This window comes from Myodes glareolus, chromosome 26, assembly GCF_982192425.1.
Source record: "Myodes glareolus chromosome 26, mMyoGla1.1, whole genome shotgun sequence".
Taxonomy (NCBI): domain Eukaryota; kingdom Metazoa; phylum Chordata; class Mammalia; order Rodentia; family Cricetidae; genus Myodes; species Myodes glareolus.
The window spans coordinates 41,469,051-41,613,229 of NC_142051.1; the positions used below are offsets into that span (position 1 = coordinate 41,469,051).

The following is a 144,179-nucleotide window of genomic DNA, read 5'->3' on the forward strand; positions in this document are numbered from 1 at the left end:
AATTTGAAATTAAGCCATTGCTTCTAAGCCCTGTGCTTCTGTTTCCTCATGTGTAGTACATGCGTATCACCATGGAGATGTGCTAGGTCAATACAGGTGAGACACTTAGCAGAGTAGCCTGCTGTGCTGGGGGATGTTCCATGGTCAAATTTTTTAATCTTCCGACCAATTCATAAAACAATAAGGTTGCACACGCCGACGGAACACCATGTGGTGTTGTTGTGTCTGTATTCACTGTGTGATGTTCAAATCAGGTGGAAAATGTCTCCTTCAACAATCACATCGTAGGGAAAGCACTTAAATTCTTTCTTTTGTACCATGATTAAATGTTTTGAGAAGTCCCGCGTAAGCTTGCTTAAACCACAACTTCCAACCTCACCTGACTTTACAATTGTCTTTTTCCTGTGTGTAGTTCTTCAGACTACTCCAGAGTCGATACTTTGGGAAACAGATTGTGTCTGAAAGCCAGGAACTCAAGAAGCAAACGGGTTGGATCCTCTGAGGTTCTTTCCTACGCGAGGGTTTGCTGCCCCCAGCTGGACAGAAAACAGAGCGGTGCTCACAGGTGAGTGAGGACGTGAAACAAACTAACCATTGATGTCTGTGGTTATGCTGTGTTTTTAAGCAATTCCCAAAGCGTCCTTTAACAAAATATCAGGTATAAAAGTGCACACTGCAGGCAGAGGGTTCATCCAGAGATCAGGCCCTATATCAGTCTCCCAAAAACACTATCCTTCATATCTGTGCTTCCTGCATTGAAGTGTGCATACTGGAGATATACAGAATAAATGGCTGGCTAGTGGTTTCTTGACAAAGAGGGACAGAAAGTACTGGAAGCTCAAGAAACTGCTCTGGATTCATGTGACCCTCCAGGAACTCTGACCTTTCCTCTGGGCGGGGCCAGCACTTAGTGAGGGAGGACGTCAGACAGTCTTCTGAGACCTCCCACTTCCGCTCCTGAGTCCCACCTTCCACTCACACTGTCCTTACTTCCTTTTGTTCTCTACATCTTGTATATTTTTTTTTATCTGACTGCCAAATATGAACTCGCTTGTCAGGACAGTTGGGAATACACACACACTAACACCAGAACAAACAGACTTGAGAACCAACGTGGGCATAGAGGGCTGAGCGACAGCAGTGGGTGTTTGCCTTAAGCGTTGCCAGTCAGACAATGGAGGACCCTGCAGGAGGACCAAGGGGAGAGTGATGGGGTCTGTGTTCTGCCAACTCTTTCCCTGCTGGGTCCTGTGTTACTCTTCTGCTTCCTCTCACGGGTCTCTCACCACAAGTGTGGGACCTGGTGCTGCTTCTCCTTTTTGGGTTTCCTTGGAGCACACCTGTTCCTGGTATCTGGTCTCCTCCATTTACCCTATTCAAGCGAAGGTCCTGGTTCCTGCTGAATCCTGATAGATATCAGAGATGCATTTCAGGATCCATTGATTAAATTCTTGACCTCTATGAGCTACGGTTTCCCAAGCCGAAAGGATAAGTCACACTCTATAGGGAAATAACAAGGTTTAAATAAATGAATATAAAGATGGGCGCATTAAAAAGCTCTCAATAGAACTAGACAAGTATTTCATCATTTTATCTCTGCAAAGAGATATTTAAAGCACATATCAAATGTGACTAATTAAATACTTTTCTTTTGTAAGAATTCTCACACAGTATTTTTTAAAATTAGGACAAATTCCATTGTGAGTAAGCAAGGTCACTGGAGCCAGGAAAACATGGTATCAGAATGGCTTTGATGCCCTGTCCTGGGTTAAGTAGGTAGCAGATTCTCTGGTTACAGATTGTTTCATGTGAGCATCTTCTAGACAGTCTGAGAGCCCCTCTTCCATCCAAGAATGGCCCACTGGTAAGCATGAGAGCCAAGCCTCAGGCAGGTACCAAAGGCAGGTAGGTGTCAGTCTAATGGAGTTCTCCTGTGAAGAAAGGCAGGTGTCAGCCCTGTGGAGTTCTCTTGTGAAGCAAAGGCAAGTAGCAGCCTCATGGGATTCTCTTGTGGAGAAAGTAAATCTTCTAATGAAAACTCTGGATCCAAGGCCACAGTGTAAGGGGTCTACATACTCCCTGTAACCTATCCAGTCCCCCAGTGCCTGCCATTACCCTCCACATGCTAGCTCACACTACGTCACACTAGAAAGCATAGGCTTACAGAGCAGGCTTCACGCTCTGGAATAAACTCCAAAGACAGAAGCTCCTACACTGGACCCCTAGACAGTTATCAAGTGGACCACCCGAGGAAAGCGGCTAACCCTCTCCAGGTTAAAGAGTTGTAGTAAATTAGTAGACTGCTTCGTGATTCTGTGGATGTATCTGAGGACTGAGAGAAGATGTGTCTATCAAACTTGCTTGGCACTTTCAAACGATGGCGTCTACTGGTGGCAGAAATAGTAGAGCTCCTTGGTAAGAGTCCCTGCGTGTCTTGCGGCATGATCAGAGTGTCCCTGTCTGTCGTATGGAGTGATCAGAGAGCATCTCCCTTATCTACAGATGTTTAATGAGAAGGAACCAAAGATCCAGCCACCTCGGCAGCATCCTCTGCCCTCTGCTATGTCAGAGACTCCTAAAGTCTGTTGAGGAGGATGGAAGGACCCATGTGTTGTGTCCCCGTGGCTACAGTCTGGACACACGATGATCGTGAAGGGTCGCTCTCTGATGCTCACCGCACTGAGACCTTCATAAGCGTTTCCTAGCCTAGTGCTCAAAACGATCAGGGTTCTTACAGTCTCTGGCATCGTCTCCAGTCTCCGCATGCTGACACCAGGACTTGGGACTACTGAGTGACCTGCCTGAAGCCACGTCATCCATAAGTAGACTCAAAGAGTCATTGGAGACAGGATGATCTCAGAGCTCCATGCTTGACACCTCTGTCACATTACCTCAAAATGCGGTAAAGGACGGTGGAAAAAGGAGCCGCAGGCTCTGGGGGCCAAGGCAATCTGTGGGTGGAACTGATTAGTCAGCAAGGCAACTGGTCCGATGGCTTCAGGCTTGTGGCATACGTTAAAGATGGAGGGGTGTCTTATGGACCAAAGGGTCTCGACTCTAACATCCTATGATTATAGCTGCTTTCCAAAAACGAAAAAAAGAAAGGAAAAACCCTATGCCTGGACATCACTGAAAGAAATTCTGGATTAATTGCTCTGGGTGGAGTCTTGGCATTGAGTTTTAAAGTTCCCATGCAACTCTAATGTGCAGTCAGTGGCGAACCAGCGGTATGGCCTCTCCTTGCCCTTGAAGGTGCCTCTTAGTCACATGGTTTCTTGGAATCCTTTAAGGACTGGGTTTGTTTATCTTGGCATTTGGCTTGCAACTAATTAGATGATCCTCACAGGCCAGGCAATAACACATTGTGTAAATTCTGAGTTGGGACACCACTTTGCATAGAAACATGAGACTTCTCGATGAGAATATTTTTCTCTCTTTCTGACCGTAGTCAAGTTTCCTTTGGAAAAAGGCAGCATCCAAATATCTTTTTTTTTTCTGCTAATTATATACCAAAAAAAATTGTCTTGAAACATTGCGAGGCAGCCAACACCATTCAGTAAATTACACCATGTAACTGGCTCGGGCCTCATTAAGCTCGCCCCCCCCCCCCCGCCTTGGCCTTATCGAGGGAACAGCCACTTCCCCCTGCAAACCCTCGTGGGAGCAGATTTCTTCAGTTTTCTCTGAAAGGTCAGGGTACCCGCCTTTCCCTGAATCCCTCGTCAAGCAGTGATGGCTCAGCCGCTTGTTATCTTCTTGCGTTGTTCCCAAGGGGGTTTGTACTTACAAATTAAAGATGTCTGCAGTTTCTGATAGTTTATATTTGGAAAGGAAACAAAATAACTTTATCTTGAACAATTGCACTCCCAGTGACTCCTGCTGGCCCTTCCACAGAGCCTTCCCCTTCTGCCTACCAAGTCATGAGTTTATGTACGAACCCTCTTCCTTCTCTGCACACAGCACATGCTCAGCACCCATTGGTGTTAAGGTCCCTCTGTTCCTACACTAACATCCCTTTACTTCTCCAAATGCACTTTCATCGTCCTCTATGCCAACCCATTCTGGGTGCCTGTTCTGGGGAACAGCCTTGTATTAATGGGTCCCTCGCACCGTGGCTTTTAGAGGGATGTAGACATTCATTCTTCCGGTTTCCTCCTCGAGTAGTAGTGTGTGTCAGGCTCATGGACTCCCCTGTAAATGGACAAAGATACTCAACAGCAATGCTCTCTATCCCAATCTTCGGACCTATATCCTAATATCAGCTTCCCATTCTTCGAGCTCACAGAAGCACACACTGTAGGTTGTTGGCGGGCCCTAGGTTCCATATCACCTCTTGGTGACTTCCTCGATCTATCGCTACTACTCACAGACATTTTATTAAATTCTCCCAATTTTTACTATTTTCAGCATATCATCTGCTTCCTGTCGAGATTCTAACTAAGATATTGTGTGACTTAGGTGTCAGTTGGGGGTGCATGGTGACGGGCCCAACCTAGTCTCAGTACCAGTTACTAGTTATCAGGTCAGACACCATTGCTCATGCAATCAACATGTGGCACTCATTAAGAAATAGTTTGATAATGGTGTGAGCCCCTGATTGCTGTCGGCCAGTCAGCTGGGAAGGCAAGGCAAGTGCTTGGCCTCGATGTGTGCCATCGGTGATCTTGTAAACAAGAGACATTGTTAGCACAAAGGAACACGCTGTTGAGGTAACACTCAGAGTGGTGACGTTGGACCATGCCTACCAGGGCTATGAGCTCACTTGTATAGAAATAAGGCATTTCCTTAAGGGTTAAGCCATTTCCTGCTTTAGCTTTATTTGTTTGTGTGTTTGAGTGTCTAGGCTCCCGAGAGAAGAAGGGCTTCTCTGGTTTTAGTAGTATCTCCCTATGCACAGGGCAAGCGCTGTAGTTTAAAGCACTTCCCAGACATGGTCTCATTGGTTTTCTTAGTGATCCCATTAATGATTAGAGTCGTAGTAAAGTCAAACTCATTAATGACCATGCCAGGCTCTCCCTAGAAGTGCTAGCTTTATTCATCATCACCAAGAAGTCCCTCCCAGGGACTGTGATATTCTGAGGGCATGGGGACAGGAAGGCACACTCCAGCTCCTCAATTCCCATCTCAGAATGGAGCGGAAGGCCTGTGAGGCCCCAAAGGTAAACAAAATGTCATATGTCTCAGAAAGCGGAAACTCAGTAGATTTTCCAAGATCCTTCCTCGGGGTTTATAGTAACCAGTAAGCAGCTGCCAGGAGTGGGGTGGGGGACTCTGACCAGTGGAGCCACAAAGAGCTTTCATGGGTTGGCCCAACTGCCTGCAAATTTTGCAGACGGTTCTGGGGTTGTAGCTTTCATGGGTTGTTTGTTAGCTTTCATTAGGTTTGTTGGGGTGGGATTTTTGGTGATGCCGCTGCTGTTCTGAGTCATCTCTGCTCCTATAAATGAGCCCTCAGCCTCACCATACTCCTGTTAGTAACCCCAATAAAAACTCATTGATTCACCAGGCTAGCCTTGATGTGATCCTGGATCGTTTAGGGGGTTCCCTTTCTGGCACGAATAGACGTGTATGTGCTACACCTCCCTGGGGAAAGCTTCCCGTCTACGTGCCCTTTCCAAAGTTACAATAGATCGTCAGTTGTTTAATAATGCAATTTTGCCATGAGAATCATGATTCTTTTCAATTATCTACCTTTGCTTCATGTGTCAGAGTGTTTTCCTGCATGTGTCACACATGCATGTGGTGCCTGTGGAGGCCAGAAGAGGACATCAGATTCCCGGGAACTGGAGTGACAGGAGGTTGTAGACTAGCACCTGGGTTCCGGGAGCCACACCTGGGTCCTCTGAAAGAGCAGCAAGTGCTTTTAATAGCAGCGTCATCACACCATCATAAGAATGACTTGATAGGGGAAAATTTAGCGGTAATGTACAAGGAAGCTCATAAGGCAACCCGGCTTTGCTTGCATTACAATTTCTGAACCGTTCCCGCAGCCCACTTTGAATAGTTCCTCCAAGCTACGGGCTTTAAGGAAAGTTCCAAAATGTCCTATAGCGAATTCGACCGTGTCTCCTGGCAGCCCTGGAACCGGCGCGGCGCGTTATGGCGCTCCTTCTCTCCTACACACTCGTTGACTAAGACACATCGCTGAGAACATTGCAACAGAAGCCATGCGTCCTTCACTGCGTCCATCTGCTTCTCCTCAGGGTTTTACCAGGTTAAACCGTTTTTCCTTCAAAAAACTGCACAGTAAGACCCAGCTTCCTTCCTGAGGTGAGCAGGTTCCTGGTGATAGCCTTGCCTATAGAACAGGATGGCCTCCTAGTTCAGGCAGGTGTTGGTGTTACTTCTGGTCTTCTGCCCATGGCAATGCATAGTATTTACACAGACCTACAGCCTTTGGGTTTTTCTAACAAGCTCTCTCCTTTGCCCCTCATGGCTGCAGTAAGAACCCTTGGAACCAGCAATTTTAAGGAATGTTTGCTTGTTAAATCACATCGTATACAACGTCTTCTCACATTCTGGATACTTAAAGTACTTTGGATGCACTGTCTGATTTAATTCCTACCAAAACACATAAGGTATGTATGTCTATATGTAGCATTGACTACATCCATGCATGTATGTCTATATGTATCATTGGCTACATACCGTGCAGTGAAGTAGCCAGGATGTGAACCTAGGCTTTCTCCAGACTGCCTAGGCTAGTAGGTGGAATGATTTTTCCTGGGTACAAATGAGCAGGGAGCTCAGTCTACAACTGTCTATGCATGTAAGGGTATAGTGTAGTACGTGGACTGGCCTGAATCCATGTTCATATGCCACATACTCTTAGACAAGATAAGGCTCTGCCCGTCAAAATCCTACATGACTGTTGCCTTGGCAGTGTTTATTTTGGGCACGGATGAGCAGTTGCTCTGCTGAACTGCTGGAGAGGATAAATGATCATCTGTAGGAAGGAATGATGGTCAAGAACGGGGCTTACCGAGGGATAATGGGCGGTATTGATGTTGTACTTGGCTAACAGCTAGGAGTTGCAGTCCTGTGCTTTCTTTAGAAACCAAGGAACTATACGAAAGAGATATGAATAAATGGAGAAAGAAAAAGGAAACGTGAAAGCTAATAATTTCCTCAGATAACAGCTCATGGGTATGAATCTTGAAAGAAAACCATTCTGGAGCTTGCATGAGCAATATGTGACATCACCATCATGGCGGCCACCACCAATGTCATCCTTGCTGCCATTGTGTCTGCACTGCCTCTGTCCTGGTGTTAAGCAGAGAATTGTACTGAAATAATTTTTTGATTACACTGAGCCATCCCTCCAGCCGCCTTTTTACTTCAATACTCTTTGTCATATATAAAATATTGAAATAAAGAAAATCATCAGCCAAAATTCAAATTAACTTCAATTACATCACCTTTTTCTCCTCTTTAAAATAGTAGCCTTTGTCCATCCTCTATTGCTTGGTACCACAACCACCAAAAACTGGGTTCAAACACTCAAACACACACACACACACACACACACACACACACACACACACACACACATGCTGTGGCACAATGGTCTTGTACCCTGTAAAGAGTTGTTACTTGTATTTTAATAAAATGCTGATTGGCCAGTAGCCAGGCAGGAAGTATAGGCTGGGTAACCAGAACAGGAGAATTCTGGGAAGAGGAAAGTCTCGGTCTGCAGTTATCACCCAGATGCAGAGGAAGCAAGATGAGAATGCCGCACTGAGAAAGGTACCAAGCCACATGGTTAACACAGACAAGAATTATGGGGTAATTTAAGATGTAAGAAACAGTTAATAAGAAGCCTGAGCTAACAGGCCAACCAGGTTATGATTAATGTAGACCTCTGTGAGTTTCTTTGAGATGGAATGGCAGTGGGACCAGGTGAAACAGTTACCTCTGTCAACACACATACACAAAATGGAGAAGATTGCTATTATCAGGCAAACACATATCAGATGGCAAGAGCAGAACACCAAGAGACAGAGTCAAACTAGTTTTTATACTAAGACCTCTCCAAGAAACCCATTTAACACATTAATGACACATATGATTAATCCAAAAGCCCTAGTCACTTCTTCTCTTACTATGTGTTTTCATCTCTTAATATCTCATAATCTCATAATTGGAATTAATTTCAACATGAATTTTGAAAGAGACCAAAGATAGTAGGCAGAAACACAGCCTGCTATGACACAGAGAGGAACAAGAGATGAGTGACCAGCCACCTGGCAGGATGCCCCACTCTCGAGGCCCTCCATACTGTGACAAAATCCTGGGCCTCTCCCTTACCTGCGTTAGCTTTTCAAGCCAGCCAGCAGGAGAGTTTCCTGCAGGTAGGCTGCTCTATTACTCTCATCCCAACCATCAGACCCTGTAAGCTACAAGTCCCACCCCACTGCTCAAACCCTCCTATCCCCCTGAAACCTCAGTGGAACTCTGAAGCACAGCCTGCTATTACATAGAGAGGACTAAGGGGTGAGTGACCTGCCACCCAGTGGGACACCCCACTCTCTAGACATCCCATACTGGAACAAAATCCTGGGCCCCTCCCCCACTTGCCTTGGCTACTATAGCCAGCCAGCAGGTAAGTTTCCTACAGGTAGGCAGCTCCAAAACCCCTGAGACTGAAACACAGACAGTGACAGTACAGAGCAGACCAAGAACAGTTCCCAAGACACAGACACCCACTGTGAGGATTGGACCAAGTTGCACACAAAGACACTGATGGCATCAACTGAAAGTAAGAGATGGGCAGGAGCCAATGCAAAAATTTGTCAAACAGCCTGAGAAGTAACATGACAACACCATAACCCGGTGGTCATGCAACAGGAAAACTCAATCATCCTACCCAGCAGAATCAGAAAAGAATGATTTTAAATATAACTTTATGAATATGATGGAGACCTTTAAAGAGGAAATGAAAAACTCCCTTAAAGAAAAGACAAAAAAATGGAAGAAATTAATGAATCTCTCAAAGAAACCCAAGAAAAAAACAATCAAGCAGGTGAAGCAAACAGTTCAAAACTTGAAATCTGAAATAAAGGCAATAAGAAAAACCACAAACCAAGGGAATTCTGGATATGGAAAATCTGGGTAAATAAATGAGAACTATAGAGGCAAACATAATAAATAGAATACAAGAGATAGAAGAGAGAATTTCAGGGGTTGAAGATACAATAGAGAAAATAGATTCATTGGTCAAAGAAAACATTAGATCTAACAAATTCGTAATACAAAACATCCAGGATATCTGGGACACCATGAAAAGACCAAACCTAAGAATAATAGGGATAGAAGAAGGAGAAAAATCTCCAGATCAAAGGCATAAAAAATATAGTCAACAAAATCATAGAAGAAAACTTTCTCAACCCAAAGAAGGCTATCCCTATGAAGGTACAAGAAGCTTACAGAACACCAAATAGACTGGATGAAAAAGAAATTCCCATCACCATGTATAATCAAAATGCAAAACATACAGAATAAAGAAAGAATATTAAGACCTGCAAAGGAAAAAATTCAAGTGACATGTAAAGGTAGACCTATCAGAATTACACCTGACTTCTCAATGGAAACCATGAAGGCCAGAAGGTCCTGGGCAGATGTGCTACAGACACTAAGAAACCGTGGATGCAAGCCCAGACTACTATACCCAGCAAAGCTTTCATTCACCATCATTGAAGAAAACAAGATATTCCATGACAAAACCAGATTTAAACAATACCTATCCACAAATCTAAAAACACCAATGATAGCTTATGCTGGAGTGGATGTGGAAAAAGGGGAACACTCCTCCATTGCTGGTGGGAATTCAAACTTGTACAACCACTTTTGAAAACAGTATGGTGGTTTCTTGGAAAATTGAGAATCAACCTACCTCAGGACCTAGCAATACCACTCTTGGGCATATACCCAAAAGATGCTCAATCATACTACAGGGACATTTGTTCAACTATGTTCATAGCAGCATTATTTGTAATAGCCAGAACCTAGAAACAACCTACATGCCCCTCAACTGAAGAAAGGATAAAGAAAATGTGGCACATCTACACATTAGAGTACTACTAAGCAGGAAAGAACAATGACATCTTGAAATCTGCATGCAAATGGATGCAACTAGAAAAAAAACATCCTGAGGTAACCCAGACCCAGAAAAATGAAGATGGTATGTACTCACTCATAAGTGGATACTAGCTTTAAAGCAAAGAATATTGAACCTATAGTTCATGATACTAGAGAAGCTAAGTAATAAGGTGAATCTTAAGAAAAAAATTACAAAGATCCACCTGGAAAGGGGAAATAGACAAGATTGTCTGACAAAATTGGGAGCATGGGGGTGGGGGAAAATAGAGAGGGCAGAAGGGGAAGATGGGAGGAGAATGGGAGGGGAGAAGAGAACTTGAGGAAACAGGGTAGTCAAGAAGGAGGAAGGGCAGAGATGAGAGCAAGGAAAGAGATATTTTGGCTGAGGGAGCCATTATGGAGCTAGCAAGAAACTTAGCACTAGAGAACATCCCAGGAATCCACAAGGATGACCCCAGATAAGACCCTAGTCAATAGAGGAGAGGGTGCCTGAACTGGTCTTTCCCTATAGTCAGAGTGATGAATATCTTAAATATCAACATAGAGCATCCAACAGCTGATAGAAACAGAGACAGAGACCTGCATGGAAGCACTGGGCTGAGCTCCCAAAGTCCAGTTGAAGAATGGAGGGAATGAGAATATGAGCAAAGAGGTCGAGACCATGATGGGTATACCCACTGAAACAGTTTACCTGAGCTAATTGGGAGCTCACCAACTCCAGCTGGGTAGGGAGGAAATAGCATAGGACCAAACTATTCCCTCTGAATGTGGCTGACAGTTGGATGGCTGGGGCAGAGTGTGGGGCTATTGGCAGTGGCACTAGGATTTACCCCTACTGCTTCTACTGGCTTTTTTGGAACTTATTCTCTTTGGACAGATGCCTTGCTCAGCCTAGGTATGGTAGGGATGCCCTTGGACCTTCCCCTAAGCAATGTACCTCTGAGGTATGGATGGGGGGCAGGGTGAGGGGAAAGGTGAAGGAAATGGGAGGAGGGGAGTAAGTGGGAACTGGGATTGTTTTCTTTTAAAAATAATAAAAAAAATAAAAGTAAATTTAAAAAGACAGTATAAGGCAAAGAAAAAAGTATCCTCCAGGTTGGTTCCCAGTCACAGCGACCACAGTCGGCATTCTTGATCACCAGGCTTTATGTCTTCTGGGAGCTATGCATATAAGCTATTGCATTTTTAAAAACCTAAAATGTGGTCTTTTCTTCATTTTACAATATGTAGTAAGCTTCCTAAGTCAGATTTTATAGGTGCGACAATATGTCTAAACAACCTCTTCATGGTGTGTGCTTGGCTTGTTTCCAGATACTTCCAGAATACAATACAGAAGCTTCATTTTGTAGTGGGTGGCAGATGCAGAGACCCATAACCAGTCAAGGTGCTGAGTATGAGTCAACATGGGAGCTCAGCAGTGGATGGCTCTCCTAGCTCAACCTCCCCCTAGCCGAAGCTTAGGGAATATAGCAGGAGAGGGTGGAGAAAGAATTTAAGAGCCAGAGAATGGGGCACTGTCTACTTTCCTTCTGTGTCTGAGATAAGACATTCTGACCCAAAGCAGCCTGGACAGGGCAGAGTTAATCCCAACTTGCACTTCTAGGAAATTCATCATTGAGAGTAGGTGGTGTAGGTAGGAACTCACCGCAGAGCCAGTAGGGTAACGCTGCTCTCTAGCTTACTTGGCTAGCCTTCTTATACAACCCAGGTTCAACCCTCCTCTGCCAATTAGCAATTAACACAATGTCCCACAAGCAGGTTCACAGGCCAATCTGATGGAGGCTTGCTCTTCCCAGTTGATGCTAGGCTGTGTCAAGTTGTCAAAAACTACTAAATAGGATAGGAGGAAAGCTGTGAAATGCCGTGTGAACATGGCGTGGCCGCTGCACACAGCAACTCATGGCAGCCACGGTTACCAGAACAAGACCCTAGCAAGGTCAAGTCAATCCAAACTGCAGCACAGATGAGGACAGAGCCCTCGAGGCATCAGCCCTAGTGGATGATTTATGGATAGTTGATGGCTGCTCAGGGAGGAATAGTCACTTTTCCTCGGAGATGTGGCTGCTGGTAGGTTGTCCATGCCCCAGTAGATGGCTCCATACCCATGCACATATGGGTAGTGCTAATTGGAGTCGGGATATTTTAGCAACAATAAAAAAGAGGACTTGAGTTAGAAGTTGACAGGGTTTAGGGCACTAGAAGGGGTTGGAGGAAGGCAGTGACTGTGACCAAAACACATTGTATAAATACGTGAGATTTTCAAAGAAAAGAAAGGGAATAGAAGACTATGACGAAATTCCAGTGACTGCTGAAGTGTGGGTATTAAGAAGATCAACATCAAATTACAGGCCCTCTTCTACACAGAGGTGGGTGAATAAAGACAGGATGGGAAATAAGAGGGAAAAGAAGAGGGGCTCTGTCAATTCTAATGAGCTCAGCTCCATCCTTCGCCAGTTTGATTGATCTAATCAGTGAGTGTCAGGTTCAGTGAGAGACCCTGTCTCCAAAAATGGGGTGGCGAGCCATTAAGAAAGCATGAAGGAAGACCTCTTGCCTTGTATGTATGTATTACATACACATGCATACAAAAGCAGGGACACAAACATAAAACACTCTGTCTGTCTGTCTATCTATCATCTATCTATCTATCTATCTATCTATCTATCTATCTATCTATCTATCTATCTATCTATCTATCTTTGTCTCTATATCTCAGTTGAGTGGAGAACTCTGATGCATCTCTCTACCATCTTTTCCTTTCTTGGAAATGAACAAGACCACAAAGGAAGCGGGCCTCGCCTCTTTTTCCCAAGTCATCCCACCACCCCATCACCCACCCACCCCCCAAAGAAAAAGCGATGACTTGGGATTTAATGTCTCTAGTGCTGTAGCTGCTTTCGCTGTTGGATGTCCTAGTCGATTGTCACTTGTCCTATGAGGATATGGAAACTGAGCTCCAGACAACTGCAAACGTTGTCCTTTTTGAGCTCTTCAACTTTGGACCATCGCGGGCCTCCTAGCTCAAGGCTGGACTGGAGTAACGCAGAAAACACCTGGTCAGGTGGGTTGGAAGTTCTGTAGCTAGGGAGAGACAGATCCATCACCGTGATGTTTATTCTAGGGATTAGAACCCGAGACTGATTCATAGTACAAGGTCCCGGGAGTGGAAGCTGTCCGTGGTGCTGGCCAGCATTGCCCAGTGGGTGTTTAAGGCCCTGGTCAGCCTCACCTTCTGCAACCTCTGGATGGAATCTGTACCTGCAGCACTTGGTCCTTTGCATACTGTGTAATCAGATTCTTTTCTTGCCTTTCAGTTGAGCTCTTTATGTATTTTGGCTATAATATATACATACATATACACACAGACACACACGCAGACATATGTATGTTTTAAAAATATTTTTATTCCACAGGTTGCCTTGCCACTCTGTTGATTGTATTGTTACATTTTTAATTGCTTTTCATATAAGATATGAACTAAAAGCCCAACTGTATTCATTTGTATATCCATATTTAGCTTCTCCACGACTAGTTTTAAAAGTTTGTCTTTCCCTACCTTGGAATATCTGTGGCACATTTGTCAAGAATCAACTGATCATAAATGTAGCTTAATTGCTGGGATCTCTATTCTGTTCCATTTGTCTAGATGTCTTTTTCACATGGTAGTATCATGGTGCTTTGATTATAGGACATTATGAGATCAGGTAGTGTAATGCCTCAAGCTTTATTCTTTTTCCTCAAGGTTTCCTTAGCTAATAATGGGCTTTGAGGAGTCTGGGTGTGTTGTAGGATTTATTTTTCTAATTCTGCTAAAAGATCAGCGGGGTTTGACAAGAATTTCATTACATCTGCTAATCACTTATGATTAGATGAGCATTTCAAATTAATTTTTTGCTGATTTCCTGCAATGTGCGGTAATGACGTTCACCCCCACTCTCCTCTCCGTGACTTCTTCCTGATCTAGCTCCGACCCCTCCCCTACCCCTCCAAACTTCAAGTTCTCTCTATTCTTTTCAGTACCCCCACCAAGTCCATCTGTGCTACCCATATAGTTTGGCAGTGGAGGAGGAAAACACAACCTTAGATGGACTTTTGAACAATATTAGTTCTTACAATCCCTGCACGTAGAACATCTCTATATCAATGCTTGCTTTCTTCCATTTCTCTCATCCTGGGTTGCAAGATAGAGAAATGTCTTGCTGTGCAAAAACATGAGGACTTTAGTTCTGATCCCCATCAGTCAAGCGAAAGGTCAGGAGCAACTGCACCCACTTGTAATCCTAGCACAGAAGAGTGGAGACCATAGGCTCACGGGCTACTTGGCTAGCCATTATACACCAACACTGGGCTTGAGGTTCAATGAGAGACTCTGCCTCAAAGAATAAGGTAGAGAATATTAGAGGGAGATCTGATTTCTGACCTTCAGATGAATAGCCACAGGCACACACATCTGCACATGTATATACTGCACACATGTAAACACACACATGCATGCATACATGACACATGCACACAGACCCCAATAAAGTAAATAAATAAGTGAATGTGAAAGAAAGGATAACCTGGGGGTGCTCCTGAGCATCTTGCCCAGTGCTTCTAAATGGGAAGAGATAGGAGAGAGCTCCAGGTTAATGCTGATGCTACAGCTGGTCTGAGACATACTTTTGAAGAAACACCACAAAAATTCCCTAAGACATAACTGCTTCAAAAATCAATTGTGCACTGTGTAAGAACTTTAAATCACACCTTAAAAGACAAAGACAGCCCCCACTGTATCTCATTTGTTACATGTATTCATGAAAAATTCATAATCAATAAAAACCAAAGTCTGTTGATGCCCCACAACTGACTTCAATTATCATAAAGATATATGCAGCTAACTGGGTCCCTGAGCCTCGAATTTGTGTCACAAGATTTTCCAGCTAATGGATTTCCAAGGCAGCGAGAAAAACATTTAATTCAAAAAACATTCGAAACTTTAAAATTTCGTAAAATTGGCATTTTTCTCCAGCGTAAATAAAAGTCTCACTTTTCTAGTGGATTTACTATTTTAAAAATGTATCCAGCTATTTTTCCCATGTTTGTTCTATTATCTTCAGTGAATATCTGCTGGATCACAAGTGCCTTCAAAATATTTCTCAAGAGTACTTGAAAAGTAACATGAAAATGATGTCAGAAGCTGTGTGATGGGTATTGGGATCGGGTGGGCAGGTCTGTAGTCTGCAGCATACTATACATAAATAAAGCACACATAATGTTTTATATAATGATTTAAAGCTTTATTGCTTATAACTATCTTAAGGGTCTCAAATCAGAGGAGATTTACACTGGCAGAATAATGAAGCTGTTCTCAGAGTCGTAGTGAATGAACATAGACGCTAAGCTTCATAGATTGAGATTTGTACTGAACCAAATTATTCATCCCTGAGGACAGTCTTATATTTTACACTTAGTCATATATATACACATGTGTGTGGTGTGTGTGTGTGTGTGTGTGTGTGTGTGTGTGTGTGTGTGTGTTCCATTAGGGCTTACCTGGGAGATAAAAACAAACAGATAAAGCCTGAATGATAAGGGTAACAAATTTTGATTAATATTGAAAGTAGGTGAGAAATTACATTTTAAACTAAATCAAAGGTATAAGATGTCTAAATCATAAAGATGACTCTGAAAGATTGACCCCTGGTAGGTTTTAATATACTTTCATTTAAGAGAAGTTAGATTTATTTGGTGATGCCCACTATGTAAGAAGTAATAAAAGCCAACATTTCAAATCAAGGTTTTTCTTGTCAGATGGAAAGAAGCAGTCATTATATTTCTATCAACAGATTTTTGGTTGATCTCCCAAGTTCTACTCATGACGTCATTTCCTGTTCATGGCTTTATTTTCTGCAGGGCACCGCAGAGGATTCCAACCTCACCTGCGAAGAAGAATGGCATATAAGTGAGTCACTCGTCAATAGATGCAGAGCCCAGTAGGGTCCTACAAGAAGAGATGTCTGTGCAACACATAGGAGGTGAACTGGCTTTGGACACTTCACACAGGCCTGGGCAAAAGTCAGGGGCATGTGCAGGAACCAGAAGCTGATCTATGTTGCTAGAGGGTGATTTCAGGGGCCACAGTGAACCAGGTATGAACAAGGAAACCCAGCAATGCTACTACAGTAACTGTTATAATATCCACCACCAAGGAAGAGCAGAAGGCCAACAACAGTAGAGCTAAGGAATGGGCGGCCAAGGAAGCAGACAGAACTTAGCTCTCAGTTGAGATTCCTGGCTGGGCTATAACCACTGACATTGAGAAGAAAATCAGCAGAGGGGCAAATAATGAGAGAGAACCTGGGAGTGACGGGCTGCATGTGAGAAAATGGGGAAGTGGTGAGAGATGGGATTGGATGCCGGGAGGTCAAAGGCAAAGAGACAGGTTAGGCAGTTTACAGAGCTCTTCCCCTCCAGCGAGCCAATGGCATATATGGTGACGTTTCTTTTGTTCCTATAAGAAAGGTCAGAAGAAATGGCCTCTGTCCTAGGAAAGAAGGAGCCAAGAGGCTGTGAGGTACTTACTATTGATGGAATCAGCCAAAATCTTCAACTGCTGAGTGTTGTCCAGGACCTCAACCCTTTGAGTGTAGGGGTCATAGCGAACCGAGAAGGGCCGGGGGATGGTGGCAGCAAAGGCCCTGAAACCAAAATCAAGGGCCTAAGTGAAGGGTACCATTTCGAGAGAGGTTCTGCTGAAGGGGCTCCGAGTGGCTTTACTTTGCTGTAGGCTCTGGAACTCCCTAGATCAGCAGCTCAGACGCTGGGGCAGAGATGTGAAATACAACTGAGTGGGGCCAGCTGGAGAAACCTTTGATTGTTTGTATGTGTAAAAGAGCAAAAGGCAATGGCTTATTCAATAAGATAATTGAGAAAATAAAACCAAGCTACAGAGCACTATTTTAAAAATATATCAAAGGTCCTTGACAATCACTGCGAAAAGATACACAGCTCTCATCAATTGACTAGGCATTATAGTCAATTTACATGGATTAGGTGTCTGATATGAACTTAAGACTATATTAAATTTGAAGTGTTCTAAACCCCTTAATAATATCACTAAGTAACCCTTTACCAAAGCCCTGAGAATTAAGTACTGTGGTTACCCCTAGTTTACAAACACAGAGACTGGGCCTTGGTAAACTGAGGACGTGGGCCATCAATGTCAGTTGCAGTGCTGTGAAGGAACCCAGGCAGCCTGATTCTGATCCGGGTGCTTTCCTGTCTTCCCTATGCATGACTCCCAAATCTGTAGGAATCCCCCAGGGGTGGCCTTTCTGAGGGACATCAATCAATATAACTAACAAGATGCTGCAAAGACACCTTGGATATTATGTCTAGGTTAGCCTATGATGAAAGTGAAAGCTACTGTATTGAAAACGGCAGTTATCAGGACAGGAAGTCAGTTGCCCCAGGTTTGGCAAGAGCAGCATCCCAAGTCCCCAAGCCATGCTGTCTGGCTTCCTTTCTTGTCAGTTACAGCCCTTGTGATCGTGAACAATAGGCTTTCCTCATTCTTCTCTAAGATCAGGGTAGTTACAGTCCCCAGCTCAGAGGGGCATGACACATGCTGTCACATGACTTGTGAGTTCACAAAGTCTGCTTCCACCTGCCCTCTCTGAAAGCAACTTTAGCTTAGTGGGAGCCTTGTGTCATGAGAGGCACATCTCTGATTATGGCTGGCCCATGTCTCTTGTCTCTTTCCTGATCTTTTTTTTTTTTTTTTGGTTTTTCAAGACAGGGTTTCTCTGTAGTTTTGAAGCCTGTCCTGGAACTAGCTTATATAGACCAGGCTGGCCTCGAACTCACGGAGATTCACCTGCCTCTGCCTCCCGAGTGCTGGGATTAAAGGCGTGAGCCACCACAGCCTGGCTTTCCCTGATCTTCTTACAGAGCACCCCCTTTGACCTTGGAGAATGTTCACACCCACCTCACTGAATAGACCTCAGTTGAAACAGGCAGTCTCGGGCCTTTTTCCTGCAATCTCACCTCACTTTCTCCTTGGCATCATTGAAACTCTCTGCCACGTAGTACAAGGGCTGGAACTCTGTGACGCTGTACTCCTGCGAGGCCGTCTTCTCCAGGTCCAGAGGCAGCAGCTTCGGCTTCTCTGAGAGACAGTACTGCGGGGACCCAGAGAGGGGTGCTCAACTCATCCAGGGCCTGTGCTCTCATCCACCTACAAAGTTCCTCTCATCCCACTGTTTCCCTAGCCCGATGCAAATCCGGTAAACTGAGCTATCTTCATGTACTAGATCAGCTCTCCTTAGCTCACCTAAAACCTACAGTTAGCTAGAAAGAAGCAACTCACTGCAAACACTTTATAGTAAGGAATCCAATAGACATTGGGAGCGCCGACCATATTTTGGGGGGATATGTTTGCATATTTACAAAGTTGCATGTCTAGGTCAGCTTGGGCTCAGGAGGCCTCTCCTTCACAGAGCCCTGTAGACTTGTACTTGGATTTCTACCTCTGACACACAGGTCTGGCCAAATCATAGCTGCTAAGGCATCGACTGCCTGAGAAAGCACAGCTCTAGTCACATCCAATCACACTTCAGCAAAGCCACGAGGATGAGGATGCTCCTCCGTGTCCCTGCTTCTAAGCACCCATGCTTGGTTTCCATTAAACTCATACTTGTAATTCGCCAAAGGATGACAGGAGCCCAGCGCCGTATGCCTTTATGGAATCTCCCTCCTTGCAGAGCCCAAACTCCACGGTAAACCAGTAAATCTGGAACAGAAAGCAAGCAAAAAATGCTTATCAGGGATGAGCAAGGCACCGGGTACCCAAAGTACCAGGACATATCCGGTAGGTAGGAGCATGCAGAGACACAGTCTCTGAATCAGTGGGACACAGCATCACGTCTGTGTCTCATGTCTTCCTCTCTTGTCACCTGTTGAATCAGGGGTGGATAAACCATGACGTGATAAGACATGTTAGAATGTGCTAGATGTCCCCAACAAGTCCTTCTCTGTGTGGCGGGAACTTTTCCATGCCTTCTACTTTTCTGCCTGTGGCACACACTGGAACGAGAGATTCCTAAGATAGTCTTCCATCGCGAGGGTTCACCTGGTAATTTTACCAAGGAAGAGGAGCGAATGGTTAAGGGGTTGGATAGTGAGAGAGACCATGAGGTGCACACTCCATCTGTGATGCAAAAACATGGAGTACTACTGAAATCAACCACTATGTTTGTCTTCCCAAACAATCACACCCTCTTCTTCCAGCACCTCCCAGTCCAACGTGTCTTTGATATTTGGCCGAGGTAAGAGTCTTAGAGTTCTGGCACCAAGAGAAGACCAGGGCTCAGTGAGATGCTGGACATGATCACCATCTTGGAGAATCAGGTATAGGCTAACAGTTAAGTTTCCTGTTAGACAACAGAAAATTGAGCCCAAAAAGACCATCAAAGGCCAGTCAATATGACTTCATCATACACAGCAAGCCTTCAGCCTAGAAAGTTACGGCCACATGCTTACAGTGATACACAAAATCAAAGGTATAGAAAAGACACAGGTCTGTTCCTAGTTCAGTGTATCAATACAGTGGGGGACATAATGAGGTACTCTGGATTCTAAGACTTTACTTCCTATAAATAATAAATTCTATCTACTTTTTCTAAAATCCCTTAGAAAGCAGCTTCTCCAAGATACCTAAAATGTAAAAAGTCAGGTTCACACAAATTTAACTCTTCAGACCCACATGAAATACTTTTGAAAATGAGCAATAAACTTTTATGCCCATTTTTAGAGCTAAAGAAACAAAAGCCACTTGTCTTGAAACTCAGAGCAGATAGATGGTTAGTGGCCAAAACCTAGAAGTTTCTAGTCTCTCTTAAGGTGGGACTATAGAAACCTCTAACCAGACACATCTCAATACTAGTCTTGCATTCATTATAGTTTTTAACTTAACATAAAGTTTTGTTTTTCAATCTTCCAGGCCGGGCATATGCTAAGAACTGTGGTTCTATACCTGGAGGGGGATATATTGAAACTGGAAAATGGAAGACAGGAAATTGCTAGCAGTGCAGACCTGGTGATTCCACAGCACATGTGTGTGCATGGTTCCTGATTCTATTGTGAGAGCAAAATGTTTGGCAAGAATGTGAAGCCGAGCCCCATTTTCACCCTCTGTCTGAGGAAGACCCTAAAGACCTTCTAGTGTGGGAATAGAGAGGTAAATATTCAATGAACAGAACTAAGCGATAAATCCAGCCAGTTCTTGACACACTATGGGCCAAAAGATTTCCAGGACCATTAATACAGCTGGTTGGTGTTTCCAAGGAGACCCTATTAACAAGTATGTGGGAATATCTATAAGCAAGCTCACTTAAAAATTCAGCCCCTTAAAGAAAAATCAAACTGTGACATCTCATTCATGTGTCTGTAATCTGACACATTCTTACCATGATTTCAAATGCCCTAGCTGCCAAGAAGAGAAGAAATCTTCAGTGATCTGAAGGCCCCAGCCTGAAGCATTCCCATAACCCCTCCAAGGACAAGGAAGACTTACTGTGGCCAGTTTCTCGACGTAGTCATCTGGCGCACCCAGAGAAGCAAGCCCGATTTCCTGGGTAGAGAGAAAGAGTGTCACTGGTACAGCCCATATTAAGACTTGACCCTCAAGGCCAACCTGGCACCCAATCATGGGCAGGCAATGCCTGACTAAGCGCCATCTGAAGGGTTCAGATTGACCCTGCATATTATTTTTAGACGTCCACCCTGACTGGACCACATAGCATGAAGGTACAGACCTCAGGAGCAGAGATGCCCACAAGGAAGCTACAAAGAGCAAGTGAGGAATGAGAGTGGCGATCACCTTAACCCCCCAGAGGTGTTTTTGGTTTGAGCAAGTCAAAGAACAGAGTTGCTATGGGTTCATCCAAGGAAACCTATGGGTGCAGATGCTTTGAAGAAGACTCAAAGTTCACCTTTGGACAAAAGTATAAAGATGTCTAATCTAATCAATGTCAAATGGAGCAGAGATGCTGAGTTGATGGTCCATATGTAAGCCTGAATTTGGCCTTGACGTCTAAGCCGAGGACATTAATGTCCATTATTTTACTAGAGATAGTATTCACAGCCACAGGATTGGTTAAACTCACCAAAGGAATGGGTGTGGGCAGGGAGGAGGATGAAGGATTTTTGTCTATATCAATGCAGCCTCTCTGGAACCCACCCGGAGGCTGACCTACACTGTCCCCACAAAAAGTGCTGTCTGACTTAGGATAAACTGGATGGCTCCTGAGTTTGATTCTCAGCAAACACATGGTGGCTCACAACCATCTGTAATGAGATCTGGTGCCCTCTAGAGGAAGAGACCTAGTCAGTCGTCCTCATCAATTTAGACCATGAAACCCAATATGGACAAGTTCAACAGAACCGCCATATATGAGCTGCCCGTGCATGCTGCAGCATTGCCAGGGCATAAATTTCATTTTTTATTCATTCAAGTTCAGATCACCCCTAGCCTGGCTCTACTGCCTCATTTCTCCTCTGTCTCTACTCTATTCCTAGGTAGGCCGAGTGTAACAGAATCCATTGATAAATCGAGATTGTATCCCTGCCCTTTTCTCTTGACATCATTTTAAAAGTTAGGGTCTCATGTATCCCAGGCTAGCCACAAGCTGACTGTATAGGCAAGGGTAGACTTGGATTTCTGATCTTCCTTCTTCCAAATGCTCAACTTAGAGGTGTGTGCTATGACACCTGATATCTTGTCATCATTCTTCGTAAGCCAAGAGCTTGGCTTATGTAGGGACCCTAATATCCTCTGCACTCCATTGTCACCCCCATACTGCTCGACGGTGGTAAGAAACCGTTGCCTTTAAATCAAAACAAAATGTTCTCACAGAACAACTCTCTGCCTTGGGACCTTCCACATCAAAGTTGAGAGCATCAACCAGATGATCCAACAGTGTCTGTTGACGTCAACTGTCCGCTCCTCTCCAGGGCTGCCCAAAATGCAAATGATTTAAGGGAGGTTGCCATCTGCTCTACAGCTAGACAGACTATCTCTGGGGTCAAGAATTTAAGCTTCCTATTCTCCAAGGAGAAAGCTTCTAATTCTCCTGTCATAGTAACCAGTCCCTTTTAGAACTGCCTTGAGCAATCAGCACCATCTTGGCAGCCGTAACTACACTATTGGCAATAACACTTCCATAGTCAAAGTTCAGCCAGACACTCCCACTTCTGAGGTCCAATGGTTTCCGGGCTCCATAACTCTCCAGACCTCACGTGGAAGCAGCAAGTGTTTTCGTTTGGAGAGCCTATGCCTTCTGACTAGTGGAGGAATCAGCTGAACCTTTTTATTGGGTTTGTTTCAAATATCAAGTGGCAGCTTCGTTAGTCAAGTGTAAACACTTGCTGCAGCTAATGCGAAGTGCTTGAGGATTCGCACCCAACGCCATTACTCTCCAACTCCTACTTGAAGCATCATCCACTCATTAGTCATCCTTTGATTTATCATTCTTTCCTAGTGAGGATGAAGACTAATAAAGGGGGTATTTTACTGACTCAAATTCGCGGAAACTGAGGCACAGGCTGGCTTCTCAACTTTCCCTAGTTCACACAGCTCCGGTTCACCAAAGCCCTGGGCTGAGCCTATAAGCACCTTGGAGCCATCTTCCAATCTTCCGTAATCCCAGCTACTCAACTGGGTTTTAAAATAATTTTCTAGCTTTTTAAAATTATTTGGATGCCTGTGTGTCTCTGTGGGGTGTATTCATGTGAATGCAGATGCCTGCAGAGACCACGGTCATCATATCTCTTGGAGCTAGAGTTAGGGGTGGCTATTGGTTGCCTGATGTGAGTGCTTGGACGAAAACTATGATCCTTTGCAAGAGAAATATGCTCTCTTAACTGCTACGCCATCTCCCTAGATGTACCTACACACACATACATACATACACACATACGCATACACACACAATCGTGAGATTTCCTCCCCCCCCCAGTGATGAGAGAGAAATAGAATTTTTTTAAATCATCAGAAAATAATTTTGAGCTTTCCCATTACTCTAAAAGATTGCTAAAAGATGAATCAAAGTCATGGTACCATTTTGACAGTGGCAATGGGTCATTTGGATTTTTTTTTAAATCTTTCCTTCTTTCTTTCTCTAGCCAGTTATACATAAGATCATTGACACTGGATTCTTGGCCAACGTTATGAAGCATACACACAGATGACTGCCTGACAAGATGGAAAGGGCCAAAGTCTCAGTGCGGAGGGAAAGTAGGAGGCAAATGTGGAAGCAGCTGAGGTGACGTCTGCATAGAGATCAGAGATTCTTTCATCTGGGAGGAGATTCTAATGGACACCTGATCATTGAGATTAGTCAGCTGGGCACAAGCATGTCAGAGGATGATCAATCACCAGTCCCAGGCCGCAATTCTGGGAATGAGTGTTCAGCTGGTCCACAGAACCACACACCCTTCTCAGTCTCCGGTAGGTTCGTGGAATGATACCTTGCTTCCACTCTCATGGAGCATGTGACAGCCCCTTTGTCAGGCAGGGATTGAGTCATTCCCGCAAATCAGTCCCGAGCCTAGAACCATGTCTTTTTTCCTTACCTGTGAGAACTGGGCAAAGCTGCGATCTGAAAACAAGGGCACGTGTCCCAACAGCTCATGGCAGATGTCACTAAAACAGAAAACACAGCATTCGGTGGAGGGACAGGTGAAACCAAGTTAGACTCAGGGATCTTATACGGAGAACGGACAGGAAGAAACAGCTCGCTGAGACGTGGGACTTTACTCTCAAGACTAAGCCCTGTGCCGAGCAAAGGATCCCTTGAAATAAGGCGTGAAAGAAAAGAAAGAAAGGGGAAGAAAAGAAAGAGAAGCCAGAGCTATTAGGAGTCCCAGGAGACAGAAAGCCAGCATCCCCATGGGTCTCTTCACAGATACCTGTGTAAGGAGTGAGAAGCAGTTCAGAGTCCTCCCATCCCATGTCTCCTTGCCACTCACCTACCTGGAGAGGGATAATGTGCCCAGCTTGTCCAGTAAGAACTTTTTTTTTTTAACAAAGGACTTGTTCTTTTCTTGGCCAAGAGTAGGTCAATAGTCAAAAAGAAAGGTTACATTTATCTAAAATGGTAACAGGTTGACAGCTAGAAGCCCTTTCTAATTGGCAGCCATTAACGTCATGAGGAGGGAAACAATTTGGGGGCGTCATACTGATCTCTTTGGATAAACTTCTCTGTGACTAATGAGGTGGCTAGAAGCCCAAGCAGAGAGCACAGTGGCCACCCATTCTCTCCTTCTGGCCAAGACATAATCCAAGCAAGGGAATGGAATCATCTAAATGCGTATTTCGGAGATGCTGAGATCACTCGGCTACTCTCGCTCCTGTCCCATTTGGAACTTCCTTCAGCGGTCTGACTTAGAGGCTTGATGGGACCTCTTTTCCTGCTACCCAGGGAAATCCTAATCCTTGGTTCACAGAATGTCTGGATCTATGAGTCCAAATTTCATCTATCTGGACCGAGAAAAAAATCTCAGGGTATGAATTTCTCTTAGAACTATGATCAAACAAAGCAAGCAACGAACCATGCAGACCAGCCTGCAGCGAACCTATTTAGCATTCTTAGCAGGTAGGACTGGTACCCACTGTGATTGGCAGTGGTAGTGGGAGAATGATACTCACGGTTCTGGTGTGTACATGGGCTTAGATCCGTGCCTGATGTACTGTGTGCAGTGGAAGACTCGGAAGGCCAGGCCACCCAAGAAATCTCGAGAAGACAGTAAGCCAGCAACAGGTCGAAGACGGAAACCAGTACAAGCTGGAAAGCAGAAGATAACCTAAACCTCAATGCCTGTGGTGAAGCCGGAAAGGCTACGTAACCCCCAGCAGAGAAGCAATGCCCCAGGATGTGGACTTTCAACCAAGGAGACTTGGCTTCCGGTCTCTGCCCCCTTGGCTGTATTGAGTCAAGTAAACTCACATTGCTGAGATTCAGTTTTCTCACCTGCAAAATGTAGGCGAGTCCTACTGAGGGGTATACTGAGCATCGAAGCAGTAACAACTACAAATTACTTAGCAGAGCCTAGTCCCTTACAAACATTTAGCAAATTTCTCCTTGGTTACTGCTCATCAGGATCAAATACTTTTTCACTACAAAAAAATCAACATTAGGAGTAAGATCAACATTAGGAGTAGAGCGTGCAATGAGACTTCCAGAATCTCTTCCAGAACCGTATCACACACAGGCCATCCTGGGAGGAGCAATGTCCTGTCTGACTGGGAAAAGCTAAGAGAAATCTACTGCATTCAATTTAACTCTCTGTCTCTGTCTCTGTCTCTGTCCCTGTCTTTCTGTCTCTCTGTCTCTTTGTCTCTCTGTCTTTCTGCTCTCTCTCTCTCTCTTTTCCTCTCTCTCTCTCTCTCCCCCCCCCCCCGTCTGTAAAGCAGTGCATATGGGTTATTATGCACTTAGCTCTACAACATAAGGGGCACTGAGAACTGGTAGATGTTTCCCTAATCAAGAGCTAAAGTATTGGGAAGTTTTTGAGTACCCATCAACACCCCATCCTCTAAATAACTCTTCTCTAAAGCTCCCAACTGCTAACCGTCTTCTCCTTCCTACACCTGTTCCTTTCTACCCTGGGAGCAGAAGATGGCACTACTGTGACCATAACTAACACTACATGCCAGGCACGAGCTACCCCTTGAAAGAACTGCGAGGAAGACACTTTATCACCCCTACTTTAAAGATGGGGAAGTTGAGGCCTGGGTTAAAGCTTTCAGTGCAGAGCTACAGGTCCTGGGGCTTCAAAGCCTCTTTCTTGACTGCAATTGTATAACCTGGCAGTGGTTAGCATTGATCATTCTTACCACGGGCTCAGCATCCAGCAGTAAACTGGAGACCATCTTTAGGACCGGCTCTCTCTCCCTTCACCCTACACTTTCAGGCTGATAATCACTCTGGTTCCAACTCTTGCTCCTTGCTTTATCCTAGATGTGGGGAGAGATCTCGAAGATGGCCCCATCTGTCCTAGTTCTAAGCTCCCTCCCTGCCATATACTTTTTTTTTTGATGATTCCCTATCTCTCCGAGGTTCTGATGCAGAAAATAATTATTCCTTTCTATATGACTGTGGCCCATCCCCCCACTCCTCCTTCTACCTCACATACATAGGTGTTCAATTGGAACTAGTCGACTGTTGGGGCTTTACTGAATGAGCATCCTATTGTTAGAAGGAAAGCCTGTCTCCCTTTGGGAAGGCTCTGCAGGGGCTCATCCCTCAGACAACACACTGCCGAGCAATCTCAGGTCACCATTAACCCTCAGATTCACCGAACAGTGACTGTGAACCCAGCATCACGTCACGTGCCTTCACACGCAACATCTCATTCCATTCTCGTGATTTCTCTGTGACGGTGTCTGTTTGGCAGGTGAACCACGTGAAGGCAGATTTACACAATCAGAAAAGGTCAAAGGCAGGATCCATCCCAGATGGATCAGCGTGAGGGACTCTCGACACTGGGTCACAAAAAAAAGCATACTTTCTCCTTGACTTGGCATGACAACCATTTCCTAATAGTGGGCACTCCAGGGAAACACTGCCTGGGCACCTCAGTTTTGGGTCTGAGAGAAAATCCTTACAGAGACAGCTATATGGCAAAAATCCACTCCTGACATTTTTGCTTGGGTGAAAGAAGATCGATAATGAGACGGAAGGCAGGAGACGATGCAGCTGGCTTTTCCTTGGGAGACTCAGCCTGCACGCTACCTCACCACTGCTCCCAACAGCCTTCGCTTCCTCCCTGCCTCCCCCTCTCCCAGACACTGCCTGCAGGACTTGACCCTGCTGTGGACTTACACTGCAGAAACTGGGAAACATCTTCCAGCTGGGGAATGTTGTCTTCACGGAAGCCGCAGTACTTTTCCAGAAGTGGGAAGATGTGGTTGTGTTCGTAGCAGGCGTGCGTTTTATACAAGGACTTCAGGGTCCTGAACACTGTCCCCCAGGTCTTCTTCTCTTCCTCTGTGTACTCCACCCGAGGGATGGGCTGCCCACTAGAATACAAGCAGGGAACAGGTGCCTTCAGAGGGGAAGGGCCAGGGCGCACAGGCACAATGTAGTAAGGTCTGAAGAGAGAGTCGGGCTTCACAGCTTGTGAGGCGCCGCCACCGACCGGCATGGACTTCAAGCATTGTTTGAAAGAGAAAAATTTCCTAGGAACCACTGTCATGTTGTTCCCCGCAGGAAACCATGGTTTGGTTGAGGAATTGCTATCACTCTGGGAAATCATTTGGCCTTTCTGCTTTCTCGCGGTCTGTTTGTTCAAGGTAGAAATTTGCTTTCGGGGACTAGACAGGGAACACACAGGTGTAAAGCAGTAAGTACGGAGTGATACGCAGACAGAAAGCTGACACCTACACAGCACATCCTTTTTCTAAACAGAGGCCCCCACGCTCAGCAAAAGCACCCCCATGTCTTGTACTAGATCAGCTAAAGCAATCAGCTCCGGCTAACCAGGATTTACTAGCTAGGGTGCGTGTTTGAAACTTGTCCGGGCAGGTTGCATTGGCTAAGCTTGATGTTTCTGTTCCTGGGAAGTTAGAACTAGAGGAGCAGAAGGAGGGAGAACATGAACAAGAAAGGCAGGACTGTGAGGAGTGCGTTCACCCACTGATACAAGGGGACTGATCTAATGAGAGTTCACCAAGGCCAGTTGGACTGGGACTGAATGAGCACGTGATCCAACCAGATTCTCTGAATGTGGCCTGATTCTCTGAATGTGGCTGGCACGGGGTCTTTCTGAAAAGCTATTGACAATGACACTGGGACTTGTTTCCTCTGCATATACTGGATTTTTGGGATCCAGTCTGTTTGGATGCTCACCTTCCTGGACCTGGAGGGAGGGGGGAGAAACTTGAACTTCCCACAGGGCAAGAAACCCTGACTGCTCTTAGGGATGGAGAGGGAGGAGGAGAGGGAGTGGGGGAATTGGGAGGGTATTGGGAGGAGGGGCAGAAATGGAAACTTTTATAAATTAATAAACTTTTATACATAAAAAAAATGTAAGCTAAGGTCCCACCGCGTATATATCTATAGATCTTAAGATGTGTGTCTGTGTGGGACGTTGTGCGTCGTAAGCTCACAGATTTGTCAGTTAACCAAGTTCTAGACCGAAGGTAAGAAATTTATAAATATTGAGATGGAGGAACAAAGAAGCATGTTAAGGTATTAGATACGCTTCTATGTGCCACGTGTGTCAAAGCACAGCCATGAGACCCGGTCCCACTGTCCTGATACACTGGAGCCCGGAAAGTCAAGGACAGATGGATCTTAATAGCACCCCCCACCCAGGTGACTGACACGAGCTGCAATTGAAGAGTCATTAGTTTGGCAGCTTCTGAGCTGTGTGCTGAAAACAACAAAAGCCAAACAAAGCCCGGGCCTCCCAGACCAGGGCTTATTCCCTGGGCTGCAGCCCTGCTCCCCTTCCCAGGGACATAGAGTCTGGGACACAGTGGGGCTGTTTACCTTGGAACTGCAGATCTGGTTTCAAGCTACGTTCCTCCTGCACTTTCAAAACTGTGGCTCATCCAAGGACCTTAGAGCAAAGACTGTTATTGTTCTATGGAAAGGTGGGCTGGGATTGGGGAGGAAAGACAGATTGTTGATTGAGAAAAAAAAAAGGGAAAAAAATAATTCAAGTTCAGAGAATCTGATTGGTCGACAGGGACCACCAAAGTGACAGATGAGCCTTTGTCTGAGACTACACCATAATCCGGGGTTACGTGGTGATGGAAGAAAACCAGGAAGGCTTTGTAAATAGAAACTGAGCAAAACTGGGCCCTGCCATTGTCTGGATATGTGACCTCAGGCAAGTTGGAAAATGGCTGTGAGCATTAGTCCTGTGTTTGACATGTGTTTTTTAGTGTGGACAAGATTATATTATGTTATGCATAAAGTAACACACACACGCACACATACACATTCCTAATATTGGAACTGGCAATAACCATTGATCTTTAACATAAACAGTTCTCATTTCAAAGAAAGGCATTGTTGGGGCCAGCAGGTAGCTCTGTAGGCAAGGGCACTTGCTGCCCAGCCCAGAACCCACACAGAGAGCTGATTCACACAAGTTATCGTTGGCTTCTACACATGAGTCATGGCAGGTAAACACACACACACACACACACACACACACACACACACACACACAACAAGATAATAAACAAATAAAATACAACAGTAAAAACAAAAATAAGACAGGCAACTTTCTGGAACAAACTTCAGAGGTGGTGGCATTTTGAACACGCCGCCGCCCACTTTCTCTCCCAGTGACCCCGCCCTTCCTGTGCTGCCTCTTTCAGCCTGTGCCATCTGAGGAAGAGGACACTCAGCACTCAGTGCCACCTTTACAGTCGGGAGTGGGGTCAGGGTCGTCCAATCATAGTCTCTCTATCCTGACCACCGTGATCGGCCGACACACGGGTCCGCGTCTAGTCACGAATGATAAGACCCAATCACAGAACTTTGACTGACTTTGTGGGAAAGAGCGAGGGCTTCTAACTGAGCTGGGGCATCACACAGACCCCGTCTCTGAAAAGCTGAGGCCAAGCCTGAAACGAGAACAGTACTAAGGGCGTGGGCCGGAAAGGTGGAAAGGGATCCCGGGTCCTGAACCTGCTTAGGCCCAGGGTTACTAGACACTGTGGAAACAGTGAGATTAATTCTGGGGACAGATAAAGTTAAAGCCTGCCTTTGTCACCTCCTAGTTATTTGATTTCTTTCAGCCTCTATTTCCTCATCTGAAAAAAAAATGAGGATTTATTATAATACTGTTTATGTGGGGGGTATGAAATTTAGCAAAACCCCAAATACTCAGCAAAGAGATGATAAATCTTTGACTGTGAAGAACAGTTCTTGCCTATGCTGACTTAGTGGGACAAAGGTGAGGACAGAGAAAGGTCACCATGTTCCCTAATTTCTGCTAAACAGAAACAGGTCCAGATGGACTTTAATTGAGTAAGGCTACATAGCCCTGGATTCTTCCCTCCCAGAGTCATTCGGAGAAAGGGATGCTCTGGATGTCTCTCTCCATCCACAAGTAGATTTGCTTTCACCCCACAAGGCCCCAGCACTTCCTTCTGTTGCTGATGTCCTAGTACCTTAGTCTCTGGGACAGCCCTGAAGCTTCTTTTTAAGCATGTCTTTTCTTTTTCCCTTACCTCGGAAACTGCTGTCCTCAAAACACAAGTTTCCCAAGTCACAATTGACATAGTTCCTGGGGACTCACAACAGCAATGTCATTATGTTCCCAAACACACATTTGATATGGCCATTTTCTTTTGGCTAAAATGAAAGAATTCTGAGCAGGAAGGAAAATCCCATCTGACAGTTGCCCTACAAAACTGTAAGCAAGATCAGTAGAACGCAGGAGTGTAGCTGGTGCAAAGGCTCCTGGGATCGTCATTTCTCTGGAATGGCCAGCTGTTTTCCTCCTGGCCTAATGTGGAGACCACAGGCTGCCCCAATCAGGAAGGAAGCCTCTCCAGTCCTTCCAGGCAACGAACGCTGCACTAGCAAACTTGGGAGAGAGCTGGGCTACAGCAGTGGTACTTCTGTTGGATCTAGAGGCAATTTTTTAAAACACTATTACAAGAGAGCTTACACACACACATATGCACATATACAAACACATACATGTACATACACATACACACACACACACACACACAGCAGGGTGTTAGGGCTGATTGTTGCCAATCTAGAGCAAGAGCTAAGGGTACGCTCTCCTCTCGGTTGTCCAACAGGGAGACTTACTGGCGGTAGTTGTAGGCAATGTCAGCAAACTGCTTTCGTCTTTCCCGGTACACAGGATCTTTGAAGCCCTAGGAGAGAGAAGAGACGTGATGACTCAGGTCTGCAGAGGGAGAGGCCTGGCACTGTTGTGGAATTGTCCTTTTGTACACTGTGAAGATGTGTGACTCTCGGTGGTTTAATGAAGAGTCAATGGCCAATGGCTAGGCAGGAAGAGTTTGGGCAAGACTTGTGGTTGAGGGAGAGCCCTGGGATGATGAAGGGTGGGGTCACCAGGATTCGGAGAGAGGCAAGATGAGCTTGACATGCTGAAAAATGGTACCACTACATGGTAGAACATAGGTAAGAAATACGGGTTAAGTTGTAAGAGCTAGTTAGTAATAAGTCTAAGCTATCAACTGAGAATTTATAATTAATAATAAGTCTCCATATCCTTTCATGTGGTCCCGACACATGGTCCTGAAGCCAGTGGTCCCAACAAAAAATTCTACCCACATGACACCTAGCAACAATCTGCGTGGAAGCCTTTAAGCTATGATGGTACATACTCTTCTCCTCAATGATGTTCTAACACAGTCTCGGTTAAATACAGAGAGGGTTTTTCCATGTTTGTGACAGATGCACACTTAGCCACACCTTCAATGCAGTGAAATCGTCGCCAGCCTGACATTTCAATATCTACAGATAGACTCTGTTCTTAAAGAAATGTCATCTGCACCATTCCCAGTTTCTAATCCAACTGGATCACCCCAAGTTAGATGTCTGTGTTGAAGGCATAAAATATTCACTCAGTTTCTGAGTGGTGTGTGTTTAGTAATGCTTCCTCATGTGCATACATCTCTGTGTGTGTGTCTGTGTGTGTGTGTGTGTGTGTGCGAGAGAGAGAGAGAGAGAGAGAGAGAGAGAGAGAGAGAGAGAGAGAGAGAACATTGGACGGGGGTGGGAGCATCTTGAAACCAAAGGTCAACCTTGAGTGTCCGTCTTCACGAAACCTCCACCTAGTGTTATGAGATAGGCGCGTGACACCATGCCCAGTTCTTTACATGGATGCTGGGGCCTGAACTTGGGTCATCATACCTGTACATCTGTTCTTTTCTAACTGAGCTACCTCCACAGTTTCTTTTAAAAAAATACTAGTCACTATGAAAATGAATACAGAGGCTCCTCCACATTTCCTGGTGAACAAATGGGTATGCCCTTACTGCTAGGTCAATGTAATGTTTTGCATTTTATTTTCTTGAAATAAAAATATTTCCAGATAGCCCAAACTGGCCTCAACTCTCCTGCCTCAGCCTCCCAAGAACTAGGATTACAAGCCTGTGCCACCACGCCCTGCTGGCAATTGTTGAAAATGGCATTTCCCAGGTGTCTACAGCTGTGGCAGCTTTGGTATAACGCCAGGCCGATCAGTATGTGTACTCTTCCAGAATCAAGGAGAGACTAGGGAAAGTGGATACATAATGGCAAAGTCAGGCTTTGGATTACCCAGCCCTTTGCTCTTCTTAGGACACATCAGTAACTGCGAACTTTCCTGACCTGGCAGGTGCTCCACTGACTGAGCGAGCCACCCCACACAGGAGGATGATAATCACTCAACTTCTTAGAGGCTGACTGGCAGGCACGTCTTCCCAGGGTGCCAAGCAGCACACTTCCAAGTGAGAAGAGGGGGGTCGAGTGTGTCTCTGAGTGTTTAGGGTGGAGTGGGGCACATCAGGAGCTGGAAGTGTCCCAGCGGATGAGGAGGGTACTTTACAGAAAAGTTCACTGTGGTCTGAAATCTGGTGAGACAAGACACTGGTCCACTGCCATGGGGCTCGTCTTTGTTCCCTGCAGACGTTTCCCAACAGGCTCTTCCAGAAACCACTTTAATTCGCTGTTATTTGTCTCCAAACGATGGGCTGAATGGCTTGAAAACGAAGGCTTGGATCACAGGCAGGGTTTAAAGAAGCTTTTGAAGAAGGTCGATGGCCCCTGCTTTCCAAATGCTGTCCATTTTCTTTGTTTGACTGGTTTATTGGATATATATATATATATGTGTGTGTGTGTGTGTGTGTGTGTGTGGATATATATATATATATATACATATATATATATATATATGGATATATATCAGTGTCAACCAGCAGTTTAAAAACAAGTTTGGAAAATTTATATAAATTAATTTTACCTGAGAACATGGAGCACAGGAGCATTACTGAAGGAATTACTGACATCGAAAGAAGAAACAGCAGAGGGAGGGATGGGGAGGGGAGAAAGGGAGGGAGGAAAAGACTGGAGAAAACACGGGGATGGGAGATTTCTCGCTTGTTTACCAGGATGGATTCCGAGAAATAAGAAAATCCCAAATGCACCACACTGGTAAACTAAAATTACCACACCCAAATCCCAATTAAAGAAACTATGACCTGGTTAAAGATTCTATGACAGGGCTGTTACAAAGCACAAGCTGTTGTTTTCCCCTGAAACACTGACTAGATTGAAATCATTCATTAGAAATAGGGGGGCTGGAGAGATGGCTCAGCATCTTAACTCAGTTAAGAGCTGATGGAGGAGGGTCATCTGTCTATTTGTTACTTTCATTGGTTAATAAAGAAACGACCTTGGCCTGATAGGTCAGAACATAGGTAGGCAGCGTAGACAGAACAGAATGCTGGGAAGAAGGGAAGTGAGGCAGACGCCATAGCTCTCCTCTCCAAGATGGATGCAGGTTAGAATCTTCCCAGTAAGCCACCACCTCATGGTGCTACACAGATTACTAAATATGGGTTAAAGCAAGAAGTGAGAATTAGCCAATAAGAGGCTGAAACTAATGGGCCAGGCAGTGTTTAAATGAATATAGTTTTCATGTAATTATTTTGGGTAAAGCTAGCCAGGTGGGAGGCAGGAAGTGGCTCGCCCTTCCTTCTACAAAGAGCTCTTGTGCTTTTCCAGAGGTCTCAGGTTTGGTTTCCAGCACCCACCTAAGGAGGCTCCACGTCCTCCTGTAAATCCAACTCTGGGGGATACCACTCCCTCTGCTGGGCTCCATGGTCATGCACACCCATGTGCCATATCACTCACACACACACACACACACACACACACACACCTATGCATAAATAGAAATAAAATAAATCATAAAAATCAAACAAATTAAGGAACTTGGGAACTTTGGTTTGTTTGCTGTTGGTTTCTGAGACAGGGTCTTACTCTGTAGCTCAGGATGGCTTCTCTAGTCATCCTGCCCCCAGATACTGTGCACTGGGATTATATGTGTATACCATGACACCAGGCTTTAGGAACCTAAGATCTTGCAATTAACATAAGGTTCATTTATACTGAGGAAATATGAGTGCCCTGCGTATTCTAAGAAGAAAACTTGGTCCTTTGGTTTAATACCCAAGCATCATCAGCTTGCCATTGGAGGACCATCTCTACTAGACTAAACAATAAACACTTCCTTATTCATATCTTCATATCTGAGGGCAAAGTAGCAACTCAAATTTGACAGCTGTCATATGGACTAGCTAGTCTTAACAGAGAATAGTCTGTGTTTCTCTCTAGCCTTTCAAAGTAGTGAAAGATGTTCACACCAGCAGGCACTCTGAAGAATGTCTGGTTCTGTTTTGCTATCAGAACGGTAGAAAGTGAAGCCCTATCAAGCCATTTGCTGAAAGGTACTGAAGTGTAAAGAAATAAATAAATAAAAATAAACACAGCATTTTCATTAAGGTTTTCCAAGCCTAACCATGCTGGCAAGTTGAGATTTGGGATCGGAAGCAGAAAAGCGGGGGCGGGGGCCTTGAGGACACTGGGGACACGAGAGAAGACCCATTTAGTGAAAGGGTTTCTGATTCACACCACTCAGGAGAGGGACCCACATCCAGTTCTCACCCCCACTCAACACTCAACTATAGTTCGTCATTACTATGCCTTGTCTGAGTGCTTTGTGGATTTTCCACCTGTGGAAACAAAAGCTCAATGCAAAATTATACATCTAGTAGACGGTGCCTTTGTGGAGGGGAATCTAGTAGATGGTCCCTATGTGGAGGGGAATCTAGGAGACGGTCCCTATGTGGAGGGGAATCTAGGAGACGGTCCCTATGTGGAGGGGAATCTAGGAGACGGTCCCTATGTGGAGGGGAATCTAGGAGACGGTCCCTATGTGGAGGGGAATCTAGGAGACGGTCCCTATGTGGAGGGGAATCTAGGAGACGGTCCCTATGTGGAGGGGAATCTAGGAGACGGTCCCTATGTGGAGGGGAATACATAAGCAAATGGATGGGAGGAGCCCACCAACCTCAAACAAATGCTCCTTGCGGGCGGTGGGGATAGTGTGGGCCAACGATGCTATGGACGTTTTTGAAGCTTTCTGTTGTAAGTGTGCTTTTTTTTTTGTAATTGGAAGGAAGCAAACTAATAGCCTAACTCCATTTCAAATCGCTCAAGAGTACTGGAAGGAGATGCAACACATGAACAGACATGTAGCGTGTCACAGAGAGCTGTCACTTGGCTCTCCACTAATGAACTGCAAAAGAGTTCTCCATCCTCCCTTCTCCTCACATTTCCTACCGACTAATTATTGTCTGCTCGAGCAAACAAACAAACAAAAGCATGTAAGCCAATCACCTTTGGGTGGTTTGCAAGACCTTTGCCAGTCTGGTTGAGCTTCCTGAGGACTATGGCATTTCGGAAAGGCTGGCCATGACCCTCCTCTCCAGAGACATTGCCTACTATGGGGACATTGCCTACTATGCTCACTTCCAGTCCCACGTCTCTAAAATATTTAGTGTCAACCTGCAAGGAGCTCCCAACAATCAGATCTCAGGGACTTTGGCTCAATAGGTTTCTCTGGTTAGGTCTGTGACCTTGAAGCCCACCCTTCCAGGGACCTGGCTTTCCATCTTTTGGGGGTGCTGGGTGACCAACCACACAGCCCCCACATCCATCCCCTTGAAATGCATTCTGAGTTGAGCTGTAACTGGGGGTGATCGATCACCTGTCTCGATGTATACTAATGGCAGCAATTTCACTATCTCCGCGTGAGATTTATCTACAATCATCCTGTCTCAATTAAGCTAATAGCAGTGGTTGAGGCTGCCCTGCGTGTAACCACTTATGTTTTGACAGGAAGACAGATTGTCAGTGAGGAAGCCGTGAAAGGAAGGGGGTCCGAAGAAGGAGAGAGAAGTCTATACGTAAGAGATTATGCCCCCCCCCAGAGCCTGTCTCCAATCCCTCTTCTCACTCTCAGAGACTTCATTACTTAGTGGCATTTATGCCAGGCCTTCTGAGGAGTCTTCTAGCCTGGCATAGCTAGTTCACCCTCTCGTCATGTCATAGCTGGGGTTAAATCTCTCAAGTGCCATCTTAAGGACAGCAAGGAGACCATGGGTTTTAAACCGCACTGCTGCATTCACTGGGAGCACGGCCTCAGGCCGGTCAGTTAGCCCTTGAAGCTTTAGTCTCCTCCTGAGGACAATGAGATTGCTAATCACACCTGCTTCACAGAGTCACGTGGATACAGCGGGGTCACCTAAGCAGAACACGGTGTGAAAATGTGAGCACAGAACAGGCACCCCAAGAACGGCCAATCTGTGTAAAAAAGCCAGAAGCGTGAAAGCTGGGAGGTCTGGCTCGGACATAGGACGCTGGGTCCCTTCATGTACCCTCTGGCCTTTCAAAGGCACCCACAGGGCCAGCCAGATGGTTCCGCAGCATAAGGTACTCGCGCTCTTCAAGCCTGACGAACTGAGTTTTGTACCCGAAGCCCACATGGTGGCTGGAGAAAACAGATGCCCTTAAGTTGTATTCTGGCCTCTACAGGGGTGCAAGGGCACACATGCACCCATAGAGATACATTACACATGCACACACATTCCACACTTCTCCCTAATAATTATATAGTTTTTTGAGATAGGGTCTCTCAGCATAGCCCTGGCTGTCCTAGAACTCACTTTGTAGGCCACGTTGATCTCTAATTCACTTACATCTGCTTGCTTTACCTCCCAAGTGCTGGGATTAAAGACGTGAGCCACCAAAGCCCCCCCCCCTTATATAAATCAATATTTAAAATAAAAGGTAGCCGGTATTGAAAGTTTTGTAAAAGAAAAAGGGGGGGACCCACTTGAGTTCTATTGGTGGGAACATAAAACATTACAGAAAATGGTATGAGGCCCCTTGAAACGTGAAAAGGAGAACCTTCACAGTCTTCAGTAAACTCACATGCACACAGCCCTCCCGGTCACAACAGACTGCAAGGCTGTGGCCTGCAGAAGAGACAAGAGAATGGCTTTCAGGAGCGAGCAAGAGGTTGAAGAGCAGCCTGGAAAGGCCAGCAGAGGTTTGCCAGTGAGAGCACACAGCGGCAATGCTCGGAGGAGGAGCAGCTCAGGTGAAGGGCACAGCATGGTCTGCCTGGGAAGCGGAAGTCAGACACTTCTGCTGGGGTTCTGCCCACAGCATTTATAGTTGCTCTCTCGGATCTCCCTGGTATCACACAGGGAAATCGGCGCCCTTCCTCTTCTCTGTAATTAGAGGAGCGGGTGGGCACCCACGCATCTCCAGTATTACTTCAACAGGGCTCACAGACACAACTTCCCGAGTGTCTGCACCTGGCATTGAGAACCCAACCCTCCAGGGTGGCACTAAAATTAACCCCATGCCAAGAATCTAGCATTGTGCACAGATCATGATCAAGAAAGGTTAGCTAGTAATGCCAGCAGCTTGACAAATACCTGTGGAAAGGAAGAAGAGAGAGAGACAGAGACAGAGAGACAGAAGAGAGATAGAGACAGAGAGAGGGAAAGAGAGGGAGAGAGAGAGAGAGAGAGAGAGAGAGAGAGAGAGAGAGAGAGAGAGAAGCAATAAGATAAGAGGGACAGAGACAGAGAGAGATAGAGACACACACACATTCAGAGAGAGAGAGAGAGAGAAAGAGAAAGAGAGAGAGGAGCAATATGGTAAGAAGTAAGAGGGACAGAGACAGAGACAGAGATAGACACAGAGAGAGAGAGAGAGAGAGAGAGAGAGACAGAAAGACAGAGAGATAGACACACACAGAGAGAGGGGGGAGAGAGAGAAACAATAAGGTAAGAGGTAAGAGGGACAGAGAGACCAGCCGTCCTATTCCACTTCCTCATTTAGCTGAAGCTGAAGGCAGAGTGCCTTTGCCCTGGATTTCTAGAACCATTTTTCCTTTCCCTCGTTTCCACAAAGTGACTGTTTGGGAGACTCCAAAGTACTACTAGGTCAAACACAGATGATCCTGCCAAGGGCAGGGGGTCAGGGGAGGAAAGGATCATGCTGACTGCGAGGAACAGAGCAGAACAGAGGGTCCTTGAAGAACAACCCCTTCACTGCTAGGCTGGTGTCTGCTTGCAGTTCACACCTTGAGGCCAGGCCCAGGGAGGCTGGCAGCTGCAGGGAGACACCCGTGGGTTTGCTCTATGCTTGGCCCTTGTTCCCAGCATCTGATGAAAGACAGAAGGAACAGAGAGAGCCTGGCGCCTCCTCTACAGGGGGACGGTGTACCTGATAAGTTCTGTTTTGGTGATAAAATTCTTGACAAGGAGAGGCTGAGAAGCCAAAGCTGTGGCCCGGGTTAGCAAAGAGAAGTGAATTCCAGGGAGTTTTAAGGCCGGCTTTGGCTTCCGAGGGGACATGAGACTAAAGGGAAGGACATGTCCCTCTCTCTGTGGACTGGCCTCTCCCACCCACCCAAATGATTAGGATAGAGGCCAATGGGAGGAACAGAGGGTCAAGGCTGGACGATGGGGCTTGGGGAGGGAAGAAAAGTTCTGATGTGTGCGTCCTGCAGGTTGAGTGAGCCTGGACTTGCTTTCCTCCGGGGAAGAAATCTCTCAAGATGTTTTTGCATGCAGGGCCCACAGTTGAGAGGCCCAGGCAGAGGCTCATTAGAGGGAACATCAGAGCGTTGCCTGTGTGGCCTTTGCCACCTCTAGTCTCTGTGAAATGGATTGTATCATCTGCAGGAAGACAACAGAGAACCTGTCCCTCCCCACCTCTAGTCTCTGTGAAATGGATTGTATCATCTGCAGGAAGACAACAGAGAACCTGTCCCTCCCCACCTCTAGTCTCTGTGAAATGGATTGTATCATCTACAGGAAGACAACAGAGAACCTGTCCCTCCCCACCTCTAGTCTCTGTGAAATGGATTGTATCATCTACAGGAAGACAACAGAGAACCTGTCCCTCCCCACCTCTAGTCTCTGTGAAATGGATTGTATCATCTACAGGAAGACAACAGAGAACCTGTCCCTCCAGAGTTGGCATTTTCGCTTTGTTTTCGGTTTGGTTTAATTTCATTTGGTTTGATCTAGTTTTGGTCTGGCCTAGTGTAGTTTGGCTTTAGAGACAGAGTCTCACTGCCCAGCCCAGGCTGTCTTAGAGTTCACAAACCTCCTGCCTGAGGTTCACAAGGGCTTCACCACCACGTCTGTGGAACACAATATTAAGGCTTCAGTTGGATGCCTAGATACATCTTCTGCCCTCAACTCAGGATAATTTATTCTAACGTCACAACTAAGATTCAAGAGAGCCGTTAGAAGTCCATTTGGAGATGTCAGGCAGAAATCTTCTTCACTTGAGTGTAACGATGAAGGTCAGCTTGCGGTCGGCACTGCCTGCGGAGTGACAGGCCGACACATACATGTACACTCGTGTGGCTGAGCGTGTGTGGGACCTCTCCCAGATACGAACATTATTTTAGGAAAGTGTGAAAATAATATTTTCTTCTGCTTCAAAGGTAGAGGGTAGGATGAATTCACCTTGTTTCTATTTATAAAATGCTCTCTTGCTCCCTCTCTCATGTGCTACTCTCTCTCTCTCTTTCTCTCTCTCTCTCTCGTTGAAGGATGGTATAAAGAGAAAACTGATGACTGAAGTTGCTGGCATATTCACTGTCTTTCTCATGCCAATCAAGTCAGCTCACAAGGTTTACTACTTGGTTTGGAGCATGCACCTGAGCCAACTGCTTGTGTTTTGAAAGGCTGGCCTATGGCTCCCCATTTGTTGGCATGCAGGAGATTGAGTTTCTTGTTGCCAGCCAAGCCTGTGTCCTCAACTCCCCTGAGCACTGGGACAAGGGTCCAAGGAGCCCAGGCTCCATTAATAGACAAAGCATATTTGAGAAGCAACCTGACATCTCTGGGTCAGTCTGGGAGACGGAAGCCTTAGCCCGCTTATAGGAAACCTGCCTCTGGGGAGAGAGAGCCTCCTATCGACTGTTAGACCCCACAAGGCTATGAGGAGAGTCTGGACGAACACAGACATGCCCCAGCACCAGCCATGCTAAAACCTAGTTGACATAAACTGCTTCCTGGTTAAAAAAGGCCAGAAAGTCCACTGCCTGACAGAGCCAGGAGAACATAAGGTCATAATGGCGCATTGCCCACACAAGGAAGCTGTCAGATCACCCCTGTCCACTCCCAAGGACCACTGACCCCAGAGAAGAAGAAGGAATGAGAAGATTCCCCCAACACACACGCACGCACACACACACTTTGATCCTCTTTGTGTGTGTTTGATGGTTTCTCTAGTGAGAACCCATTTAAAACCTGTCCTCTGCCTACAATATGCATGGCTCAGTGAAATTCACTGCTCTGGTAGATCCGACCACCCCTGCCTCAGCTCGCTCTCCCACTGTTGTCCCTGAGGTGCCACCCACCCATCTCCATTCCTGAAGACCCCCCTCGTCAGCCCCTCTTCCCTCATCTAACTAGAGCCTCTGCTTGGCTCTCTGAAGGGCCAGCATCACCTCTGTCACTGTCTCCTCACTAGGCTTGATTTAAACGCCCATAAAGTAAGCAAAGGCAGAATTAGCTATACACACAGCTGTATAGGAACGGCCTTTCCTGGTCACTGGTTCACACCCATTCCACAGTAGTAACAGTAGTAACCATAGTAATGGCGATAGTGCAATCTCAGGGTCTCCTCAATCTTCACTTTCCCTGCCCTGGCATAGGGAGGAACTCACATTGCTCCAAGCTGGAGATGGGGGAGGAAGGGAAAGGAAGAGGGGTTAGAGGGAAGGTGGGAAGGTGGGAAGACTCTTATCCAGGGCCCGGGGCTCACCGGGTGGTCTGCATCCAGTTCCGCTCCATAGCTGAGAATCTGATTGGCGAATCTGTCCAGCTCTTGAATGGTCCTTGGAAACCAGGGCACTGCAACAGAGCAAGGGCAGAATCCTGAGTGTAAATTGTGGGACGTGTGGCTAACGGCCTCCCCACTCCCCCAATTAGTCACATGGATGGTGACGGCAAATGGGGTTCTGCATAACTCCTAATCTGTTCAAGCTATAGGTTTAAGCTGGGTAGTGGTGGTGGCACACCTTTAATCCCCAACCTCAGGAGGCAGATACAGGAGGATCGCTAAGAGTTCAAGGCCAGCCTGGCCTACATTGAGAGTTCCAGGTCAGTCAAAGCTACATATAGAGACCCTGTCTCAAATAAATAATAAAATAAAAATTTAAAAATAATAAGTTCTATTTTCCAGCAAAACTGATGTTGAAACACGTCCTCAAGAGACCGCCAGACTAAACCCAGCCCAGGCTGGTTTGAGACCAGGAATGAGGTGGTCTTAGCCCAATCCCCTATTGAAGCCTGAAGCCCACTAAAGGACCCAGGAGAGCGTCAAGCCCTCTGGAATGTTCGACCCTTGCACTCTGACTGAAGCCCACAGCCCGCTCTCAGTCTCATGCCTGAAGGTCTTCCTGAATTGTCTCATATGCCTCCTCACCCATCACTTAGAGCAGTGGTCACTAAGGAGTGCCTCTAGCAGCAAAAGATTATGTGTAGCCCCCAAATATAAATAGGACAAAAGTTAAAGAAAGAAAGATGAGCCCTTAGACCCCAACTTCCCACCCTGTGACACCCTCCCGAGTGTCTTAGGCAACCCTACGACACCTTTTGATCTCAGAGTCAGCTACAGCCCTGTGGAAGCCACAGCCAGGTAGCTTACAGTTTAGTTTGGAACAGCATCCTGAGGGAAGACACGATCCCCTGAGTTTTGTGTTGGCAATGATGATGCCCTTCCTAGGTGGAGGAGAACTGGAAGGGAAGGGGGAGGATCTAGTCACATAGAGGGCTTTAATGGTAGTGACCACTGTTCACGGTCTCTGCTCTGACCTAGTTTCTTGTCTCGAAGTCTTCCTCAAATAAGACAAATATTACAGTCTCTCTGATACAGATGGAAAGCCAAGCAGTTTTAAAGTCTGAAAATCAAAATCACTGGTTTAAGATTACGCAGGGACTAAGACAGCGTCTGATTGATGAGAGCAGACAGACACGGCAGCGTCCATGCAGCAAGCCAAGGCAGTGGCTGTTACCCCCGAAGGAGGCTGAAGGGCCCAATGTTGGAGCAAGCAGCCCCGGGCTGGTTTCGGATGATTAGGGTCTCTGTGCTCAGTCCCTTCTCTGTGAAAACGGAAACTATAACAATAGAAAGGACAGCGGATGTTTCCTGAAGACGGGCACTGGGGTGAGCATTTGGGGTGGAGTGGGTCCTTTAATCGGAAGATTCCTTGAGGAAGGAATGAAGGAAGCAATACTGCCCAGGAAACTCAAGTGGGATGAGAAAGAACACTCCTGCCATCTAGTGGTCAATATCAGGAAGTGCTCTATGACGATCTAAGCAAGAACCTAAACAAGAATCAGCGAGGACTTCTCCCAAACTAGGAGACAAGGACTTAAACCAACTCATAAAATGTGCTCATAAAATGAAGTCAGAGCCTGTTTTCTGAGGATCCAAGCTGTGGAGCTCTCCACAACCCACGTCAACAATGCAGACCAGCCCGAGGTGCGGTCTAAATACTCCATCCGGTGAGCTCTTTGGTATCTGTCTAACCAAGGCACCGAGGTGCTCAAAGGATGCTTTTGAAGAGCAGCTGAGCAGGTTTTTAAGTGTTTCCAGCCTTGGCTGGGGGACTTATCCCAAAATCATCCCTTGGTTTCTGGCTAGTATCTGGGATAACACAATATGACCCATTTTAGAGTTCCATGGGTTCAGATTTAACGCAGACAAAATACAGACACATGTGCACAGACACACAGACACGTGCATGCATGCACACATGTGCACATGAACAAAGCACATGCACACATATAAACATGCACACACTGCCAGCGAATGACGGAGTCAGGATTCACACCCAGCTGCCTCCCGTGCTTGTTCCTGGATCTTGACCTCAGCCCATCTGTACTGCAAGGGACAGTCACATGACCAGCTGATTGAGAGCACTGGCTTTTTAGTTTCTCACACTGGGGTTTCCGTGGCTTCAAAGCACAGGCCCCTTGACCACATCTCCCTTTGGGTGGTGACGACAGAAGCTGTCTTAAGTTTACGTCCTGATACCACTTACATGACAGGTACCATCCTCCTCCACACCTTACCTGCCTCCTCCCATCCTCACCATGGCACCAGGCAGTTGGTCACATTCTTTCCCTATGTTACAGATGGCAGCGCCAAAGAGCAGGGAGAAAGGTCTAGAAAGACAACTCCTCATGCCAGGCTGCTGAGACTCTGGAGCCTCTATTCAGCAACACGTTCTCCTTGCCCACCGTACGTAGAGGACGAGGTCCTTGTGCCCACTCAGGCTTCCACTGGCAAAAGCAGGAATGTGAAGCACACAGGCTTGTCTCTTCGATGAAAGGGAGATATATACCTCTCTCCCACCCTGCAGGCTAGGAGTGGATGCTATTAATAGCCTGGTGGCCTGTGCTGTCTGTAGGGCTAAGCCACGCCCAAATCTCCCAGACTATTATGTTTAACCCAGATCCTTCCCCTCCTAGACCAAAAACTTGAGCGTTTTTTTTTCCCCTCAGTCAATAGACGCCATCCCTCGGAAAGATACAAGGACTTCATAGCTTAGTGACCTCTAGGACATCTGTATAGCCGAGAGCACACCTGATCCTCCCCTGGGCTCTTAAGCGGCCTTAAGCTGTATCGCACACATGAGATTGACAGAATTGTTACCGGAAACCTTTGTCCAGAATTGGACTGCACCTAAACACCTACCAACTAAGCTGACCGGTACCAGGCTCTGGAGGTGAGAGCCCACACCAGCTAACTTTGCCTCGCTCAGATCGTTTCTCTGCTGGCTGGAGCATTTACAGGGACCCCCCCACAGACGAGAGAACTGTTTTTCAGCCCTGTCCCCAGTGTTTTCCCGGCATAATATGGCATTGGTGTCTGTTTCCTGGTCGGCTTCAGCAGTGCCGAGGAAAGATCAGGTCTCCGGTGAAACCTAGCCTGTTTCTGAATGGCCCCAGCCTGGGCAATGAGACATGTCCCTCCCCGCTGCGTGGAGCACCATTAACAGCCCCATCTCCTCGGTTTCTCAGCCACTGTTTGTTATTGCTCATTCATCTCTTGCTTCACAGGTCAGGCAAGATTGGTGTCGGCAGAAACACTCGTCCAGTTTCTTGCTTGCCCTGCCTTCCAGCCCAAGGACACTCAGATTCTCCAACATCCTAGCATGCATTGAGCACCTGCTGCATTCCAGGTCCTGGGCAGGAGAGGTGACGGCACTGATGGCCACCCTGGGGTGCTTACACTCCGCAGGGGCAGCACAAAAGAAGCAATAAAAAAAGCTATAAATCTAGATCAGTGCCAGGAGCTCCTGAGGAGGAAAGTGGAGCCGGAAGGTGGAAGCCATGGGTGTGCTATTTCATTCCTTTTAAACGCTCTCCAGCTTTGCTGAGTGATGATTAACAAAACATGTGCATGTTTGTACTTAGCAATAATGATTTGATACACATATGCGATGGGAAATGGGTGCCACAGCCAAGTTAATGAACTCACCCATTGCTTCATAGAGTTTCCACTGTGTGTATGTGTGCATATGTGTATATATATATATATATGTGTGTGTGTGTATGTGTGTGTATGTGTGTGTGTGTATGTGTGTATGTGTTGAAGACACAAGATGTCTCTCATCAATTTCAAGTATACACTGTGTATTATTATTATTATTATTATTATTCCATTGCATGTTAGAGCTCCAGAGTTGATTTATCTTACAACTGAAACTCTGCACCATTTGATCAACATCTCCCTACTCCTATCCCTACCCCACCCCTACCCCTGCCCCAGCACCAGGCAAGCCCCATTCTCTGCCTCTGTGAATCTGACTTTTCAGGTTCCCTGAATGGGTAAGGTCTTGCAGCATTTATTTTCCTTCAGTGAGCTTATTTTCCTTAGCAAAAGGCCCCTCATTCATACTGCAGCAAATAGAAAGTTTACCTATGCTGACTGAATATATATATATATATATATATATATATATATATATATATATATATAGACTGAATACACATATATAGCCTACATTTTCTATATCTGCTCACATATCGACAAACATTTCATTCTTGGCTGTAGTTAATCGTGCCACCATGAACAAGGAAGTGCTGATGTGTGTTTCTGGATACTGATTTCATATTCTTGGAATGTATACCCAAAGGTCCCATAGGTGGTATATCTGGGTCTATCTATGTTGGTTCTATTCTGATATGACGAGCAACTACAGACTGAGTTTCATAAGACAGAACCAACTTCCTGTCCACTCAGCAGTGCAGGCGGATTCTCTCTGTCCTGAGCCCTCGCCACACTGGTTATCTCTTATCCGTTGTTACTCACAGGATGCTATTTAAATGACATCTAGTCCTCCAGTCCCTGGAAAGTCCAGCAACTCAATCCTAGCCTGCCAGAGCTCCGTGGGATCTGGGACAGCTAGCGTCTGTTCCTGCTTCCCTAGTGTCCCATCTTCGCAGGACAGTGAGTCTAGAAAGGGTCAGACTGCCTGGGTTTGAGTCCTGTCTCTGCCCTTACTGTCTAAGAGCCCAGCAAAGTAACTAACCCTCTTGGGCCTCTGTGTCCCTTCCATAAAATGATAAAGCAAGAAAGCTGCAGAGAACCCCTTCGTAAGAACAATAAGAGCTTAAATGGGTTGATACGGACGCCCCTGTGAGAAGTTATGCACACAGTGAACAGTGTTATTATTCAGTTGGAAACACACACACAGACTTTGTCACATATCGCTTACCAAATACATTCTGAGAAAAGCACAGTTTCGCCCTGTGTGATCCAGAGAGTATTCAGGCCAGCTCAGGTGTCTATGATTTTACTAAGTGCTATCATCGTATGGGACTCACTATCTGGGGTCCCCTGTAGGGGTCCACTGTAAAATCATTATATGGGGCCTGACTGTATACAGTCTCTCTCTCTCTCTCTCTCTCTCTCTCTCACACACACACACACACACACACAGAGAGAGAGAGAGAGAGAGAGAGAGAGAGAGAGAGAGAGAGAGAAGAGGGAGAGGGAGGGAGGGAGGGAGGGAGGGAGGGAAGAAGGGAGGGAGAGAGGAAGGGAGAAGGTGAGGGAGAGAAGGCAAGAGAGAGAGAGATGGAGACAGAGAGAGAGAGAGAGAGAGAGGAGAGAGAGAGAGAGAGAGAGAGAGAGAGAGAGAGAGAGAGAGAGGCTAATTATGTTGTTTTCCTCATCACACAAAGGGCAGAGTGAAATTTCCAGAAAAACTAGTAAGCACGCCACTTCCTTTGTTATATAACTATACACGCACCTGTAGTTTTGTCTTCCGGACCCACGAAACAGACTCAAATAATCTCCCTTTGCCGTTAAACAGACTGGACTCAGCCGACATGACACATCTTAGCCCTAGGCTCCACACACAGAGGGTCCCTCCGTGTTTACTATGACGGCAGATGTCACCACTCCGGCAGTAATGGAAGAAAGGGGGTGGGGGACACCAGACGTTAGGGTGAAGAGCTGCGTCTCCATCCAGCTCCAGGGATAAAATCCTTCCTAACACCCGGGCCTCGGTTTCCCCCTATAAGCTATGCAGGATGTGTTTACTTTTTGCTCCGGTCCTTAGTGACTCTTGTGCTCTGAGATGCGTGGAATAATGTGAGAGACTGGCCAGCGGACGCATGGAAAGATTCCTGCACCACAGTCAGCAAGGCAGCTATGTTCATCTCCTGGGAGTAAGGTCGCTACAGTCTCCATAGCTTTTCTCCTCCACCACAGACGCTGGCCTCAAAACTAGGCACGCCTGCTATTTCCCAACTCACCACTAGAGGGCAGCAAAGCCAGCCAGACCTAGCTCTGAGGAATTTTTCTCTAAAACCAAACTAGTTGGGCACACACACGTGGCTTGGCTCAGACCTCTTAGCAGAAAAGACTTAAGTTAACTAATTAGCTAATTAATCATAAATAAATAAGAGAACTCGAAACCATTACAAGTATTCTAAGAACTAAAGAGCACACAGCCTGGTAAGCTCCAGCCTTTTGAGTTCAGCGCCTGGTCTTGAGACTGCAGGATTATAATAAGGTCATGATAGCCACCCAAAGGCAGGAGCCTCTGGTGACTTTTGAGCCCCATCACCATACAGAAATGGCTGGAACACAAATTCCGGCCAGAAAAATGGAAAAGCTTAGGAACTCCTGACACAGGTTTGGGTGAGAAGATTTCTCTCCTAGGTCCCAACTTTTGGACTTGAAGCAAACTGCCTAATCTCTCAGCGGTTCCTCAGTCTCTCATTTGCAAAAGGGCCATTAAAAACCATACGTCCCTCAGAGAGTCAGTGAGGATCAGGTGGCTCCAGGTCAAAGCCCCTCCCCAGGAAATGGGCTGACCAGGGTTCAAACTCCCCGGACCCAAGCAAAGCCAGTCTAGCACGCATGTGTGATCCCAGTGCCCTATAGTGAAATGGGAGGTGAAGACAGGTGGATCACCATGAGCTCACAGGCCGGCTAGTCTGGTGTACACAGAGGTGAAACAGAGACTGTCCCAAAGTAGAAGGAGGGAACCAATACCAGAGGTCACCTCTGATCTCCACACTCAGTGTGGCATTTGCACACACTGTATGAGCCCGCATGCACACCTACAGACAGAGCTTAAAAATGCCAAGCCATGTAGAAGCCCGTAAAGAAAGCTAACAAAAGCATTCAACACACATGCGGGATTTTAAACTATTGGGTAGTATTATTCTCAGGATTATGGGAAAGCCAGCGGGTAAAATGTGACAGGCTTGGGACGCACTGTTGGCAGCTGCCTGCCCTACCTGGACTCAAACCCCCACCTCCTCCGAGGCATCACTTTTAAGGCCACTGGCTGCAGCCTGTGTCCTGTGGGATAGAAAGACCCAGGTCAATGAAGAGTTCACAGGCTGTCGCCTTGGAACGAGGCCTGAGTCTTGAGACAAGACACTTAAGGGAGACAGGTTCTGGGTACAGGAGGCAGGAGTATTAAGGCACATGTCTTCCTTTCTCTTCAGAGCATGCGGGACGTGCAGTCTGGGGACTCACACAAAGGCAGGGAGCCTAGAGAGGAATGCCTGCCCCCCTCAGCTTCAAACACATCTGTCCTGACACGAAGCACAGAAGGTTGAGCATCCAGGCCTGCCTGGCAGCTGGAAGGTCACTCTGGGCCCAAGTGTATATCTTCCTGAGCACAAATCATGTGCGTCTGAGCGAGTTACTCTCTCTCCCAGGAATCTGGGGAGCCAGCAGCTGTATCTTCTTCATCTGTAAAATGTATGAGACAACTAATCCTGCCACCTGTCACCTTCTCTGGCATGGGAAGTAACGAACCTGTCGCAGGTAGGGCTGTGTCAACGGTCATTGCTCATTGCGCTTGGATCGCCTAACAAAGCCTGGAGGTGCCTGTCTGGCTAAGTAAATATTGTCACTCAGGCTCCTGGGGGCAGAGCCTAAATCCACTTTTGTGCCCCCGGCCCCACAGGCCTGACCAATCTGTCAACAGTTCTAGTTACCTTTGTTCTTTGGGTGAGCAAAAGTAGGACCCCACAGGGCCTTGAAGAAGTCCTTCCTGTCTTCCATCCCAGCCTTCCGGGATGGCCATGGTAACACATAACGCCTACCTTCTCCTCCACACACTTTCTCCTCTTCTGAAGAAAGTTGCAGCCCCCCCCACGGCCTTCCCCCACACACATAGGGGTCTCAGTCACAATGCTGGGAATAGGCACTGACCCCGGTGACCCAGGCCTTCATTTTGAAAAGTTAAATCAGATTAGCTCATTAATGACCTTGCCAAATACCCCAGTGGTGGGTCAGCCTCTGCAAGCCCCTCCACAGGCTCTGGGCTTGGGGTTAATGAATTACTGAGCCGGCTGGCGTAACAGAGGCTCTCTGTGAAGCCACTGGCACCCAGGAGGGGTGCAGATCATTAATAAATATTGATTTGGCTCCAAAGGAAGCAGCCTGCTGGAGAGCAGACCCTGGACACCCACGTTGTGGTCCCATTAAGTCAGGGTCAACTGTTGTGCCCAGACGCCAAGGGACCACTGGCTCCAGAGTACTCCCAAAGGAAAGGGCACACAGGCGAGAGCCTACTTCCTGCCTGGTGGGTCAGTGCAAGCCCATTAAACCCACAGTAGTCCGAGGCAGACAGATCACAATCTCGTTCTCATGCTGCGTCAGACATTCACCAGCCCCAGGGCTGAGGGGACAAGGCACCCAGGATTGTGGCCAGCCTGTCTCAGTAAGAGCAATAAATCCTCCAGTTCAGAGACCCGAGACAGAACGGTGTTTCCACCCCCACTCCAGGCTCCCCTGCGCCTCCTCTGAGGCTCGGCTTCCGGATTTGTAAAGGAGGCAGCCACTGTAAGAGTTCCAGGAGCAAAGGAAGAGAACATGGCGGCCAGGTCTTGCAGGCAAAGTCCTGCAGGGTCTTATTCTGCTTGAAGGCACATCTGCGTTCATTAGGGGAAGAAAAACCCTGAGGAAGGTCTTGGCAAGGATGAAGGAGTCCAAGTCTGGCCAATGGGAAAAGATGACCCCCTTTGCATCCTGGGCAGAGCAGTATCAGTCAAGATGGAATGGGCAAAAAGCATCTGGCCTGGCCTCTGCTTGCTAATTAAGAGCAACTTCATATAATCAGATAAATAAGTGAGTGAAGAACAGACATTTCAATGAAACGTTGAAATTATGAGTAAACAGCATCATCTATAAGACTCTTTACTCCAGCCGTACCCTAAACGGGAGCTACCCTCACACTGACCCTCCCAAGGGGCCACGTGTCTCTTTTTTTAAGAGATTAGTTTTCTTTTTAACTGGGGGAGGCATGTGCATGAGAGCCCTGGAGCTAGAGGAGGCCAGAGGCATTGGATCCCCTTTAAAATGGAGTTAGTCACCCTACCTGGGTGCTGGGCACCCAACTCCTATCCTCAGGAAGAGCAATCGATGTTTTAAACTATAAGCCATCTCTGCAGTTCCAAAAACGCCACGTGTCTCTTAAGGGTAAACAGCGGCAGGTTGCCCACTGTTTCTCCCAGACACCCAATTCTACCTTCCTAAAGCTCACAGAGGTGTGAGATCAGGTGACCTGTCACTCACAAATTGAGTTCTGGTCCACCTGCTGATATTAAGTCACACATAATACATGTAAAGCCTTCTCTGATCCCAGGTCTTGCCTGGTTCCACTTTCGAAGGCTGAGTTCAGTGTACCCAAAACGATACTCCTTAGGAATTCCATCATTGCCATACAACATGGCAGACAGCAATGACACCGCACCAGGTCGGGTACCATGTCTGTTGGTCCTCCTGCTGCTAACTCTGAAGAGCGTTGATGGAGGGAAGTCAGAGGGTGAATGAGAATGAGAAAGAAAGGAGTGGGAAAGGGTAAGTCAAGCTCGAGAAGGGACAGTGATCAAAGGAAGGGCATCACCATAGGTGGGGTTTGCAGGGGATGAAAAGAAGAGCATCACCATAGGTGGGGTTTGCAACGAAAGGGTCACGTGATGTATACATGCTAGGCAAGAAGAGAAAAGGGTGTCCAATGAAGCAAAAATCTCAAAAGTGATGGAAATACCCCCCAAAGACATCATTTGGATAATGAGCATTGTCAATATTGGTAGGAAAGGAAGGAGGAAAATGTGGGAAAGAGCGAGGGAATCAGAATGGAAAGAGAAAGGAAAGGAGAATGAAAGGGAAGGAGGAACGCTGGCTTCCTGGCTCTCTTGCCCCTGCTCTTCCCAACAAACCACAGCCGTGTGGTTCTGTCAGCCACAGGAAGGCTTGGAAATGGGAACCTGCTTGCAGGACCCTCGCAAAATCCCACACATAAAGTTGTTCTCTTGACTAATGGGTAAAGTCAACCACAATGTGGTTCCCTCTGCATTACTACCCTGGTCAGGGTCGGCTTCCATACACTGGTGTAACGAATGACCTGATATTGGTTGGGGTGATGGATTACAGAGGGTATCTCCCTATTGAGACCCAAACATGCCAGAGACCAAGAGCCTATTCATCTCAGGCAAGTTCAACTCAGACCTTCAGATGCCTCAAGATATCTCACATAACTTTCATTATATTTCCCAGATGAAGAAGAGGCTAGGGGGATTGCGCCCTGGAAGGCGAGGTAACAAACGACCGTGTAGAAAGCAGAGAACCAAATATCAGCTCTTGACTTTAAACGTATCGCTCTTTCCGGGTCACTATGAGGGTCCCTTGACGCACTGTGAATGACATTTAGTTACGATTGCATCTTCTTATTCCCTCCTGCAACTTAAGGGCCATGCATGGCACGTGGAGGAAGGGTGGTGTCCATCCGGTCCTTCTAATGTTGATAATCATCTGTCTAAATCAAGCATCATGTGGTCGTGCCCCATAGCCAGCAAAGGTTGGGAATGTGGGGACCTGAGAAACCCTAAGAATTGTGTGTCTCCTGTTAAGAGATTCAGGTATAAGTTCACTGACCACATTAGCCCTGCGTGTCGACACCTCTTCTAAAATTGTATCATGTGACCCACACAGTCACATTAACACTGAACATCTTTACTTTTCAAATGAGACATGGGAGCCTTCAAGACAAGCTGGCCCAACAGCTACAGACAAGGGATCAAACAGGAAGAGGAAGGACACAAAACCATTCTCCTCCCAGCTTTTCCCTCTCTTGTCTTCTAATACTGAAATCATGAATAGTGTTCTCTGGCTACTCCAGCTATTTCAAAGACTAAATGAGACAAATAAAATACGCAAGAATTTTAAGAGCTGGATTTAGGATACAAATGGGGAACTCTTCTTAATTGATAATGCTATGGTCTTCCTTAGCTTAAACTCTGTGGTCTGACCAGCAAGCTCAGCCTCACCGGGTCATTTGTTCAGATTTTTCTTTGCCAGTGAATTATTGACAGAATTGGGGGAACAAGCAGTGTATTAATAGCATTAAGCTATTCTGCATAGAGTCCCCACATTTCTCCTCTCCTCCTGAATGAGCTTATCCTCCCAAAAGGGGCCAGTTTGTCTCAACAGGATAGTCTGAAGAAACAGAAGATGTCTCCCTGACTTCTAGGACAGACAGCAACATCAGTACATCCAGTGAGCATTTAAATGAAGACAGAATAGTGACGGAACGGTGTATTCCCCCAGTCCGAAGAGTTGATCCCCTGCAGATGGAAGAGTCTGAGCACAGAGCTATGATTGTGAAAACCATACCCAGGACAAAGGAAAAGACGAGGAAGGAAATTTCCAATTGAAAGGGAACAAGACGAGAATCGGAATGGAATAGATAGACAGAGAAAGGGACAGAAGAAGCAGAGATGCAGGTGGTGAGACTAAAGAACTTCCAACCATCTGGACCGCCCGGCCTTAAGCAGCTTTCTCCAAAAGAGTCTTATCACTTTGGGAACCACTATTCCTTTGAACACTCTTCTTCCCTTACAAACAAGTAGGCGTGCACACATGTGCACCATTTGCCAGGTCCTGGGAGGGGAAGGTCAGAGCCTTTTAAGGGATCCTCTCACTGACCACAGAAAACCGAAATGAACCTAAAACATCTGTCTTACTCAGCATTGCACTTTAGAGCAGCAATACTGAAGAAGAAAAGAGAAATCTACAGGGGACTGGGCTATGTGGGAAAAACTTATGTAATAATGATTCTATCACTAATCTTAGCTCTAGGCTAGGCAGATAAATAAGAGATAGTGCGTGGTAGAGAGATGACAGACAGACGAGAGAGAGAGATAAACATAAGCACACAGATGGGAAAACAGGTGAATGAATAGAAGATAGATAGATAGATAGATAGATAGATAGATAGATAGATAGATACATACATACATACATACATACATACATATATACATAGATGCATGGATAGATATCAGCCAGTCTTTCTGTTTTGCACAGAATATAATAGAAAGTTGTTGTAATGGAAATCTGAGTTCGCTGCCTCAACACAATATCCTGTTAAACAACCCCAAGTTGGAGAAAGTCTTTTAAGAAACATGTACAAAGGGGCAAGTCTCTCAAAGGGCAATGCTCTAACTTCTGGCTACCTAAGACACTGTGTCCACGTCTGTCTGCTTCCCCTGGCTGCAATCCGTCTCCATGTAGGCATTTTCTACCCCCTCACTAAATGCAATGTCAGGCAGAACACTCAAAGGAAAAGGGAAACGGATTAGTAGGTGGATCGATGGCCGATATTAATGCTCTTTCAAGTTGAGTTGAAGAAGGATTTGAGGCCATCAGGAGAGACGGCAGCAGGCAAATAGACTAAGCATTCAAAAGACTCTCTGGATTAAAATCCTATTAAGCCCCCATCAGCTTCTCCAGGAGGCATTTGAGGAGGTTGGGGGTTTCTTTAACCTGTCACCATAATTAACCTTCCCTCAAGCTGTTTTGGGTGGGGAACGTTAGCAATTAAGAAACTGAGAAACTTTCATTCTCTGTCACCCACGCTGCTGTCTGAATGGTTTAGCGACTAGAGGGGAAAGTGGTTTAGCTTAATTGCTTTGAGGGGTTCAGGTCCCTCACTTGAACCTGCTGTCAGCCTTGCCCCTGAGATCTGAGCCCCTCATTAAAAAGGGCATTTTGTCTGGAGAAAGAATCAAAGGTCCGGATCTACTCCTACGCTTCCTTTCTCTCATCTTTCCCCCGAGACACTGATAGGAGAGAACAGCTATGCAGAGCAATGTCCTCTCAAAAGCCAGCTTCCGAGCTCAGACTCCTCCCTACAAATCTGCCCCTGGAGCCCTGACAGCCAGTCTCTCCCTGCTGGGGGCGCCCCCACATCTGCCATGCATCTCCAGCAGCTGCTGAATCACAGGTGGAAATGGCTCTTCGGAGAAGTAAAGGTCACACGACACATTTCAAACAGCGAGTACGGGCTGTTTCTTCTTTGCTCCGGTAAGATGGCCACCCCCCATCTCCGCCACACACAAACACCCACACACACTTCAAACACCAGCACCCTGCCATCCTGAGCAACGAGGTGAGCAGCCTCCTGAGGAATTAATTTTGTGCTCCCTTTAGTGTCTAAGGCTCAGCAGCAGTTGCTGGATATGCCTCTGGAGGAAAACATTAACTTTTCTACTTCTTCACTGGTGGATCCCGAGAGTCACGTAATAAAGGCATCTGTCTCCTTACACTCACAGCCCCTCTTCTATGTCCACCTGGGTCTCTTGTCCCCTCAGCCAGACTGAGCTACTCAGGAACAAGCAGTTGACTTATTTTTCTCCAGCACCTACCGCAGTGTCCGACATAGATTAGCTGGTCATTAATAGTCTCTTGCCAAAGACCACGCAGAATTTGCTCTCTGCCTTAAGGCAAGTCACGGCCTCTATTTTTGCGATACAAAGCTTAGGAGTCTTCAGGGGCACATGACCTCTGAGATCAGATTCCAGCTCTTGGAATCTATGAGGAGAGGATTTGTACAAGCTGGATTGCTGCGGCTCCTGTGGCTGTTCCACTTTTTTATAGCAGTGGTAACAATGGCAAGAGTATAGGGCATTTATGAATCCCCTAAACAACCTCTGCCTGGTGATATAATTTCATTAGCCCCATCATGTCGGGGATTCTTAGTTCTTCCATTGGCTGCAGCTGGAGGCTGTCAGCATTCGTAATTTGCTCAAAGTCACACCAAGTGCGCTATGTCTTGGTCCAAGAGGCTGGGCTCTTAACTGTCTCTCTCTATCCCTTCCAAGAAGCTCCTTTCGGAGCTTCCAGCTCAGGCTGCGGCCTTCCAGCTGGCCCACATACATCTTCCTAGTTCTCCAAGTGGCGCCTGCCTGCCTGCCTGCCTGCCTGTCAATTTCTTTGATTTCCGACTCCAGAGTCCAGCTGCCTCAGCCTCCACCTGCTCCAACCAGAGGCAGAGCTTGCCCCAGAACCCAGCAGGCCCTTTGTCCTGAGGGCCTGAAGTTCCTGTTGGGAGCAGGTGGTCTGAAAAACTGGAGAGGACAGCCGTCAGCATGGGAGGCAAAAGAAAGGAGGTGAAGACATCTAACGAGGAAGTATTACAAGGGCCCCTCCCAAGACCTGAGTCCATCTGACCACTCTGGGCAAGGGCAAGTCACGAGATGGGGTGTCCTGTCAGAGTTTTACCTATGAGAGGAGAGCGTGGGGAAGACACCTTTGGTAGAGCTTTCAGGAGCTGAAAACCTGATCCAGGGTTGGCATGCTGTAAAAATTTGGAGGAAGCTCTTTGGTTGGGGCAGATGATTGTAGCCCAGGAATTTTAAAAAAAATACATAAGAGGTTGCATGCAGAATGCACTGGATTTGATCCCTGGTTCTGTATAAGCTGGATATGGTGGGACACACCTGTAATCTAAGCACTTGTCAAGTAGAAGCTGGAGGGTCAGAAGTTCAAGAGCAAGCTCACTTAGTGGGTTTGGAACCACTCTGGGCTACACGGTATCTTGTCTTTCAACATAGTCAATGAGAACAAGAAACAGCTACACTGAAGAAGGGGAAACGAGCTAAGAATTGTGTCGATGCTATGTGAGGCTTTGGTCTAGTTCCTGGGCTTACTTCCTCTCCCTTATATGCACCTTTACGTTGTCATCGGTGCTATTTTATGAAAACAGTGCTGTGTTGTTGAGGTCCCAGGAGTCTTCAGACTCTCACCCGTGTTCTTCTCTTTGTCTCGGGACAGCTCGTGGACAGTGGCGCCGATGTCCTGCCGCAGGCTCTTGATGATGCTGCCCAGAGCAGGCACGCTGCGTTTATCCAGGTATGTGAAGAACTCGTATTCATCTTTGTGTACACGGGAGGGTCGGGATTCGATGTGGGTCAGGTTGATGTCATTCTCCTGCAGAGACAAAGACTGGTGGGAGGGCTGGTCTTCGTTACCGCTACAGGCCAAGGCACAGAGCCAGAGATTAACAAAACAGCAAACCAGAGTTGAAGAGCAGGGTTGTTTGTTTTGCTTTGTTTTGTTTTGTTTTGTTTTGTTTTTAATCATGAGTATAAGGAAGCCCTTATAGTTCTGGAAGCTTTCAACCTTCTGCAAAGCCAAGCACCAACTGGCAAGAGGTAGGAATGGTAGGTAAGTCACACACCTCCGAACTAAACTACACGGGGACCTAATAAGAGTCTTGAGTTGTCTACAAAGGATTTGGGTTGGGATCCAAGGTCTAAGATAGTAGCAGTAGTGATGTTTACATGGGAAAACTTCCTTTTTGCCCAATGAAATTCCACAGAATCTCGATAGATAATATTGACCCAACATTGTTTTGCTTGAATATGGTCCCCAGGACTCAGGCACCATGTCTGTAAACTCTAAATTATAGCAGGTATAAAATGCTAGGCAACTGACTTTCATGCTTCTGCATCCCTCAGTGGCCCCATCTACACCCGGGTGGTTTAGTGACCCCTGTTCCATGAGTTCTTTGGGGTCTTTGACAAGTGCACACACCCATGCACTCTGATGGGTGCAACCCAATGCTCAGACCTACTATTAATATCATCATATGTTCATCTAAGTCATCTGGTAATTATGTATAGATATATCATTTATATTACACATGAAAGTACACTTAATGTTTTTGTTATATGTACATATATAACCTATATAAATATATATGTAACACTCATGAGGTGCTAATCACTCTTTAGATGAACCAAACAGACCTCAATGCTTTTCTTTTTAGATCTTAAATTCAAGTGGAGGGGATTAAAAACAACAGCTGTAAAAGACAACTAACCTATGTGTTCTTTTATAATGATAGGGGATAAAATATGTAAGGCAGAGCAGATGAACCAGAGCTGTCCTCTGGCTAGGGTTAGAGTACATCATAGTATTTAAGAGGATCTGTACATGAGGCCTTCTTAAGAAAACAAATCAGATGCACATCCTAAAGGAGTTGATAGATATGAAGACCTCATGGCGGTGGGGGTGAGGGGCGGTGATTGGCCTAGAAGAAGTGAAAAAATGAGTCTAATAAGTCTGAATAACTACAAAGAGAAAGACAGCTATGCAAATTTATCTTAAAGAATGTATCTTTGATTCTGAAAGGGATGGGGGCCTTCATGAGGCTTTGAGCATTACCTTAGCATGATCTCATTATCTTAGCATGTTCAACCTGACATCCATCTTGAGACTGAACCTCACAGACCCGACAGAACCACCAAGTCCTGCTAAGAAGTCGCTGGTGGCATCCCAGTGAGATGTGATGGTGACCGCAGCCATGGTGAGCGTGAAGGGGATAGGAGGAGTCACAGGCTGTGCCACTCGTGAAATGTCCTCGACAACCAAAATTATAAGAACCATGAGGGGAGTTTGTGGATAGAAAAATGGAAGAAGAATCATCACTAGATCCCATTCCGTCCTCAGATTTGCTAGTGTGACTGAATGAGAATTCAGAATTTCTAAGAAAGAACACACACACACACACACACACACACACACACACACACATATACACACATACTCCTTCCCCAGAGTTTTCCCTTTGAATAAAATACTATGGCATAGCTAGAAAGATGAACTAGATACTTCTTATTTGACATTAGCTACCGATACCATATCTATCTGCCCCCATCACACCATGTCTTAAACATTTACTTATTTATGTCATGTGTGTGTGTGTGTGTGTGTGTGTGTGAGCACACTTGAGTACAGTTGCCATATAATGTGTATGAGGTGAGAGGCCAACGTGCAAGAGCCGGCGTTCTCCTTCTTTACTGTGGATCCCAGGGATAAAGCAAGTCGTCAGGATGTCTGCAAACACCTTTGCCCTCTGATCCATTCGCCAGCAACCATCCTCTACTTTCTCGGCACTTACTGGCGTCCAATATCTGGATGTGCCTTTATTTCTGCAGCGAGGGTCCTAGTGATGGGTAGTGAGTTTCCTTGTGTTCTGCCACTAAAAACAATGGCTGGCAACATCTACGTGGTATTCCTGATTGCCTATCTGGCCTCCCAGCATAAATGGCTTGCGGACTCATTAATGAACCAGAAAGTATTCACCCTCTGAAGCTTCTGTATGTGTCTCTCCAAAGGGCTATCCTTGTCTGTTCTAGCTTGCCATGAGAGAACCTCTGTTCTTCACCAGTACCAGCTACCGGGATTCTCAATGTTTGTTACCTGATATGTAAAAATAACATAATTTATTATTCAACTTTTTACTCAATTGCTGATAAATACAACTGAACACTTTTCCCTATGGTTATTGGCTATTTATTTTTCATGCTTTTGTGATGCATGATATTTTCTACAATAAAGCTACTTTTCCTGATCAGTAATATTTCTTTATAGATTGGTAACAATTCTGTTGTGTACTGCTTTTTTAAATAATATTATCCCCGTCTATTTTGAAATATCTTCACATGAACAAATTTTTTTTTTTAAATAGTCTCAAAGAATGAAGGAAAGCATCGAGTGAGAACAATCTGGGAAGCTTTAGGGAATTTTCCTTGCAGTACATTCTCAGATAAAGACTTGTCCCTTGCTGCTGCCGCAGTATCAGCTATCCCTTCCTCTGTGTGCTGAAAGAGCTCCACGTCCCCTGAGCTTCTCTGGTTTCTTCTGACATCTTAAGGGTCAGGTGAAGGGTCACCAGAACATGACAAGTCACAAGGCCAGCTGTGTCACGGACCCAGATTCATTCTCTGCAACCATACTGATTTCAAACCGGCAGAGCTCAAAAGTCTCACTCACCTCTGAGCAGTCTCTTTTGGAGAAGTGAAAAGTGTCTTGGTTATGGGTCTATTTCTAATAGTGACAAGTCACGGCTTCTTGCCAAATCTGGGTACTTTAAAATTGGTTCAGAAGCAGAAATTGACTAAAAGGCGAATGTTGCACTTCATGGAATCTGATAAAACAAACACACTGAGCTTCCAACATAAAGGGATCAGCTCGAGATCATTATCCATTTCTCCGGCAGAGAAGCTCGCCTGGCAGATCAAAACACCCGCTTCCACATTCACAGAAGGAGCTGTGACCTTGCTTGATAAAAGCCATGAAACCACGAAAGCAAGGACTATTTACTACAGCTTCACCTCAGCTTCAGTGGTTTTAGATGGTGACAGTTTCGTTCGCATGGTTCTCAATACACTGTGGTGGTTTGAAGAATAACCCCAGGGGCTCCTATATCTGAATATTTAGTCACCAAGGAATGAAACTGTTGGAAAGAATTAGAATTAGAGGGTGTGGGCTTATTAGACCTTGTTGGAGTACGTGTGAAACAGAATGAGGAGTCAGACACGGGTTCTCTTTCTGCTGGTTCTTCCCTATGACCCCTGAGGACCCGGGCTTCTCTATGACCCCCGATGCCCCAGGATGTTACCACAGGTCAGAACTTTACAGAGAATGCCTATTATTCAGGTAATCCCCATGAGTGTCCCAAAGTAGGAGAGAGAACCCCTACAGGAGAGAGGGAGGGCCAGAGAGACAGCAGAAATTCTGAAGCTTCCCCCCACAACAGAGGTCATTTTTCTAAACAAAGCCAAAAGCAGTGTCATGTTTCTTGGCTTGGGAAGAAAGAGAATGTGTAAGTCCTCCCTACTGTTTACTTCTGTTGTAATTTAAGAGGCAACCAAAGTCTGTGTTGCATAGAGAAAGTGGGGAGGGCCTGGGAGGAGCTAAAGGAGGGAAAACATAATCAAAATATAAAGCATGAATTGTTTTTAATAAATAATGGCAAGAAAGTCTTCTTACGTGGCCAAAACAGAGAAAAGAATACAGTAAAGCCAAGAACCAAAATGAGCAGTTTGATTTGTCTAACAATTTGAGAAGGTGCACAGATAGAAGGCAGATAGGAGCATGCACGGGGTGAAGGTATGGTAGAAAGCAAACCACTCCCAGCAGGGACTGACCATCAGCTCACAGGCCACCCTTGAAAGTAGCCACTTTCTCCAAGAATCTCCTTGTTCTCCGGAAGTCGTGGCACACTAGAAAGGCAGAGGCAGGAGGATCTCTCCGAGTTTGAGGCCATCCTTGTCTAATAATGAGTTCCAAGACAGCTAATGCTGTATAGTGAGACACCATCTCAATAAAGAAGCAAGAGGAAGAGGAGGGGGAGGAGGAGTGGGGAAGAGGGAGCAGAAGAAAAAGAGGAGGAAAGGGCAAGGAAGAAGGAAGGAAGAGGAAGAGTGAGCAGAAGAAAAGGATGAGGGGGAAGAGGAAGGGGACTCAGGAAAGGAGGAGGGGAGGGGAAGAGGGAGCAGAAGAAGAAGAGGAGGAAGAGGAGAAGATAGAGGAGGGGAGAAGGGGGAGGAGGGGAAGGAGAAGGCAATAGTAGCATCTTGCTTTGGGAATAACCACAGAACAATTTAGATACCATGACTTCATTTGTTTTATGATACTGAAAATCTAACTTGGAGGAAAAATTCACTAAGTCTTTCACTAAAATTTGTAAGCTAACTAAACACCATCAGCAGGGGAATGATGACATGGACTGCAGGACCAAAGGAAATCCTATAAAGCAAGCAGTGACAGCTTTCAGAATGCAAAAGATTCACAATAATTCCATTGCAGACGCCTGGTAACAAAATATCCACAACAATTCCATTGTAGCTGCCTGGTAACAAAATATCCACAACAATTCCATTGTAGCTGCCTGGTAACAAAATATCCACAACAATTCCATTGTAGCTGCCTGGTAACAAAATATCCACAACAATTCCATTGTATCTGCCTGGTAACAAAATATCCACAACAATTCCATTGTAGCTGCCTGGTAACAAAATATCCACAACAATTCCATTGTATCTGCCTAGTAACAAAATATCCACAACAATTCCATTGTATCTGCCTGGTAACAAAATATCCACAACAATTCCATTGTAGCTGCCTGGTAACAAAATATCCACAACAATTCCATTGTATCTGCCTGGTAACAAAATATCCACAACAATTCCATTGTAACTGCCTGGTAACAAAATATCCACAACAATTCCATTGTAGCTGCCTGGTAACAAAATATCCACAACAATTCCATTGTATCTGCCTAGTAACAAAATATCCACAACAATTCCATTGTAGCTGCCTAGTAACAAAATATCCACAACAATTCCATTGTATCTGCCTGGTAACAAAATATCCACAACAATTCCATTGTAACTGCCTGGTAACAAAATATCCACAACAATTTCATTGTAGCTGCCTGGTAACAAAGTATCCACAACAATTCCACTGTAGCCTCCTGGTAACAAAATATCCACAACAATTCCATTGTATCTGCCTGGTAACAAAATATCCATAACAATTACATTGTAGCTGCCTGGTAACAAGTATTCATAAGTTCCACAGCCCCACAGCTTGGCTACCTGGCTCACTTCAGGGTCTCCATCATCTATACAGGACTTAACAACAGGATCTGCTCCAAAGATAGTAACTGGTTCATAAAGCGAGTGGGCATGAGGTTGCCAAACAATGGATGCATGGGAGGAGTGCATCTCTGGCTAGGGGTGGGGCAAAGGAAATGCACGTGACAAATATAGACCGTTTCCTTTCGATTGCTTCTAAAAGATCAATCGTATCCATGAAGGTGGAGTTTAAATTCAGAACCAGTAGCAGTTGTACCTGTCCAGGTGTGAGTAGCTTCCAAAGCTGAAACTGTTCTACTTCCGCTGGTTAAACGGTCAGAACGTCTGAGATGACCTTATATCTCAAAGCTTTGCCGATCTGTTTCTTTGTCTACAATCTTCCCTGGGAAGTCATGGGCACATGAAGAAAAAGTTCTTTTGCAGCTTCCCCCAAGGAGACCGCTTCTGACTGTATGATTCACCCCTAAACGTCTTGTAAAAGAGGCTGTTTTCCTAAGAAACATGATACGTGGGCTGGTATGGGGCTAAAATGAGAGCGTTACGGAAAATGTTAAAATAAATGCATAAGAAATTGAGACAAAACAATCTACTGAGGACAGCAGGTGTCTGTAGGTCAAAGGGAGATTTGAGCATGTTTCTAATGGTTTGAGCACAAATTCGCAGACATCTACTTAATTTCTAGCCATCACTCCACCAACATATGCAAACACAGTAATCTATGTCTCTTTAAATACATGTTCTGTTGAGAGGCATTCTGATGTAGCAACCAGCTGAAATCTATAAGGCCAGTGACGGCCAAAGTGGCTCCTTAATGGGGTGGTGACTATGAGCTAACTGCTGTGGAATGAGGAACTTGAATGGAAAGTACGAGACCCTGACTAGTCAAGAGGAGTCTATACACACCCTACAGACCTTTCTTTCTCTAAGGAGCGAGCGTGCTTTCATGTTTCTGACTAGGAGTTGAGCTAAGAAAACTTCCAGATGGTGTCAGGCCAGAGGACCATGGTCCAGGCTCATTTTACTGTAACTCCCAGTATTACTCTGAGTATTTAGTAAGAGCCAACTAAGTATCCCATTGTGCATCAGCTACACTACAGGGTGTTGAGGGATGGAGCTGCTCATCAAGCCTGGAGTCCTTGTCGGGCTATTTAATCAGAAAGCCGTAGGAGATGCGTGATTATCCCTTTATGAAATGCTTTTCCCTCTCCGGTCAAGATTGAGAACATGGACTTTTACACTGTTTCCATTAAGGAAGATAACTGTATCTACAGCGCAACTTTTTCTCTGATGTTGTCCTTTGGGGGGGGTTATTTTTGCTGATGTAATACTTGAAACTAAAGCCTCCCAGTGCCCTCCATATTAGAGAAGCCACCTGTAAACGATTTGAAATACACTCCCTGTATTTCTATCATTGACACCTTGTCTCTGGCGCTAAGAAGATTTCTAGGCGTCTCCTTCCACGGACAGCCTCAGATAGGTGAATAGGTGAACATTCCCATCCCAAGCCTTCTCTCTTCCCGCCAAATAAACCTCATTCTTGTCCTAGTTTTCCGATAACCAAGAACTTAGAACCCTTTAGGCTCCGTGACTCCAATGATACAGTGCACAGAAATGATCACAACAAACGTTTACTGAGTTCTTTATCTACGTTAGTTACTCTTCTAATTAGTTTTCACAGAATAATGGGTTTGATTTTTGTGGGAACCCTATAATAGGTTTGTTATTACAATCACCTTGAAACCGAGCAAATGAAGCCAAGAGGTTAAACCAGCTTGCTTACAGCCGTCTCTCTTTCAGGCAGAGAAGCTGGGTTTTGGTTCTAAACAGGAAACTCTTAACTTTAATCCGGTTCTGTTCCACAGTACCACACATTCAGATTGCTGTTTGGCAGTTTCTCCAAATTGAAACCTTCCATAGAGGAGAAAGGAGGAGGCTCCTGAGTCTGGGAAAGGGAAAACTCAGAAGGTTCTCTTAGGAGCGCCTCCGGCTTATGGCACCTGTCAACAGCTGCCCTGGGAGGAGCTCTGAACAGCTGAGCTGCGACAAAAGTAGGTGTCCCAGACCTGTGAACTGTCTTGCAAGTTGCAAAGAGAGCTCTGGGGTTGCAGCTCGCGGGCTTGGCCACCCATATGGGGTTGCATGAGAGGACTCTGGTGAAGCAACTGCTTTTTTTTTTTTGAGCACCTGCTCAAGTGTTTTGCATAACACTTTGCCACTTTGCCCAGACTCTGTATAGTGGCCCCGTTAAAAATTCATTGGTCCACAAACTTAGACTTTGTTGCAGCCATGACTTTGGTCTGTTGTAGAGCAAGTAGAGGCATGCTGTGTATGTATGCTGCATCTCCCCAGGAGAAGGCTTGCACCCAATCATTCAAGGTGAAAACCTAAGACAGCATAAGTTTAATAAAATACTAAAAGCTAGAAGATACTATGAGTTCCCTAAAGAAGGTGCCAAGGTCAAATGTGTTTAGGAAATACAAAGTGTGACAATGGTCTTCCCCCTGCAGGCTGACCAGTCCTTAACGTGCCTGTGTGCCCTGTGGCTCTCCAAATCCCAGGTCTAAGACGAACTGCCGGAGTTCTTTTCTAACAATATAGAATTTGCTAGAACATTTTTGAAAGAAAATATTGCCTTAAAGTACTTCAGTTTCTTCCATTTGCTTTGTCATTTGCCGCTTTTGATTTCACCTTTTATGTCCAGAACCTTTGTCAGAACACAAAGGTGTAATAACAGACATGCAAAAGCACCCTCCCCTTCGTCTGCCAAGCTCATTTTGTTTGTCAGAAGTGTGGTGTCACAGAGAGACCGTGAACATGGAAGCCTGAGACCCGGGGTTCAAGCTCACCTCCACTCCCCCTCCCTGTGTGATCGCCTTGCAGAGCCTTGTTTCCTCATCCACATAGTAAAGGGATGGCTTCCAGCCCTGAGTGGAGAACCTGTGTGGCTGGCTTCTGTGTGGGGTGGCATGGGAACAAGAATTTGTTTTCTCCCTTCACTCACGACTTCGAGTGACTATCATTTGACTGTGAACTTTACCGAAGTGTTAATACGGCTTTAAAAGGTGGACTGGTATGGAGAGTTTCTACGGCAACTGTCGAAGGTGCTGGGAGGAGAGAAATCAATGCACACTGACAGCAACCTCCAACCAACCAACCAACCAGCACACCCAGCTCTGTGTCCTCCTCAGCAGGATGGGTAAAATAAGGCCCTTGAGGAATTGAGAGTTGGGTAATGCATGAATCCAGTCAGACTACACACACACACACACACACACACACACACACACACACACACACACACGGGGTGCTCTCCAACCAGCTCAGCTAATTTATTACTTGTGGTTTGTTTATTAGACTGTAAACAGCCTCTTCATTTATTATTATTTAATCCATTAATGCTGACTTGGTCCCAAGGGGCAACTGTTCAAGAAAAACATGTGACTCCCTAGTAGGTTCCCCAATAGGCTAGTACAAAGGCTAAGCAGGTACACTGGAACATTCTGCAGAAACCTCCTTTTAGAAAGCAGTTTGTCCCTGAGACAGCGTTCTGTTCTCTCCACTCCTTCTGCTTGCTCTTGGGCATTCATCTCCCCTCAACTACCACCACCACTTTAGGAAGTCGGGCTTTCTGTTTTAAATACACTTCAGTTTCTAGAGTAATTCTAGATGTCCAGCATGGATTCACAGGATGAAGGTGGCACAGTCTTGGAGCTCTTGCTTGGCAAGCGCAGCATTCTGGATTTCATACCTAGCACTAGAATATTGTTACTGAGATTTCATGAATTTTTATCTAGGGTCATGTGGTCATGATGACGGCTGATCTTCATTGTCAGGTTGATTGATCTGTAACCACCTGGAAGGTTAACATCTGGATGTGTTTGCGAAGGTATGTCAGCAAATCATAGGTTCTGCAGGAGACCCTACCACTATTCAGCTAAATTGACATAATAGTAAACCTACACTCAATGACTTATCATTATTATATCCACAGTGATGGCATCTCTGAACTCTCATCAGAGAAGTTTCTGTTTTTAGTAGGTGGGGATTAACAGAGACCCCCCAGCTGGTCAAGGTACAAGAGAATAAGAGACTAGAATTCTCATCCCTAAATGAGGCATCTGTATTAACCCCTTCTCCTTCTTCCAAGGCTCTGGAATCACTGCAGAAGGAGTGGGAAGATTGCCAGAGCCGAAGACAATGGATGACTAAAGTAGAGGAAGTTCTCCAGGCAGGCCAATGTGGCTAAAGCCAGACAAAATCAAAGCATAGAAAGGGGAGGTCGACCAGAAGTCTCAGCCTTAGCTCAGGAGCTATTGGCACATAATTGCTGGGGAAGAGGGAGAGTCTTTTTTTTTTAAGGGTGTGGACCTGGCAGGTCAACAAAGTTGGGTAGCAAGGGTAGGAAAAGGGAAAAGGTCTGGGAGAAATTGGAAGAAGGGTAAATATGATTGAAATATTTTACACCAAATTCTCAAAGAACTAATGGAAAAGAAATTTCAAAAAATGTCTTTTTTTAAAAAAAAATACCAAGACCAATCATTATGCCATTGCCCAAGACACACAGGAATGAAGGACTTACCTCAAACAAATGCAGGACCTTGGCTAGGGCCCCAACTTCTTCTTTGAGTGAGAACAGCAGAGACACAGCCCCATTTTGGTTGGAGTTGTCTTCAATATAACTGGTCTCCTGCAGAATTAGATCACCTGGTTAAAACATTTTCCACAGCTTAGTAATTATTCCCTCAAAACCTCCTAAGAAGAGGCCAGCATAAACTTCTTCTCCTCCTCCTTAAGCTTCGGAACAAAATGAACTACATGTATTCTACACAGCAGGCAGTGAGGTCCGAAAGAAATAAGTTGAGAACAACGAAATAATGAACGTCACTCCTGGGCTGACTTTAGAAGCTCGAAGCTCAAACTGCTCATCGAGGCCCCTAGTCACTGGCAAAAATCAATATATTTTAAAGATCACCCACCTAGTACCAAATCATATCCCACATCTTGGAGAGATAGAAATCTGAATTAAGGTAAACACACCCATTCTTTCAGTATCAAAGTTCTGACTAGCAGGCATATAGGCAAGAAGCCAGAAGATTCTGGGAGGAAGAATCAAGTGCTGCCAAAAATTTTAAAAATCACCTTAAGAAAACACTGGGAAACACAAGGTGAAAAGACATTAAAAATGGACATTCATAGGCTGCGGGTCCGAAGGCTGAGTGTTATTCTCTCTCATCCATTCATCACCAGAACTGTTTGAAGCAGATCACGTTACCTCATTACCTCGCCTATAAAATAACAGTAAGAACAAGCTCTGGCCACATACTATCCAAATGCTGAAAAAAGAAGACGTAAGTTTAAAGAGAATATTGGCTTTGTATGGATGAAATGATAAAACTATTATCATCAGTCGATGGGTACCTTCAGTGAGGGAACAAAAGAAACTGGATTAAGTGTGGGCATTTCAGGGTTTGCTGAGACAGTTGCCTAAGTTTTAAGATAATTCACAACATTCCACGTGCACCCCCCAGTATATACCATGTCTCTAAAGTAGAGAAGAAAAATGTGAAGAACAATTACTCTCCTGTATAAAAGTTAATTAAGTTAATGGTGTGGGTATTCCGTCCTTTCAGGAACCAAAGGCGGTGGCGGAAAGGTTCTTGTCAGGGACTCAGAATAATAAGCAACAAAGGGCTTCCCTGATTTAAGCTCACTTTTCTCTTGACCTCCAAGAATAGTGGGGCGCTGAAGATGCAGGCCACCTAAGAGCTGAAGACACCTGTGATAGAGACCCAGGTGCCCACCTCCACCGGCCCTCGCCTGGTGTGTCCAGCAACCACTGAGTCCATGGCCATTTTCTCCAGAGATGATTCTTAAGGGACAGGTCATTGCCTGTTCTTCCCACTGCCATCACATGACTCTAACTCTGAGCGCTCCACAATGATCCTGTGCTAACAGGGCTCTTCCCATGTCCTTCATTATCAAAATCATGGTTAATAAATTTTAACCACAGGCAATTTCAAAACCACCGGTAATGAATATATACCGCCATGGTTCTTAAATCGTAACATAATCCTGCAACTGTCTGCAAATTCACCTTTGTGACCTAACATGGCCTTACACTGCCGTTAGTAGTGCCAGTAGCCCCTGTCTGCTCCTGTATGGACATCCAGTTATTTACAGGAACCAAACCATGTCCTTTTATGCTCAATACATGTTGTCATTGGCAGCAGCTACCACTCTTTGCATGGTCCCTGGGACAGGCCATTTGGTCCTCACAAGGGCAGTAATGGAGGTGCTGATGCTTTGAAAATGAAGACACCAAGTTAAATAGGTCAAGTGGCTTCTCCTAGGCAACCCAGCCAATGCGTACAAAGTCTGTGCTTGAACCCAGGTTCAGTGGTCTCAAAACCACCACTACTCTGCCTTCCAGTGACTGGCTCAACTGTCACAATGGCTCCTTCTTTTCAAAGCAGGAAGGACATTACATGAAAAGAAACGCAGAGAAGTTTGTGAGATGGGGTAGGTCTTCATGGATCAGAATTCCAAGTTTGCCCAGCCAATCCTGGGCCCATGAGCAAATCTCTTTCATAGAAATTTGGTTGGTTCAGGAACTATGCCTTCTTTGATTCTTACAGACATGTTGATTGGCTTAGAAGCAAAAGCACCTTCAAAACTGTCTAGGAAGAAACCATGCAAGGAAAAGACCTGGGAAACAAGGAGTGAGAAACTTCAGTCATCGAGTAATGCACTCTGCAATAAACACAGACTGTTCTCATTAGCCACGCAGTGAACGCAAACGCCTTCAGTTACCACTGGAAAGAATTCCGTTTCACATTCACAAGCAACACACATTCACAAGCAACACGCTCTGTCAAGGATGTCCTAGAGCCAGTGCTGGTGACTGGGGCTGACAGAAGACGTGCACATTTGCATGTGTGGTTACAACCCCTTGCACACATCCACACCAAAGAGCTATTGAAAACAAGATGCGAAGGTCCTGAGGAGCATGTATCTGTGTGTCGGGTGTAGATACACTGTGTCTCTATGGAGCATTCTCCCACAGGAGGAAAGGTTGCCGTGAAGCAGCCTGCTCAGCCGCGGGAAGCAGATTAGATTGAACACTGGCTACTCTAGCCCTGCTGGTGGCTCTGCACTCCTCACTGACCCCGCTACTCTGCTTAAATTTTCTTCACAGCTCTTGTCTCTATATGAAACTATATTATGCTTTCATCCTGCTAATTCCTTTATCATTTGTCTCCTGAACTTTTTACCGGAGTTTTACCAGAGGGAAAACACCGCTGTAATTAGCACACAGTGGGTGCTTCTTGACCTGTTGGCGAAGGAAGGCGCTAAACCACTCAGTCCCGCAGGCTGATTACACATGCCACATGGATGAAGTTTTGACATGTTTTATGCCCTCAACAAATGGAGTCTCCTTCCTGCAATCTCCCTCTTATTAGGATTATTTCAACTATGTGTTGTTTATCTGGGTAGGAAGCTTTAAGGAGATGCAAACAGTACTCAGTACAGGCAAGATGGCTCAGCTGATAAAGGTGCTTGCTGTCAAACCTGACAACTTCAATAGCAAAGACTCACACACACTATGACAGGAGAGAACTGCCTCTCCAAATTGTCCTCTGACCTCTACACACGCCATTGCACATGCTGCATCTCCCCACATACAAGAAAATAAATGCACTAAAACGTTTTAAGATCACACAAATGTGTCTCTTCTGCCGCGTGGCGGAACTAGAAGACACCGTAAATTCCAGCAGCCCATCTCAATTTTATGGACACCAAACAACCTCTTCATCCCCACAAATGCATAGCTTTGTAGACACGAGTCTCTAAAGAGGACAACACTGGTGTCTTGACTGTGTTTGTGAGGGATTTCCCACGAGCAAGTGACACCAGGCACAACATCTGCCTTGCCGGCTCTCTTTCCTGCACTTCAAGACCCAGTCTGCTGAACAAACAAATCAGCTTTGGCCGAATCCACACCTAACAGTTTCAAATGGTCTAGAAACTGTAGTAAAATATGCATAGGCATTGTTTAATTTTCATCTTAACCCTAGAATCTCAGGGGTTTTTATTCTTATTTTTTCGAAGGAAGATGCACTGCCTCTTATGCTGAGGTTGAACCAGGACATGTTTGGATCCTCGTCTAGGGTCCCTTTTATGGGTGGAGACAAACCGTGGATTCACAATCACCTAAGAGTCTTATAAATCCAGCTGTAAGATCCTCCTCCTAGTTCCCCACTCCTAGATCACTGGCTTAAGCTCCCCAGATGGCCCAGCGGCCGTACCAGCAACACAGGAGCCTAGAATAGAGTAGAACCAGGAACTATGGACCAGCCTGCCTGGCCTTCATGCCAACCGTCTTCAGCACTAAGTCTCTGACTCCCGGCATCCCTCAGCTCTCAGTCCTGACAGAGGATGGGCTCACAAAGGGTCTCCCCTGGCCCAGGGCATGCTGACAGCTATAGAATTAGTCTGACTTTGACATCCACTTTCTCCTAGGGTCCTGAGGAAAGACGGTTCCCAAGGATTGCACGCCGCAGCTACTTGTGAGTACATTTCTTCCAAGGTCTGAATCTCAGTGTTCAGACTGTGATTCCCAGCCTGGGTCAAGTACATTAATCACGATAAAGACTATTTTCTGCAAGAGCTCTCCCGAGAGGACAGCCAACACCGGAGGGGACAGGCTCCTTCCACCTCCAGCAGGATTCTGAAGGCATACTCAGGCTCAGAGCTAACTCCTATTTATTTTCCTCCCAGCTTATTTTCTCCTTCATCACATCTGAGTGAGTCCCCAAATTCTCTTCATGCTACATCGTCCCCTGAAAGTTAAAGAAGCGGGGGGGGGGGGACTTCTTACTTTTTCTCATTTCCATGCCCAGAAGAAAGGACTGTATGGCTATCACTGGAGAAAAGCAGCGGGACCTGCTGCCCCAGATGACTAAGGACCCACCCTTTCCTTTCAGAAGATAAAGCAGATAACACAGGAATCCAATCTCTGTGAGTTCGAGGCCAGCCTGGTCTACAAGAGCTAGTTCCAGGACAGGCTCCAAAGCTACAGAGAAACCCTGTCTTGAAATCCCTCCCACCCAAAAAAAAAAACAAAACAAAACAATGAGTTATCTAAAGACACACAGAAGTGGTAGCAGCTCTGGCAGGCAGATCCCCAACCTCTCTGCATCCTTAAAGGACAGATGTCCCTCGTTAAAGGTGGTCTTGTCAGTTGACTGCCTGGGGCATTTTGAGCATCTTTACATAAATTCCTATTGCTTAGTGATCTCAGGAAATACAAGCGTTTCCCAGACTGTTTTCATATCCGCGAATCAAGTCTCTCCCAGCTCTGGAGGCTCACCAGGCTCACCTGTCCGAAGTCTGAGAGCTTTCTGCTCAGGACTGGGCGCTCCAGGATCACAGCCGACATGCTGGCTCCCAACGATTGGGGTCTCTAGCTCTCGGCAGCAGGGTCTGAAAGGTTTGCTGAAAGGTTTGCTCTCGGGACGCTGAGGCTGATGGTTTTAACCTGGCTCTCAGAAGGACTGGAGAGGGGCGGCTTCAAAGGGTGTCCCCTACTGCAGTCTGTAAGGTCGCTCTGTCAGTGGGCGTTGCCCTGACGTAGCAGTGTGTGGACCCGTGTTTACAGCCCACGCACAGCTCCAGGTCGCCGGTCCTGGGCTGCCCCCGGGGGAGGCGTATTGGAGGGTGTGGCAGCCACAGCATTTGGCAGACTGCCCTGGACAAGAGTAGAAGGCAGAGAGCCCAGACCACCTGTATCCTGGAGCTCAGACAGGTTTGGCATTGTTGAAAATTTGGGGTGCCTGGAGTATGGCTTCTCTGCACTGGAGGGAACCAGGGACCGTCTGCTGATAATGCTTAAGAATAATCCTTCCCTGACTGCACAGAAATAGAGCCAGGCTCCTAATTTAAATGTTCTCCACCCTCAACTCCCTTTCATTAACCACCAAACAGGTCAATCTCCTTGGCATTCTTTCCTTTAGAAAGCCACAGTGGATGACATTTGTAGCTAACAAGTTAAAGGCGTGAATGCTGGGGCTGGAGTCCAGCCAGTTTTAGCTACTTACAGGACGGCTGGGGACGCTGCACAGAGGACAGACTGGCTGCCTTAGGGCTGCCTTGCTAATACATTTCAAGTGCATCAAGCCGATGCATCAAACGTTCAATTAGTACAGTTCTTGCCACATAATCAAACACGGGATAAGTGGAAGATAATGTTTAAAAGTCCGTCTTAAAAGTGTGACAACAGACAGCTATGGAGCGTTTGCTCTGTGTTCCTGGTGGTGTCCTAAGTGCTGGGACTACAGAGGGGACACATGACCTTCTTGCCAGCAGTGCACCCCTCTAGCGGTCAGGTGACCTCCCTGCCAGCAGGGCACCCTTCTAGCAGTCAGGCAAAATAAAACAAATTTAGGCAGGGCCAAGCCACAGGGGAGAGGAAAATACATGATCGAGGAGTGAGCTGATGGGTACCAGGGCATGGTCTTCAAGTGGACATGAAGATGTCATGAGCAGAGGTAAGATAATCATTGCTAGCAGGAAAAACAAAACGTAAACACACGGCAGGGTCAGCTTCGGAAAGATGTGAGAAGCCGGGGGCATCAAGGACTCAAAGCCTACTTAATATTTACCCAGGCAAAGGTAATGGACCGAGAAGAAACGGGCCAATAATAGAAGGTGCTAGAAGTCCACCCCATCCCCTCCCACAATTCTTTGACCTAATAGCCAGGTATCTGCCAAGAAGGAAAAACAACATTTCAAGTTTGAGATTCAAAATTCAAAACACGTGGGTTAATTTCTCATCGGAAAAACAGCTGCCCCCACAGACGGCTGCCCCTCACAGACGGCTGCCTCCACCCATACCTCAGTTTCTTTGTCTTTAAAATGTGGGTCTAGGGCTGTTGTTTAGGATTCTTTGAATCTTCATAGTGCAACAGGCTTTCTCCTGAATTCCGAGAATATTGATATTGTAAGAATAATTTCTGTCTAAAAGGACACTGTGGGACCCTTACCCCTTATTCTCAAAGGGGCAAGAAGAAATTTTCTAGCAGAATGTTTTCCCAGGAAGATCGGGGGGCCTTCCTCTCTCCTACCCAGGACATTATAAACACAAGGTCACTTAGCTCAGCCCAGTCAGCCACCTGGTACAGGCTGATAAAGATGGCCTAACTCAAGAACAGTAGCCTCTCTAAAAACAAGAGAAAAAGCTGACTTAACAGAATGGGAGGGAGCAAAAGTCCTTGTACCTGTGCCAAAGCATCTTCAAAGATTCTCTTTGTAGTTATGCCTTTAAAAGCTTACCCCACAGAGGAGATACAACTCCTCTCTCCCTTGTTGTAACGGGGATGGAGATGAGTTCCAAACATGTTTGTATTATGCTGATTAAACCTTGCATATTACAGTCTGGGCCTCTCTGGTGGTCTCTCTGGGGGTCGTGATCTGGGCACAACATATGGTGCATTGGCTGGGAACCCCAGTGATTCCACCAGGATGATGGAAGTCCAGAGGTTTATTAGCATCTACCGGTGAGAGAGCACTCGTTGTCTTTTGTCTCTTGTCTCTTTGTCTCTGTTATTTTGTCTTGTCTGTCTGGCTATGGCTGCTTTGGTTTTGTACCTGTCGACCGATTTGGGATTTTGGTATTGACAGGTGTTCTCTGAAGTGAACGTGCTTGTACAGAGACCCTGGAGAAGCAAGGGATGCCTTGTCTTCCATTTTCAGACAGGGGCTTTGCTGGGCCCGGGTCATTTCCAGACAGGGGCCTTTCTGGCTCCGGGTCATTTTCAGACAGGGAGTTTTGCTCCCGGGTCATTAGACAGGGACGGGCATTCTACAGACCCTGGGTCATTTGCAGCTACCTCAGAGACAGCTGTTTGAGTTTCTACCATAGTGCGAGAAAATGTCACTATGCGTCCTGTCCCTGAAATTTATCAAAGTCCTTTTATGTTATGTTATGGTAATTGTTGCTTTGTTTTCTTTCTCGAGGCTCCTATGGCGCCCCAGCCCCCTCCCCCCAGCAGTTAGACATGGAGAGGAGAGAGGCAAAATCTTGGAGAGCACCCAAAAGGAACTGGGCGCAGAGAGGGTAGGGAATACATGCCTGTGACTTGTAATGTCTTTGGGGCTACTACACTGGGTACGTGGTGATCCCCTGGAGTTCCAGACCACTGTTGTTTCTTTGTTTATTATGTTTAAGGCTGGACAGACAGGACAATAAATAAATAAATAAATAAATAAATAAAAACTTAAACGTAAATGCAGATAACTTGACAGCAGCCCATCTAGGGTCTATATCCATAGCCCTGAGCCAGGTCTGATGGCAAGAGAATACACTGTCTGGGTGGTGAGAGCTAAGCCTTGAGACTGCGGGAAATGCAATATGGCAGAGGATCTGAATGGACGCTGGGGGGCTCCGAGGCCAGGGAGCAAGGACACCTGAGATGGAGCGGATGACAAAATCATCATGCACCCGGCCTTAAACGGTGGAGCTAGTGACTGAGAGAGGCCGGCTGCAGCAAAACAGGGCAGCCACCTCTCCCTTGTTCTCTCTCTGTATCTTGAGGGTCTTTGCCTTAGGCAGAAAAAAGGGAACTACACACAGGTGACAGAGAATTGATCACTTGCAATTAAAAAACTGTACAAATGTAAAACAAAAAATCTGAGATCATGGTCAAAAAAGTTAACAAAAAACTTTTTTAAGAAAGCATTGACAGCCAAGGACACTCTCTGTGCCCACTGCTGCTGCCCCCTCTTTTCTTTTCTGAACCAAGTTCTTCAGTATGGTAACATTCAAGGTCTCTTCTACTGACCAGCAGTTTGCCGTCTTAACCCTTTCCTGTCCTGATACTGCTGCTTATAAGAAGTTTTCAATTATACCAACCTGTAACTTTAAAAAAATGTTGATTTTAAAGTAAATGTCAAAAAATACATTATGTTTAAAAATGCTTTTGTTTCCACAGGGGAAAAAAATATATGGGTTACAAATACTTATCACCTTTTATTAAGATACATATTTCTGCTTTTGTTTTATGCAATGTTCTGCTAAATAAAATCACAAAAAAGACTTTAATAAAAATTTACACATTGTCTAAAAAGGTTTTCAATAGAGGTTTTTAAAAGACCAAAAGATGTTTGCTATAATTTCTTGTACCTAACTGTTTAATGGTTAATTCTGGTTTTAAAAAGCTTTATTTGTCTTGTTAAAGGGTCATGGTTATTTCTTTAAAAGTTATATATGTCTATTTTGTTAAAAAATTAGTCTTTGATAATTATAAATTTTATACTTATAATTCTTCTCTGAGCTCTGGTCATTAGATTCGGGTTCACAAACATTTAGATGTCTTTTTGATATAGATAATGTTAAAACTATTTTATGCTGTTCTTTATTGATATACAAGAAAGTCAGTTACCACCGGAAATATCTGGGATTCTATTCCCAAAGGAAAAAAAACAGCTACAAAGAAAACCACCAATGCCAGATAATAGTCACCAAAAATGTCAACTATAAAAATATAGGTTATAAAACATATATGCTTATAAAATGTTTCGTATTGTTAATATTTAGATTTTAGCCTCATTGTCTTTGCTAAACTCATTAAAGGTTCAATCTAACAAAAATATGATATATAATTCTGGACTGTTAAAAATACAAATTAATAATCAGTCATCCTCAAATACTGATATAAGTACATGGATAAGTTTTATTTAGTCCCCTATATATGTTTTAAAGCTTAAAACAAATATTTTTAATAATAAAGTCTGTCTAATCGGAGATACCTGGACAGCCCTAAATACTTCAGAGATCTATAGAAAATGGCATTTAAAATAATATTTAAAAAGCTCTGAGACTTTTTAAGACTCTGAGATCCTAACAGTGACCTAAGGTCTCCAAAGAAGACTATGAGACACCACAAGGTCACTTAGCTCAGCCCAGCCAGCCACCTGGTACAGGCTGATAAAGATGGCCTAACTCAAGGACAGTGGCCTTGCTCTAAGAACAAGAAAAAGCTGACTTAGCAGGATGGGAGGGAGCAAAAGTCCTTGTACCCATGCCAAAGCGTCTTCAAAGATTCTCTTTGTAGTTATGCCTTTAAAAGCTTACCCCACAGAGGAGATACAACTCCTCTCTCCCTTGTTGTAACGGGGATGGAGATGAGTTCCAAACATGTTTGTATTATGCTGATTAAACCTTATTTATTACAGTCTGGGCCTCTCTGGTGGTCTCTCTCTGGGGGTCGTGATCTGGGCACAGCAGACACCTCACGAATAATCAATAATTATTACTTTTATTATTGATTAATAATAAATTATTGATAATTAATGGGTGTCTCATTAATATCCCCTCTAATAAGTTGCAAGTTCTCGTTCTTGACTTTCACCTTCTCCGTCTGACTCCAAGAGCCCGCTACAGCAATGGTTCTCAACCTGTGGGTCGCAACCCCTTCAGCAAGCCTCTGTCTCCAAAAAGATTTACATTCTGACTCATAGCAGTGACCAAACTACAGTTCTGAAGGAGCAACAAAAGAATTTTTGTGGTTAGGGGTCACCACAACATAAGGAACGGAACTGGGTTAAAGAGTCACAGCCTTAGGGAGTTTGAGAACCCCTGCTCCAGAGGTTGCAGATGTGAAACACGGTGTATCCCTCGGTTCAGGACTGTCTTAGAGATGTCACTTTGTCCCTCTTTGTCACAGAGGTGCTACAGAGGGCAAGGCCATCAGAAGAACCTGCGATAGGAAAGCCCAGCCGTGAATGAGGGCCGCAACTTGCAGTTGCTGCGGCCTTATCTTCATGCGGGCTGTGCGCTGAGTATCAAGCCAAGCTCTTCCCACACAGGGCTTCGTTTCTTCCTGGCACCCATCTTGCAGACAGTGCTGCTCCTCTGCACAGACAAAGCAATGGCTGCCTAGGAAATTTAAATCCACAGCTGGAATCCAAGCGATGTTTGATTCAAGCCCAAAGCCTTGGCTCTTGTATCTTCTTTCTCTCCTTTTTTAAATAAGCACGAGGTTTTTTTTAGAAGAATACAGCGGCCATGGCCCTTCTCTTTTCTTTGCACGCCAGTTAAAAATAGAAATCTAAATCCATTTCACAATTAAGTTGCCCCAAGTCTCGGTTGAAAAAAAAAAACAAAACAGAACAGTATACTTCGCTGTCTGCTCTCTCAGAGAAAAGAATACTAACAGCTTCTTAATTAAAAAAGAAAAGAAAGAAAAACCTCTGTGAGCAAGGATGTGGCTTATGGGAGTTGCCTAGCATCATTTGGAAGTCCTAGGTTTGATTCCCCAGCACTTCAGAAAATTGGGTGTGGTAGCACAGGCCTGCAATCTCAGCACTAGAAAAGTATAGACAGGAAAACCAGAAATTCAGGGATATTCTTGGCTACAGAAGCAAGTTCAAGCCTAGCCTGAGCTAATGAAAACAAAAAAACAAACAAAAAGAATTTGCATGCGCGAAACTTCTTTACATTTATCTAGTGACCAACACAAACCTGACGTCACGGGAGTCTGTGGTGAAGGAAGTTTGTGGGTGACGGGGTGGAATATTGGGTGTCACTATCAAGAACAGTGGTGGGTGCCAAGACTGTGCAGAAGAGAGCACAGATCTGGATGTTTTCACGCAAAGAGTCCGCAGCGCCCTGGTGCATTTTAACGGATCTGCGGGAATGCCCTCATAGGAGATGGGCACCCAGCCCTGTCCTTGGCAATCTTAGAGCTGACTCCACTGATTTAAAGGTTAAAGATTTCGCAACCACTGCTAGTTTATCGACTTCTTCCTGTTTAGCTTCATGAGCACAAGGCTGGGTTAATCATAACCCACGAACTCCTGGCACCTCATCAAAACCTACGAGGCTTGCATTTCATTATCTGTAGGTTTGTTGGGTGGAGAGTGCACACACATGTAGGTGTGTGTGTGTTTGTGTGCAGGGGATGACCTTGGGCTCTTTCTTCTCAGGTGGTGTCTACCCTCGTCTCTCCTCATCCTGATACTCTGATTAGGCCGGGTTGGTGGGTTAGCAAACCCTACAGTTCCTCTGCTCTCTAACTCCCCAGTACTGGGATTACAAACACATGCCATCTCTCACTGTCTCTTTACTCAGATTGTGAGGATCGAACTTTGGTCCTACTGTTTGCACAACCAGCACTTTACAGACCTCCCCAGGCCTGTGTTTTGTTTATTTATATCTTCTTTCATCTTGTCAGATGTTTGTCTGCATTTCATAACACCAGCCTCCTCTGGGTTGCCCCCCCCCCCTTCACGGACTGTTCTCTACCTGTCCTCACTACTTCCTCACCTGAGTTTGCTTTGCTAATCTTTTCCCAGCATCTTTGGTTGAGCGCTAATTTGTTTTCGATCATCTGTGTTTTCCCTAATAAATACATTTAAAATGAATCATTTCTAAATGCTATTGTAGGTGAGGCCCATTAATTGATTTGGTATGTGTGTGTTATATTGCTGCTCGGTTTGAGGTTTTGCAAATAATCTTCTCAATGACTTAAGGGTTTTAGAGAGTATATTATTTAAATTCCAGGCAGTTGGGATTCTCTCAGCCTTCCTCTTTATCTCTTACTGGCTTCTACCAATTTATGGTAAAGTGCAAATCTTTTTCCCTAAACCTATTCTAACACAATGTGAGGTGGACTATAATGCCAGTAATAAATATCAAAAAGTTCCAATTCAAAGAAAGACCAAGCATTCACTGAGTAAATATCAGAGGTCTACTTAGTCATAATTCACAGAGAGAGGACATTCACATTGTTTGGGACCAGCCCACAGTCTTTACCAAGTCGGTTCCCCTCAGAGACAACAACGCTTGTGTGAACACCAGCCCTCATGGCAGCTTGCTTCCCCGCTACACCCACAGACTGATAGGCAGGACACCAAAGAAATTCTGGGAAGAACCTTGTGTGGATGCCAACAGCAGAAGCAGACATGGTACGTGAGAGCCAGGTGTGTGCTACACACGCGTGTGAACATGATACAGCATAGCCTTTCCTTCCACCTGAGCAAACTCCCCACCTGCCACACATTCATCAGGATGAACCTAAACCATTCCAAACAATAGCCTTTATGAATTCAGTGCCATGGGACCAAGACAGATGCTACATAATATGGATGTGTAGCTTTTGGCCATCCCTAAGAATGTAATAACTTTTAAATTCTTCCTTGATAAAAAGGGGAACTTGAGAATTGGCCCTTACCCTTTGGGAGGAGTGGATGAGGAGTGGGCTGGGGGGGTGATAGGGGAGGCAGGAGGAGGGGTGACAGGGAGAGTTGTGGTTGGAATGTAAAATAAAATTTAAAAAAAATTAAAAAATCATAAAAAGAGGAATTACTGGAATTTTTAATAATATATCAATTAGTAAATCAAGTGTATTTGCTTAAAAGTATATTAATTGACAATTCTCATCATTGTCCATGCATTATGAGTCCAAATTACAGTATCTCTTATTTTAAGCAATGCTTTAATATATTAAGACCAATATTTTGGTGCCAGTGACTGAATTTAGGATCTTGCACATGCTACCACTAAGCTATAGCCATGCTTCCGCAAATATAATTTATTTTCAGTTTATTGTAAAATAAAAAGATTTTTTTTAAAAAATCACAGGGCAGGATAAAGGACAAGATTTCGTCTCTAACCAGCACCCATTTTCATGTCTAGTTCCACCGAGGCAGAAAATAAACTCCACAAGTACACCATGGCATTGACTGTTCTCTCTCTCTCTCTCTCTCTCTCTCTCTCTCTCTCTCTCTCTCTGAACAGTAATTAGCAATTCTTTAAGAATGTACTATTGTAATCTGCGGGTACCCTGTCCCTTTAAGAGACAAGCCCCGCCCACTTCCAGCCCCCTCCCCCCCAAGGCAACTGACTTTCCTGCATTCTTTCCAGCCCTTCTCCCCTTCCTCCCCTCTTCTCTTTCTTTCTCTCTTCTGTCCCCTCCTCTCCCTCCCCTTCTCTCCCTAATTCCTTACTCCTATGCTGTTTCCCTACACACACACACACACACACACACACACTAAATAAACTCTATACCCAAGCTCTCTGCATGGCGCATCTGTCTGTGTCCCGAGTGACCTCAGGCCACCCGCCAAGGCCTCAAGTCCCCCGTTAAGAATAGCATGTCCTACTATGTATTTTGAACGTATTCACCACCGTAACCCTCTAAGAGCCGCCCTCTCCACCTTCCCATCCCCTGGTACCCAATCTTGAGATAATCTTCCTTTCCCCATCGGTCGAGCACACGTAGCCCGGCTAGTCTTCAGAATAGTGCCTGGTGTCTCTGGATTTTATAGCCCTTTCTCTTCATCTTTCCGTGAGTCTGGAGCAAGGGGTTTGATATGGACATCCCATTTGGGGCAGGGCAGTCGTCTCTTATCTTCTGCGCGTGAATCAAGTGTGTCAGCTGTCATCACGGAAAAGGGAAACTTCTCTGATTTGGGTTGAACCACGCCCTGATCTATGGGTAATTGGAAACTGTTTCAAGACTGTATCTATGAAACAGAATAATAGTATTGGGTTCTCCTCTAGGGCCTATGACCTATCTGGCCACAGGAGTATTAAGGAGTGAGAATTTCTTAAGTTTTGTAGTGTGATATTGCACCGTTCTCTAAATTTTTCTTTTACAACGAGGAAATTCTGAACTTGAAATAATTCTCTGACGCAGTATTTTACAAGTGTCCTGCGATTGTTTCTCCCTTTGGATTAGAAATTTTTTTTTTCTAGGTCAGCATACTAAGAACAGAAAGTATCTCCAACTCCAAAGATATACTGCGGTATTCATGTCTCCCTCCTCTTCCTCTTTACACACACACACACACACACACACACACACACAAAATAAAACAAAACAAAAACTTACTTTATTCCAAGGTTAAAAAAATCATGTCTGTTAGCCAGGCAGTGGTGGTGCTCAGCTATAATCCCAGCACCAGGGAGGCAGAAGCAGGTGGATCTCTGTGATTTAGGCCAGTCTAATTTACAAAAGCTAGTTCCAGGACAGCTAGGACTGTTACACAGAGCAGCCCTGTCTCACAAATAAACAAACAAACAAAAACATGTCTGTTTTAGGTAAGAGCCTTGAGTTGCTCAGTTCCTTGCCATCTTCAGAGTGTGTGCAAACCAGCACACTCTAGGCTTAGCTCCTAACTGAAGGCATTCCAAACTGATGAGAACCAATGAAAGCCATAGCATCTCTGACATCTTTGGTAATAAACTGAATCCATTCGTGCCTACTGATTCCCTACCAGCCCACTTTATAGAAACATAACAAGCCTACTCTTATATTAGGCTGTATAGCTCAGAAACTGCAGGGCCAGCTGAGAGGAGGGAAAGAGGCCGTGTCCACACTTACAGAAAGGGAACCTTGGAGCTTGGGCTGTCGCTGAAATTCTTTGTAAAATCAAAGGTGCATTTCTCAGAATTCCTTGAAGCTAATTAAGGGTAGCTACAAATCAAATGTGTGACCCAAGAAATCCAAGAGGGAAATCTGTATAACTACAAGGAAGTGTTTTGTAAGAGGCATATCCTTCTATCTTTTGTTCCTTGAGGGTTTCAGTGAAGAAATCCTGTTGGAGCAGGAATCGCCATGTTGGATTATGGGATAAATTTAAGAACGTCAACCATCCATACTTTTCAAAGCAGAGTAAAAGACGGGTCAAGAGAGAAAGGGCGTGGCACTTGACACCTAGGAGTGGGCCAGCCTGGCATTTTGTAGAAAAGAGAAAAAAGGAGACATGAATTGCTATTTTGTTTAAACCCATTATTTGAAAGCTTCTTTCATGACCACATCTAATCCTGACAAGATGAGACACAAAAAGAAGATGTACAAGATAAATTTATTATCAGAAGAGCTGTTCTTTCCTCAGCAGAATTTAAAGGACACACTTCAATGTTGCCCCTCAAATATTAGGAATTTCCCTCTGCAGAATTTTATTTCTATCATAACTTTCTTTCTAATCTTCTTCCCCACGTAGACAGTCCAGAAATTTGAAGGTCATTATCGACTAATACCCTATAAACTAAATGTGATTAAGATATGAAGTCATGCTTTTTATCAGAATAATATTTAGGGCCAGCCATTCCAGGAATTCTTAGCAGAATTTAGGCATTACGTCGGCTTCTAATGAAATCAATTAGTAAATCAAGTGCCTTTGATTAAAGGTATATTGAATGAAAAGGAGATACTCATGGGTTCAGCGCAGCTCTGGAGCCAATGCATTAGCATCCCGTCTCGGGGACCTCAGAGTGAGCTCACTGGGTACGGTCATCTGCTGGCGCATGTGCACAGCGAATGTTTGTTGGCTACATGTTTACCAGGCACTGTTCTAGACAGTGGGGATCAGGACTGTCAAGGTCACTGTTCCCATTGATCTCACTTTCTGGTAGGAACACGGACAGTAAACACAGAGACGAGAAAGGAAAACAAGAAAAGCAAAGTAAACCCAGCATTGAGTATGACCAAAAATAAATAAAATTTTATGAAGAGCTACAGAAAGAAAGAAGGAAGGAAGGAAGGAAGGAAGGAAGGAAGGAAGGAAGGAAGGAAAGAAAGAAAGAAAGAAAGAAAGAAAGAAAGAAAGAAAGAAACCTGGCACTAGAGAAATTCTCAGGAATCCACAAGGATGACCCCAGCTAAGACCCTAAGCAATAGTGGAGAGGATACCTGAACTGGCCTTGGCCTTTAGTCAGGCTGATGACTAACTTAAATGTCACCATAGAATTTAAATCCAGAAACTGATGGAAGCAGAGGCAGAGACCACATTGGAGCACTGGGCTGAGCTCCCAAAGTCCAGCTGAAGAGTGGGAGGAGTGAGAATATGAGCAAAGAGGTCAAGGCCATGATGGGGACACCCACTGATACAGCTTACTTGTGCTAATGGGAACTCACCAACTCCAGCCAGACTGGAAAGAAACCAGCATAGAACCAAGCTAGACCCTCTGAGTGTGGGTGACAGTTATAGGGCTGGGGCAGACTGTGGGGTCACTGGCAGTGGCACCAGGATTCATCCCTGCTGTTTGTACTGGCTCTTTTGGAACCTATTCTCTTTGGATGGATACCACACTCAGCCTGGACATAGCAGGGAGGGCCTTGGTCCTTTCTCTGGGGAGTGGATGGGGGAGGGTGAGGAGTAAGGTGAAGGGTATGGGAGGAGGGGGGGAGTAGGAACTGGGGTTAGTATGTAAAATGGAAAAAGAAATAGTTTGTTTTCCTTTAAAAAAATAAAAAAATAAAAGGTTTTGAGGGGGACCGGTTAAAGCAAGAGGAGACTCATTGAACGTAGAGACTTTGAGCTGAGAACTAAGTCAGGAGAAGGTTACAGAGTCGCAGATTTGGGAGCAAAGGGGGTTTCTAATAGAAGGGACACCCATGTAAACATCTAGATTAGAATTGAACGGGACACGTCTCAGGATTATACTCCAGGAGTATACCCAAGTTACTTGTGCCTGGAGCCAGAAGGAAAGGTGGACCTGAGGTTAGGTGGACAAGGCGAGTTCACACAACTGGAACACTATAATCTGCAGCAGACCAGGGAAGGCTTATCCAGGCTTTCCAGAGCAAGTTTTCTCAAAAAAGAAAGAGAGAAAGAAAGAAAGAAAGAAAGAAAGAAAGAAAGAAAGAAAGAAAGGAAGGAAGGAAGGAAGGAAGGGAGAGAGAGAGAGAAAAGAAAAGAAAAGAAAAGAAAAGAAAAGAAAAGAAAAGAAAAGAAGTTTTCAAGCATTTGGTAACCCTGATGCTAAATATAACTGTAACTTTAAAATGAATCCCATAAACTCACAACTGAATAAAGTATGCATATCAAAACTATGACACCCAACCCCTTCCCCACTAACCTCACTGTGTTTTCTCACGATCCACGCTCCTGAGGTTATTAGTATGGGTACTGCACCCTGAACGTCACCGCTCACCCATTCCATTGCTCACATCCCGAGGCCGTGGACGCCAAGAGCCAGACGAGTAAGGTCAGACAAGGATCCATTTCACGTATGTTCAGAGGATGTGATTACATCATTTCGTGGACTTGGGGTGTGAAAAGGGCTCCTGAAGCACCCAGGTCTGTCAGTCACCTGATCTTACAGTCTTGAGGAATCTTCTGTTCTACACAGTTCACATTTCTTCAACTCTTGGCCAGCATTTCTTTGCCAGGAGTACTCTTGATAATCACACTTAAATAAATGTAGACACACTTTTATTTTTCTTTCGTTGTGTTCAAAGGGATAAGAAGCAGGGCATCCTAAGGAAGAGAATTCAAGAGGCTATGAGGGTTGTATATCTGTGTGCAGATATCTTTAAGAATCATATCCTTTGACCCCAGCTAAGGCTTGTAGCGATAAAGGAGAGGGTGCCTGAACTGGCCTTTTCTTGTAATCAGACTGGTGACTACCCGAATTGCCATCATAGAACCTTCATCCAGTAACTGACGGAAGCAGATGCAGAGATCCACAGACAAGCACTGGGCCAAGCTCCTGGAGTCCAGTCGAAGATAGGGAGGAGGGATTACATGTGCAAGGAGAGGCCAAGATTATGATGGGGAAACCCAGAGAGACAGCTGACCCAAGCAAGTGAGAGCTCATGAACTCTGAACTGACAGCTGGGGAGCCTGCATGGGACCTAACTAAGCCCTCGAATATGGGTGTCAGTTGTGCAGCTTGATCTTTCTGTGGGGCCCATGGCAGTGGAACAGCATTTATCCTGGGTGCATGACCTGGCTTCTTGGAACCCATTCTCTATGTTTTGATACATTTCTCAGCCTTGGTGGGGGGGGCACTTGATCCTGCCTCAACTTGATATGCCAGACTTTGTTGACTCCCCATGGGAGGAGGGGAGGAAGGGAGAACTGTGGTTGGTATGTAAAATGAATTTAAAATATTTTAAAAGAATCATATCCTGCCTCGCAGTGGTGGTACATACCTTTAATCCCAACACTCGAGAGGCAGAGCCAGGCGGATCTCTGTGAATTCAAGGCCAGCCTGGTCTACAGAATGAGTCCCAGGAGAGGCTCCAAAGCTGCAGAGAAACGCTGTCTCCAAAACACAAAAACCATATCCTTAGAGGAACAGAATGGAGAGAATGAATAGATAATAAAGGGGATTTATTAGACTGACTTAACACTGTGTGGTTTGGATAGTCCAACGATGGAGATCTCACACTAGAGAAGACAAGAACCTGGTAACTTCTCAACCCACAAGGCAGGGTGCCGTAGCAATTCCAGCATGGTGCTGAAAAGAATAGAGGGTGTGTGGAGGGCCGCTGGTCCTCAGTCCATGTTGGAAACCCATAGAATCTGAGATCTAATGTCAGTAGTTATACAGAACAAAGCATGTAAACCTGCCGGTGAGAATGAAGGCAAAGCTGCCTCTGTCGTCTCCTATCTAGGCTGCCCCTGGGAAACGGCACCTAGACATAGGGTAGGTTCTTCTCACTTCAAATCATCTGATCCACGAAACTCCCTCATAGGAGTGCCCGAGGTCTTGCCCTTTAGTTGACCTCAGATACAGTTACGTTGGCAACTAAGTCTAAATATCACAGGCCGGCAAAGCCTAGAGCATTGTGCCAGTCAAGTGTTTGAAGCATCGGATTGATACATTGAGCAAAATAAAGTCATTGGCAATTGTATCAGTCGTGAGTGCTCCTGAGAATCAGAACCAGGACACTGGAAAAGCAGATGAATAGATGGGTGGATAGATGGGAGGCAGGCAGGGAGGGAGGGAGGAGAGGGAGGAGAGGGAGAGAGGGAAGATAGGTTGATAGAGATTAGATTTTGGGGATCATTTTACTCAACCTCAAGTTCTAAAACCTGGAGACCCAGGAGCAAGTGAAGTAGAATAACGTTGAAAAAAAATTATTATTAGCTAGTGATTTCGTGACTTACTTTAAGTGCTGCTGTAGTGTTAATTTCCAAGCATGAATTCACCTGCTACCTGGAACAAAAAGACCTGAAGAAACAGCTGAAATCATGGGCCATTGCCCTTAGCAACCTGACCACAAACGCTTACACCTGTCCACGAGAATATATGCCTTCAAAAACAGAAAGCTGACTGCTGGGTGTGCTTCCGTGAAATCTCACTTGCTTGTTCACCCCACCTTGTGGTTTGAGAGTATAACACAGGAATGGAAACGGACCGAGGACCAAGGGCTTTCAGGAACTACCTTGACTTTGACCCATGGCACGGCGACTACATTTCCTCTCTTCTAGTTTCATCGATGCTGGAGTGCTATTCCAGTCCTGCAGCACGAACTCTTGTCTCAGCCCCAGTCTGGGGGCAAGAGGTAGAAAGTGAGAAAACAGCTGGACAGAGATGGAATTCTCCCTGTCTGCTCTCTTCAGGTCGCCTTCAGAGTGGCTGGGTCCCAACACAGGGAAAGTAATGTCATACTCAATCTACAATTCAGATGTTAAAGTCATCCAGAACCATCCTTAGAGACAAGTGCTAAAAATATGTAGCTGGATATCTGGGATATCTGGGCACTCTTGCCCAGTCAAGTTGACACATAAGTTTAACCATCAAAATTAGGACCTTTGGTAAAGGGTAAACATTGGCGGGATGAGAAATAAAAGGGTGAAGATAGTCATAAAGTTACAGCATGGGTAGACTTCCTTTTTGGATGACAAACTTTTTTGTTTGTTTATGAGTATAATTGTGATTTAATACAGACATTAAACTGATGCTTCAGGCAAAAGCATGGGGTGAGGAGAAAGAAAGATTGGGCGGGGGCATCCCATGCAGGGCTGTGTGCTTCAGGGTCTCTCCATCTCTGTGTGGTATCGGTCTGCTGGCCTACATTTGTTCCATCTGCTGCAGGATGGACTCGTCTCTGATGACGGCTAAACAAGGCATGGATCTAGGAGTACAGCAGAATGCCATTCAGAGTCATTTCATCACTACATTTTTTTTCTCTTTTTAAACCAATCTTATGTGGTTGTCCCCTAGGTCCCAAGGCTGTCTATACCAGTGTCAGGTCTGGGTTACATCCTGCGGAGTGGGGTGGAGGACACCAGGAGAAGCAGCCCCTTTAAATTAGCATGTGCAAAGCTCACAGAGGCTGGAGCAGTAAGCACGGGGCCTACAAGGGTCTGCATCAGGTTCTCTGCATTCCTATCATGGCTTCTACTTTAGCATCTTTTAGTGATTCCTGAGGGAGAGAACAAATGGGCCTCTGATTCTTATTCCTTCTCTTGGGCTCTTTGCCGTCTGTTGGTTGGTCCAGTCCAATTCTAAAGGGATAGATTTGTTTTATCTTATTATATTTTATTTTGTTACATTTTTTTAATAAAGAAGAATGAATGAACACCTAGCCACCAGAGTAAAAGTTAACAACTAAACTGTGGCTTATACCTGATGGGAGAGAGAAAATCAGTTTTCGTCATCCGAGGGACACTTGGTATATCAATCACTCCAGGACAGGACCCATTTTCAGGCATAATTATCCAACATATAATGGACTTCAGAGTTGTGTGTGTGTGCTTTTCAGTTGGCTACAGTTTGGTGGGTTTTATTTTCTTTGGGGGATGGTTTGTTTTGTTTTTTTGGTTTGGGAGATTTTTTTGTATCTTTTGTTGTTATTATTTTTTGAGAAAACTTAAAGTTGAATAGGTAGGAGGAGAAGAGGATCTGGAGGACTTAGGGGAGGGGAAGAAAAATGATCCAAATATATTTAAATGTTGAGACTGTTTTAAATAAATAAAATAAAATAAAAATAAACAAATAATGAGAGAAAGGTCTCTTTCGTGTGGCACTTCTCTTTGAGTTGGGTTTCTGACCACTCCCTAGGCCCAGCAGGACAAGCATCTCAGTATTAACTTACCCATTTTCCCTCCGTCCAAACCACCAGGGTACCTGACCTTCCAGGACCAATACCCATTTCTTACCAGAAAAGGTTCCGTCTTCACCGCCTTCCCACGAGGCACACCTCAGGTGAGGCAGTTCCCATCCTTGGCATAGGAAACGGGGTTTGTTGAGAGAACAAGGTCCCAGGTCTTGTCTGAGGGGGCGTGGGATGAAGCTCCAGAACCCGAATGTTAACCGCACCCCAGTGTTTGGGAAGATGATGACTCGGTGGATGAAGTTCTTGCAGCTCAAATATTCAGACTTGAGTTCAGATTCGCAAAAGTAAAATAAAATAAAAGCCAGTCATGGTAGTGATGGGAAGAAGTAAAGAGGGGGTATTTAGAGCTCAGTGGCCAAAGAGTCTCGCCAAATGGATGAGCTACTGGTTCAGCGAGAGACACTGGGTCAAAAAGTAAAGTGACAAGTGACTGAGGAGGGACCTGTGTTCAGTATCGGGCTATCACTCTCTGACTTCCGGACATGCACGCAGACGAGGAAACGTGTACACACGTGCACCACACACACACACAGATAGAACACCTCAGATGTCACTACTGTGGCCATCGTGGTGAACGGGCCACACACACCTGATTACACAGAGCAGAGTTAAGAGACTTATTTGAACTGAATGAAGTGGAACGAATCCCGCGGCAGAGTTTCAACACATCCCTGCTGCAGTTCGACAAACAACCAGCAGGTGGCAAGCGATCCACACATCCCGCAACAGACGACAAGGCGGTCCCCAGGTCTTCAGGCGAGAAACAGTCACAGATGACTGTTTTGTTTCTCCAGTTAGGCTGTGGGCAACAGCGGTGTTTCATTCCGTTGCATGTTAACCAAGGTGCACCAAAGACCCAAAGTTTACCCAAGTCCCTAACACTAATCATTGTCTCTGGGATGCTGAGGGTTAGCAAGGTTCATAATTTGAGCATCAGCAGGTTGAGGGCAACATCATCATTGATCCATGAAGGTTATTTTAGAGGAAAGATGAGAGAGAGAGAGAGAGAGAGAGAGAGAGAGAGAGAGAGAGAGAGAGAGAGAGAGAGAGAGAGAGAGAGAGAGAGAGATCAAAGAGGGAAGTGACTCTCATCGAGGTCTGTGTAGTCCAGCTTGTATTTTCTACACTGTCAAGTGTCTGCTTAGCAGAGAGGTTCTGGGTAACTTGAGGATGTGTTTACACCCCACTGTTTTTACCTGGAATTTATATCTGGGCGGCATTCAGGTATGTGGAGAGGGTGGAGTCCGGAAAATCAGGACAATCCCTGTTGTCCTGCCCTGTGTTAATGGACTTTCTTTCCTTCCACACGGACCATTCATGGGACTAGACTTGCCAGTTATGTGATGGATCGATGGCCGTGTCAGCTTTAGTCACTTTTAGAATTCAACAGTATTTTCTAGTACTTAGCAGGACCAGTGTGTCCCTCGCTCCATATTTCAGGGTGAGTGTTATATACAACACACATCTGTGGCTTCCCATGTGCCTGGCACTCCTGTCCAAATTTTACAAATAGTAAGTCCTTAAATCTTGTCTTTGTTGCTCTTCCGGGTTTCATGCTAAGGAATATCCACATTAAAAATTACTCCCTAACCCTTGTCCCCACCCCACCTCCACCGCCTTCTCCCCCACCCCCACAAAGGACTGAAAATCCTGCTGGGTGCTGTTCCTTGTTTGCGCTAAAACTGGCTGAATCAGGCAGGCTAGATGTCTCTCTCGGTGGCTGGCCTGGCTTCTGCTTCCTCTGAAACCTGTTACCAGTAAACTTTGTCCTTGGCTCTCTGTGCCAGTATCCATGTCCTCCGTCCACCGATTGATCAGCCACCGTATTCCCAGAGTGCACAGCAAGAAGTCCGGCTGAGTCCGGGCTTGGGGAGGTGCTGATGGACACAGGACGCGTGGCCACACAATGGGGACACACGACTGACCTCAGACACTTTGGTAAAATGTCCCGGCTTCGGGGAGGCGGTAGGAGCAGTTCAGGAACTTCCCCTTTTCTTGGGCCCCAATTCTTCACCCACCTGGAAGCTCCTCTGGCCCCTTGAACCTGGACAGCATCCAAGGCATACAGAAGCCCGGGTTTCCCGAGCTTTCAGAATCTTCAGGATGTGAACTTGGCTTGTGTTCCATACAAAGAAAACCATCACTAGATGACCGGCCGGACAGGGCAGCTGCGAGTGAACCTTCAGAGGTCTGGGGCAGTCTTCACAAGGAAGCCCCTCTGGGTGGAAGGAATATTGAGGCTGTGGGTGAGGGAGGCATCAGAATTAAGTAAAAGGTTGGGGGAACAGGAATTACAGAAGGAACAAGTTGGGGCAAAAAGAGCAGGTTTTAAGTTTCGGGAATTTTGTGGGGGTTTTTTTTTGTTTTTTTTTTTTTAATGCAAACTGTGGCTTAGGCTTAGTGTGAGTTCCTATCTGCCTCATTAGCATGAGCTGTGGCCAACAGCCTTAAACGTTCTAATTATTTATTATGCCGGTCCATAGGGGTCGCAGCCTGGGGCGCACAGCACCACTGAGATGCGGTAGCAGCGTTGCAACTCTGGAGCCCCCTCTCAGCTCCGGAGTCCCGCAGACGTAGACTGTGCAGAGTTGATGTAGTGTCTGGAAGTCTCTAATATATTTTCCCCAAAATTCATCCCCTGAAAAGGTCAGGTATATCTGGTCCTGTCAAGGTGACCTGGCTTCTGCTGAACACCAAACAAGGGGCTGCTGGGATCTAAGCTTGGTAGCCCGTGGATGCACTTTCTAGGAGTCCGGGAACAATCTAAAGATTGCAGCAGCCCCTATTCCCACCCCTCCTCCAAAATGGTTCATAAAAGGGCGGGGGCGAGGTGGGGGCAATGGGCTGAAATCTGGCCACTCACGTCCACGGTTCTATTCACAAAACAGTTTCAAACTAAGTTAACCTCCGTAGGGTGTTTACCCCTCCCCTTCTAATTGTCCGGGTTCCTCCTCCCTCTCTCCCGTCCCAGGCTGTTTTATGTCGCTGTGCGTTGTGCCAACTATTTTATCTTTATTCCTTCTCTTTCTCTGTCGCCATTCATTCCCTTTTTGTGTGTGTGGCTTCTAGGGCCGATGTGCGGCTCGTTACCACCCACTGCAAACTCGCTCCTGTCGTTGAGGTGTTTCTATACAAACCGGAGCGTCCAGTTGTCATATTAATTATTACACTGAGTAATGACTGAAATGGTCAAAATAAGGGGAGACTCAAGAGCGCTTTTTCCTGCTGCTCAAAGACGCAGCCAAAGAAGCCGTGCAACAAAGCGCTAATTGGTCCCCAGAAACAGTCTGACAAGGCATGGAAGATAGTTTTCACAGAGCCCCGTGATTGTGCGGGGGTGGCTCTGAATGGACTCCACGCTTCTTTTCTAAACTCGCTTGCTGAGCAAAAAAATGGACCTCTGTTTGAATACTGCCCTGATCCTTGAATGCTATACCCAGCAGAGAAAAAAAATGCACCATTTATTGTAAGTTTTCTCCCCCCTTTCTCAAGCTATTCAGGGGTTCTCTGTGAAGAATCAGCTGGTTTTGTTTATGGTGAAAGACCTTGGCTTTGTTTTCATTCTTGGAGGAGGTGCTGAGGGGGAGGGAAGAAGAAGAACCATGTGCCTAGACAGAGCTGGGCGAGCCTACTGTAACAACAAAATAGAGTGTAACAAATCCTACAAAAGTTTAGAATGTATTGATTCTTTGGAGAGCTATATAGATTAACGACTTTCTTTATGCCTACCCAAGGAAGGTATTTAATCATAATGTAAATGGGGCTTTAGAAAAAAAATAAAGAGTTAGCATTAGTTCTTCTTATTTGGAGAACTTCAAAAGACTCTGTGAGGGTGCCTGCAAATTACTCCGCCTCCACCTTTCTTCCTTATCCAAAAAGCCACAATAAAATATACTTGCTTGTTTTGTTTTGTTTTTCTTCTCCAACTTTTCTTTTTTAAGACATATTGAAAAAGTGAATTGATTCATTAGAAGTCTGGAGTCCTTGATGCAGGTGCAAGCCGGGCTGTTGTGACCAAGATGCAGAACAGAGGCACAAGTGAGGTTTGTCTTCTGTCCTCCTGAGGACCCTAGCTGCCTCAGCGGCCCAGTGGTCCCCCCCCAGGTGGCCTCCGAAAGGGGTGCCTAACACGGAGAGATTCTTTAGGGACATACTTTGCCTTTTCCCTGGGTAGGAGAGCATCTTCCCTTAGGATAGACCCCAGCATGGGGGTAGGGCAGCTTATCCTGCAGGAATGAGGCCCTGTGTTGTGGCTGACCCAACTGAGTTTGCAACTGAGTGCATTTGGACCCCTCTTCTCCTGAAGTTCAGGGATTCAAAAGGATGAGGGCCCTAAAATCAGAGTCCAAGACTCAACTGCATTTTTTTTCCTCTTTGCCCCTCATTTAAGATCCACTATACACACAACTTTATTTAAAAATTGTTCCATGGGAAACCTAGTTTAGCTATGCCTTTAATCTCAGCACTTGAGAGGCAGGGGCAGGAGAATCTCTGAGTTTGAGGTCAGCCTGGTCTACCGAGCGAGTTCCAAGACAGCCAGGGCTACATGGAGGAGGAATCTTGTCTCAAAACAAGAACAACAACAAAACCAAACAAAAAGTAAAATTAAAATAAAATAAAAAACCTAGTTTAGTCTTTAGTATTGAATGTCCCACCCCAAAAATGTAACATAAGTGGAAATTTTTCAAAGAGATGAGGCATACCTCATTCCCACGGAGAGAAGTCTGAGCTGTAAATGAACAAAGGTATCATAACTATCTGGCCTTCCATTGTTGCTGAAAATGAAGATTCTAAAAGGCTAAAGGCGCCAGGCTCAGGTCACCTAGGAAGCCATTCCTGTGGCTCACTAGGAGAGCCTTCTCCTCCTACAAGATCTCAGCTCTGAATACAGACAAGGATCAATCTAAAGTATGGTCCAGCTTATGGATGGTATGACATGAGGGAAAAAAGTGTAGAGATTAAGTCACTTCTTGTATGTACAGATGAGGCAACTATCCCCTTTGCCGAGAACACCCGTATTCTGGGTATCAAACAGGGGTCAATGTCTTTCCCTCCCCCACACAGGACAGAACACTCATTGTGTTCTCCCACTGGGAGAATGAAGGCACAATTCTGATACTCATAGGGCAAACTCACCAACAACTCCTGACTTCATCCTCATAAGAGCTTTGACAGATAGGCGAAGGGTGTACCTCCACCCCATTTGGGGGAAAGGTATGCAGTGCTTCTCATACAAAGTATCTTATTCCTTCATGTCCAGATAAATGGAACTTTGTTCAAGTGACCTGGTCAAGTAAAACCCTGGGGACTTGTTCAGAGTCAACCCATGGATGACAAGACAGCCGCAGAAAGTAGATATAGAAGATGTATCTCCTTTCGCAAAGGATCACACTGCGTGATCGGCATTTAATATCCTGGCCATCATTAATGTTTTAAAATGTGGTTCCTATCTCTGCCACCCTGATTCACCAGCATGATCACTGACCAAGAATCAGAAGAATTATTTAACATTAAGTGCTAGGCAGAGAGATACGATATTGAATTTCCAGTAGTTAGAACAATTATCGCAGACTTCGGGATGCCAAGAACCGAGTCTCCTGCTCCGCATTAGTTTGGATCTTAAATATTCCCTAAGGCTTCGTGAATTAAATCCTTTTCGTTTTCCTTCAGGGTGATGGTAGAGTCTTTAAAAGGTAGGGCCTCTTGGGAGCTTCTAAGAGACTGTGGCATGAGTTAGGATGAGTTAGGGTCTCTATTGCTGTGATAAAACATCACAGCCCAAAGAAACTTACGGAGGAAATAGGTCTTTCTGGCTTACATATCCTGAGTCACAGTGCGCTGAAGGAAGCCAAGGCAGGAATTCAAGGCAGGAACTGAAGAGGCCATGGAGGAACACTGCTTACTGTCCTGCTCCCATGGCTTGCTCAGCCTGCTCCCCCCCCCCGGACCACCTGCCCAGGGCTGCACCACTCAGTGGCCTGAGCCCTCCCATATCAATAATTAAGCAAGCAAATGTCCTATAGGCTTGTCTGCAGGTAATATGATGACGGCATCTTCTCAACTCACAGTCCCCCTTCCCAGATACGCCTAGGTTTGTGTCAAGTTGGCAAAACCAACCAGCACAATTGACCTGCTGTCAACTGGACACACAAACACACTGTTCATTAAACCATAGCCTTTCCTTTCTTGTTCAGCACCAAGATCTCCCACTGATAACGCAATATAAGCATAGTATAACTTTAGAAGTCCCAGCCTTAAAATTTTCAATACTTTAAAAGCCCAAGTTTTCTTGAAAAATCTAGCATCTTTTTATTTTTTATTTTTGAGATTATATTTTAATGACATTTTCCCTTCCCTTTCCTCCTCCTAAGCCCTTCCATATACCCTTCCTCATTCTTATTCAATTTATAGCCTCTTTTTTATTAATTGTTATCACATACAAATACAAATATGCATAATTATTTTAAAATCTAACCTATTTAGTCTGCAGTGTTACTTGGATGTATGTTTTCAGAGTTGTTCCTGTAGCACTGGATAAAGGTGTGCTCTTCCCTAAACACCTTTAGAGGTTCGAAGTCTCTCAATCACGGACTCCTGTAAAATAAAAAATAAGTTAAATAATCACTTGATCCAAGAAAGAATCATCGGGGTACTGTCATCATACTCAAATTAGAGCAAAGCCAAACTTCAGCAGCAGAAGGTAGCTTAGTGTTCAGCGTCTGGGACTCACTCATAATCTTCTGGTCTCCAAAGAACCTGAGCAGCCCACTTCCCTTGCTCTGCCATACACAACACATACAACCTGTGTCATAGGCGCAGGTGGATTCCACACCACAGCTGCTGCTGTCCTTGACAGTGATATCAGCTACTGATAGTGTCAATGTGCTGGAGTCTCTACTGTAAGCCTTCACCAAAGGCTTCTCCTCAGAAACTCTGGCCCTGCTATACAGTGCCAAACCTCAGCTGCTCTCCAAGACTCATCCATGACCTCAAAACCAGTACAACCTGGGTGGCTCTTACACATTACCATCTTCAGTTACCAGCATAATGAGCAGCCTTGGCTCCCCCTGGTCCCCAGTTTCCACATGCTGTCCTGTTCCTCGATGATACTGGTCTCTTCTTAGCTGCATCTGACTTCTAAGCGCCAGCTTTAGATGACCAACATGGATTGTCCCGGAAAAACAAGAGTTCATTTTAGTGTTTCTGGCCTCTTGTTCATCACAGTTGATACTTAGGCCCCAGCTGACCAGAGCCACAGATTCTTAATTCAAAATCATGCATGAATTGTTTTTGCTTCCCTGCAAAATTTTACAAGCCAGGTCTCCGTCATCTCCATCTTCTTCAGCATCCCTGTCTTTCAAGCTCCCGCCACAACAGGGCATGAAGCTATAAACACTCAATGACTTTTCAAGCCTGATGTCCCAAAGCCATCCTTAAATCCTCCCAGAACAGTACAGGCAGGTCTGTCACAGCACTGTGGTTGGGTTCCTATTGCTATGATAAAGACCGTGACCTAAAGCAACTTGGTAAGGAAAGGGGGTTATTTCATTTCACAGTTGCAGTTCATAATGGATGGAAAACAGACAGGGCTGCCACCCCAGGGAGTAAAGAAAGCAGGGGCCAGGGAGAAGCACTACCTACAAGCTTGCTCCCAGCGGTTTTGCTCAGCCTCTCTTCTGATACAACCCAGGAGGATGTGCCCAGGGGTAGCACCATCCACAGTGATCTGAGCTCTTCCAGAGCTCAGTCATCAATCAAAAAAATTCCCCCATTGACTTATGAATTGACAATCTGGTGAAGATTCATTTCTCAATGAAGATTCTGCCTTCCCAGTTAAGTCTAAGTGTGTCAAGTTGACAAAACAAACAAACAAACAGCGACCAACCAGCACTCTTCTCTTGCTTCCCTTTCCCCTGGCCATACTGGGAATAGTTTTGCCATTCTATGCATTTCAGTATGATACACCATTTCACACTGGTTCAGAACAAAGGGGCTGATTGATCACAGACTGAGACCTCTGAAACTGTGAGCTTACACAAACCTTTCCTGTTGGCGGAGCATCTCGGGCATTTTGTAGCCGTGACCGGAAGATGACCTACACACCCTCTCACAACTCATGTACTAGATGGGTGTTGGAGAATGACTTCTCACTAACCCAGTCTCTGCTTCTGTGGGCAGGGGAGAGGCATGGTACTGGTGAGGGAACTGAGACTCCCAGAGGTCAATAAGCTGGCCTACGCTTCATGAGTGGGAAGGATTGCAGAATTGACACAGTCATATTCTGTGCTCCCCCAAACCGTTCTTCTACAAAGAGATAGCCAAGGTAAGATGTGGGATTCAGTTAGGAAGTCAGCCATTCTTTCTGCACGTGGTTACCACTATTCCACCAAGAACACTCTTAATTAGCCACACGTGTGTAGGACATCTCTCTGGAACATCCTCGTGGACCCTTTGAAGCAATTATCCTGACCGGAAGTTGTGGCCAATGTTCAAAATCTCAGTCCTGGGAAAGCTAAGGGAGGAAGACTGCCAAGAGCTCAAGGCTTTGGCTATGTAGTGAGACACTGAAAAAAAATGGCTCCAATAATAACTAAAACAATAATAACCACGATAACTAGAAGCCATTATCCTGGTTCTTCACGATAAACATTATTGCACTCCAGACCTTGATCATCAGCCCGGAGGACTTCTGGACAAATCCACCAGAGGACCGCCAAACGCTTGGTTCTGCCTATGTAGACGCGACCAGAGACCAGCCCAGGGTGTACCAAAGCAGTCTGAGACCTTTGCCTGCAGTGCTTGGTGTTTCTAAGCTGGACTTGGTTCGGACAGAGAGTGCCAGGCCTAAGCCCAGGAAGGGCGCCTGGGCAGGCACTGTCCCAGCGGCAGGGTGACCGCCGCAGGCGCCTCCCCCTCTCTCGCGGTGCCAGCACACGGCCCCAGCGGGCTCTGCTCCCAGTCGCCTGCCACCAACCCGCCAGGCACACGCCTGGGGCGGGTAGAAGGCTGCGCCAAGGCCTCCGAGGCGAGGCGGCTGCGGCAGACCAGGACAAGGAAGGAAGCCTTTCGGTTTGCCCAAACTCAGTCACCTTCAATTTCCGGCAGCCTCCAGCGGTTTGGAATATCCCAGAGTGCTCTCCTTTCCCAGCTAGTCTAGAAAGCATCTTCTGAGGAGTGGCAGGTGTTACAGAGGGCCAGAATTAGATAACCCCAGAGCCTGTATACAGGTCCCTAAACCACTGACCACCTGCATCTCTCTCTCTCTTTCTCTCTCTCTCTCTCTCTCTCTCTCTCTGTCTCTCTCTCTCTCTCTCTCTCTCTCTCTCTCTCTCTCTCTCACACACACACACACACACACACACACACACACACACACGCCGCTTTTTTTTAAGCCGAGGAATATCTCTAGTTCAAGCTAGCCTCCAACTTATGATTCTCCTGCCTCAGCTTCTTAGCGCCAGTTCACGTCCTCTAGTCTCTCCACTCTTGAGGAATTGGGTCCAGCACATCCTATTCTTGAAGCTGAATAGGGTGGCAGCGTTCACTTAATGCAACCGTAATGCAAAGGCGACTCAGAGCGGGTAGCACTGATCTAGCGCAGCAACACTAGCGAGAGGACTCAAGGGGCTAGAACTCAAGTTCTCAAACAGCCACCAATATGTCACTCACTGTCTGCAAGGTCTCTCCCCTTCCATCTTTCTAAACCTAATTGCAAGTCTGTTTTATTTTTTTAGGGTCGTCAAATAATCCTCCAGAAAACCTGGGGAGAGAAGAAAAAGGAAAAAGGAAAAAGAAAAAAAAGAACCCCAGTCCCCCACCTGTATGAAGTTCCTTTGCTACTTTTCCCCTAAATCCTTCCGTGCATTTTCTTCCAAGTTCTCAGTAGACTCCAAAGACACTTTCCCTCCAGACTTTCCAGCTAGGCACCCAAAGTCCCAGAGCCATTTACCCTTCTTAAAAAGAAGGTACCCATTTCTAGAGCCACCCCCTGGCGCCCCGAGTCACCGCCCCGAGCGCGCAGCCTGTTTATTCAGCCGGGAGTCCGGCACGCGCCAGGCGCACGCACTGCAACAACAAACCCGGCTGAATGGAGAGTTTGCAAGGAGCGGGCGCGGGCAACCGGAGGAGGGGGAGGGAGGAGACGAGGGAGGGAGCTGGGGGGGAGTTTATGGGGGGTGGGGGTTGCAGCCGCCCGCAGCAGCAGTGGGGAGTGGGGAGCGAGGCGGGGCCAGGGCTGCGCGTGGGGCTGGGTGTCCCATTGAAAAGGCGGCCGCACCGCAGCCGCCCAACACTCTCTCACTTCTGGCCAGGGAACGTGGACGGCGTACCGGCTGGGAGCAGATCAGGGAGGGCGAATTGGGGGCGAAAGAGGAATTAGAAAGAAAGGGGGTTTACCAAATAATCCCAGAACCGGGCTCGACCCAGGCTGGAGCCGGGGAGACCGGGCACAAGAGAGCGCAGCACCGCAGCGGCACGACCCGGCAGAGCGCGCTCAGCACTGACTTTTGCTGTAGCCTTCCCTTTCCCTTTTTCTTTTAATACCGAGAAGGCGCCGGCGGCGGCCGCACACGCGAGCGCCACGCGAGGCTCCCGAAGCCAACCGCGGCGGGAGGAGGGGAGGGAGGAGGCGGCGCAGAGGGAAGACGATCGCCTAGGCACCTTCCTCCGCCGCAGCTGGAGAACTCCGCGGCCTTTCGCGCGTTTCTTCTCTTTTAACTTTCCTCGGGGGCCCGTTCCTCCTCTCTCCTTTTCTTTGCCCCGTCTGATCGTGCCTCCGAGCCCCGCGTCCCCCTAGAGCTCCGCGTTTCCCCGCGCACTTCTCGCACTCCTCTCTCGCTCTTCCCCGCGACTCTTTGACCGGGCATGGAGAGCTCTGGCAAGATGGAGAGCGGAGCCGGCCAGCAGCCGCAGCCCCCGCAACCCTTCCTGCCGCCTGCCGCCTGCTTCTTTGCTACGGCGGCGGCGGCGGCAGCAGCAGCAGCAGCAGCGCAGAGCGTGCAGCAGCAGCAGCAACCGCAGCCGCAGCAGGCGAGCCCAGTGGCCGACGGCCAGCCCTCAGGGGGCGGTCACAAGTCAGCGGCCAAGCAGGTCAAGCGCCAGCGCTCGTCCTCTCCGGAACTGATGCGCTGCAAACGCCGGCTCAACTTCAGCGGCTTCGGCTACAGCCTGCCGCAGCAGCAGCCGGCCGCCGTGGCGCGCCGCAACGAGCGTGAGCGCAACCGGGTCAAGTTGGTCAACCTGGGCTTTGCCACCCTCCGGGAGCATGTCCCCAACGGAGCAGCCAACAAGAAGATGAGCAAGGTGGAGACGCTGCGCTCGGCTGTCGAGTACATCCGCGCTCTGCAGCAGCTGCTGGACGAGCATGATGCGGTGAGCGCCGCCTTCCAGGCGGGCGTCCTATCGCCCACCATCTCCCCCAACTACTCCAACGACATGAACTCTATGGCGGGTTCTCCGGTCTCGTCCTACTCCTCCGACGAGGGATCTTATGACCCTCTCAGCCCAGAGGAACAAGAGCTGCTGGATTTCACCAACTGGTTCTGAGGAGCTGCCGACCCCTGCTGGGGATGGACTTTGGAAGTAGGTACGTTTCATTTGGAGTTGGGCTGGGGCTTCCTCGCCTGGGCCCCTTTCCCCCTTTTTTGAGGGTTCATGGAGGGTAGAGGTTGTCTCCAGGAACATGGAGGGGTTATTGTTGTTAGGGTGTCTGTTTCAAGTCCTATTTTGTTAGCTTCAGTACTGATCCCCGAAAGTGGCTTTGCCCAAGTTTCCAAGGGATGGAGGGTAGAGGTGTGAGGATCAGAGACCCTGGAGACGGAGTCCTGGAACTTGTCCAAAGAGATGCTTTACCTGACAGACAACCACCCCCCAAGCCTTCACATCTTCTTTTACTGCCCTCCAAACTCACACTTCCCCTCTTGTTTCTGTTTCAGGGTGACGGCAGATCCTGCATCTTTAGTGTGTCTCGCCAAGGACATTGAGAGGGAGGAAGAAACAAACGAAGAAGGAAGAAAAACAAACCAACCAACCAGCAGGACGACCTCCAGGGGCAGCGTGACTAAGAGGCCACCTTCTCAGCAAGCAGGGCTGGGCTCCGAACAGTATCTCGGCACTCCAGTCATTCTTGGAGATGAACAAGTGACTGGTACCCGAACCTAAGCCCAAGCTACAGCTGGTGTGCAAAAGCAATGACTTCCCTTCCTAGAGCAAGAGAGCCACCCGCTCTTCAGTAACTCCCAGCCAGCCACTAAACTAACTGGCAGAGTTGAAAGCACTTGCCAGTGCCTTCACCTCTCGCCCTCTGCCCAAACCAAGTCCTAGCCCTTTGGACTGGGTTGATGTCTTTCCTTATTAAGCCCCATCCCAGCGAGCTGTGGGCATTTGTCTGCAGTAAAGCAGCTATGCTAAACCATACTGGGTTCTTGGATACCCTTCCCCTATCCTGGTGGCCTCCTCCCCAAGCCCTAATTCTCTCTTCCACGGTCCTTGCTTCTGTTTTCATCATAGAATGCTTCCAATCTTTGTGAATTTTTTTATTATAAGAAAAAAAATCTATTTGTATCTATCCTAACCAGTTTGGGGATATATTAAGATATTTTTGTACATAAGAAAGAGAGAAAATTTATAGAAGTTTTGTACAAATGGTTTAAAATGTGTATATCTTGATACTTTAACATGTAATGCAATTACCTCTGCATACTTTGTAGCCCATCTTATAACTGTCGTTCCCCCCCATGTGGTTTCCTAGGGAACTCCCTTCATAGGTGAGATTTAAGTGCCACCAGAATGACTTCAGCACCAATGTGTCTTACTTCCTAGAAACGTTGTTAATGTATTAATGATGTTATTAAAAAACTGTTCAAGAAGAACAAAGTTCATGCAGCTACTGTCCAAACGCAAAGTGGCAGCCAGTTGGTTTCCATGGGTTGCCTTTTGGAAATTTCTACCACTGCCTTTTTTTTCCTTACTGTTTTATTACAAACTTACAAACACGTGTATAACCCTGTTTTATACAAGCTAGTTTTGTAATAAAACTTTTTTTCCTTTTATATATATATAAAAAAGAACGAGAGAGAGAAAATTACCAGCTGCCTCTACGTCTTCTTTGGCTCTGATGCTCCTGGCTAAGCTATCAAAATACTCAAAGGGAGGGAGGGTGGCGCCAAGGGTGCTCAGTTGCAGAGAAGAAGGGGATAAGTGGTCCAGCCAGTCCCTCTCCAGTGGTAACTTGGTGATGGCTGTGTGTGGGGTCCTCTTCTCTGTTATTCGCCATGCATATAGACAACTTCAGGGAAATCAATGACAATTCATAGTTGCGTCACCCCATCACAGACTATGCATAAAAAAATCCCCAAAACAGTCACCTGGGAAGGGACACTCCTCCTTCCCCTCCCCCACTCTCGGACCATTTGAGGTTGTCACCACAGGGGGATGGAAGGTTGGGTGTTTGGAAGGATAGTGCTGAAAGTTGGGATGGGAGGTCCCCTCTCCACAAACTTCAGGGGTGGAGTGGACTCCTCTGCACTCACTTCTAGGCACACACTCCCCCCCACACCCAATTTATACGCATTTTCCTCCAATATATACACTTTGCGGCCTGTGTTGAGGCAAAAGACCCATATGATACAAATTCCCTGCAGACAGAATTAGACTTGACTATGTAATGTAGTACAAATGTGTGGTCGCTTTGAGACGCCAGCCTATCTAAGGCTGTGACTCTATCCCCATAGCGTGAGCAGCGTGTAAAAGTACCCAATTACCAAGATTCAAAAAGAAATTGGTGGGGTTTTGGCTGGCTCGCTTCTTGTCAGTTACCAAGGACGTGCTTGGAATCCTACTCGACCTCTAGCAGGCTCCTTGCTCGCTGCCTGTATCACTTGCAGATTCAGTTTGCGTTGTCTCCAGCCAAGCGGAAAACCAGGCGCAAAATGCATCTTACAAAACCCAACAAAGAGCGGGGAGCAGGCGCGTCTTCCAGAGTTAAAAATCTAGCCCGTGTTGGTATATCTATACCATTTAGGGGCACAGAATAACCATTTTTGAAAGCCGCTATGCGTGGAGCATGCCACAGCGTCTGATGTCATTTTGTTAAATGACCCTCTATAGAATGCACACGGAGGCTTCAGTCCCTTTCAAAGAGATGGGCGTAATTAAGGGGAAAAAAAATCAGTAAATTCCCCATCGCCATAAATAATCGGACTTTCTGCCAGCAGTGGGCCAATTTAGAGCTTACTTGGGGAAGCAATGCTTCTGTAGTACTGGCTTTGTTTTTGTGTTGTTTGGGAGACCAGAACTAGGCGCTCCCCTCCGCCCCCCCCCCGCCCCCACCCCATTCCCTTTCCATTTGATTTAGCTGCCTAAGGTATGCAGAGAAAGTGTTGCGAGTCATTTATGGCAATGAATATAACATTAGGATAAATGTTGCAACCCCTACCAAAGAGATTTTTTTTTCTTATTTTGCCTGCAAGGACAGGTGTTCTTTTACCCTCTTCAGAATGAGAAATACTGAGTCTCGGTTAAACTCTGGGCAAAGTTAGCGGGTTGTTTGCCACAATGTGAAAGCGAACTCCGAAAATTCACTACGCGCGCGCGCGCGCGCGCGCGCGCACACACACACACACACACACACACACACACACACACACACACACACAATTTTGCCAAAGCTAGGAATGGGCAAAATCTCATTACATCTGCTCTAATCGCTTAGCAACACAAAGCCGGGGCTTGTGCGGCGAAGGGAAGCCATTCACAGCGCTCTGACAGGCCGCATTCAGCCAGCATTAGTCAGCTCCATAAATCACCGCCGCCCATTGGCTGCGCGGCGGGCTTAGGGCTGTCAGCGAAATACAAAATGTAGACCCCAGAGGCCAGCAATCGCGCACCCTCCGCCCCATTTTAAGCCTTCCCCGGGGGGCTCTCTGGGGAAGACTTGGTTTGCATTATTGACTGAGAGATCTTACCTATTCCTAAACAGCCAAGACCGCTAGTTAAGGCTGGAAACAGACCTGAAATAGACGGTGTGTGTGTGTGTGTGTGTGTGTGTGTGTGTGTGTGTGTGTGTGTGTGCTAGGGGATGTAGTGAAAAGAGGGAGGAAGGGAGAGGGATGGGGCGAATTGATTGCATAGCTACTCCTCAGTCTGATGTAGCTATTGGACTACATGCCTCACCTCCCAAATTCTGTCTTTCAACTCTGGGAGTTGGAATCTCTGTATGGGAAACTACCCAGGTAGATCCATCAGGCAGTGAATATATACTGTCTTCTACCTAGACAGTCAAAGGAGAGGCGGGCTGATCCCGGGGTGGGGATCACCCGGAATCACCCACCACTCGACCTTGTGCAGGGTAGAGCACTGGGAAAGAACAACCTGATTCCTTGGTATTCACAGAAGGTCCACTAAAGGGATCTAGTAAATGTCCCTATGGTGGAAATTGCATGCCCTGTGTAACTAACTATTCCTGAGTGTCTCCTCCCATCCAGTTACCACGAGGGCTAATCAATGTGTCTGAATCACAGTCCACACTGGATTTGCACCAACAACCCACACAGAATGATTTCTCGGAGTCAAAGCAGGTCAAAGGTGACTTTTCTTAGAAACCCCTCTGAGACAGACTCCCAGATCACCCCATCTTTCCACCTGTCGGCCACTTTCTGTTATCTACTCTTTTTTTTTCTTCCTAGGACTTAACCACGAATGTAAAAATTATGTATTTCTACTTCTTATACTGTTGTAACTTGCCATGGATGCGCATGCATAAGAACAGAGACCTCACCTGACGTGTTCATTAGCACCTCCTTGATGCCTGAACACAGTGGTTTGGAGACTTGGAGACGAGAATCTGGGTGGTCTGCGGAGTTCCAATGATCCACGTCTGTCACCTTTCACACCCAGATTCATTCTCTGTCTTTTTCTGCCCATGTGTCTCAGCAAGCTGACAGAGCCCGTTGCCAGAGATCTGTTGCTTTTTGACAGGGAAAGGCCTGAGAAGAAGGCCATAGATTAGGAGGAGAGATGGGTTGGGGTATCCGTAAATCCCTTATTCTCATGCTCTGGAAGTGGATGCTCCTGATCTAAGGCCACAGCTTGTCAACCTGTTTTTTGTTTGTTTGTTTGTTTGTTTGGAGTTTTTTTGGTTTTTGGTTTTTGTTTTTTTCCAAGACAGGGTTTCTCTGTAGCTTTGGAGCCTGTCCTGGAACTAGCTCTTGTAGACCAGGCTGGCCTCGAACTCACAAAGATCTGCCTGCCTCTGCTGGGATTAAAGTTTCTGATGCTCAATAGCAAGCCTTCCCCTTGCAGGCTTAGAGGCAAGAAGAGCAGCTGCCTGTAGTTACTACTCTCTGCTGTTCAGGTGCCGCCTCTCTGGGCTCACTTGCCCTCACCCATATGTATTACTGCCTGATCTCATTTGCCCCTTTAAGGAAGAACAGTTATTGGTTTCTTCTGCCCCTGAGGGCTTCTTAACCACCAAGCTTCTGAATCTACTGGATAGACTGCTTTGTGTAAGATCTGTCAGGGTTCAAGTAAGAGACTTTCTAAGGTTGACTCTCTTCAACACCATCTCTGGAAAAACCACCCCATCTTTCGGACCAGCAATGACTTACCTCAGAGTTTGAAAAAGAAGTTAGTTATGCGTTTCGTGACAGTGGGGTATAATAATAGCTTTAACAGGGATGGATACCAAATGAAAGGCCCTCCGAGCTGCCAACAAGGGCTGTTTTCAACCGCCTCCTTTCCCAGTGATGGTACCAGGTACCAGGTACCAGAGGTGGTGCTGGGACATACAGGTAAGGTAAGCCAAGACTGAGGTAGGTGGGGCCATCCCCATCCACACTTAAAAGGGGAGGGGTGATGATGACATTGAGTTAAATTAACATTTCTAGGTCTTCGTTGTCATTATTTGAATCGTCAATAAATGCATTCTAGGAAGTGGGTCTTATTCAACTTAACAGAAAACACAACGTGAAGGATGCTTCTCTCATATGCGGAAGCTAGTGATCGTGTGTGTTTCTCTTTTATTATTGCATTGAAGCCTCTGAACTTCCCTCCACTCTTGGGCCGAGAAGCGACTGTTTTCAGATTTCTCCCAGAAATCCTAGGTTACAGAGGCAGAAGGAAGGAAGTAAATAGATTTCCTGATACTAACGTTCCTGCCTCGCTGCGTGTGAGACTGGCTTGGCTCTAGCACGGGTCCAAGTTATGTGCGTTCTTCCTTTGTATGCAAGATTAGGTTGTTACAAAAGAGGGTGTGTAGGTTAATGGCAGGAAGCAAGTTGCAGTGTGCAGCGCTAGCCCTGAGCGCGTGTCGGGCTTAATGATTTATTCAAGCTGCAGCGCATCCGGGAGTTGATTGGCTGCAGGCATGCGTCCGCTGTCAGCTGCTTGCGCGGCGGACTTGCAGGGCTACCTGATCCGGAGACAGTGGGCAAGGGAGGTGGGGGTCAGGTGAAGGAAGAGCAGACTGGGACCCGCTCACAAGGGAGGTAAGAAGAGGAATAGGTAGGAGGTGCGACCCAGATCAAAGGAATTGGAGGAAGGGAGGCATTACGGAGAGGGAAAGGAAAAGGAGAGGTTGGAGGGAAGGAAGGAGAGAAGGAGGAGGAGAGGGGGAGAGAGGAGGGGGAGGGAGAAATGAAGAAGGGCACTGAGACTGAGGGCTAGAGGTTGCAGAGCCCAGTGGGACGCGCTCCCAGAACCTCCGGCAGCGCGCGCCCCTCTGCAGGCGGCCAGCCGCTCACAAAGCGGCCTTTGATGCGGTGGCTAGCGAGGCTATTTTGGGGATGAGCTGGGGCGGGGGGAGGCCACCAACCCACGCTTCTTTAAGTGAGTCACTTTCTGTTAAGTGCCACGTAGAAGGTTTGGGCCCTGAGTCTGTGCTGTCCAGCACCGGATGTCGATGCAGGAGACAAAAGCTCCCCACCTGCCTGAAACGAGGGCACTTAATGACCATCTCCCTCACTCCGGTCCCTGCCGGGAGACCTAGCCCCAACTCCACACCCCACAGGATAGCCGACCCTTCTGCTCTGTGGCCCCAGGACCCAATCACTTCAGCTGCACCGTACAAGAACCGCCCTTGCTGCCCTTGTTATCGACACCACCCTTTTCTCCCTCCACTCTCCATTCACCTACACCCCCCCCCCCCATGCACCATTTCCAGTGTAAAGTCTCAGCAGCAAAACCAAACATTTCTACACTGGAGCTGTTCCATCCAATAAGCCCCATTGGAAGAAGGAGGGGAGGAGTGTGGAGGGGAAGAGAAGGCAAAGGAAGATGGCTGCAGAAAACCATGGCTCTTTGGGACTCCAATGGGAAAATCAGATCAGCCCACTGTGTGCACTGGCAGAGATAGAGTTGTTGGGAGTGGAGAGGCCACCGAAGGGTGGCCTCGGTGTTGGGAGGGGGGGCTGAGAATTCTGTCAACAACCTCCCCTATCCAGAAGATCCAGACAGAAGTAAAGGCGGCGCCCTCCCTCCCCTCACAGAGTCCACACAGCTCGGCCTCCCCCAGCAATCTTTCTTTACTAGAAAAACAGTCTGTCTCCATTGTCCAGGTGCCAGCAGAGCCTTTGGCGAAAAGAGAGGCCGGCCAGCCCTCTGATCAAACTCAAAGGTTAGTTAAAAGACAAAACCAGCTGAAAAGTCTTCATGAATAATCCTGAGCCAACCCCCACCCCCAGCTCGCTCCCCATCTCAGGGTAGGGCGAGCCCTGCTCAGTGCCCCAGCGTTTCCTCATGCTGCTTGCCTAAGTCAGAATTTCACAGAAAGCCCCAGAAGAAAAGCTCCCACAATTAGAGGTCGCCTGTCAGAAAACATTAACGCCTTCCTCTCCCGGCCTGTCAGGCAATGCTGCACAGACAAACCGCCATAGCGAATTGGCCCTCCACCCCTTGAAGCCGCCAGCCAAAGGAGCAAGGATTTGCAAGCCAAAGGAGCTGGGGGTCGGGGCAGTGTTGTTTCTGTTAAGAGTCTAGGTGCACAGAGATGTCCCCAGCGTCCACTTTCTCACTTTATGTTCAAGGTGCCACATAGATAGTCTTGCAAGTAGACAGCACTTGTCCACCAAGGCTGTGAAATAGAACCTTTCTGTTTGTTTGTTTATTTTATAAGGGCAAGGTTAAATATTCATGCACAGCTATATTCTTTTGTTTTGTTCATCTCCACCCCTTGAGACAGGGTCTCTCACTATCTATCGTCTGTCTGTCTGTCTGTCTATCCATCCATCCATCCATCCATCCATCCATCCATCCATCCCATGGCTGTTCTTGAACTCCTTATGTAGACCAGGCTGGCCTTGAACTCACAGAAATCTGCCTGCTTCTGCGTCATAATGCTAGGATTAAATGTGTGGACTACCCTGTCTGGCAATGGCTATATTCTCCAGGCATCTTATTTTGTTTCTGAATGGAGCAGTCTCTTAAAATGATAGATTATTCTAGCATCTAGTATATGCTGTAGCTACGTTCTAGGTGAAAACCAGAGTGCCAGCAAGGCACTATGACTTATCTATGGCCACACAGCTACAGGTGGTAACAGAGACTGACTCTGAACTCAGGGTTACCTAACCCCAAATCCTGTAGACTGTGACACGCATGTGCTTCTGAAGGCACGACCTATCCACAAGCACATTCTTGTCCATTTTCTATACAGTACCGAGTGCCATGGTTTGAATGTAAGATTCCCCCACTGTGGGGATATGTGTTTGAATACTGGCTCTCCCAGTGGGTAGTGCTGTTTGGGGGAGGCTGTGAAGTCTTCAGGGTATGGAGAGAGCAGAAAATAGAAGGTTTTTGTTCCCTTAATGGATAGGCTTTGAGAGTTAAAGGTCAGCCTTACTTCTGATCTAGCTGTTATTTCCTGTTTGCAGCCATCATGTTCCTGCTGCTGTGGACAAAAGTTAGTCCTGCTACCATGCTCCACCTCGCCGTGACCGACTGGTGTCCATGAAAACCTGAGCCAAGAGCAACCTTCCTTCCTTTATGTTATTTCTACCAGGTGTTTTGTCAGAGCTAGGAGGAAGCTAACTGATGTGCTGAGGACATTCCCTCGTGTAGAATAGGATTGGGCACACAGAATGCTTAGCACTCATGAGCTTGTGAAGGGAAGAAAAGAGGGAGGGCAGGAGGGAGGGAAGGAGAAAGAGAGGGCAGGAGGGAGATTAGGAGGTGGGGGAAGAAGGAGGGAGGGAAGGAGGGAGGGAGGGAGGGAAAGGAGGGAAGAAAAGAAAGAAGGATTTTCTTTTAACATTTTTTTGTTCTGGAAGATATTTGATTTTGAATCAAGAGATCCAGTTCAGATCAATTAGCTAGATGAATCCTTATTTGCATAAATGAAAATAATAATAGCGAGGACCATGGTGAAACTAGAACAAAATTAACTATGAAAGTGTTTCAAATGAGACTGTTGGAGATGCTCCAAAAAGTCAGTTGAAAATGAAATGAGTCAATCTTTTTTATTTCTATGTATCAAGAAAGCATATTCCATGCATGCATGCAACACCATCTATGAAATATGAAACACACATGTTGAACTATAACTGAGTTACAGGGAACGCTCCCATGGGTGCCGGTTCTGTGCTGTTCCCATTGCTGATGCTGTTCAAGTTAAAGCGGAGACCGTGTTCAGAGTATTATAGAGACCCTCTAAGTGGTTCCAAGGCGAGAATCAGTTATCAGCTTCCCAGAAGAGTGGTGAGGTTTGTTTGTTGCTCACTTCTCCATAACAAGGTGGAGCCGTTGTCAACCCATTTCACGGAAGAGAAAATTGAAACCCCATGAAGAGATTGCTTTGTTAGGAGAAAATGAACCCTGGGCGTTTGAATTGGGTGATACTCTGTAGAAGGAAGAAGCAGGCTGCGTTCCTGCCTGGATTCCGCATGGCTAGCTTAGCCTCAGAAATAACAACACACAAATTGTATTCATTTAAACACTGCCTGGCCCGTTATCTCTAGAGAGTTAGTTACTGGCTAACTCTCACATCTTGATTAACCCATTTCTAATAATCTGTATATCATCATGAGATCGTGGCTTACCAGGAGAGATTCAGCATGTCTGACCTGGCGGCTGGCTGCATGGCGTCTGCCTCCATTGCCCTCTTCCCAGCATTCTGTTCTATCTACTCCACCTATCTAAACTGCTGTCCTATCAAAAGCCAAGGCAGTTTCTTTATTAACCAATGAAAGCAACAGAAATACAGAAGACTCTCCTACATCATTTCCCCTTTTTCTGTTTAAACAAAAATTAAAGCTTTAACTTTAACGTAGTAAAATTACATATAACAAAACAGTTATAAAGCAAGAATTACAGTTATAATATCTATATCTATTTTATCTTTTATCATAACTAAGGAAAACTATGACTATCCATTCTTCAACTCCATCAAAGACTCCAGAAGGATATAATATTTCCTAAGCAAACAAGAAATCCAAAACTCTAGAAATGACAGAGACATCTCGCTGCCTGTATAGTCACCCAAAGTTCTTCTGTACCATTGGGGCATCCTTTTTCAGCCTACAGACCCATAGTATCCAGCAGACATTTCCATGAAGCAGAAAATTTCAAAGGCAGTTCAGTCACTATCTGCTGTGTCCTGCAGAATGTCTCCCAGACTCTTTCATGAATCAGGAACCCTGAAAGACCATCTCACCTTTAGGCAAGTTCAGCAGTTCTCTCTCTGTGGGTTCTCTGTGTCCAGTTCATGCAACAGTCCAGGCAAGAGCAGTTTCTTGCCAAAATGGCTATCAAACTCCATAAATAGCCTCTTCGATGCCCATCTTCCTTTTGAAGTAGATTGGGTGCTGCCAGAAGCAGACGTGTCTCATTGTCATGAACAGCCCTAAGTTATTAAAACATTAAATGTCATATTCTGTAGTCTTTGAAAGATATGAAGAATGTCTATCTTACTGAAATATATCTCTATATATCTAGAATATCTAACTAACATGACTATAAGCTTGACTATTATCGATGGTTATCCATTAACAACCTATATTTCCTAATTATACATTACACTTTAAATAACTACACAATTATAATACCTCAATCAAGAGCAGAAACACATGTACATATAGCAAAATTGACCTAAAATCCATACCACTGCAAATTATTCATATCTATATCATATCCCCCTTTAAATGTAAAAGAACATTTATAAACAATATTTGGGAACATGGGTGTAGTTATTTCTCTCCAAACTTTTTCCTCCTGTATAGGGGCACTGTTAATCAGGTCTTTCATGGTATAACCTGTGTGCGAGGTTCATCTCAGTCAGCAGTTGAGTGAAGTAATTTTTTGAGGGTGTTCACAGCAACCATTCAGGAGGAAATGGTCTATCATACCATATTGGGATAGAAACAATCCACAGGGTCTCATCCTCTGTGAAAACAAAAGAAGAATCTCTTTTCCAAAGTATCATATCCTTAGATCCAAATTCTGAAGTCATGATACCTTTAGAACATACATGTTGGATCAGCATAGCAGCCCATATAATGAAATGTCTCTTTGTATTTAGCTCCTTCACAGTCAAAAATTTTAAAGAAAACACAATGTACATAATCCAGACTCTCTGTGAATTTTCCATTTTTATGTGGCTTATTTTTCTTTATTTCTTTTAATCTATAACTATCTGTACTCTGTCTCTTTAAAGACTTTACCCTTTTTTTTAAGGCATTAACTTTATTTTCTATATTTCTTTTTCTTCTCTCTCCCAAGCCTATGTATACTCATCCAACACTGTGACCCATATAGAGGTCTTCTATGTCTGAATCTGTCCTATTGTGAATCTGTAATGTTTTACTATCTAGGAGCATTTTTGCTTGCAGTTTTAAATCACTAAGCACTTAATAATCTAAGCTGTGACATTCCTAGGTCAAAATCAGGTACTGCCTGCTTGCCCCACCCAGTCCAACATGGTAGAGCTGCTCGTGCCTCTGAGCCTTGCACATTGCACTGCTAGCATGGCGGAGGCGCTTGTGCCTCTGAGCCACAGCACGCAAAACTCCCTTTTAGGCACACAGTGAGTCTAGTTGCCATCAAACAATCATAGCACTTTACTCCAAATGTTCCATTCAAAATCTCTGTCTCCCACAGGAGCCAGACAGAGATTGCTATGGCGGCACAGCTCAGAAACTGGTATTTCAAAACCGCCACTTTCTAGTAGACCTGATCCCGCTGCCTACTCAGGCAGGAAGAGCTGAGCCACAGGAATGGTCTCAGCTACTTTGTTCCCGATCCTGAGTGGGCACACCAACGTCCGGGCCCAGAAATGCTTCATAGTTGGAGTTTGCACCGGCAGCAGGGCCCAGGAAGCCACGTTTTAAAACGGCGCAGGTTTTTTTTCTGCTGCTAATGCTGAAACAGGAAATCTCTACAGCACGCCCTAGCAAACAGCAAAATCTGTGTTAAACTCTCTTTCCCTTATTTTTAAGTTCTCTCAGGTTTTTAAGTGGATTTAGTTACCACGTTGGGCGCCACTCTGTAGAAGGAAGAAGCAGGTTGCGTTCCTGCCTGGATCCCGCACGGCTAGCTTAGCCTCAGAAATAACAACACACAAATTGTATTCATTTAAACACTGCCTGGCCCGTTATCTCTAGAGAGTTAGTTACTGGCTAACTCTCACATCTTGATTAACCCATTTCTAATAATCTGTATATCATCACGAGGTCGTGGCTTACCAGGAGAGATTCAGCATGTCTGACCTGGCGGCTGGCTGCATGGCGTCTGCCTCCATTGCCCTCTTCCCAGCATTCTGTTCTGTCTACTCCACCTGTCTAAGCTGCTGTCCTATCAAAAGCCAAGGCAGTTTCTTTATTAACCAATGAAAGCAACAGAAATACAGAAGACTCTCCTACATCAACTCTGGATATCTTTCGGGATCCATACCCTCTTCACATTTTAGAGTGGGTCAGATTACAGATGTTCTCCACAGGCATCAGGAGGGCACATTCAGAGAACCATACTAGAGATTTAGGAGATAACTATTATTCTCACCTAATCAGACACTGGTAAAAATCTTGGAGATTTGATCCCTAAACTCCAGGAATGGCAACAGGATCTGTTTCTGATTCTACCTACTGATCAGTTGTTTCGACTTCCAGACATCAATAAAAACATAAAAAAAAATAAGAAAAGATACCATATAATCCCAAACATGTTTATTTGTGCCAAAGTTGTTCAACTTCAACTTCTCAGTTTTACACCAGTTCACTGTATGATGTTTTAGTTTCCATCTAAACTAAAGTTTAGTTTCTTGGTCTATCTCAAGTTTTTCTCTCTTTCTCTTTTCTCTCGTCTTTGCCTTTCAGATCCACAACTATCACCTCATGGACAACTGGTCAAAGTTAAGAATGGACAGGACAAAGCGAGAGGGTACCTTGTGCAAATATGTCATCCAAATACCCTCAAGTTACAGTAAAGCTTGACATTCAGGCTGACCTGATGAGCAACATCTTGGCCTCTCCCACACAAGCATCTTACCTAGGACAACTCAGGTGGACACAGAGAGTTCGCAGAGTCATGCCAATCCTAGGGCACGCAAAGTAGTAGTGAGTTCTTTGCATTCAAAACCCAAGGGAAAAACACAATGACCAAACCGATTGTTCTAGCCCTGGGCAGAGTAAACTGGGGTCAGCTCAGCTCCAGGGCCCAAAACTCACTCATACCTCCACTTATCAGAGAAACACCCACTCCTTGGAAACTCTATCCCTTGGAAGCAGTTGAAACACCCACCATGCTTCTCACAACCATTTCCTCCTGCTGAAGTGAAGGAGAAGATGCCTGACTTAAGGCCATTTCCACAGCCTCAGCTATGTCACCCTGTTTCACTAGGCACATAAATTAGGGACATTTGCTTGGTGATATCTAAGTAGGGTATCTACTCCTATGAGTGGCTCATTTGTTACCAGAGATCATCTAAAAATGACAACAAATTTGCTAATTCTGGGTGCTTGCTTATGAGGGAAAAAAAGACAAGTTCAAGACAGAAACAGCAGACAGTATTTTTGCAGATATTTTTTGTATTGCTAATTACATGAAGCTAGTTGAAACTTTAAAATATTGATTCACATAATTATTCACATGCTCTCAAAATTATGTGTACTTGCAAAGAATTTTTATGATTATAGTTTTGATTATTTAAAACAATTTTTAAACTTAAATATGTTTTGATCATATTCTTCCCCTTTGCTAATTCCTTCCAGATCTGCTCCACCTCCCTACAATCCAACTTTTAATTCCTTCTCAAAAACAAAACAAAACAAAACAAATAAAACCCCAGTACAATAACAGAACTCCCACAAAACAAAGAAAACAAAACAAACACTCACCTCAAAAAAAAAAAAAAGACCCAACCAAACTATAACCAAATAAAAGCACACAAAAAACTGTGTAGTCTGTAATATATTGGTCAACTACTCTTGACTCTAAGGCCTGTCCTGGAGTGGTTGATATTCCTATTGTCGCTCTGCTGGAGAAGACGAATCTTGTTAACCGTTATCCCAGGAACTGTGTTTTCATTGATTCATTCATCCAGTTTTTAAAAGACAAAAGATAAAATACAATATGACAAAAAACTACCACATCAAAGTTGGACAAAGCAAACCGACAGAAGGAAAAGAGCCCAAGAGAAGGCAAACGAATCAGAGACCCACTCCTTTGCACACATGGAAACCATGTGAGAACACTCAGCTGGAAGCCATGTGTGCAGGCAGAGGACCTGTTGCAGATCCGTGCAAGCCCTGTGTGTGTTGCTTCAGTCTCTGTGAACGCATGTGAGGCTTGCGCATGTGGATTTGAAGGGTCTTGTTTTCTTGATGTCCTCCGTCCCCTCTGGCTCTCAGACTCCGGCTCCTCTTCTACCAGGTTCCCTGAGCTCTAATGGGATTTGATGGACACATCTCTCTGAGGGCTGTGTGTTCCTGGGTCTCTTATTCCCTGTGTCATGTCTGCCTGTGGGTCTCTATCTCTGTCTCCACCAGCTGCAGGAGGAAGCTTCTCTGATAATGGTTGGTAATTCCATAATTTCTATGACATTTATTTTGTGGGTATATGTGGGCTTAGACATGCCACAATGTGACCTCAGAGGACAGTGTACTGTATTCTTTCCTTCCACCGTGTGGGGCCTGGGGCTCAAACTCAAGTTCCTGGGCTCAGTTGCAAACACCTTTACCTATTGAGCCATCTTGCAGGCCCTGCATTCCAACTTTTAAAAGGTTGCAAACTCATGTTTACCAATCTGGGAACACATCTGTGATATATAATGATCCATGAGGACAAAGGAGACAGTCATTCCCTGATGAGAACAGCTAACGTGTGACGACATATTTCATATAGTAACACTGAATCTATCACTTTTATAATATAAATGTTCATTGATTTTATTATTAAATCCACAGATACTTTTCCAGATGTTTTCCTAAACGCCCAGGATACAGCAGTGGAAAACACCACACTGACCCCGTTCCTCACAGTTGGCTTGATAAGATGGAAATTCACATTCCAGTGGTCATATTTTTATGACCCTTCTGCTTTCTATAATGTCACTTTCCATGGTGATTGAATGTGGGGTGACATTTTAGCCCCCCTGTCTATTTTTGCAAAGGCTTCTTTCTTTTCTTTACTTGCTATGTCCAGTGCATGAACCAATGGAAACCTTTTATTTTCCATTTTGCACACACACGATTCTTCCCTCAGGACAAATCGATAGAAGGAAAACTGCATTGTCAGAAAAAAAAATTGGATTTATTTTCTCCCATGGAGTTCAGAAGGTTGAATCAATTATGATTTCATCAGCAGTCAATCAACTTCCATGCAAATTGTTGCATATTGCCACCCTTGAACAAACAAAAGATATTGCCAATTGGCATTGGTTTATTAAAAGGAGCAAATGTGTTCAATGTACAATAAGTATTTGTGTGAGAATGGGCCTATGTGATACAGAAGTTTTAACATGCAACAAAATACCAAAACCAGTAAAATAAATGCAATAAACAGGGAAAAGAGACGTCTGATTTTCCTATTCAGCTTGTCTGACTTCCCTAGAGACACTGAAGTTGGGGTTGTATTTGCTCCTATAGCAATTCTCACACAGGAGACGAGAATAGGATGAGAGGTTTGCTTAACATTTCTGAGACTCAAACAATAACATTTCTGAGACTCAAACAATAAGATGGCTTTGAGAGAAATCAGTGCATGGGCGACCATTCATTATGACCTTTGTGTGGGAGGAGAAGAGAACCAAAGAGTTTACTCTCTAGAAAGGACAGCATTGAGTAACTGAGAAAAGCTACCATAACTGTTAGACATGGATTCCATAAATTTATTTCTCCAAGTTACTTGGGTTGGTCATCCCTGATGGTCATCCTTAGGAGCTGAATGGAGAGAATTGCTTTGGATTTTGATTCCCCTAGTGTTCCCCGCCCCGCCAGCTTCTTCCCATTCAAGTTGACCTCCTAGCCCTACCCCCCACATGCTGCTAGCCTGGAGAAGAAAGCCATTTCCATTGGCCTTGGCTGCCTGGGGAGATCTATATTACTCCTGGGAAGACAAGAGCTGTCCCCATCTTGGGAGAGTGTGAAATTCGGTTTTGATTGCAAAGGGAAGCCATTTCAACGGGATTACACCGTGACCATGTAGATTCAACTCGGCCATATGGCCTGGGGATGAGCCTTCCTACTGTCAGGTAACAGCACATTGCTAATGACGTGGTGATGACATTTTCAAATGAAAAATAAAGCCACCTGGACAGGAATAAAGGAGGCCAAAAAAAAAAAAAAAAGTGATGAGACACTAGGAAGGATTAGCAGGGCTTTGAAGAGAGGCGATTTGTTTAATTCATAAGAAAACCAACGAGAATGATGTTAATAAAAAGACTTCTGCCTGCTTGGCATGGGAGAACAGCATTTTCTATTTTTGTCAAAGAAACCTAGTGTTGACCTGCAAAGGTAGCTTAGCCTCGTCTTGACCTCATTTTCTTCACCCATTGAGAGGACGCGTAAACACACTCCACAAAGTTGTCATTAAAAAAAAAAAAGCATGAAGATGATTGGTGAGCTTCTAACAGCTGTACAAATAGGGAAAAGCAGACTTTAAAAAAATTAGTCATAAGAAAGAGAAACTCTGGCCTTTAAGTAAAAAATAACTTTGGTTACTTTACAAATTTATTGAAAATACTAAATCTAAGGAAGGAATACGGGTCTTAAGAAATGAGGTGCAAGGCAGCTCAAACTAGTCAGATCGGGTTATAGTCTTTGCTACCTCTTGTCTCTAGACACCAAGGTTTGCGCACAAACACTCGCCCCAGGACGAGGGGCTGGATGTTAATAGTGTCATCATCCAGAACCTGGATGGTTGCCATAGCCCCGCAGGTCATCAAAACAACAATGGGTTCTCCTCATCTCTGCTTCTTTGTCCCCCTTGCCTTCCTGTCCACACACAGACAGAGTTGGGTATCACTGCTGGTTAAAGTGTAAATGTAAAGGAGGAGGGGAAAACGGATACCTGACCTTTGCTAATATCCAAGGAAGGTTATTCAGATGCTGGCCAGCCAACATCAAAGCAGTCAATAGTAACAGGTCTTCCTATTTTCTCATTCCTAAGGTTTCTAAAGGTCTTAATCCAACCCTTGTCAACTGGCTAGTTGGCTCTGAATGTTTATTGCAAAAACATGACTAAATGTCTAATCTGCTTTTCAAATCTTAGTGTGTATTGCCATCCATGTAACATTTTCACCCAGAAACCCAAGACATTTGTCAGTTTTCTCCACCCATTTCCCAGTAAACAGCATTAAGTCCAAAGACTTTTGTATGATGTCTCAAAATTCTAGAAACCAGAGAAAATATTCTAGTTATTTATTACACTCTTACCTAGTGTAATGATTACAAGCGTTAGGTTTTATATTGAGAGATATCTGTCAGTGAAAGTATCTAGAATTTGAAGGAAATATCATTAGTATGTAATTTAAAGTACAACAAATGTTTTGTTTGAAAATAATGTATTTCTCTGTTTCTGGGCATTTTTAGGTCACTTACACTCAGCTCCTACACTCGGAACCCCACTACTTCTGCTTTTGTTCAGGGAGTGATCCCTTCTCCCGGGACCTCTGCCTCTTACTTATTGTCCCCTGTGCTTGTCACCGACCCATCTACCTTTCATCCTGTTTATGGAAGTTTTGCCGTTTACCTGAGCACCCTGCTAGAAGATGCCAGGGCAACGCTGACTAGACCAACATGGCACCCAAACTCAAAGAATTCTCGCTCTACTGAGTGAGAGGTGCTTCCATGGCCTAGCTACTGCCTACAGCCCCCTCCATGAGCCCTAGCCATTTTGACCGGCCTTTGACTGTAGACATAGCCAACATTTTGTCTCTTCTCCTCCTGGTCTGTTTGCATAGAAATGCTCTCTGTGCGGATTCGGCGTCTCAACGGTATATCTCTCAGAAGTCCTCCTTGATTCCATTTAAGCAGGCTGATCCTGTTCCCCATGCTTGCTTCCGCTCTATTGTCATGAATGCCTCCTCCCATGATATTGCCTAACTTCTTCATAGCTCTTCCTTCTTTTTTGCTCAAGGAGAAAGAAATGGTCAAAGCAAAACAACGTTGAACTGTGCTTCACATTCAGACAAACACCTACCAACAATTTTATTTGATCGCCTGAGAGAATGAAAGGGGGAGGGAGGGAGAGAGAGGGACAGACAGACAGATGGGGGGTCGGGGGTTCATAGTGGCCACCAGGAGTTACAGTGAGCATTCTGTAGCTTGGAGAACAATACTCCTTAAGAAAAGGAACCCGAAACTCCAGGGTGCTTTATCTCACTCAGCTCTAACGGTTGGTGAATCCTCATTAATTGTCTAACAATGTTTCATGAATCTTAAAAGTAACTGAAATAAAAGATTTCATTGGAGTGTGCTTCCTAATGGGGAAACTCAGTTTCACAGCACAAGAGGAGAACTATTCTTCTTCACTCTTTAGAGTTGGGAGATCTAGGGAACAGAGGGAAGAGTCTAGAACAAAGTGCAATCTCATTTGAAAGCTGTCTTCTCAGTCCAGGCCATCCTAGTAGGGAGAATAAAGTGGATGCGAGAAGACTGAGGAGACCAGAGTCATGTGTTAAGGGAAAGACCCCTTTCTAGTCCCAGGATCCCCCCTGCCCCCCGTGAGAGGTGGATTTGATATTTTCTTGCACACTAAGTTGTTAGATATTTAGGGAAAGGGCTGTATTTTATGTTCTCAGTGTCCACTGTGGAAAATGCAGGTGATTTTCAATGCGTGTAGATTTTTGATGAGATGGCAGTGTATGTAACTGATGATTGCCCGTGGCTGGGAAGGCTCTACAACTGAACAGCGATGACAGTATTAAAATGGTCACATACATCTGTAGATTTCTGGATAAGTTAAGTTCTACATTTTAAGCAGGCAGGACTAAAGCCTGCCAATGCTCAAGGCACACACTACATTTACCTATGACCTGTGTTCTACACATAGCCTTATAGTTTCAGTTCTGAGGTTCGATGACTCATTTTTCCAGTTCCCTGCAAATCCTCTTTTGTTGTCTTTGGCAGTGACAAGGAACTTTAGTCTCCATTTTATTTTCAACGTTTCTTTTCAATCAATCTCAGAGGACCCAGGTGTAGAGGAAGAGGGGGCGCCACGCTGCTCTAGCTCACTGGGAGCTGAGTTCCCACTTCCGTTCTTTCTGACTCCATTATCTTTTTTTTTATTTGTTCTTGGAGGCCTCTTCTTCATCAACCCATTCAACAATTTTTAAAATTTTTTTTATACAAATTCAATGTGTGTGTGGGTTTTGGGTGGGCTGTGGAAATTGATTTACGAGTCAACCACTTTTCTCTTTTCTTGCCATCTCCCGCTTGAGTGGGTTTGTCGGCCCAGGGCTTTTCTTTCACTGAAGGAGAATACGGTTGTCTGTGGAAGAGGTCAGCATTTCCAATTGCTGGAGTTCAACTGCACAAATGACATAGAGCTGACAAGAAAAGACGGGGGGGTTGGAGGTCACAGACTGCATAGGTCTCGCTTAGAGTTTTTGCTTTGTGATGAACCCTGGCACCAAAATGAATTAAATAACAGGCTTAAGGACTATTGAGGGAGGACTGAATGCAAATCAAAGATAAGTAGAAGTTTTCTTTCCTAAAAGGGGAATGATTTTTTTCCCTCTCCGCTCTCCCCCTCCATATCTGTGCCGCCCAAAGCTGCATGTTAAACATGATTTCGCTGGCATTATGCAGACTGTTTCACCCTGAGCCGCTGGGATGGCCTATCTTGGCCCATGATTAATGACCTGCTAGGCAATTTGGAAGCCATACTAACTCCAAGGTCTGCACACAAACCGTATAGTTGCATTCCTTCTGCGGATTTGCCAGGCTGTTACCAAGGGGCCTGCGCAGGAGCCGGATTGCTGGAGAGATAGCCAGGCTCGTCTGCAAATGCCATTTGGGTCTTATCTTGCTGAAGAACGCGGGAGCGGTGGGCTCATTTACACAATTTGAAGTCCAGATCACACAGCTTCTTTATTTCGGTCCAGATTAGGGACAACAAAACAAAAACCAAATCATGATTTTAAAATCTGGTTTAAAATGCAACCTTCTCATGTGGTCTCCAGGCTTAGATTCTACAGCTCATTTAGTGGTTATTTTTCAAATCTCAAACTGGATTCGTCAATGTCTCATGTGGATATTGTCCTCTAGAAGCAAAGTGAATATTTGAAAGTCTCAGGCAGAAACAAGAGCCGTGTTTCAAGGCTGTCTACCTGCATCAGTCTGGGGGCACTGGGGACAGGAAATGTGTTTACAAAGGTGAAAGGAGTGTTTAGTACAGGGAGTTCAGGGTGGGCAGGGGAGTGTTTAGCTCCTGTTCGGCCACAAGGCAATTGGTTTCTTCTCCTCTCCAGACTATGTCGTACTCAGAGCGCCGAGGAGGTTGGAGTAGCGAGCAATCTAAGCGGTCTCTTCTGCCCCTGTGTGTATTCATATGCAGTTATACCATCTCCTGTGTGGCATTCTTTTAGGTTCTGATGATACATAGGGAAGACTACAAAGTCCCCTGTTTTTATTCTGGAGTTTCTATCCCAGAGAGATTGAACAATCAACAAACTATGAGGCACACACAGATTCTCTGTGTACTAACTACATAAGAGGAAAATGCAGAACCCATTAGCAAGAAGTAGCCAAACCATGGCACAGGATTTAAGGGCAGGCTGAAGCAAGGAATGTGGTGGACAGTGTGATTTGGCAGTCACCTTAGTATCCGGTCACTGTATCCCATTTATTTATTTATTTATTTATTTATTTATTTATTTATTTATTTATCATGTATGTTTATGTAAGTGCTTGTGTGATTTTTGATGGGCAGGCCAAGAACACTGACGAGATCAAAGGCCCTAGTTGTCTGAGCTTGTTGGTGCTGTCATGAGCTTCGAGACTCATTGTCTGCCAGTTACTCAGCTAGCTGGGAGCAACTGTATCATGTAGCGGCCTGGTGTTCAACCTCCAGGGTGTTGAAAGCACCCTAGGAATTGGGTGATACAGAGACCCGGTCCAGTTTCCAAAGAATCTGACTTTGGGGTCTAGGGTATAGTCTATGCAGTCAGGGTTTTCAAAGTCCTTGGGTGTTTCTTTTATGCAGTTGAAGTTGACCTAGAGCAAGAGGGTCGGTTCTACCATAACCTTGCCGGGAGCTGTTGGGGACCAAAGAAAGCAATCCTACAGTTCATGCTGTCAAGCTAAGTAAATGTCACTCAAGGGCACAGGCAAGGGCTGCACAGTACTGGCCAGGCAAAGGGGAGCAAGACAGCACAGAGCAAGGGGGATACAGGCACCTTCAAAAAATCCGTGAGATGCTGACGCTGGTGCCAGAGCATGGAAACATGGGCTGCGAGAAACAGCTCCCCCTGCTCTGTTGCTCATTCAAATGTATCTTCAGGATATTTAGCATGCCCATCAAAAATGACCCAAGCGAGCACTTACACATAAGCATAAATAAATAAATAGTAAAAAAATAAAAAGTTCAGTGAAGCATGATTAATAAAAACTCAGGGTTGGAAATTGGGGTTCAATCTGAAGATCTGAAAAGCAAAACAGCCAGTCACTAGCTCTTACCTTGACCTCAGTCTGAAATGGCGATCCTGCCTCCTGGAATCTCAGAGTGAGACTGCATTTGAGAGCTGTCTCCGCCCACCTTATATTCCTCTCTAGGGCTGGGATTAAAGGTGTGCGCCACAGTCATTAAAGGCTTGCAACTGCCCAGTTTCTATGGCAACTAGTGTGGCTACTGGGATTAAAGGTGTGTGTTACCGTAGTCTGGTCTGTAAGGCTAATCACTGGGAAGGTTTTACTCTCAGATCTTCAGCCAGTCTTTATTTATTAAAATACAATTAACATCCACTACATGTCAGTGCACATGTTTGCAGGGAAACGTATGGGCCTGCAGAATATCATGTTAAACAAAGAGCTAGGGGAGGCCAAGTGACTAGGATCAGAACTCACAGTAGAAAATTCTCAAAGAACTAATAAAAATAGTCTAAAGAATGCAATTAGACTAGATCGCTCTTTCAAAAATCTCACGTGTTTGTCTGTATGTACAAACTGTAAGGGTGTATGCAATGTCACATTTACATGCAATTCCAAATCTATCTTTTAAAAAATCCGAAAGAGATGTTAAGCGTGCGTCTTATATATGTATTAGGGCAACAGTTCTCAATCTGTGGCTGGAGGCCACTCTGTGTGTTAAATGACCCTTTCACAGAGGTCGCATATCAGAGATCTTGCCAATGATTCATTACTGTAGACGAATTTCAGTTGTGAAGTAGCCACGAAAATAATTTTATGGTTGGGGGTCGCCACAAAATGGAAAACTGGATTAAAGGGTGGCAGCATTAGAAAGGTTGAGAACCACTGTAGTTGAGTGATATAAACAGATCAAACAGTGAAAACAGCTATGGAAAATTTCCCAAGTTGTATCTAGTTTCTACAGATAGCCATTGTGACCCCAAGAAACATTGCTGCCACCTATTCACGCAAATACCTCCTCAGTGTGCTGCCTCGCCACACATCTCTGACTTACGTTTAAGGTAGACATTGGGAAGTGAAATTGCTGGCTTGTAGAATATATCCTTTTTTGGAGGTAAGTGGGACAGGGTTTCTTACTATGCCTGCCCAGCATTTGTTATACTTTAATGAGAGCCTTTCTGACCAGAGCGAGACAGAATCTTAACAGTTTTGATTTTGTTTTTCAGGTGGCTACAGACATTGAGCAAAACTTTCCCATGCTCCAGTTATTGACTGAATTAGCAGTTCCCTTGTTGTTCAATTCTTTGAGTCTTTTATATATACAGGATATTAGTCCCTTGTGAGATGAATGAATGGCAAAGGTTATCCTTCATTCTACAGGCGTCATCTTTATTCTGTCGATATGTCTTTAACACGCTGGCTTATTTTTTAAAACTTCATGAGGTCCCATGTGTTGATTGTTGTTCTCATTTTCTGAGCCATTGGAGTCCTGTTCAGAAAGTCATTACTTGTGCCAATACCTGGAGAGCTTCCCTTTAGTGCTTTCAGACTCAGGTACATTTTCAGTTGTCCTTTTTTAAAAATGAGATATAGGAATCTAGCTCCAGCCTTTTATATGTGTAAATCTAGTTTTTGCGGGCATTGTTTGTGAAAGAGGCTGTTTTCGTCCAATGTGTTTTTAGTGTCTTGTTTTTGTTTGTTGGTTTTTGTTGTTTTGCTTTGTTTTTTTGGTCAAGAAACGGTTGTATTCGTATGGTTTTCTTTCTAGGTCTTTTATTCCATTGGTGTATATGTCTCTTTTTTTTTCACTTTTCGAGACAGGGTTTCTCTGTGGCTTTGGAGTCTGTCCTGGCACTAGCTCTTGTAGACCAGGCTGGCCTCGAACTCACAGAGATCCATCTGCCTCTGCCTCTTAAGTGCTGGGATTAAAGGCGTGTGCCACCACCACCCAGCTGCATGTTTCTTTTTTATACCAACACCATTCTGTTTTTGTTACTATGTAGTATACTTTAAAATCAAATATCACGATGCCCCTAGCATTGCTCTTTTCTGCTCAGTACTGGCTTAGTTATTCGGAGTCTCTGTGTTACCACAGAGTTTTTCAAAAAACAATTTGTGAAGAATTCATTACAATTTTCGTGGGGGTCGCCTTCAGTCTGTCTATCACAGTTGGCTCCACAGCCATTCTAGTAATATTTTTCCTTAACCACAAGCATCTAGCACCTTCAGTTTCTTTCTTCAATTTTTATGATTTTATTATTTTTATTATAGTGTTTTGGAGGCTCTGTCTTTCACCCCTTTGGTTGGTTAGAGTTCTTCCTAACTTTCGTTGTTGCTTTTATTTGCATTTTTGTTGTTGTGTTGGTTGTTTTTTTTTTTTTTTTGCTCTTGTTGAAATTAATTGTAAACATTTTCTTGATGATATTGGCTTGTAGTTTTCTCTTCCTGCAGTGTACCCGTCAGGTTTTTCTATCAGGGTAATACTAACTTTATAAGTTGTAAACTTGTACATTTCTGTTCTATGAGATTTTATTGAGGAGACGTAATAGTAGTTCTTCTGTCTGACCCTTGACTTTTCTTTACTGGAAGGCTTCTTTTCAGTCACAGCTTTCATTTCTCATTGTTCCTTTATTGAGATCTATGTGCCCTCGGCTAAATTTTGATAGGTCGTCTATGTCTAGAAATTTTTCTCTTACTTCTAGATTTTTCCAAGTTATCAACATAAGATTTTTAAAAATATTCTTTAAAGAGCCTATTGATTTCAGTGCTTGATGCGGGAGAATTGTTTGTATTCTGTCAATCATATTTTAATAAAATGCTGATTGGCCAGGCAGGCAGTATAGGCGGGAAAACCAGACAGGAAGTAGAGGTGATGCAATGAGAACAGGAGAATTCTGGGAAGCAGGGAGGCTCCTCAGCCATTCCTGTGCAGACCACCGAAGAGGAAACATGTAAGCTGCCCAGCTGGAAAAGGTATGGAGCCATTATGGCTAACACAGATGAGAATAATGGGTTAATATAAGTTATAAGAGCTAATAAGAAGCCTGACCTAATGGGCCAATCAGTTTATAATCTTATGGAGTCCCGTCTGTGATTTTTCCTTGGGGTATGCCGACTGTGGGGTACTGGGCGGGACAGATACCCCAACAAGCCGGCCCCTCATGTTACAAGTGCTGTCTATAGTAACCGTCCACTTCACCTTATTTGCTCCTTTTCTCTTTCAGTGAGTATAACAAGGACTTGGCAGTTTTGTTGGTGCTTAAGAAAACATTGAAGTTCTTAACAATATTTCACCATAAATGGATGAGGACTCAAGAAGTTCCACCCCTCCCTGAACTATCAGTGGCAGCTGATAGCGGCTGGGGGAGAAATCATTTTCCTCGGTGGTATATCCACCAATAAGTTGTCTTTGCTCCAGTAAATATTCCCACCCATGATTATCCAAGGGACCCTAATAAAGATCAGTCGTTCACAAAAAAATAAAAGGGAGTGGAAGTAGGAGGGGAAGCTTGTTGGGGAGAGAAAAGGGTTCAGCAAGAGTGGGAGAGTGATAAGAAAGGGCAACGGGGAGCAAATAGGACCATGCATGCCGGAAACTATCAATAAAAGGAAAAGAAAGCACTGAAGATTTGGGTATTGGATATCCTAATTTAATCTTTAAAATTCCCCTATCACGTAGGTATCAAAATCTCACTTCACAGCCCTGAGATCCCAAGAAGCTGCTCTAGTGCATTTAGCAGTAAGCATGTGAGTGCAATCCTACCTGATTTTAAACACATTTTGTCGTCTTCTGCCTTGCTGCATTGCTTCTGCATTGCCTGCAGATGATCTTGTTTGACACGATTTTCTACTGAGTGAGGTGGCTTAGAATAAGTCCCTTAATTTGGTTGAAGTCCCTCTTCTCTGAAATGGAATTAATAAATGCATCTCTCGTTGGTTTTTATGAATACCTAGAAAGATGAAGTGGAACGTAGTGAGGGCTGCATGCAGCAGGCAGGCTTAAGGTGGAGTCTTGGCTCTGTGCGACTCTGCGGGCATCCAAGGCGTGAATTGTCTTCTCCGCAAGAAGGAGCCATTAATACCCTCCACGTCAAAGGATTTTTTTTTTTTTTACAAAGATTCAATGGGATTATTTCTATACTGCATTTAGTCAGTATCTGGCTGTAGTGAGTTCTGCTAGATGTCCTATAATTAGATTTTTAAAAGCATCTTTTAAAGAGCAATGTTTTAATTAATACCAATTATTAAAATTGCCCTTTATTCTGGGTGCAATTGAATCACGTGGTCTCTGAAGCCAGGGTGATTTCTCCAGCTTTTTCTCGGACAGAGCATCACTCTGGCTTCACTACTGATCTCAACTTACGACTTCTTCACAGCTTGGCAAAGCAGGCCTACTCTCCCCCGTAACCAAAAATGTTCCTTCCACAGAAGTCCCTGTGGCTTCTCTCTGGGAGTAGAAAAATAGACTCCCGGCTTGTTTTCGGCTCTGTGAGGCCCAGGGTCTCCAGCAGGGCCCTCGGGAACTCACATTTGTTTTCACAGGCTGTGACCTGTATAACCCATGTATCTCTAGTATGGTCGTTCTAGCTTACCAGAAGGATGCTTTCCCTAGACCTGCTTCAGCTTTACCAACTTGAAACAAGGCAAATACCTATTAGAGCATCCACAACACTTCAACAAGCCCAGAAGACACTTATTTGCCTGGCTGCCTCTACTAGTGCCTCAGAGAGTCCCTCCGCCATTAGTTTAGTGTTTCAGCTTCATCTCCTCTCTCTTCTCTATATCCCAACATCACAGCCAAGAGAATGTTCTGCCTTCTGATTATTCCAGGACCTTCAGAGTTCTGAGAAGCACAGATGAACATAATCTATACTTAGAACCAAGACCAGCTATACCCAGTGCCAATCATTAGACATCTTGATGGCCTGCAGATGAATGACCAAAGGCAAATGTTAATTTGGGGATGGTTCATTAGACAGAATTATTACCGCAATAGTCAGCACTTACGTCTTTCAGGTTGTCATGCAAATCGATAGTGCGATAAAATAGATTAGGTTTGTACTGTTGCATGCAACACCAGCAGCAAGACTTTGGAGAAAATTCAGTCTCTTGGGTCATTGTGTACTAGCTACTGAAAAATTCAATAAAACAGAGAGAGAGAGAGAGAGAAGAGAGAGAGAGAGGTAAATCCTGAACTCTATGTGTATGAATGCTCATGTCTATGCCCCCATGTGTGCATACTTGAAGGCTGGGTGGCAGTCACTTGTGCACTTCTTTCCGCAGTAGCCATCTACCTTGTCTTTCGATAGGGTCATCGGGACCTGGAGCCCAGCCTGCTGCAGGCACCCACTATCTCTGCCTCCTTGGGTCTGGGATGACAAGGGAGGGCACACCAACAAGCTATCCTCTTTCCAAGGGTGCTGGGGATGGAACTTGGTACTAAGGTTTACAAAGTAAGCACTTTGCCAACTGAGATATTGTCCTAGCTCCTAAACCTCTCGCTTTTGTTTGTTTTGTTTTTTGAGACAGGGTTCCTTTATGTAGCCCTGGCTGTCCTGGAACTCACTCTGTAGGCGAGGCTGGCCTCAAACTCACAGAGATCCACCTGCCTCTGCCTCCCAAGCCCTGGGATCAAAGGTGTGCACCACCACTGCCCAGCGAAGCCACTCCTTTTATAATTCAGTAATAATTTATTTGAAATTTGATTTCATTGTAAAGCAATTTAAAAAAGGTCATACTTCAAGATTTCAATTTAGATATTGCCATGGGTTGAATATGAAATGTTACCACCTCAAATATTGGATGCTTAGCCTCTCGCTGGTGACATTATTTTGGAAGGTTCTAGAAATTCTGGGAAGTGGGACCCAGGTAGGAGAAATAGGTCAGGTCACTGGAAGTTTATGACTGGTCCTGAGCCCATTCCTCTCTTTCTGCTTTCCATCTGACATAGAGTGAAGAAGATCCTTTACCACACGTTCTGACTGACAGTATGACCCACGCTAGTACATGGGCATCAACATCATCCCTGTGAAATCCCAAGCCCAAAATGTCCAAATCTCCTTTAAGTTGTCTCTGTCAGGTGTTTTGATCATACTGATGAAAGTTAAGCAAATGACTGAGTGACTGACCAACTGACTAACTAACCAACCAGTCGACAGACTCACCAACTGACTGATCCACCAACCAGCCCACCAACCAACCAACTAACTAACCAACCGACAGACTGACCGACTGACCAACTAGCTAACCAACTGACTCACTGACTGATGAACTAACTAACTGAATGTCCAACTAACTAACTAAATGACTAACTGGCCAACCAACTAACTAACTAACTAACCAACTAACTAACAACTTGCCCTCTTAACATAAGTGTTTCTCCTGTGTGCTCCAGGAAGAATTTTGCAACTTTAACTTTCCATCTTAGTCCTTTTCTCCCAGTGCTGAACTGACATTCTATGGTACTCAGGAATTCACAGAAGAGGCTGAATGAAGCAAGTCTCAGAAACTATTGTGTATGGAAGATTTCTAAGCAAGTCATCCTTGTAGGTTTTCGCCTTCAGGAACATTTTATCAGTGAAAATTATAGCAACACTTATTTATTCTGTTGAATACTTTTAGGTAGTGAATGGATTTCATTGACTATGAAAACATATTTCTGAAGGAAAAATATGAATTCTGTGTCAATAAACCTAAAACTAATAAGACTCAAATATTTATCTCAGGATCTGATAGCTTGTGAGGCATCTCTTGCCGTAGAGTTAGAAAGTGCATTGTTATGCACACATGCAGAGAGGGTTAGTTTCTTTATTTCACCCATTATTCCTAAATTATACCCCTTCGTGTCGGCCAGAAACAAGAAAGAAGGCCACTGCTGATCCAGTTTCCTCCCCATGGCCTCTTACAGCAGCAGCTCCAACTTCAACAAACTGAATTCAGGTCTTAAAGAGGGAAGAGATGAAACAAGCCAGTGTCATTGAAAGGGAGCTCACCTTTCAGTGGGAGAAGCAGATGCATAAATGAAAGACCACAGTATAATTGACTAATACCACAAGTGAGCATGTATTACATGCATAGAACCACTGAGTAGAGTCCTTATTTCTGGGTGGGGACATAGAAGGGTTGGAGGCAATGTCATATTTACATTGGACAATGAAAGATTAGAAGAGGCTTGTATGCTAAAGAATATAGAAGCTCTGGAGCAAAGAATTTTGTTAGTAATAGCTTGTGTTTGTGTTTATACAATACATACACATGTGTGTATATATGTGTGTTTGTATGTGACACATGTGTGCCTTAAGGGAAATGTCTGATGAGACGTGAGATCAACACAGTAGAGAAGATGCCAAAGGTACTGAACATTTTAAAGAGCTGGACTTTAACTTTGTGGGTGTGCTGGTGTATACCAGGTCATAAAAGGATGACTTAGCTGGCCAAGATAACCTTGTGGGCTATGATTGGTTGGGAAACAGACAGTTATGGGCCTATTGGGCACTCTATATCTCAGAAATAAAGATTTGAATTAGAGTAATCAGTACAGTACACATAGAGAACATGATGGATCCATACTTCATTGGAAACAATGAATGAAAGAACCAAAGAATTGTTTAAGCTCCTCGATCTGTCTCTTCCAAGTAGATGGTGATGCTATCAACACAGCAACAGAAACAAGGATGAGGAAGACACTGATCAAAGATAAATTGGAAAGCATCAGGATGGAGCTGTTCAAGTCATCAGTCACAAGAGAGGTGCGGCGTTCAGAAGATAGGTCTCCACAACTGAAATCCTTAGAAGGTAGGCTTTGTGCTTGTGTAGTATTGTTGCTGTAGCAAATGACTACAAAATGCAAATCTGCTATATTTGGCAGCTTGAAGTGAGCCAAAAAGTGTATCTCAGGTCTGTGAGTTTTTGGGTGGAGTCTTTGGGATCTCTTACATATAGAATCACCTCATCTGCAAAAGGACATTCTCTGACTTCTTTTCCTATGTGTGTCTCTTTGACTTCCTTTGTCTTTTTATTCCAGCTAAGACTTCAAACACTATATTGACTGGAGAGAGCGGATCCTCTTGTCTTGTTTTTGGAGACAGGGTCTCCCATTGTGCTGGTTCTTGTAAGATTAGGAATTAGTATTGGCTGGTTGGCCAGGCAGCCCCAGAGAGCCACCTGGATCAGCTTCCCCAGCCTTGAGAATGCAAACACACATTACTAGATCATGCTTTTCAGATGAGTGCCAGGGATCAAACCTGAGTCCTCACTTGTCCAGCAAGTGCACTAAAGATGGAGCCATCAACTCAGGCTCAGACCAAGAAATCTGTAAAAGAAGAAGCCATACCCTCCAAGGGCATATACTTCTGAATTGGCCCTGTTCACTGCCAGTCACCCTCACTAGGTTTACCTTATTATTGACCCACAAAACTAGCAAAGATAGCAACCCAGCATATGAAGCAATTGTCCAGGTGTGATCTGAAAGCTGCTGACTTATTTGCTCTGCAGTATTGAACTCTTCCTTAATAAACTCTGGACTCCTGCTTTGACTCTCACGCCTATATCCAGACGATATTCAGGAACATAACCCTTGACCTCCCTTATCAGAACCCCAGTAGCCTGCCCTCTGGTTCCAACTTCTCAGTTCACTGTGATATCAGTAACAGCAGCCTTCATGACCCCTGGGGGCCCTTCAATGTCTAACATTTGTTTGTTCTTTTCCTTTTGCTCCTTGCCTACAAAAGGCTGTAGCTCTCAACCTGGTCTCATCACATAGCGCTTTCCAGGGTATTGAGGTAGAAAGAGACAGAGACAATCCCTTCAGTTACCCCAAAGAAGAAGGTCCTACTGTAGGCACAAGAAGGAATTGAACAGTGTTGAATGGGCAATGAAACAGCCCCTCACTGTGGAAAGTTCCACCAGTCCCATCCATCTAACTTGTCTACAGAAGAGATGATCAGACCCCTGCAGTAGTATCAGGGACTTCAAGAATAGTCAGTCTGTTTGCGAAAGGCCAACTAGCAGTATTCCTTTACTGACGCACACCACAAGGACGGATCTGCTTCCCTAGTCCCTGACACAGAATGTCAAAGCAAGCAGACAGAGAGAGCTGCCACGAGAAAATGTCGCTGGGACTCACAGCACAAAGCCTGGCACACAGACACACTCGGCAAACACTTGTGTAATTAGTGGCTGCATGAATGCCTGTACCGAAAGCAGCCTTGTCAGTCTCACCTACAGGTAGCTTTGCAGGTGTCAGGAATGGCTGTCTTGTTGGTTATGAGACACAGTCTCACTATATAGGCCTGGCTGTCATGGTGTTGAACTCATAGGAATCTGCCTGTGTCTGCCTCCTGAGTGCTGGGAGTAAGGTGTGTGCCACCACCTAACCTGGTTTTTGGTGGCAATGTTTTGTTTTGTTTTTTTGTGGACATGTTTGGCAATAAGAGTCAGCATGTTGAGACCCCACTTCGAGCTCACACGCTGGCTTTAGAAAGTTTTGTATCCTCCTCCTAAGGACTGAGCAAGAGGCTAACAATGCATTGTTCATCGACACAGCAACCAAAGCCAAAAGTTGTTTATTTGTTTGTGTTTTGAAACAGGGTTTCTCTGTGTAGTCCTGGATATCATGGCTGTGCTGGAGCTTGCTACATAGACCAGGCTGACCTCAAGCTCAAAGAGACCTTCCTGTGTCTGCTTCCCGAGGGCTGGGATTTAAACGTGAAGGGATATTCCTTATGAGTATCTTTGTGAAACGTATAATATCGAGGCCAGGCTTGAAAGTTAACAAAGGCCATTGGTCCTTCTGCCTGCTTCTGTCACCATTTATGGTGAGTGTTCTCACCATACCTCAGTTCTCAGCCAACTCTCCTCTACTTTCGTCTGAGGTGCAGCGAATTCCCTGGTGTGTGGCACCATCAGCACTAGGTAGACGTAGGCGATCTTTGCTAAAACATGCATTATTAGTGTGGGTAACGCTACTACCAAGGGCACAAAACATGGTTCTTGGAGTGGGAAGGAATATTAAAGATTGATATAATTGTCATGAGCCCCTCAGAGGACCACAATACGTAGAAAACACACCTCTGATAATTTCATGGACGGCAATCTGGAGGAAATTTGAAAGGCAAAGACTCCGTTAGAAAGGGAAGTAACAGTACTTTTAAAGGCTGAGAGACACAAGAAACATTAAAAACCCATTAGAACAGTTGAGTCTGGCGGGGTGTGGACCTTTGATTTCAGCATTGGTGCAATACAGGCTGCAGAATCACAAGTTCAGAGTTACTCTGGCTGTGTAGTGAGATCCTGTCCCCACCTCAGAAAAAAAAAATCTCAAAACAAACACATTACTATAAGTGCTTTTCTCTTCTCTATTCTTCCAGTAGGAAGAAAGACACCACATTGAGAATAGGAATTTGAATTTTGCTTCTTCCTGCCCATCACCAATGAGCATATTCATTCATCCATCCATTCATCAAATGTTCAGTGAGCTTCTTATGCTTTCTAGGCACAATACTAGATTCTGGAACTGTAGTCATAAACAAGGCAAAGTTCTCACTCCTGGAGAGTCTATACTCGAGGCTGGGATATGATAAATCAATTACAAATCTGTATATAATTATGGTTTTTATGTGGGCGAGGAATAGGGTTATAACTGTCATCATAAGTAATAATGAGTCATAAACATTTATAAAGCTAAATGCTACAGAAATTTTAAAAGAGGAAGAGAGGGATGAAATCCACAGAGTGTGAGTCGGGGGGTGGTCTACGCAAAGGAGGGGACGGATCCAGTCCTACAAAGACCTTAGGGGCAGAGTCACCAAGGCAGAGAGCAGAGCGAGGTACTGAAACTGAAGGAAACGGAGTCCAGGGGACAACAAGAAGTCTATGTGGATGAAGTGAATTGTGTGGGAGAGTGGGGACCGAGATCGACAGGACCAGATCATCCTGGACAGGCTGGCACAGGACTGTGCTTATCCTTACACTCCGAGGCTGTGGCCAAATCATGCAGCTCCTATTAAACGGCAGGAGAAGGGCGCTACAGCAGAATGGCTCATGACTTCTAGTCTGCGGAGTCGAGCCCAGTTTAATCCAGCATCTGGAGAAATGCCTGGAAGGTTCCGAAGGAAAATAAGGTAGAAAAAAAAAAGGACATCAATGGCGTATCGGTTACATTTACAGCATAAGGAAGGGAAGGTTCATTCTATCTCAGTACTTCAGAGGGTTAAGCTTATGTGTTCTTGGCCTCTCGCGCTTTGACATAGCATCATGGTGACAAGAGCAAGTGACCGTCAGGGAACAAAAAAGAGAACTGGTGGACCAGACACAACCTTTAAAATAGTGGTGCACCTCCTCAAGTCTGCAGAACGTTCCCGAACAGTACCACTGCCTGAGCAACAAGCACTCAGCCCAAGTCTGGAGGGACAGTTCATCTTCAAACCATAACAGGCGCTTTGGAAGACAATGCTTTTGTCTCCAGGGTCTGGGTAAGAAAGTGGGATGCTTCCCAACGCTTCAAACGCCTGGAAAGCCAAAACCCGCTCTTCCTCCATTTTTGATTTGTGAGGCACATAGGTTTATGTTTGTTTTGTTTTGTTTCTTTTTTTAATTATTTCATCCCAGTGGAGTAGGGGAAGGTTCAGGCGTAGGGGTCAGGGAAGTTGGGTCCAGAACCCACCCCATCTGTTTGTAAATCACTTAGTGAGCTGTGCCAGGGCCATTCCCGGATCCGGACTTCCAGACCCTCATCTGGGACCATCATTAAGATTCCTCTTGGAACACAGACTCCATGATTCTATTACCTTCCTCCTGGCCAGAGCTGAGGAAGGGTCAAACTCCTGCACACAAACCCACCCCACTGTCCTAAAGCAATAAAGCAATTTCCTTGGAAATGGTTTTAGAAGAAAAGTCATGAGGGCCCTTGCAGAAGATGACGGAACCCAGTCCCGGCTGAATATTAAGTTAGAGGGGGGTCTGTGACTGGGTGGGAGTGGGGGTTGGAGGGAAAAAAAAAGGGAGACGCAGCAGCATCGGGAGAGAGAAATTTTAATTGCGATTGTTTGGCCCGTTGATCCTAGGCAAAAGACAAGAAGCCCCGAAAGCAGCCTCAAACACAGATATTTGAAAAGCAGACGGCTGGGGGATGGTTTGGTTCTCCCTCCCTTCGGAGGCTGTTTGAGGCGCGGTCTACAGCACTGACAAGCACGGGTTTTGGAGGCCATTGAAAAGTTTTGGGCCTAAATAGGGAAGGCAGCTTGGCTCAAGCGTTGCTAAGGAACACCTGGCAACGGGCAACAATAGGCCTTTTAGAGAATCCGGGGCAAACAGTGACCGTGGTAATGGGGTGGGCTTAAGGGTCTCCTTGCAGGCAGGGCCCCTCCTCTCCTCACACAGGGGCCTGGGCACTGGGCTATGTTCCGGAAATTCCCTGCACAAAGCCCCATTCAGTGGGAGGAGGGCCAATGCGTGTGCTGTGCGGGGAGTGGGGGTGGAGACAGGAGGAGGGAGGGAGCGGGGGAGGGGGTGCCAGAGAAGGCGCTTTACTGCCAAAAAAAAAAAAAAAAAAAACCAACCCTCTCAAGTCTCTTTCTTCTTGCAAAGACTAAAAGAGGCCCAGAAAGTGCTAAGTTTGTAAAAGAGGCTGAAAAGATTCAGAAAAAGTAGCATAAAAGGGGCTGGGAACGCCCAGTGAATTTTGAACAGAGAGCAGAAAAGGGACCCTAAAAAGCAATTAGTGATGCTGCTTTAAATGAAGAGGCAGCTAGTTTGGGGAGGTGGAGGCAGCAGCTGGAGGTAGGTGTGCAGAGGCTGGAAGGCAGAGGGGGGCGGATCAGAGCAGGTGAAGAGACGGGGACTGGGGGCGGTCGGGAGGGGAAAAAAGAAAGAGGGTAGGAACTGAAGGAGTGGAAAGTGGGGAGACCACCGCTACCTGCCTTCTCCGATCTAGCCCTGTCTTCGCTGCTTGAGGCGCGAGCTGTGCCGCCACCCCCACCCCACCCACTTTGCTATTTGTACTTGGGTAAGGCAGTCGCAGGAAAGCAAGGGCGCTCTGGGCCAAGTGAGGGGCAACGGTGGCATTTGCCTCTGCCCGCCCTTCGGTCTCTGATAACCACAAAGGAAGCCCCCAATATGCCAAGTGCTTGGGATCTGCCCCCTCTCTCCCCATCACCGGAGTGAACAGTAGATGCTCCAGGGAGTTGGGTATCTGCCTGGGTTCCTGGGGAGGCTCAGATGACAGCCAGTGGAGGAGCCAACAAATTAGCACTCTACAAATTCCACGTGCCCAAGCTGTGTAACATTCATGCTCAAACACCCTACTCAACAGCTCTAAAGATAATAATTTTACATTCCCAGCAGAATGTGCACAGTGACAATTATCTGTATTCCTACTGTGTCGCGGCATCAACCAATAATCAAGAGAATTATGTTCCAGTTGAAAGCAGATTTAAATAAACAGACGCTAAATGGGAGCCAATAATAGATGTACCAAAATAGTTCAGGCAAGGAAGCAGCCATTCAGATACAAAGCTGTTTAATGAAGAAGGCAGGAGGTACCCAGACCCCAGGGTTTACTATGCCCTGTCTGCAGCTCAGCTGGGCTGACACAATCTAGCTGTCTCGGTAGACTTAACCAAAGTGCTATGTTTACCTCTTCTCCCTCCCTCCAATGGGTATTGGCCATTCTTTGTTGACTAGGAACACCTGGGCACCATCACCAACATTGCTACACCCTGCTCTTAACATTTATGTCCCTCTGCTCAGAGTTAAAATACAGTCATGGTGGCCTTGCACGGGGCAGAGAAGGGGGGCAGAGAAGGAGAGTGTTAGGTCCTTAAAAGAAAACCAAAGGGTTATTTTGTTAGAAGGTAGAGTGGGGTGAGAAAAGGCAGAAAAACTGAGGTTCACTATCTAATCATGAAATCAGTGGTTTTCAAGCTTTAAGGAGTCATATATCAGATATTTACATTAAGATTCATAATAGTAAACTTACATGAAGTATGAAGTAGCAATGAAATAATTTTATGGTTGGAAGTCAGCACAACATGAGGAACTGAATTAAAAGGTCAGAGCATTTGAAGGTTGAGAATCACTACATTAAACCATTGCATACATTAGAGGTCACTCCATGGGGTCAGGCATGATCTCAGGTCCAGGAATTCATAGATAAAAGGAATGGACGCTGCTAGCCTCATAGGAAAGAGATGAGCAGGAGATTTGTGGCAGTTAATGGGCCCATGGAAAAGAACAGTGAAAAAACCTGAATGGGCTCTGCCAAGTGGAGTACAGGAGACATCAGGGAGAGTTAGCTGTGCCCTGAGAGCTAATCAACAGAGATGCTGGAGGGAAACACTGCTGGTGGGCCAAAGGACATGTTCTCCTAAGGCCTGGTTGGTTCCAGTCACCACATTTGGGCAAGAATGGCGTCTAGGTGAGATGTCAGATTAGGAGGAAAAAGCTAATAATGCCCTTAACTGGGCAATGGTATTGGGGTATTCGAGTAGAGATACCTAGGGATGTATCAATAAGAGTGTGAATAAGAATCAGTCTGGGTTCATAGTAAGTCATTTTCACTGGTACTTATTGAGACGGGATATGGAGGGAGTATGTCTTGCATTCATTTTATGACATGGAGATTTGTGGTGTGCACAAAAGTCTAATAGATACCAAGAGTTATTCAAGCCCACAATGTTGCTGAATTTCTAAGTTCACTGGGGAATAATTGCTAAAGCAACTGAAATAAGGAATGTCTGAGAGATGGTGTAGAATCAGATCAAGAGAAGTATGTGGATACAGATCAAAATTTATTTAAGCAGAGTTTGACAAAAATATATGTATACTGAACCCTTACTGAGAGCTAGGGAAACATTTGTTATCATCAGAGTCTAGTATATAATAAAAACATATAATAAAAACATTTAAAATTACTTTATTACTGAGATTATCATATAATGTACTTTCTACAATGTTCAACAAATCACTCTTTCCATGTGTTTGGTAATAATTCAAGGTGTGCACTAGGTTTGGGTTCATCTACTTTACTTATGTATAGCAATATATGAGCTGACATTTATCAGTCACTCTAATGCACCAGATACATTGTTAAACTCTACACAAGACTATAAAAAGCAGGTGCTGCTAACTCCATTTGAATAATGAGGGAACAAGGCTGCAGTCCAGTAGTGCAAGCTTTGAAACTTGCCCTAGTCAACTGCAAAGCTCTTCCCTGAACTGCAGGTCACATGGCTGCTGTTGAAAAAGCTGAACGCTAATTTGAAGTCTTCAAGAACGTGCTACCTGGTTAAGGTGTCAAAGCATCCCTTTACAATGATGGAGAGCGACTGAGTAACCAAGTGTAGAGTAAGGAAGGGTAGGAGGCATCATTGGGTACCACAAAGATGTCTTAAGGAAAGGCAAGGCAAATTGTGGAATTAGACAGTCTCGCTTGGATCCTGCAATATACTCATCATACATTGTTGAGTCGAATGGATCTCAATATTGCGAGTGATAATGTGAGGGATAAAAATCTTCCCAGAGGATGTGAAAAATTGTGTTACAGAAAGTTCAGTTTAGAAAAAAAATAGAAAAACTCTAGGTATAGGCAAAAAGTTCATTGTTACTCTTGGCTATGTCTGAGGACAACCTGGGATGTAGAAGAAGACCATGGGTCAACAAACAAGATTGAAGATAAAGCTGTTAAAGACCTTCAAATAGGAACAGCACTAAGAATACAGAATTGTATGAATTGGTCAAAATCCTCATAATAAAAAGAAACCACATAACCGTACAATGGCTTCTGCTCCCATGTTAGAATGTAAACAAAGAAGACGATGTGATAACATCAAAGCCGAATCAAGAGACTTGGATACTTTTCTTTGCCTAAAAAAGAAGCTTCAAATAACACCAAGAATGGTGGACATTCTGCATCATGATTGAAGTATTTTAACTGTCTACGTTGATTATTTTTTGTTATCTTTTAATTTAATGTATTTATTTATTTTACATCCTGACTGTAGCCTCCCCTCCCTCCTCTCCTTCCACCTCTTCCCTTGTGTTTATTCTTCCTTCGTACAGATACAGTATCGAAATTTACAGTTATCTGCCAGGACACAGAAGGCAATGTTTGTTTTTCTGCTGAGGAGCAGTGAAAGTCAAGGAATAAGAGGTTAAATTGTTTGCTTGCACTTGGAATTATTTAAGACGAGCCCAACGAGGTGTGCAATATGTCATGTACAACATATTAAAAATACATGCTCTTCATATTTCCAGTCACCATCTTTTCAGGACCATAGACAGCTCTGCCTATTTTCCTTAGGTCTTTTCCTGCTCAGTGTATTTCATTTCATTGGTCAGGAGTAAAATTACAGGTATATTTTAATTATTTAATCTTTATTTTCAAATTAATATATTTTCTCCAAAAGAAAAAAAAAAGCCACATTCGAGACCAGCAGGTCGTTAGTTCATTTTTGTCAGTTTTCATTTCTTTTTGTGTTCCGATTTTAATTACGCGCGGGATCCTCAGCACCAAGTGATAAGAGCAACCGAGACAGACGGCCCCCTCACTGCCCTCCTTTCAAACATCACTGAGGTTAAACTTGCTTGTGAAAGGAAGATGTGGAGAAGGGAGGGAGTCTGCAAGAGACTGGGCTAAGATTATACCTCTCCTTTCAAGTCGGGTGTAAACCGAGGAGATGAGGTGTGGAAATGCCACTTAATCCGCACCCCTGTGCTGGAGCTTCTCCGCAGGTGCATGAGGGGAGGGCCTTGCAGGAAAGAAAAACCATAAATGGAGACAGCAGATTGTTAGGTTTGGCAAAACTGGCTGCATCATTCTGCTAACACTCTGTTGCTGGTGGAAGAAACACAAACAGATTCAAGCAGCCAAAGGGGTTTGGTTAGCATATATGCAAATGTGCAGAGGATACCGCTGCAGGAGCGGTACTCAAGTTCTGTTTTGTTGGAACCTCTCTTCTTGTCATTCCTGAGGTTGGTTTTTCATGCCATTGCTTTCCCTCTCCGTAAGTTCTCACCTTTATGTCTCTGCTTTCACTTACATACCCATGTGAAGTCACCATCTCTAAATTCCATTACTGACTTGATGTGGAATTTCCCTCCGTATACTGTGAATATATTTTATTAGCATTGGTTAATGAATAGAGCTGTTTTAGCAGAGCAAAAGCAGGCAGGAAATCCAAGCAGAGATAGAGAAAAAGTAGCAGGAGTTAGAGAGACGCCATGTAGCTGCCAAAGAAGAAGGATGCCAGAACCTTACCACTAGTAAGCCACAGCCTCGTGGCAATACACAGATTAATAGAAATGGGTTAATTTAAGGTATAAGAGTTAACTAGGAATATACCTAAGTTATTGGCCAAGCAGTGTTGTAATTAATATAGTTTCTGTGTGATTATTCAGGTGGGGGCGGCCTGGAAACAAAAGAACAATTTCCGTCTACATTGACTGAATGAAGATAATTGCATTTAAAACAGCAATGTGTGCCCCCGCCCCATCCCTATGCCCACACCATTTCAGTAGCACACCTCGGGTCCTCTAACCTGTTCCCTTTGAGAAATCACTGTGCTTAGAGCTGAGGACACGCTGACTGCTTAGACTTTAGCCGTCTGTGACCTAGAGAAGACGCAGTTGACAACAGGCAGGAGTTCACTAAAAGAACCACGGGATGGATGATTGAGGGGCCAGAACAGCCAAGGACCAGTGCCATGACAACCTGGGTGGTCCACATAACAGCAACATATTGCAGTAAATTCTTGAGGCTGGAAGTCTACAATAAAAGTATCAGCAGGGCTCATGCCTTCTGAGCCAGGTGAAGGAAGATGTTGTGTGACATTTTTTGCTGGGGAGACATGACATGCATTATCTATCCACCCTAGATAAGGAGCCCACAACAGGCCAAAGTACTGATTCTGCCAAGTCCAAGCTGGTGAACCCATAAATTTTTACTGAGGTTACTTACAAGCGTAAGAATTACCTAAAAGCAGCTCACCAACCCCACCCAGTGCAGTGAACGCTACATCCCCAGGGCTCTGCAGGCCAGGGAATCTCCTCTCTGCAACTTGATTGGTCAGCTCTCCTGGCCCAGCAGCTGCTCACTGCCCACCTTGGGCAGGAGTGCTTGTGTAGCTCCTAAGTTTCAAAATCCTGGGAATGTTAGGTTTGTTTACTTCCTGAGTGGTCTGAGCTTCCTTCCTCTCCCAGGATCTGTTTCAATTTGGAGGAAAGCACTCTAAGAACAGAGTGGGAGGCTCCAAGCTTTTCTCCTTGGCTTGAGAACGTCCATTTGCCCTCTGCCTGCTCCCGTTGTCATCCCTGTGTGCCGTCTGTCTCTGGGTCCACCTTGCCTTGTTTTCAAGGTACCAGCTATCCTGAATTTCAGCTCATCTTTATGCCCATGCTTTAACTTGAGCCCCCTCACAAAGGCTCCTTCTCGAAATGTCACATTCCATTATTGACCAAATGAAGACAATAGCAAAGCATTTAAAGATGCTTTAAATGGTGGACTCGCAAAAAAAGTCATCCGAAAACCTGGCTCCCTGAACTCTATCTTGTGCAGGAGGACAGCCCTCTAATTGAGGAGCATATTCCTTAGACGGGTATTCCCCATTTTTGTTGCTGTGCTAAAACCCCTCGACCAAAAACAAATTAGGGGATAAAGAGGCTCACTTGGCTTATACTTCCAAGTCCATTACTGGGGGAAGTCAGGGCAGAAACTCAAGTAACAACTTGAAAATACAACTAGAGAAATGTAGTCCTGAAGACTGGAGTTGGGAATTAGGCCACGGAGAACTGGAGTCGTTTTCCCATCATTTAAATGTGGATGGCATGGAATTCTCTCTTTGCCGTGGTCAGACTAGATGAAACTCCACCACTTGCAACTGAAGATATTGTGGTCCCCTTAGTATTGGAGCTGGAACCAGACCTTATGTTTTCAAATGCCTGCTCAGGGTTCTCTTCTCTCAGCACAGGATGGCTTATGAAATATTGGACACTTGAAAATTACTAGAGAGCTAATGATGAAGTGTGCTGACATTTGATGATCCTGTGACAGCAGCTCTCTTCTGGAGAGGTGGGACTTCATGTCCCTATGAAGTTGTAGATACCATGGGATGCAGAATATCGCTGTGAAAGCATCCTAGTTTCCTGATGAATACCAAACACAAGTTTAGTCAAGTTCTGCAGACAGCCAAGAACCATGAAGACTGGAAAAGACTGTGGAAGGACTCTCATCTGAGGTCGATACAATAGAAACGGCTCCATGATGTGATCTGGCTGCCCTCACTCCCCCTGACCACAGTGGAACTTCCTTGTACTCTGTAATTGACAAGGATGTTTGTGTTCTTTCTGGCTGGTGGTTTTCTGCAGAAGCATTCCCCGTATAAGATGCCCTGATCTTGACCTCTGGCTGCTCAGCAGGTCTCAGGAGCCAGCTGCGTAAAGGTATAAGGCTTTCGCTGGGGGCAAAATAAAGGTTGCTGTTCTTCCACCTGAAAAGAAGCCTCCGTGTCTCAATCCGGCACCAGTCTCGGCATCCAGGCTGAGGTGACAGCTCAATTCCTGCTCCTTCACTTTCTGGTTTCCATAGTTTGAACGTGTTCTCTTTCATTTCAGGGATAGCCAATGTGATGGTACTCAAAGGAGGGACCTTTAAAGGAAGATAAAGCCAGGAGAGCTTTAGTGTGGTGAATTGGAGTAAGGTCCCCATCAAAAACAGCTCCCCACAGCACTGGACTCTCTAGCCTTTCTGCCTTTCACTGTGGAGAGACAGAGCTCCTCATCTCTGGAGGACACACCAACAGATGCCATGCTGGAGGCACAGAGTAATCATCAGCAGATCTTGAACCTTCAGGAGACTCCCAGTCTTCAGGAATGTGCGAAAAACAAATGGCCCTTCCTTATAAATCAACTAGTTTCAGATGTTCTTGCTACAACAGACAAAATGGACTAACACATAAACTGACTTTGGAAAAAAAATCTAGCAACTTCTCTATGACCCACAGCAAGGACTCAATTCATATTTATTTCATTGTCATTTTCTTCCTGCTGGCTAACGTAAATAATTGAATGTGTCCGCTGGGGTTCCAAGAAGCATAGCAGAGAGAAAAACAGAACTGTTAACTTAAGGCTAACGAGACAGGTTCTATGTGTGACTTTGGCTCCTCTAGGAAGCAGGTGGCAAAACGGAACTTGAAGTTCAAGATTTGTTGGCGGCGATGGAGAAGTGAAGAGAGGGTGGGGGTAAGTGCAGAGAACTTCAGACCGTCGTGACCTCTGGCCTCTGTAATGAGGGGAGACACAGGGATGATGGCGGAGGTAGGGATACTGGAGGAGAACGAGCTTCAGAGAGCAAGGCTGTGGAGATACACCTTGTTTGAAGAGCTCTGTACTGAGTAAAGTAGCCTGGATCTAGTGCCATCTGCCTGACTCATTTGCTATCATGGAGCAAGCTGGCATGTGGCCAGCTTCAAGCTGAGAATACCGCTGCCCTGTCCCAAGCAGAGAGATGTGACCATAGCACAGCCATGGCTGCATTCCACCCCTACGAGCGTTGGATGGAGAGGGCTTTCTCATGTTCAGAATCTCTAAGAACCCTGGTAACTGGCAGAACAGAGACAGGGAACAGAGCACAGCTAACTGAGGTCTCTTAGTGTCCCTACCACTCTGACCTAAGCCAGTATTGTTATTTGCCTATAGCATCATTAGCTTCTGTGGTGAATACTGGCTATACCTTAAGTGACTGCCCTGGACACTGTCTCATTCGTGACAGAGCTGCCCTAAGGCAGAGGAAAGTGTCCTTTACCAACAGGGACTTCTATATTGCATTCATTGGTCACAGCACTTGGTTTTGCTTTGCTCTCTGACCTTCTTTTTTGATTTCTTCACCCTTTGCCCATCCACATGCAGCCACAGAGTCCTGAATTTTTTTTTTAAGCAAATTAGGAAAACACCCAGCTTGGGGCTGTTTTCTGCTTTCTATATGAAACACACACACACACTGCAGCCAAAGCCCTTCTATTCAGGTGTTCCTTGAAAAGCACCTTGAGGTGCTGTTGCTAGGAGAGCGCTTGTGAGTTCCTGGCTGTTTAGCCCCAAAATAATCACAAAGAAATTGTATTATTTAAATAACTGCTTGGCCTATTAGCTCTAGCTTCTTATTGGCTAACTCTTACATATTAATTTTACCCATCTCCATCAATTTGTGTAACGCCACGTGACAGTGGCTTACCGGCAAAGTTTTGGCATGTCTGACTCTGGCGGCAGCTCCATGGCATCTCTCTGGCTGTGCCCTTCTTTCTCCCAGCATTCAGCCTAGCTTTCCCTGCCCACCTAATTTCTGCCTTACTATAGGTCCAAAGCAGTTTCTTTATTCATTAATGGTAGTCACAGCACACAGAGGGGACTCCCACATCAAGGTGCAGACTTCACAGAGCTTCTGAGCCCTAAACTTGCAGCTCTTCTGCCCTTGGCAAACCCTCCCAGGTTCAATTCTTTTTTTTTTTTTCACTGAAGCCAAATATAATCAAATGCCTCTTTACCTCTTTGGTTTATCCATCCATCTCTTGCATTAGAATGTAAGTAAGCTTCAAGGCAGAGGGAACTGGCTTTGTTTTACGCACCGCAATGACTTTTATAAATGAGTGAACACAAGAGTCAGCAGCAGGAAGGGTAGAGATAGATCAGTATCACTTTTGGTGAAGGGAAGAAGCATAGACTTTGGGTCAGCAAGCACGAGTATGGGGTCCAAGCCTGACAATCAGCGAGAAGTCCCTTATCATCTGTAAGCACTGCTTTCCACATCCGTGGACTGGCAATGACAGCACCTGCCTTGTCAATTGGGAAAGTAAGGGACTTAAGACATCAAAACTCCCTTTGGCCTGTGGTGGTAGGTTGTGATCCTCCCACGTAGTGTGCAGCCATTTCTAATTCTTCTGGTGACTTTTTACACGGGGTCACTTCTCATTAACACAAAGTTTGGTCTCAATCCCCTCTCCACACTCATTGTCTATAGCCCTAAGCAAGCGTCTTGACCTCATTTCTCCAGTTTGGAAGCAGAGTTGACAGAATCCATCGTGATCAGTTTTGAGGCATGAGGATCAAATGCTGTGCATTTTTTTTTTTGAAACCTGGCAATTGTTGCATTTGTGCAAGTGAAGAGGAAGGACCTGCACGCAGCAACCATCTCTCCCAACTCAACTCCTTACACTGAAGCCCCCTCATCCATCTTTTATCCGTTGTCTGAGAAGGATAGACTTTACATACCCACACGATTGATTTCAATTATTTTCCCTTACTGTGTCATACCTGGTCTGGATTTGGTGGCTACTGTATTCATGGCAGCACTGTCTTCTGGAACAGTCCTTAAGTGGAAGCATTGTGAGAATCAGGATCAAGGGACAGTCTGGCTCGAACCAACATGGTGCTGACTGCGTGAGCATATCTAATGTGATACGTGCAATAATAATAAACAGTGTGCCTTTGTATCCCCACATTTCGAGCGATTCAGTTTTGTGTCTCTGATGGGTGTCTGCATGTTTCTGCCCGTTTGAGGACAGGCTGTTCCTCTTACCACTCTGGCTCGTTGTCCACAAAGGACATGAAAACAGGGCACTGTCATGGATACGGGAAAGAAGATGGCCTGCGTATGTGACATCGCAGTAGAGTATTAGAAGTCTGATTTTAGCCATTTCTCCCAATTAAGGCTAACGCGTCTGCAATTCCAGTTTCCCATTTGAAATGAACGTCTAGCGGTAATTGGAGCAGCACAGGGCTATTAACCACCGTACTTCAATCTGGAAAGAATTGTCTTTGTTCAATTAGGAATCTACATTTTCATGCCGGTCTTCACAGATTATTTTGAATGGAGAATGGACTCTAATTAAGAGCTATCCTTCTTAGAAAAAAAAAAAAAGAGCACCTACCTCCAAACAAAAAACAAAATCCCTCCCAGAAGCCCACAGTCCTTGTTCTGTTGTTCAGTTTAATGTGCTGTTTGTCACTAACAGACGGAGAGAAATGTCATATACATAACTTCTTACAATTTAATATTACAAAGGTTCTCTTTTGCCGTTTTACAGGTGACCTTTGAAATTGTAAAACACGTTCATGACTGGTCTTGGACGGCTGTCAGTTTGTCTAAGTTCTTCCATTAATCTGCCAGATGATGATAGCTGGGTTTTCTACATAAAGGTGTCTGACCCCCACTTATTTTTGATATTCTTATAATTATGGGGCCTTAAAAACATGACATCATACAAAGATTAATTAAACATCACTTTCCCCTTTAACAGACAAGAAGAACAAAGTTCAGAGAGTTTCCATAATTTCCCAGCCATTGGTGAAACCAAGGGTCATTTTGCAAGGGCCCTCTATCTGCCTCCCTTGACCAATTTCTCTCATATCTCAAGTACTTTTTATCTTATTAAATCAATAAGGTTAAGAACAGAGGCATTCTAGTGCTGGGATACCCTAGACAGAATTCTGAAAGGTGTCAACTCCCCAGATCTCTGCTTACCCCATTGTGATATTCAAAGTAAGAGATTTGAACATTATGAAAACAGGTTACCACAGTGACAACTTCCTCTTTTTTAAATCTTGTGTGTGCATGGCATTCATGTATGTGTGTATATGTCATTTGTATGTGTGCATGCACATGCGCATGCATGTGTGTGTATGAAAGGGAGAGAGACTGAGTGTAGCCTCACACGATGCATGTGTGAAGGACCGAGGACCATCTCAGACGTCAGTCCTCATTTCCCGTCCCCTTGAGACCGGGTCCCATGTTGACTGATGCATCTGCAGGGATGGCCGTCATGAGTTTCCAGGGACTTACTCGTCTCTGTCCCTCATGCCTGGCAGGAAATCCTG

The 144,179-nt window shown here is 45.3% G+C and overlaps 2 protein-coding genes and 3 long non-coding RNA genes across 6 annotated transcripts; 3 read left to right on the forward strand and 2 right to left on the reverse strand.

The window, feature by feature from the left end:
* Window positions 1-15,355: 15,355 nt before the first annotated feature.
* Window positions 15,356-71,060, reverse strand: Pah (phenylalanine hydroxylase). Its single transcript, XM_048418824.3, has 13 exons — window positions 70,830-71,060; window positions 66,030-66,137; window positions 55,808-55,991; window positions 40,998-41,086; window positions 30,927-30,994; window positions 26,964-27,160; window positions 24,788-24,923; window positions 23,713-23,782; window positions 20,654-20,710; window positions 18,776-18,871; window positions 18,127-18,260; window positions 16,663-16,778; window positions 15,356-16,019 (listed from the first exon to the last, which is right to left on the reverse strand). The coding sequence occupies exons 1-13, from the start codon at window positions 70,887-70,889 to the stop codon at window positions 15,973-15,975; spliced, it is 1,362 nt and encodes a 453-aa protein (XP_048274781.2). The 5' UTR covers window positions 70,890-71,060; the 3' UTR covers window positions 15,356-15,972.
* Window positions 71,061-72,600: 1,540 nt separating this feature from the next.
* Window positions 72,601-75,681, forward strand: LOC148117788 (uncharacterized). Its single transcript, XR_015736777.1, has 2 exons — window positions 72,601-73,005; window positions 73,466-75,681. It is a non-coding gene; the product is annotated as an uncharacterized LOC148117788 (long non-coding RNA).
* An 11,677-nt stretch (window positions 75,682-87,358) lies between these two features.
* LOC125389843 (uncharacterized) lies at window positions 87,359-97,315 on the reverse strand. Its single transcript, XR_014999687.2, has 4 exons — window positions 97,128-97,315; window positions 94,337-94,457; window positions 93,785-93,903; window positions 87,359-87,572 (listed from the first exon to the last, which is right to left on the reverse strand). It is a non-coding gene; the product is annotated as an uncharacterized LOC125389843 (long non-coding RNA).
* A 245-nt stretch (window positions 97,316-97,560) lies between these two features.
* On the forward strand, window positions 97,561-100,393 carry Ascl1 (achaete-scute family bHLH transcription factor 1). Of its 2 annotated transcripts, none has more exons than XM_048418532.3 (2): window positions 97,561-98,889; window positions 99,243-100,393. In XM_048418532.3, exon 1 carries the CDS (start codon window positions 98,173-98,175, stop codon window positions 98,851-98,853), a length of 681 nt encoding a protein of 226 aa, XP_048274489.3. In that variant the 5' UTR covers window positions 97,561-98,172; the 3' UTR covers window positions 98,854-98,889; window positions 99,243-100,393. The 2 variants fall into 2 exon arrangements, with proteins under 2 accessions (XP_048274489.3, XP_048274488.3); XM_048418531.3 differs by having other exon boundaries at window positions 97,564-98,893.
* A 4,289-nt stretch (window positions 100,394-104,682) lies between these two features.
* LOC146889743 (uncharacterized) lies at window positions 104,683-107,448 on the forward strand. The gene is made up of 3 exons (XR_014999768.2): window positions 104,683-104,792; window positions 105,861-105,919; window positions 107,175-107,448. It is a non-coding gene; the product is annotated as an uncharacterized LOC146889743 (long non-coding RNA).
* Window positions 107,449-144,179: the final 36,731 nt, after the last annotated feature.

Coding starts and splice junctions, on each gene's coding strand:
- Pah (XM_048418824.3), bottom strand. CDS start 70,889: ATGTCGGCTGTGATCCTGGAGCGCCCAGTCCTGAGCAGAAAGCTCTCA. Junction 27,161..30,926: donor ATTGCCTACAACTACCGCCA/GTAAGTCTCCCT, acceptor CTTGTATTCTAG/TGGGCAGCCCATCCCTCGGG. Junction 20,711..23,712: donor GCTTTGCCCAGTTCTCACAG/GTAAGGAAAAAA, acceptor CTCTCTACCCAG/GAAATCGGGCTTGCTTCTCT.
- Ascl1 (XM_048418532.3), top strand. CDS start 98,173: ATGGAGAGCTCTGGCAAGATGGAGAGCGGAGCCGGCCAGCAGCCGCAG.